Genomic DNA, 140,045 nt, shown 5'->3' on the forward strand with positions numbered 1-140,045 from the left:
ACCAATTATAGAACCCATTTAATTTTCGTGATCTCATGAAACTTGTTTAACTAATTCATCGTAAAATGAAGTGACACATTTGTTTAACTGAATCAATCACCATCAATCTTTCCATTTTCAAATCCCTACTTTTCAGAACTTTCTTATCCCCAAAATCCTCAAAATGTGCAACCTCTTGTAGTAACTCTATCGAAAAAGCAACCCAATCCACTCGTGAAAATGCGATCCCATCCAGAGATAATCAATCCACTCGTGAAAATGCGACCCCATCTAGTGGCCCATCCCCATTAGCTCATTACTAGGAAGTACCCCCGGTGGTTCTCTTTAGAACGCTGATAATTCAGGAAAAAAGAATAACCCATGAAAACAAATAACTTGGTGAGCAAATGGCATCACCTTCACTTGAAAGATCTCACTAACGACTTGTCTGATTTTTGCACGACTTTGACTTTAACACTTGGAGCCCAGCGTTTCAGCACATACCTGGATCATATACCTTAAAATTCCGAAAGTAACGATCTTCGTTACCTTCGAAATTAGCTGCACTTGGGGCTAGTTACTATCGGGGGCTCGTTATTCTCAAGGGGTCGTTTCTTTCGCGGGGAAAAAAGCATTTTACATATATTTTGCTGGTGCGACGAAGCCTCTTTTTCGTGAAATAATTGATGGAAAATAGAAAAGTAGTTCTTAAATTATGCTCTTCATGTCTATACCGTGTTGTCAGTGGTCGGCAGCAAAGCAAGTCAGATACCATAAACTGTTACTACATCATATGACACACTGCTATGTCATTCTGCTGTATATCAAACCCCGGCAGGTGGCCGTTTAATTAATGGGCGTTGGTCGGTTGATAGGGTTAGTGTACTTTGAATATATTTTACCACTGGGTTTTAAAATTCTTAATGAACTTGGAATTACGTCAAGACAATCAGGATAAACGCGTATTTTTTATCAGTAGTCAATTTCTAATTCGGACGTTTGTCGTCATCGGCTTTTCGAAAACAAAACTAAACTACCTGTATTTTAAAATTTTGGGTGGCTGTTTAATGGGGGTAAAGACAATAGGAAAACGTTCGTCGGGATGACCAAAAGGTGGCCGCGGTCGCTTTATAGAGGCGGCTGGTTAATAGGGGTTTTACTTGCAGTATATTACTGACAATAATATCGGGACTTTGATAACTGGCCGCTTAGTAGGGGGTGGCCGCTTAATAGTTGGCAACGTAATAGAGGTTCGACTCCGGAGGTAAGACTGTATGCAAGCAAGAGATAACGAAACTACAACTAGAATAAACGTTAGAAAGGTAGGCTGGGTAAAAAATGAAAACAGTTAAGGCTCCGTGATTTGAGTCACCCAGCTTGACAACTTTGGTAATACTCATTACTGCCTGAGTGGAGGTGCGTTGGCCTAATGGGTAGTGCGCTAGACTCTGGATCGAGTGGCGAGGGTTTGAGCTCAGGCCGGGGTAACATGGCTGTGTTCTTGGGCAAGATAGTTTACTGTCATAGTGCTCTCTCTACTCAGGTGTTTGGATTGGTACCGACGAGTTAATGCGTTAGTCGAGTTTTCAGCCTCACTGTGCACGGTCACGTAACGCCACGACCTCGGGAGTGCTTACCATTGCCTGGCAAGGAGAGAGCCGAAAAACAACATGTACCGATTTTCAATGCATAAATAAAGTGTAACTTGTCCCTGTGTCATCTTTACTCTACGACATTTCTCGTTTCAGGGCACTATCACTAATATTCTGGAAGAGAACGTTCTTCAACCACTGCTTGTGTCAACCAGTGCCATTCAGTTGGCCTCCGAGACTGTCCGTAGTATTCTGAAGATCGATGACATCGTAAGTACAAGCACACCCTCGCCCGCACTCCCCCACCCCCTCCCCGTCCCCTCCACCCCTAGAAACAGACCCTCGCTTTTCGACTTGGTCGGCGAGTGCCCTAACCCAATAGCAGTGGCAAATTCGTTTTAAGTACTATACAGTCAATAAATAATGCCTCATTCGTTGATTCGTTGATTGTGAATTATGGGCAAACTCCTTACTGTTTTATTCTTAAGTTGTTAAAGTTTCTCAAGCTAGAACAAATCTTTTTTTTTTGTACTAGAACAACTTGGTTATGTGATTTTCTTTTACAGGTAAATACAAGATGAATCTTGGAGGAAAGCTGACTTTGGTCAGAAGGCCTTCCTGTCGCCCGTCACCACAGACTGTTGTCACAGAGTGTATGTTTTAGCACGCGAACCGTACCACTTAGCAGTCGAAGAGCGAGCTTTATTTCAGAACTTACGAGCTGTTCTGGGAGATATCAACATTTTACTGTTATAGTTGCTTCGCGATAATCGAAAGGAGAAATGTGGACACTGTTCAATTTCACGAGAAATGTGTATCTTAAAGACTATTAAAACAAACGTTAATCACTACACAAGAATGCAATTTATTGGTGAAAGCGTATCAATGCTGCCCCTGAACAGGGCTCGGCTGTAAAGAAGTCCAAAGGAACGTAGAGTTCCCTACGCGTGAGAGAGACGTGTCACAGCAACACCCAACAGCGACCAAATCATTTGCTGTTCACACGAGAGGGGAGGGGTCGGAGGGGGGAGACTCCCATATAAAAAGGACGGGGGGGGGGGCTAGTCAGAAATTTTGGAAAAAATCCCTGAGAGGTAACAAGATCCTGTTTTGTGGGCGTGGTTTGAAATTTTTTTCACCCCTAAGAGATACCAATTCTAAAACAAAACATTATCGCCTGTCAAATTTTCTTCGGCTCAGTACCCGAACAGGTACCGCGAAAGCTCCCCCCGGTGGACCTTTTGAGGCTGAACACGCTAAGAGATACCAAATCCGCTTTTTTAACTCCTACAACGAGCTCCCTCGTCCTTTTAACATGGGAGCCGCCCGGGGGAGTGGGGGACATCGCATCCGTGCAAAATTTTGTCCACAATATTTCCTACGAGGTTCGACGAGTTACACACTGTGCTACAAGCAGTACAAGTAGCGAGGACAACCTTCGCAAAACCTCGACACACATACACGGACCGGACGCGTCGCAAGAGTATGTATCTTGGGCGTTACCCCGCGGCTTTTCCTTATGTGTGTATGTGCTTCGATTTTGTCGCTGCTACATGTCCCGCCACGCGCCTCGGTGAAATGTCCCCTTTTGTGAACTTTTCATGATATTGTCGCTGCATTGTCCCTTCGTGTGTAAGCACCTTACGAGCTATGGACGGGCCTAGAAAAAAAACATAAAGACTGTACTAAGCAGCGGAGATGAGCCCGCAAAACGTTTCACTTCCCCATGTGGGGCCTCTAAATTGGTTAGTTATGGACGCAGAAATGGCCTTGTTCTTGGCAAGTGATCCAAATAACATGCTTACCAGAAGCTGCCTTTGCAGATTCTGAATGTAATGGCGGGTGGACTGAATGTAAAACCAGCTAGCCCTAGCAGTGAGATAGGGGGAGCCTTTTAGGTGACGGAAACTCGGAGTCCAAACCCATGTCGATAGTAGCCTCTTACTGGCGTTCAGTTCGTTTGGGCACAGCGCTAAACGGTGCGCGAAAAAATAGAAGACGCCCGGCGCTTTTTTTATTTTTATTTTTTTGCGCGCGACGTTTCTCGCGCTGCGCGCCAACTAGCTGAACGCCTGGAAGAGGCTATGTCGATAGACGCGTTTTCCGTGTGAGCCAATCGTCTCAAGGAGAAGCTAAGAAAACGCTCATAGAAAACCTGCAAGTTCTTCACAATTTAGAGTCGTACCGACGGCCTAAAATTGTATTGATGTAAACGCACTAAGATCTTTAATAATTCTCGTATTTTTCAGTCATACGCTCAGATAGACTACGAGTATTGCCTCTTGCTTTCGTGGTCCGTAGAGCGAGACGTGAAAAAAAGGCGTGAGAAAGAAATGGTCGCGCAAAATACGGAGCGACAAGAGCTTTTCGTGCGCTCTTATGATCAAAGACGACAAATCTGCTAAGCAGCACCACATAGCCCCAGTAGCGTTAATGTTTCAGGCTTCCGTCAAAGTCAATTTTCTGTTTTAGAAGAAGAAACTTCAACTGATTCAATTGATTGACCAACATCAACTTTATTTCAATCTTCTTATGTCTACAAATGATTTTACGGCGATTTAAGTTATGATAAACAGTAAGTAAACAAACTAGCTCCAAGGTGGGACGGACGGCATCACCCCGCCCCGTAAAAGTAAACCCCGAACACTTTGAGAAACCCCTCGGCGCGTTAGTCACCAGCTGGCACAAAGTAATCAGTGATAAGATAAGATAATAATAAGAAATTTTTGTTTGATATAGATAAATATGTTCCTATAACAATTGAATCACAATGTAGTATTAATGAATTTATTTTGTTACCTTTTCACCCTTGCTTGGGGAGAATAGCAAAGACTATACTTGAAAAGAAATGCCCCTTTTTTAATAAAAATCAAGCGAGTAACCCACCTATTTGGCTCTACGATCTCATCCAAAATCTGATTTTTAACTCATCTTTTAAGATATATATTGAAATCAAAGAGCTTCTTCAAAGGCTAGTTTTCACTAGGGCATAAGCATAAGCAACATGAGCAGATGAAAGATGATTAATAAGCGCGCGCTACCTTATTGTCACGTGGAGGCGCGGTGGCCTCATGGCTAGTGCGCTCGTCTCCGGATAGAGCGGTCTGGGTTCGAGCCCTGGTCGGAGACATTGTGTTGTGTTCTTGGGCAAGACACTTTACTCTCACAGTGCCTCTCTCCACCCAGGTGTATAAATGCCAGCATCCCATCCAGGGGAGAGTAGAAATACTCCTAGTTGCTTCATGCTTCTAACCGGAGAAAAGCTCCGGCCTGATGAGTCACTTAGCTCCAATACAGGCTTTACCTTATTTTATAGGCACGTTTGTGCTCGTCTGCGTTTGTTGCTTTTTATGCTTATGCGCTCGTGAACACCAGCCTTAAATGCTACATTTAGGGATACGCTCGAGCTTGGATACCTGTCACCACTGGTTTAGGGGCATTACAAGTTATTTCAAAATACTTTTCCGTACATTCCTCGCATTCAACTCTGCAGCACCAAATAAATTTACACTTGCAATCAACTTGCTTGTAACGCTCCACCTTATCAACTCTCAAGTTACAACCATGTTTACAGAGAAGACTGAATATTTCACATTTGTCCTTGGCCACATCGCTTCTGCACGATTGTCCCAGCATTCCAGGGTAGCCCAGGGTGTCGTTTCGTTCGCAGGGGTGTGGGGAGGGGTGGAGATAAACTAGCCTGTCGCCCTTATATTTAGAGACTGGTTGGAACTGATCGCCCACTCGCTCTTGAAGCCTGCGGTTTACGAACCACACTTGCACAGCATCAAAGTATTTCTCCTTCAGCTTTGATGCGACGACATCAAAAGGCGCCAGTTCCTTCCAGCAATGTTTGAATTCGCATGTGCGATTAGCACCGTAGCAAATGCAGTCAATTTTGGCACTACTTCGAAGAACCTGTTATCCATAAAAGAAAATAACCTGCCATTAATTAACGTTGAAGTTTCGTCATGAATGGATCGTCATTGTGGCCACTTTTTTGCCTGAACAGTTTGCTCTTATGTTAGGGCGGTACGCGCAAAAACAACTGAAAGTTGCGCTGACACAGTGAATATAATCCAGCTACATTATAATGATTAAAAAAAAAAATCTGTGATACGTTACCTCTCTTCCTACTCTGTTGTTGTGTCGGTTCACTGCCACCAAAGCATCAGGTCCTGTTTCCAGTCTGTCTGTGAAGCGCACAGTCTCCCTCTCTCCAAATTCGATATTATCACTACACCCCCAAGTAACCACTTCATGTGCGTTATATATTGTTGGCTTCTTGGGACAGCTGTCACACCCGGGTGTCATGTTATGTCTGCACTGATGTGCGATTTCGTCGGTGATAGCGGCAGCGCTGATGGCGTGAATAACCGCTGTTTCTCGAGTGGCTGCAAGAAAATGGGGAATAATAGAACTACCGAGTCATATCAGCGAACATATTTTCCCTTAACAACAGGACAATAATTGAAGAACCATTTTCTCTGGAGGAGCAATCAGATCCACGAAGTTCTAGTAGAATACAACTTTACAAGATGTTCAAAGAATTTCGCTCGCTACGGTTCATTGTATTGTCTTAAACACCAAGCGCGAAAACCGTACTGGGAGAATATGGGCCTGAGCTCTCTACCACCGCTCGCTCGTATTTTTTTCGCCCTAGTAATCTTTTCCAGGAGTTCAGTTCAGTTGGAGCGCAAAGCAGAGAGCGGAAGGCGAGAGAACTCCTCCTCGCACAAAGGCCCCCGATCTCAATTTCCTGGCTCTCGTCGTTTTCTGCGCTGCAACCCAACTGACTGAACACTTGGACGAGGCAACCTATAACCTCATCTGGAGCCTGTTCACGGGCTAAGCACAGCGAGCCCGACTAATGAGGACTGATGGCCCCTCTGTTTTGTTGGCTAAAAGCCAAAGTAAAATGAGCCAAAGCTACTAATAGTAAGAGGAAGCTCGTTAAATAAATCGAAAATAAAGTGAACTGAAACATATATAAAAGTATTATTATACATGACAGTTTTACTAGTAAAAAATGCTGCAAAAAGACAATACATCAGACTTACCGTAAGGAAATGTCTTGTTATTAAAGATAGGCAACTTCTTGTACATCTCCACTGGGCAGCTCCAGCGATTGCTGTTAAACACTTTTTGGCACTCGGCGAGTCCTCGACGGGCTCCATCTTCAACGATACTCCACAACACAGAATCAACCTGGATAAAACATAAGTTAAAGATAAATTATCTGCATAAAATACGCTTGCGTCGGTTACCTTTAAGCACACATGCCTGGACAACGACTCCTTCTCGGAATCAGGAACACGAAATGTTAACAGTATTGCATACCTCTTGTGGTAGAGTGATCTCTAAACCTGCACTACCGGTACTGTTAGTTCTGGGGAGAAAATGATAGTTAATTATTCTAATGAACAAAATTCTGAACTTTTCAGTGGTTTAGCTATGCTTTACATTCTTGCTCCGAGCTCTCGTCTGGAATAATTTTTAGGTCAATAAATATTGGCTATTGACCAAGCGTGAGGTAAGTAAGAATGGCTCGATGCAGGACAAGTTCCCCATGTGTGTCTTTGTGGACTGAGACGCGGCCGAGATCCATGAACACGCAAAAGGAACTTCTGAGTAAACGAACAGGAAAATTTGCACTTGGACCAAACAACAGGCATAATTCCGATGAAATTGTAAACCGTTTTACAGGGGGTACATCTTGGGTCATGAAATGCAAGACGAGCAAGGCTAAGTACGCGACTTGGTTATATAAATATCTCAAATCTGTGTCGTCAAAGACCATTTAAAACCAATGAAAGCCTAAGAATTGCGCAGCTCAATGACTAGGATGTGTTTTGAGTCTCCTAATTTACAAGGGACTAGAGTAGGACGCTGATCTCTCGATAACTGTTCACCTAAAATACTGAAAATAAATTGCTGTTCTTTTTTGTTGTTATTGTTTCGTCATCCTATTAGCTATTTTGCGCACTACACGTACCAGGGCAGCATTCAGTACCTATCAGGTAAATTAGTTATTAATCAAAGAGGGCGCCGAAACGGTAAATGTGTTATTGAAAAGTCAGTCAATTGCATATAAGCCTACTTTGTGTGGTTGCAGGTTGGTTGAGGCCTCCTCGGCTGTTCCATTGGCGTTAATGGACCGCATGAGTCTCCCAGCTGAACGTTCCACAAACCGACGAAAAGTACGAAAAACGCCGTGAATAACTTCATTTGTTGCTGTGTTAGTTTGTGACAAGACCTTCAACGAGAGAGTTCCGTGGTCTGGAGAGGTGCGACGTTAGCTGCAAATAATATACTGAGAAACTTGAAAGTTTGCCAACTGAAAAACAATCACAACTAAGAAACCAGACACAATGGAAGGCAAAGATCATGCTCGGTCAAACAAGGTGAACCTTAGTGATAATAGTATCTTTCACGAACTGAAAGATAAATATTACGTTCCCATCCGATCCTTTTTTTGTCAAAACTGTACGGCCGGAAATTCCTCAATGGTCTTTAATGGATTGAAGAGCCATTGTGCTCGGGCAAAGAAGGTGAACCTTTTTGATGATAGTATCTTTCACGAACTGAAAAAGAAAAACATTACGTTCCCATCCGATAAATTTTTGTCAAAACTGTGTGTCCGGAAGTTCGTCAATGGATTGAAGAGCGATAAGTCTGCTAAAGTGTAATCCTTATTTAAAAGTAGAAAGGAATGGAGGGTCACTTAATTAAAGTTTAAATCGTTAATTAGGGAGGCGAGACTTAAGCTAATCTTTCGTCACTGAGAAAGAACAAAAGTTCAGAATAACAACAAGACGCTTTAATGAGAAACATAACTGGGTTGTCAACGGGGGGCCGAGGGGGATTACTTGGGTATGTACGTGCTCGGCTGGCCTCTGAGAACAATTACCCCCGTTATAGTCTATTCTGTGACTAATTAAGAACCCATCTAATAGGGTGGCTGTTTAATGGGGGTAAATCTAATTTTCGTGATCCCAACTTGTTGAACTAATTCATCGTAAAATGAAGTGACACAATTGTTTAACTGAATGTGGAACGGTAACGACTTTTCACCATTAATCTTTCCATCTTCAAATCCCTAGTTGTCAGAATTTTCTTATCCCAAAATCCTCAAAATGTGCAACCTCCTGTAGTAACTCTATCGAAAATGCAACTGCATTACAGTCAATCCACTCGTGAAAATGCAACCCCATTCAGACAATCAATCCGCTCATGAAAATGCGACCCCATCTAGTGGCCCATCCCCATTAGCCGTAATAAACCTATTACTAGTAAGTAGGCCCCGGTGGTTCTCTTTGAAACGCTAATAATTCAGGGAAATACGGCGAATAACAATTAACTTGGTGAGCAAATCGCATCACCTTCACTTGAAAGAGCTCACTAACGACTTGTCTGATTTTAGCACGACTTTGACTTTAACACTTGGAGCCCAGCATTTCAACACATACCTGGATCACATACCGTAAAATATACCGAAAGTGACGATCTTCGTTACTTTCGAAATTAGCTGCATTTGGGGCTAGTTACTTTCGGGAGCTCGTTATTCTCGAGGGGTCGTTTCTTTCGCGGAGCAAAAAGCGTTTTTTATATATAGTTGGTGCGACTGAGCTATTTTTTTATGAAATAACTGATGGATATTAGAAGAGCATTTCTTAAATCCTGAATTGAAATTCTCCGTTCCAGTTTCAATTTATGTTGCTGCCACATGAGCGAGCTCCTCATGTCTATACCGTGTTGTCAGTGGTCGGCAGGAAAACAAGTCAGATGCCATCAACTGTTTCTACATCGTATGACACTGCTATGTCATTCTGCTGTATATCAAACCCCTATTTAGGCAGGTGACCGTTTAATTAATAGGGGTTGGTCGGTTAATGGGGTTAGTGTACTTTGAATATTTTTTACCATCGGGTTGGGTTAGACCTGGGTTAAATTCTTAATGAACTTGGAATCACGTCAAGACAAACAGGATAAACGTGACGGTTTTATCAGTAGTCAATCTATTTTGGACTTTTATCGTCATCGCCTTTTGGACAACAAAGCTAAACTACGTGTATTTTAAAATTTTGGGTAGCTGTTTAATGGGGGTAAAGACAATGATAGGAAAACTCTCGTCGGGATGACAAAAGGTGGCCGCGGTCGGTTTATAGAGACGGCTGGTTTCTAGCGGTTTTACTTGCAGTATGTTACTGACAATAATTTCGGGACTTTGATAACTGGCCGCTTAATAGGGTCGACTCCGGGGATTAGACTGTATGCAAGAAAGAGATGATAATCCGATACAAGAGGGGGTCAAGGTTAGTACCTTGATCTTTCTCTTGCTGTGTATCAATGTCTCAGTGCATTGGTGGACTTTTCAATTTTAGTTTGAAAAAAGAAACGTTGTTATGAGTACGTTGTTAGGGAGTTTACGAAACTACGACGGCAACGGCAATGGGAACGTCACGAAACAAAAGAATTAATGAGCAGAACAATGGCTGTACACGTGCGTTATAATTCTTGGTACATTTCTTTGCCGTCCTTTGCTAGACAACAACATGAAATGACCAAATTTTGCGTTGTCTGGAGAACGTGAAACAGGACGGCTGATATTTTAAATTTTTGTTTCAAATTTATCGCTGTGTTCCGGATTTAGTTTTGGGATAGTTTTGACAGTGATAAAAAAGTAAATGACTTTAAAGTATCGCGAGATTCGTAGGTAAAATAGAAATCCATGTTTTAATCGACGTTGTCCTCGGCGTCGCCGTCGTGGTTTCGTAAACTCCCTAGTGCTAAGCGAAAGAGGGACTACTTGCAAGTTTAAGGTCACTACCGCTTATGACACAGAGCAATTCGTGATTCATCAGTTGCGCAGGGAAAACAAAACCTGTAGAATTTTCATCAAGTAACAAGAACGTAGTCATAACAACGTTTCTTCAAACTAAAATTGAAAAGTCCACCAACGCACTGAGACATTGATACACAGCAAGAGAAAGATCAAGGTACTTACTTACCTTGATCCTCTCTTGCATCGGATTATTAGCTCTAGCTTACATACAGTCTAACCCCCGGAGTCGAACCTATTAAGCGGCCACCCCGTATTAAGCGGCCAGTTATCAAAGTCCCGAAATTATTGTCAGTAACATACTGCAAGTAAAACCGCTAGAAACCAGCCGCCTCTATAAAGCGACCGCGGCCACCTTTTGTCATCCCGACGAGGGTTTTCCTATCATTGTCTTTACCCCCATTAAACAGCTACCCAAAATTTTAAAATACACGTAGTTTAGCTTTGTTGTCCAAAAGGCGATGACGATAAAAGTCCAAAATAGATTGACTACTGATAAAACCGTCACGTTTATCCTGTTTGTCTTGACGTGATTCCAAGTTCATTAAGAATTTAACCCAGGTCTAACCCAACCCGACGGTAAAAAATATTCAAAGTACACTAACCCCATTAACCGACCAACCCCTATTAATTAAATGGCCACCTGCCTAAATAGGGGTTTGATATACAGCAGAATGACATAGCAGTGTCATACGATGTAGAAACAGTTGATGGCATCTGACTTGTTTTCCTGCCGACCACTGACAACACGGTATAGACATGAGGAGCTCGCTCATGTGGCAGCAACATAAATTGAAACTGGAACGGAGAATTTCAATTCAGGATTTAAGAAATGCTCTTCTAATTTCCATCAATTATTTCATAAAAAAGAGCTCAGTCGCACCAACTATATATGTAAAATGCTTTTTGCTCCGCGAAAGAAACGACCCCTCGAGAATAACGAGCTCCCGAAAGTAACTAGCCCCAAATGCTGCTAATTTCGAAGGTAACGAAGATCGTCACTTTCGATATATTTTACGGTATGTGATCCAGGTATGTGCTGAAAAGCTGGGCTCCAAGTGTTAAAGTCAAAGTCGTGCTAAAATCAGACAAGTCGTTAGTGAGCTCTTTCAAGTGAAGGTGATGCGATTTGCTCACCAAGTTAATTGTTATTCACCATATTTCCCTGAATTATCAGCTTTCCAAAGAGAACCACCGGGGCCTACTTACTAGTAATAGGTTTATTACGGCTAATGGGGATGTGCCACTAGATGGGGTCGCATTTTCATGAGCGGATTGATTGTCTGAATGGGGTTGCATTTTCACGAGTGGATTGACTGTAATGCAGTTGCATTTTCGATAGAGTTACTACAAGAGGTTGCATTTTTTGAGGATTTGGGGGATAAGAAAATTCTGACAAGTAGGGATTTGAAAATGGAAAGATTAATGGTGAAAAGTCGTTACCGTTCCACATTCAGTTAAACAATCGTGTCACTTCATTTTACGATGAATTAGTTCAACAAGTTAGGATCACGAAAATTAGATTAACCCCCATTAAACAGCCACCCTATTAGATGGGTTCTATAATTGGTCACAGAATAGACTATAACGGGGTAATTGTTCTCAGAGGCCAGCCGAGCACGTACATACCCAAGTAATCTCCCCGGCCCCCCGTTCACGACCCAGTTATGTTTCTCATTAAAGCGTCTTGTTGTTATTCTGAACTTCTATTTTTCTCAGTGACGAAAGATTAGCCTAAGTCTCGCCTCCCTCATTAACAGGGAAAGAGCCCACATGGTGCTCCCTCTAGTGGACTATACGGAAAAGGGGCCCTTTTTCAGGCTGGAGTTATATTAAAACTGGTAGGTTGTCACGAGCTCAAGTATAAGAAAGGGTAGGAAAAACTGTCATTTAAGTATTTAAAAGGCCTTTCAAAACATCTAGTACAGGCAGGGTTATAATAATGACGAGAAGGTGCGAAGACCTATTTGGACACGTTGGGTGGGGTTTGAAGGAATCACTGAGAAATTTCTGTAACCATCGCGCCGACTCGGTAGTCCAGTGTTCGATAGCTCCGTTGCTAATGATCACTTACTTTTCTTCTAAACATTTATACGGTGGTTCCATAAGATTTTATCATTTTCTTGCAGCCACTCGGGAGATAGCATTTATCTATTTGTCTGTACTGCCTCTGTATACGTGCGTGACTGCGAGAAGGTCGTAGAGCTAATGGAGCCGGTTTCAGAAAACAATTTGACTGAACACTTTCTTGGGCGATTATACCTAGAATGACACAAGTGACAAAGAAGTCTTTATGCGCCACTTCTTCTCTTGTCCTCCCCATCTCGATATTTCTGCGCCCTTTGTGCTTTTTCAGAGCTAATTTTTAATTCATCCACAATCGCGCCGGCGAATAGGGGTGAAGCAGGTAATTCGGACCTTCACCGTGGTTAACAGGTTATTTTCTTTATGGTCAATAGGTTGTTCGAACAAGCGCCGAAGTAGCTTGTAAGTGCGAAAGTCTCGCCTCCGCATGCGGTGTAAAATCTTGCTGGAAGAGACTGGCACCTCTTGAAGTTGTCGCATCGAAGCTGAAGGAAAAATACTACTTTCCTGTGCCAGTGCGGCTCGTGTACGAGCAACTTCAGGATCTATTCTTCAGAGCAGTCTCAGTGAGTGACCGAACGCTGGTTTATCTCGACAACTCCCCAGACTACTTCGAACAAAACGACACCGTGGGTTACCCTGGAAAGCTGGGACGGTCGTGCAGGAGCGCTATGTCCAAGGACAAATGCGAATATTTCAGGCGTTTCTGTAAACATGGTTGTAACCTGAGAGTTGAAAATGTGCAGCGCTATAAGTGGGTTAATTGTAGGTGTAAATTTATTTATTGCTGCAAAGTTGAATGCGAAGAATGTACGGAAAAGTCATATTTTGAAATAACTTGCAATGCCTTGAAAGCAGTGCAGACAGATGTCAAAGGGCGAGCCCATCCCTGAGTTAAGCTCTTGAAGATGAAATGCACTTTTTGTTTTGATCACGATATGTTGTATGATGATTTTCACGTGAAATGCACTTTTTGGTAAGATCATTGAACGAAATGTAATATTTCAGAAATAACGAAGCCTATCTTCTATAACTTGGAATTGAAATAAAATAAGCGAATGGTTTCAATTTCTTTCTCTTACTGGCAGTTTTGGCTTTCTAAAAGGAATAGAAAACATTATTTCAGTCGATCGGGTATTCTGGTTACAGAAACCATGGATGAAAGCTTTGAGAACTCAAGAAAACTGTGAATACTCACCTGCACTCTCCCTCTCGTGTTTCTACATGATAACTTTAGAGAAACATTGAAAATGCTTTCTAATTTTCTTAACACAATATTCTTACCTCTTATAATTTACGTTCTCATCGTTTCTCATAACTGTATCAGCAATTTCGTGTAGAAATTGAAATACTGAAATAAAGTTGTTGTTGTAGTTTAGATAAGTTAGTGCTTCTTTGATATTTATCTTTTTTATTTAGCTTTCAATTTGAAAAGTAAAATTGATCGTGATTGCCTTTTTACGCAGCGTTTTAGACTTGTGCAGTCACTTAAATTACACCTAATTGAATCTCAAGAAGTTGCTCTTTTTTAATCCTCCTACACGGCTACACGTCCCTCTCACACCCTCTTCACCTTGCTCGTTTTTGTTGATCCGAACTTCTGTACTTTCACAGTGCATGGTTTCCTGGTATAAACATGTGCGTTAATAAAAAGAAGGAAATAAATAGATAATAATGAATGAGAAAGAAAAAAGTGCTGTCCTCGCTTGATCTTTTAAACTCCTAAACATCTGCTTGCCTCCCTCGGTTAGAAAGTCTACCTCCGGTTGTTTTAGCAGACGTGCGACCCGAAACAATGACTCCATTGAAGACCATTGAAGAACTTCCGGCCATACAGTTCTGACAAAGGAGGATCGGATGGGAACGTAATATTTATCTTTTTCAGTTGGCATTCGTGAAAGATACTATCATCACAAAGGATCACCTTGTTTGACAGACTATAATCTTTTACTGCCATTGTGTCTCGTTTCTTAGTTCTGATTGTTTTCCAGTTGGCAAACTGTCAAGTTTCCAGAATATTATGTGGTGATAACGTCTTGTCTCTGGAGACCAACTTTCTCGTTGAAGGACCTTGTCACACACTAGCACAGAGACAAATGAAGTTATTCACGGCGTTTTTCGTGCTTTTCGTCGGTTTGTTGCACGTACAGCTGGTAGCCCTGGCCATGCCATTTTATTTGGCGTATTTTGTTTGCCTAGTGGCGAGGCATTGGTATGTTTGTAACAGAAAATAGAGGACTGTTGTCAATGCAGTCCAAAATTATTGTCAGTAAAATATTGTAAATAAAACACCTATTGACCGGTTACCTCCGCGGCCACCATTTGGTCGTTCCGATAAGGGTTTCATTATTGTCTTTACCCCTATTAAGCGGCCACCCAAAATTTAAAACTTTGTTTTGGAAATGGCGATGACAGATGAGAGTCTGAAATTGAAGGTGCATGACGACTGATAATTGAAATACACGTCTATCATGATTGTCTTGAATTGACTCCATGTTCACCAAGAAATTTATAACCCGGTAGTGAAAAATTAAATATTCAAGGTACAACAATCTCTATTTAAGCAGCTAGCCCCATTAAGCGGTCACCATCCATTTCCCCGGGGGTAGCCCACTGTATTACATGTAAACCAAAAATAATTGCACAGCGCGAAAAGACCTAGGTATGAGTTTAGCGTTACAGTATTACGCAGGGCATGTAGGTAGCGTTGATCGAGTTAAAGATAACAACAGGGGTGATGGTAAACTATTCATTCTTCTCATTTCTCAATTTAATCTCTTCCTACTCAACACGATTGTGTGCTCTCAGTGGTTCCCAGCCTTACGGAGCCTTACGTATTAGGATAGAAATTGTCCTATCCCTACCCCCTAAAATGAGATGGCAGCATTGCGTGACGAACAAGGAACCGCTGCAAGCAAGGATTCAAGCCATCAAACCATGATGATGAAACGTAACGTTTTGGTGTAGTACAAAGCAAGCAACTATCTACAGATGACTTAGCCGTTTTTGACTTAAATGCATTGGTGATCATATGCGTCGAAAGAGGGTCACGGATTCATGGTATTCGACCATGAAATAAGCTGACAGTTGGCGATGTACATCGGACGTTATGTAAACAAAAGCAAACTTCTACTTTATGTGCGACGAATGGTGAGAGAAACACGTCAAATCGGCCTTGGACCTGCCTTTTACAGCAAATGAGGTTAGAACATTTCGAAATTATCAGCTCTGTGTCTATTTCAACTTAACATTGGTCAAGTCATGTGGCGCATGCTAAAATATACGTCTAACCCGTAAATTGAAATTTGACGAGGGAATGGTCAAATATTTGCATTTTTAACGTACTTTGAAAAGCTCTCGCGTCGCTCACAATCATTTGCCCAAAGAAATTTTTACAGGAATCTGCAGATCATCCTTCTGCGATTCAACCACCAGAAGCTTAATCCATTTGAAAGTTTCGCACATGGTGAAAATTAATTATATACACGAAGTACTTTTAAGTGGAGGAAATACATGTCTCCGAAATTTAATTATTTTGCACCCAAAAAGACAACGCAACATTACCTAAAACGAACCCAGTACACATTTACACATTGCACAAAAATGTTTGAGTGTTTTAAAGACGGAAGAATAGTGTGGTTTTGCATGCGAGGCTCTCAAACTTGTTTAATAAAATAGTGCGTCAAATGACGATTTTAACGGAATTTGGTAATTTGCATATTTCTTTGAAATAAAAGGATATTTTGCCAAAAAAAACTATCCAGTAGTTTTTGTCATGCCCTAGCCTGTCTACCATGAAAATATGAGCGAAATCGAATTTTCGACCCTTGCCAAGTTATTTTCCATTTTTATGGACAGGGACTCTTAAAAGATCAAGCGAGGACAACACTTTTTCCTTTGTCATTCATTATTATCTATTTATTTCCTTCTTTTTATTAACGCACATGTTTATGCCAAGAAACCATGCACTGTGAGAGTACAGAAGTTCGGATCAACAAAAACAAGCAAGGTGAAGAGGGTGTGAGAGGGACGTGTAGCCGTGTAGGAGGATTAAAAAAGAGCAACTTCTTGAGATTCAATTAAGTGTTATTTAAGTGACTGTACAAGTCTAAAACGCTGCCTAAAAAGGCAATCATGGTCAATTTTACTTTTCAAATTGACAACTAAATAAACAATAAATATCAAAGAAACCCTAACTTATCTAAACTACAACAACAGCTTTATTTCAGTATTTCAATTTCTACAGGAAGTTACTGGTATAGTTTTGAGAAACTATGAGTACATAAATTATAAGAGGTAAGAGTATTGTGTTAAAAAAAATTAGAAAGCATTTTCAATGTTTCTCTAAAGTTATCATGTAGAAACACGAGAAGGAGAGTGAGGGTGAGTATTCACAGTTTTCTTGAGTTCTGAAAGCTTTCATCCGTGGTTTCTGTAACTAGAAAACCCGATAGACTGAAATAATGTTTCCTATTCCTTTAAGAAAACCAACACTGCGAACAAGGGAAAGAAATTAAAATCATTCGTTTATTTCGATTTCGAGTTGTCTAAAAAAGGCTTCGTTATTTCTAAATATTACATTTCGTTCAATGATCTTGCCAAAAAGTGCATTTGACGTGAAAATTATCATATAACATTGTGATAGAAAAAAAAAGTGCATTTTATCTTCAAGAGCTAAACTCAAGGATGGGAGCGCCCTACGATATCTGTTTCCACTGCTTTCCAGGCATTACAAGTTATTTCAGAATACTTTTCCGTACATTCGTCGCATTCAACTTTGCAGCAGTAAATAAATTTACAGCCGCAATGAACACGCTTGTAACGCTCTACTTTTTCAACTCGCAGGTCACAGCCATTACATAACTCAATGAAGAATTTACATTTGTCCTCGGCTACATCGCTTCTGTAAGTCCGTCCCAGCATTCCAGGGTAGCCCAGGGTGTCGTTTTGTTTGCATAGAGATGGAGAGTGGTCCAGATAAACCAGAGTTTGGTCACTCACTGAGACCACTCTATCGATTGAGTCCCAGAGGTTCTTGCGCATTAATCGCACTCGCAAAGCACCACGGTATTTCTCTTTCAGCTTCGACGCGACAACTTCAAAAGGCGCCAGTCTCTTCCAGCAAGTTTTGAAAGAGCATGGGCTGTTAAAACCGTGGCACTTGCAAGATACTACGGCGCTTGTTCGAACAACCTGTTGGCCATAAAGGAATAAACTGTTTACTGCGATCAAGGTCCGGGCTACCCGCTTGGCCCCTATTCGCCCGCCCGATCGGAGATGAATCAAGGCGGGGCTCTACCTGAAATATGCCCTTTTTTTGCACAGTTGTCACAACCCTGATTTTCATCTAAACCCAAACTAACTATGTATCACTGAAAAGCCAATTGCTTGCAAATTGCAAAAATGTATATTTCAATGCTATGTCAATCATTGCATGACCCCAATGCACTTGAGAAAAGATTTTCATGCATATTTAAAGAAAACATGCCTTTTTATTTGTATTCTAAAGTAAACAAATGACCAGCTGAAACGAATGAGGGACTTTGCAAAATTTGAAAATGCGGAGCTCTGACAACCATCTTAAGTTGCGCAATCTAATTGTGAAACATTTATCTTGATAACTTCTATCCTCGCTAAGAATTCTACGGCAAATTTCTTCATTCATATCAATTAACCCAGTGAGATATAGCAATCCTGAATATTTGAGACCAAAAGCTTAAATCCAGCTTGAGATATCTCTTCTCAAAGGCAAAAAATAACTCGTTTTGAGAAAACGAGCTTTGAACTTACAAGGAAAAATGCTTCTCATTATAAAACTTCAATACCTTAAGATTCAAATTCCGGTAAGAACAAAAATTCCAAACTTTTACAAAATCTTAGTTGAATTCCACCCCGCCTAAAACTTAGCCCTTAAAAAAGGACACAGCACGCGGGGAAAGATGGGAAGGACAGGAGGTGACGACTTCTTTGTCACTTGTGTCATTATGATCGCCCAAGAGAATGTCCAGGCGAGGTATCTGAAACTATCCTTAAGTTCGACAACCTTCTAACAGTCACGTACACATAAATAAGAGGCAGTACACACAAAAACACCCCCAAATAGTAATGAGGCCGCAGACTCTGTAAATAAGATGTGTTACCTCTCTCCCCACTGCATTGTTATGCAGGCTCACAACTGTCTGAGCGTCATGTCGCTTTTTCAGCCTGTCTGTGAACGGCCTGCTCATCTTCTCTCCAAACGAGATATAATCGCCACACATGCCAAAATTTGCGCGCCATGGGGAACAGCCACATTCGGGTATATTGTTCTGAGTGCAATGATGCACGATTTCGTAGGTGATAGCGGCTGCAAGAAAGTGACAAAATCTTATGGGAGCACCATATAAAACTACCGTATTCTTCGTATTCAGCCGTGGCATGGCTCTGGGTTCATTCGGCTTTGAACCTTCGCCACTCTTGCTTCAGTTCAATTTGAAAGGCCTTCCGATCGCCTTAACTCGATCGGTTTCAGCCGCCCTAGCTTCTGGTTCCTGTTTGTGAACTGTTTTAAACGACCGGCGCGACGGTTATGAAATAACTAGGCAACTTCTCAGTGATTCCCTTCAAACCCCAAATAAGCCTTCGAAACTCCTGATTATCGCTAATATAAGTTTATCTGTACGAATTATTATTCCTACCCTTACCTATACTCCACCTCGTATAAATTTAGCCTTTAATAAACCTTCAGGTGGAGTCTTCCCGTATAGTTCAGTACTTCCCCTGGATGGGAGACTGACCCAGCGCAGGTCATTACCCTCAGTAGTTTGCCAGGTCGCTTATAAGTCTCGCGCGGTACCATTTTAACATCGTTTACTGAGACATGTATACTCTTGAGCTATGAACAGCCTGGTCGAAGGTTAAATAAACAAAGCTGGTGGTAGCAACTCTTGAATTGTTCACATGTCTAATATAGGATAATTATACATATCTGATTAATACTGCAGAGGGTCAATACAGCAGACTTACTGGTAGCGAATGTCGAGTTATTGAAGAGAGGTAACTTCTTATACATCTGCAGTGGACAGTCCCAAGGCTCGCCCCGATACAACCTTTGCAGTTGGCATGCGTGGAGTCCTCGAAGGGCCCCATCTTTCACGACACCCAGGATCACCCTGCAAAATAAGTACATTCCAGAACAGTGTTTATTTAAAACCTGGCACTTTCTACATATGCATAAAGGATAGCTGAATTGATGGGCTCCCGAGAACTATGTATTCAAGTGATGGCTGTAGCGCGAGTGATTAGACCTGATAGCTGCTGGGCGAGAAATGGCTGTAGTGCGAGTGTTAGTGATATTACACTTGAACTAAAACTGATCTCATTCTCAAATCGTTTAGGGTTGGGTGGTCTTGAAAGGGAACAACAAAAAAAGGAATACGCGACAAAAACAGCATGGTATATACCTTCGTGGTAAAATGATCTCTAAATCTTCACTATTGCTATTGTTGGTTCTGTGGAGAAAATAGGAGTACATGTCCTTTAGTTCTTGGTTCTTGAGAGAAAAAAAAATCGCCAGTTTTTTTTTATGGGACCAAATCGATTCTATTTAGTACAATATCCATGAATGAATTTGTAAAGATATGAACGATCATCGTAGTTATGTAAACAACGTAAGCGACTTTGAAAATAAAGCCTGAAAATAAAAAAAAAATTCAGGCTTCATTTCGCCAAGATTCATCAACAGCACTTTTTGAATGATTGTCAAACTGCCATCTCCAAGAAACTACTTAAATATAATGCATTCCATAGAAAAAGAAGTATTTCAGACTTCTACGGACTGCTCCGCGTGAGCACTTGCGCACCTGATGAATATTGCGAAAAAGCCACACTAATCAGGAGTCACGTACTCTTTTTTGCTCGAGATGGACGCCTGTTAGCGAAACTATTCGACCCACGAGGTTGTCCTTGGTGAACCTTGTCAGAAAGGGGAACTAAAATTGAAAAGATTGTAAACGTTCAAGAAATGACTTCGATCTTACACTATAAACTATTTTAATTGCAAAGAAATCAAGATCATGGAAAAAATTAAAGATTCTCTGCATACGCTCATACCCTGCATTACTGAAGACCTGATCTTAATTCTTTGCAACATCTCGGAGCAGAATTTCAATTTTTTCTTTAAATCGCCATGTATCATGGTCAACCGAAGGCAACTTTAATTTTTCATTGCAAAGTGAAGATTTAAGAGAAAAGGACCATTCATTTCCATGTGGCGCTAATTTTGTTGGAAATCTCAGTCAGGAATGTTGTACGTTGAAACTGCTCAGCAGTTATGCGCAACAAGGAGACGAATGGAATTTAAAGGGGCTAGTTCACGCTATTTTAGGTAATTTTGCTTAATTTTGTTAATTATGAGCTCTAAACGTCAAATTGGAAGAGCAAGAGTCTTTCATTTGCAAAACCACGGCCACATAACAACTGAGAATGATTTCCAGCTGTGTAAATGACATTTTGATATAAACTGATATAAATTTGAAAAACATTTTCAAATTTCCCCAAATGCAATCCATTTTTTAATCCTCTCCAGTTTTGTCCATCCTTGTCCCTTCTTGGCTTTCCTGTGTTTTGCTTGAGTTCTTCTATAGTTTTGAGCGGTTTTTGTGATATTTTAGTTAATTCTATGACCACTTGATCAGTGCTGAAATTGCCTAAAATTGCGTGACCTAGCCCCTTCAATGAATGGGTAAGCAGCTTAAATTAAAAAGGCAAAATTTTCGCCCTGGCCTGTATTTTATAAACGGATACCTCCACCCTCTCTTTCCTCCCCCAGAGGCAAAGCAGACAATAAAGAAGGTTCCGTGAGTGTCCGCTAAACACAGGTCTGATTGTTGTTGAAACTGTTGTACAAGCACTTGTCTAGTGATAGAGATTCATTGATCCACTCGGAGCATCTAGTTGTACTCATCAGCTCCATCTATCACATCCGACACTATGCATTCAATGTGATGTGTTTTAAAAACTCCTTATAACTTGAACGCAAACCCGCTCTAGTTTAGTGAATCCAACATGGCAGCGATGCCGTCATTATACTTACTTTATTGGCTTGCGGAATCGTGATACACGTAGTCCTTCCAATTATAATGGCGGGATTGCACCACCACATGACTCTCCCAGCTGTACTAGCGATAACCCAACAAGAAGCACGACGAAAACCACCGTAAATAACTTCATTTTTTCTGAGCTAAACGACAACACGATCAAGCGAGAAAGATCGTCTGGACGGCTGCGACATGAGCACCAACTAATGTTAAAAGAAACTTGAAAGTGTGCCAGACTAAAACAATCACGATCGAGAAATATGAGACACTTTGAGAGCAAAATTCTGCTGAGTCAAACAAGGTGAGGTTTTGTAAATACTGCTATCTTCCTTCTCCTAAGACAACTATTATAATTGCTTTTCCATTCGATCCTATTTTGTCAAACCTATGACCGGAACTGATTCTTTAACGGTGCTCAGTAAAGGGGCGCAGTTACGGCATTTTCAGCTACAATGAATTACGTACAAAATTACCGTTCAAATGAAGGAAGCCTGAAAATAATAGTTTATAAAAAAAGAAAAACACCAAAGCCATGACAATAAACCATAAAAGAACAAGGATGGTCATGGAGAAGGTTGACCGGATTAAAAACGACGAACTTGAAACACAAGGGATTTCTGCACAAGACGTAGGTCTTTGAAAAAACGGGTGGAGGTACCCGGCGACAGAGGTCCCATCGATCTTCCTAGAAAAGTCGGGAAGAGGAAGAGACTCTTCCTCTTCCCGACTTTTCTAGGACGATCGAAGGGACCTCTGCTCGCAGGGTAGGGTGGAGGTAGTGATGTACGTGTGACGAGTCCGCCCCCCGTGGTAGGGAGAGACTCCCATTTGAAAAGGTCGGGGATGCTCGTCGGAAAATTTGAATCAACCCCTAAAGGCGACCAATGTAGGCGTGGCTCGAGCTCTACTTAACCCCTGGAAGAAACCATTCAAAACGGAATTGGCTCGAATACCAACCGCTGTTCAGGAAAGGAGCCACCGCTAGCAGACCAGACTCAGGAGACAGGTCTAAGCCTACAAAGGGAAATAAGAGCGTTTCTTTTATTATTTCTTCGAGTGCACCGTAAAAGATACTTTGACAGCTAAAAATTGTGGCGTTCCGTCATGAACACCGTAAGTAAGGCCAGAGTCCTTGGTTTATACCCCTCGGAGAGACGACGAAAATCCCCGACCTTTTCATGTGGGAGTTCCTCGGGCGACCCCGCTGTCTGGAGGATGCCCTTGATTCGGACCTACAAGGTGTGTGACGACACAGAACAAAGATGGGTAATATGCGACCGACCCCGAAGAAAAACCACTTCCGCAAAGGATACCGGCGAAAGGACTTTATTTGCAAGGGAACCCCTGTCCGAAAAACCAGCATACTCCAACACTTGTGACTGTATGCTTAGCATCGAACGAGGTTTTCCTCCATGCTCGCTATGGAATTCTGGATAAAAATCGACAAAGAACACAGTACACAGAATTTCACTTTACTTGTTTTGTTTTATTTGTTGTTTTGGACTTTGCCTTTTTGATGGTTTGATTTTAGGCTGACATTTAGGTATATATACCAGAGGGACTTTTTTTGACAGCATTTTTAATTAGTCAGGATTGAGTTTGTTTTAAATCAGAGTAACAAATAGTTCATATACGTAATTTTGACATCTGGAAATAAATATAACACTGAAAAGGAAATGCTAAAAATGAACGTTTTGAAATTATTGCAACCTAAGTCAGAACATTTAATTTCATCAGTTCCGATCCAACATGGCTAGTTCAGAAGATCTCATTGAATTAAAACAGAGGGAAGATATTGTTCAAACCTGAGCCCTCGGTATAGCGAAACCAGGCCCGATGGTGGCCAAGATTGTAGGTTACAACACAATCCACGGTCAACGCTACAAGTTGGCAGGCCATTTTATTTTGCCGAGACCACTTTAACTTAAGAAATACTAAAAGTATAAGTTGGTGAAAAATTTAAACTACTGATCATTGATGACTTAGAGAAGATGGCCCTCAACAGATCGGGCTGTCCTTCTTAGAATACTTTATAATATACATATTTACATATTTACAACTATTTCACTGTAGGTATATACATCCATCGTTTCATTCTGTCTACTCTTTAACGGACGAATAATAAATAACTTTGAATAACTGAATAAATAAACTTAATACTAAATCTGATCATCACGTGAAGAAACACTTGTTGGATAGACTGATAAACTACTTGGTAGCCAAAAGGTACTGTGGAGGTCCTTCTGGGTTCTTGTCAATGTTAGTCACCATGATCACAAATTCTGAGGAAGAAGAGATTAAAAGATTCAGGAAAAAAATCTACATAGAAAAGGCTTCTGACGGAGGTGGTAGGTGGTAGGTGGGGAGGGGGAGGGGTCCTTGAAGATGCTAACGGAGGCCGGCTGTATCAGTATCCACCACTTAAAAGGAGCTCAGTCACATCCTTTTGAGCTATTTTGGCCACGTACAAAATTACATTTACATTGAAGCAAACCTGAAAATAATGCGGTTTACCAAGACAGAAAGACACCAAAGAAATAATAATAAACCATGATAGAACAAGCTTGGTTAAGGATGGAGAAGATTAACACGGATTACAAACTACGAACTTGGAAACATTTAGGTTAAACTTTTCACGATGCGCAAACAGTGACGTGGCTCCTTTAACGCTCACATAATTACCTTCAAAGTTGATAAATCCATCTCCATTGAGGTCCGCTTCTCTCATCATTTCACTGACTTCTTCCTCAGTTAGCTTCTCTCCCAAACTTGTCATGACCATACGAAGCTCTGAGTGACTGCCGCCAAACGTTTACAAAACATAAATAACAACATAGCAAGTCAGGGGACATTATAGCTGCCTTTAGTTTTTAGATTGAAAGTGAGCTGACATTTTGAGAGCTAGCCTATTTAAGCCCTCGTCCGGGAGATTGTATGTTAAGCGAGTGTTTGCATGAGGAACTGAACTATGTGGGAATGTTTGTTTTATCCTTTATTTTGTGGGGTTTTCTATCTTGCTCTGACGCAGTTCTCGCCAAGAAAGATCACCAACAGCCTGTGATTGATAGAATACCGGGAAGATTACGCTGTTCATTAGCTGCTATAAGCCAAGATTTGACATGGTAAATGTATGTTTTACAAGTGTCCTAAAATATTACGTGACTACTAAAACTCTGAAATAAAGTGGAAATGAAACAAGGGTTACGGCAAGCTGAGAAGAAAGGCAAGAACAAAGGAACTAAAGTGGCACGCAAAGCAGAAAATAGCGGCGAAAAAAAACAACTGTAATACCCTACTTGATTGAAAGATTATTGTCATTAGTTAAACTACAATGAGAGCCGATGATTTTTATTAAATATCGAGGCCACTACGCAGGAGAAATTTGAAAACGTAGCTTTATTTCCACGCTACCATCCACACTAATCCCCCACGAAAAAGGAGCTTTAAAACGCTCTTCAAATCGGTGTAATTTGAAAACGCCGGCTTTGCGTTTTAGTGTGGACGGAAAACATTTTGAAAACGGAGCTTTTCGAAAACGATGGCGTCACGATTATCATGTGATTTCACTGTCAGAGTTTTCCTCAAACACAAATCCAAAATGACCGGTCATTGCTGCATTTTCATACTTCTCCTGGCTAGCGTGGACGAAAAACATTTGATGCGTTTTCAGAGTGAAAACACCGTTTTCAAATTTCTCCGGCGTAGAGTTCATCCCTGATGCAGATATCTTCTCACCTTATCTGTCCGTCTCCATTTTTATCAAAGACTCTGAATGCCTCACGCATTTCACTCTCAGTGTCACGAGCCTGCATCTGTTTCTTCATCATCAACAGAAACTCATCGAAATCCACTTCACCGTTTCCTAAAGATGGCAGAGGACATTTTGTGTCATTAAATATATCTTATTAGCCAAATGCGAGGGGCGTACTGGAACAATAGGGAGCTAGGCAATGACGACGGCGACCCGGAGCACACCGAGGTTCATACAAAAAAGACATTCTCCCTGTAGGGTCCCGAGCAAGATTTGGTTAATACGAGATTAATTACACGACCGAAAATGTGTAGGAAAATAGCGGACTGGAAAATAGCGTGCAATTCTGATGGGGGAGCCGACAAAAGGCGTATCGCTCACGTCTGACGTTAAATAAAACAGAAGAAGAAAAAGAAGAGGAATCTCTTATTTTTGGAGCAAGTTTTTTCAGAAACATACGTAAGCCACGAAACTGTACAGAAAATCTTCAAGAGTGATCGTGTGTGATCAGTCGCAACAGTGTCCGGTCCAATACTGAGAGAATATTGGACTGGCAATGAAGCAGTCTGATTGGTTGATTTTAATTATTGGCCCTCTGATCTACCTTAGTAGTGTAATAACTCGGAATATAGGATCTCATCAGTCCTTATTCTTTTTGAAAGGTTCTGTAGGCAAGAACACGTTCGCCTTGTACTTAATAACACTCGATCTGCGTCAAGTGATCACCAAGTTAAGGATTATGAAATCAAAACCGGCTTTCAAAGTGTTTCAAAGAATTCCTGCCGTCGTCCCGAATTTTCTCAAGCAGTCAAGGTTTTTTCAAACCGACTACTCTGCCCTCTAAGTGCCCCCCAAATATGGAAAGCTAAAAGTAAATAAAAACAAAAACGCCCTCAAAATATTTTGCAGATTTTGAAAGTCAATCTCTCCTTGAATATTACACCCAAAGAACTAACAATTTTACCAATTTACTAAGTTTTACCAGCTCTTTAAATGTTTGGCGCCAATTTGTGTCTAGCGTGATGCCTTCTCTGCGCAAAGTCGTATGTTAATGAGGCATAATGTAAACAATGACGTCAGCAAAGTTCACTCTGCTCTTTTGAACAGAGCTATAGAAAATTGGATTTTACCGAGGCGTTAATTAATATTATTTAAACGCAAAATGAATATCGAAAAGCCTCTGGTAAAAAAAACTGTAGCACCAACCTGTTAACTATGGGGTTAATTCCTTCAAAACATGGCTAATTAAAATAGTTCATTCAATAGCAAATCATTTGCAGTGAACTATACTTAGGTGTTAATTACTTGCCGAGTTTAAATGAACCTTAATTCAGACACCTCTGGGTATTTGTCTTTTGTATTTTTCTTTGTATCTTGAGACGACTTGCGGTCTCGCTGGCTAACCCAGCTTTTGTCTTGCTTATCGATATTTTATTTTTCCCATGAATATCGACAAAGTATCTTTAAACCATTCAACCAATGGAGCTGATAATGGCGCTGACTACAACTAGATAAAACAACAGGACTGAATCCGATGTTTACAACGTTAAACGTGCTAAAATGTCTACAAATTTGATGTTGTGAAGAGGAAAACTTGCAGTCGTAACACATGGAACGAAATAAAAAAGGATTTTTGTAGCCTCATTCATTGTTAGCCATCGTTGAAGTGACAAGGTAACCCACTCTAAAATCTTGCGCTACTTCTTTGAGTATTTCTTTGTTCAACCATGCCTAATTACTGATGGCGCGAAAAAATCGTAATCTGGTGAATTCAAGGATGAATTGCAGGTTATTCTTAGCGAAAAAATGTATTTATGAGCATGTGCTAAAGAAAAGGAAAAACTACAGCTGTGACACATATCAAGACCTATCAATCGTGGTTTGTCTGGTGACGCATGAGTATTTGCCACAGACATGACAACCCGTAGTAGAAGGCAAAAATACTGCGGACCAGTTTTGGAATGGTTTAACTACGGATATTTGATTTGTTCAGGCAAATTATTGACAGTGATTCGAAAAGCACACGCCTTAAAATGAGCAGGTTTCTATGTTTGAATCCAATACAAAAATTTTCTCACTGTAGCCCGGTCCTCACTAGCGACGAAAGCATAAGCATAAGCATACGAAGGTGGTTATGCTTATATGTCGCGGCCGTCCCCCATGACTGACACATAAGCTTCTTATTCTTATGCTTATGCTTATGCTTTTGCTTACGTCGCTAGTGAGAACAGGGGTTTTGGCCGAAGTTTGTATTCAGCCATGTTCCTGTTTTGCTGTACAGACACTGCAAAGTGCCAGCTGCCTTCTACTGATTTCAAGATGTAATTTCATTCTCAGGCGCTCTTTTAAGACTTGAAAGGCTTTGAGGAGGTCTACTGAAGCTATACATGAGACAAATACAAATCAATATAATTTTTCGAGGACGTATTGTTAATCCAAAACTAAGCCGACCAGCTGCAGACTTACTATGACATCTAAATGACGTACTCAGTTTTGATTGGAAAGGCTCCAGTTTTCCTCAGTTGAGTAATTTATTTTCGTCACTTGTGCACTCTTTGCAGATTAAATTGTTTTGTAAGTTTTCTGTAAAAAGTGCAACTAAGTCTTCATTTTTAACTAAGAAGTGAGCATGTACTAAACACGTTCATTACATTCGACGCGGCACACGCCAGTACTGATTACATCAAGTGCAAATTCAAAACGTGATGCTGGATCGGGTCAAGTGAGAAAGCTTTGTTGTGATATATTGCACGGTTTTGTCACTTCCTAATCACAGATCTCGTTTTCCTACGTTTTATTTCAATCAAGAGAAAACTATGATCTCCTCTAAATGTCGTGAGGTAACGAAGTCTCAACAGCGATATAAAAACAGATAACACTTAATTTTACTTACTAGTTAACTTCCCTTCCAATTTCATTTTTTTTAAAAACAATAAGCTATTTTTTAGTTGAAATGTTTTGTACCATTTTGGGGCAAAGTTTGACTGTTTTCGCTTTTATTTCACGCTCTTAGCTTGTTTTTCTTGTTTCATCACGAAACCAAAAGAAATTGATGTCTCGCAAGCGTCTTATAGACACTTAGCATAGAACAAACAAGTCCAAAACATATTTAGCCTTGACCCCTTTATTGTTGAGAATGATTTTTAAAAAGATGCGGTTTTCAGAGCCAATTAGCATGGCAAAGATAGATGTACTAGAGTTTAGTCTTTGATCGATTGAGAAATACAGCCCCCAAAAATTATAAGATTATCACTTTTATCTTGGTCACACGTTTGGTGGGATTTTATTCCGTTTAAAACTATCTCATTAGTGTCTATTTATGTTTATTTATCGTATACGATCTGGAATTTCCAAAAGCCTAAGAAAAACGTGCGTTGCGTATGCAAATATATCTTTTTTATTTGATCTGCCGATGAAATGAATATATGCGAAGGATAAAAGGCATTCAATTTGCCTGATATTACAGAGCAAACACACTGGCAATTTCTTCCGATTGAAATTATGTAATATTTCCATGTTAAAATTGTGTTATTTACCTGCGGCTTTTCACTGTAAGCCTAGTTTTATTTAGCAAAATATTATGTTAAGAAAATTTGGAGGTATCCCTTGAATCGAAAACAAGCTATTTTCAATTTTTGAGTGAATTATTTAGTTTTACGACAAAAAGAAAAGTATTTCTAGTTTGAAAGGTAGTCTTAAATAATTCTGAAAATAGCCAATGACATTATTCTAGCAGTTTAGGGGGCGCTAACGAGAAGAAAGGAAAAAGTTTGCAAGAGGATTAATTAATTTTGAGAATCCTCCTGCATTTAAAATTAAAAATAGCAGGAATACGTGTTTTTCTTCGGCTCATTGGAAAGCAAAATCAATTTCCTTAAAAGGGATTTGGAAGTTGAAAGTAGAAAGTTTTCATCCTAAGGATAAGCTTTCATTATGTTAATCGGAAAATTATTGAGAGTAGACAGAAAAAATTGCAGTGACAGAACTCATCTCTCCATTAAGTATGAAAGATATCTAAGTGCGAAGTAGAAACATGATCAAATTCTCAAATAATAGCGCTCGGTAAAACGCGGGGCTCGAAATTAGACTGTAACAACTAAATATCTGATTGCCCGGGCTGCAATATTTGTTTTATTAGTGCGCTGGTTGGTGGGTTATTAACTTCAGAATTTATATTCGGTTTTTTTTTTTTACTGTAGGGGCAGAACCGTATCCTACAGTGTTAAAAAGTGTACGAAAACAAAACATTTCACACTGCATGTAATCCTTCAGATAGTTTTGGTTATCACGTTTTGTGCCAATGTTTTGCAATTTGCCCAAAACATATATATCAACCCGTGCCTAAAACTAGTTAAACTTTTTATAATCCAATTTTTAACCAGATTAAAAATTACTTGGATCTTTAGATCAGAATTTCGACGAGAGCATTTGCAGCAGCTTTCAAACATGTCAAGATTTCTGTCGGCTGACAATTAAGTTTAAGGAGTGATACCTTCAAGTAAGTTAGCATTTAAAACGAAACCAATTTACCGTCTACATCAACTTCGCGTATCATTTCCTGAAGTTCGTCTTCAGTGGGGTTTTGTCCAAGGGACTTCATGACGACTTCGAGCTCTTCATTGGAAATAGTGCCGCTACCATCTTTGTCGAAGAGCGAAAACGCTTCGCGTAATTCTGAACAGGAGAAGAGTTCAGTACAAATTCATTATTACCGATTCGTTCTGGTCTGAGCAGCTTTCAGAACTTGTAATGTTACAATCAAAATATAAATGACATCTCCAGAGATGTTTCAATGTCTTACCGTTAATTTGTTCCTCTGTAAGTTGGCGCTCGACCTGACAAAAGAGGAACACAGAATACACAGGATCAGGGTGAGTTTAAGTGTTTAGTACGAAAAAGAGAAATCGAAATACGCAGTCTCCAAAACTCCAGACCTAGCTGGCTTGCACTTCGCGTAGGCTTTCGATGACACTCCGTTGTGAGAAAACATTTGAAAGCGGCGCTTGTTAGACCAGCAATCAAAGCAGTAGCAAAATTGTATTCGCAAAATGACGCTATCGTTTGCTTACCATGTTTTTTACTCGTAGAAGTGAAGGAACCTTTCGCCGTACGGTTCATACACCTTGGTTTGTGGTGGACAAACGCGCTCGATAATAAACAGCTCGCAGCTCGTAGCAATCAACACATACAGTCAAATTCGCATAAATTTTCAATGTTTTGCTGCTTCTGACGTCATCGCGTTTTGGAAGCCTCCCGAACACTCCGAACTAATTTCCATTTTCAATGTAATGACGCGACTGAACACCTGTATACAAATATAATACTTGTGTTTGATTGGATGCAGAGCAAAGAATAGGTTTGTATTCTCATTACAAAAACACCAGTAGCCACATAGACGACGTTTCCTCTTATTATTTTGTCTGTGAACGTTGAATTTCCCCGTCATCCACATTAATCTTTTAAACCATTACAGAAAGGTCCCACTCTTTTGCAATTGAAAAACTTGCAAAAATACTCGCTGAGCACTTGACTTGCTGTTAAATCCTTTGAGAACAAGAATGAAAAACAAAGCTTTGGTCGAAATGACTTGATTTGAAAAATAATGACCTCCTTTTCATTTGCGAGGTGTCAGCGACCGAAAATAGCCGAGCCCCGATCAGCCAGTCCCTCAAGGCAAAGGAAAGCGACTAACATTTAGTTTTCCGGAAAGCGATCGATAAGTTATTGAATAACGTCTCATGCACTGCGTTTAGATGAAGCATTACGATAGCTTTGAGGCTGGACAATTGTGACTTGTCAAGTAAATCATAGAATTGTATTATATTTTGTCGCGGACGTTAAATATTTGTGAAGAATAACAAGGAAATTTCTCTCCATTAGCAACTAAGGGAGACATGTTGAATAATCAAACCTCGAGGGCAATTTAATAGGTGTAGGAAAAGTGGAAGTTTTATAATAGTGAGATAAAACGAAAAAAAGGTAGCAGTATACGAAAACAACAGTAAACATTTAAATACGTAGTATATGTGAGAACTAGCTGTAGATTCTAACTTTTTCCTGAAAATTTTAGCCCATTTTCTCAGTCTGAACAGCCAAATACAGTCCTTCAGTTTTTCTTTTCCTGGCGCTGTTCGAGAGAAAATCGTATCTTTCTTCTTTCATTTCCTTCCCTTATTTTTCAAAATAATCTTTCAATCTTTTTCGCGTAGTTCCCATGCAAATGAGATTATCACATATTACTGCAGAGTGAAGAAGTTTCAGGTTTTCTTTTGGGTATTCACACGTTCCTAATGAGTTTTTTTACCATAAAGGAAAACTGCAAGACTTAGACATTTTTTCTGACTTCTCCACATGGATTACTTAGACTTTTTCCAATGATTCAAATTGCGTGTTCATATGAAAATTCCCTGAAGGCAGAAATTAAGAGAAATATTCCTCTTTGAAGACATTACGTCGGTTCTTTCTTTCATCTGTCAAAATATTTGCATTAGCTGTATCAACAGTTATTGTTCACTAGCGTTCAGTGACTAAAGCCGCCTAAGTCTGGTTAGATGTTTGTCTTGCTTATTAAGCCGTGAGCAGAACTGCGTGCAGTGACAGATCGAAACTTTTGAAAGTTGACTATAGATAAATATTCAGCAATAATTATCACTTAAGAGGAACTACGAAAGAAACCGGATGCGATGTCTCCTCAAAACAAATTTTAGAGTGGAAGAAGGTAAAACCTCACAGAGGGTTACTTGGGTTATCGTATACCCGTGTGCAAATCACGGAGATGCTTTCCTTTAAGGAGATACCATAAAGATCCGAAAGTAACGACCCTCGTTACTTGTACTTTGACTATTTTCAGAATTACCAGCCTTAGGAGCTCGCTACTTCCGGGGGTAGCTACGGTCGCGTCGGGGAGCAAACAACATTATGTAATGTGTACAAAAGACGGAATCCTTGAAACATGACATGAAATTCTTTCTTTCAGTTTGAATTTACCATGTCTGTCTATGTCTAGACCGTGTTGTCAGTGGTCAGCAGAAGAGCTAGCCAGACATCGTAAACTGTTTCTACATCATGCCGCGAACTACATGCTACGTGACTCTGCTGTATCAAGATTTCACTGCGCTGGTCGAGTTGTCAATTTTAATTTGAAGAAAACTTCCTCTTAGTACATTACTGTTATTTGATGGACATTTCGGGGGTTTTAGGTTTACACGGCGCAACATGAACTGATGAAGCACAAATAGGCCACTTTCGATATATCAAAATTCAGCTTGATAGTAAGGCCTAGAGGACACAAACAAAAGAAATGAATAAACACGGTTATTCAATTTCTTTTGTTTGTGCTTGTCTTGCTCATTTCTGGTTGGGAGGGGTGGAGGGGGGGGGGGGCAGCGTGGAGGCGGACTCGCCTCTTTCGGGGGGGTCGTTAGTTTTGGGATAATACGGTACATCTTTTGAATAGAGATCCATTTATAGACTTCATTATGTATCGCTGATAGTGTGACTAGAAGGGCAATTAACAACGAGACACACGAAAGTGTTAAATATCAAGGGTTAAATTTATTCCAATCATGAGCGTAAACAGCACATAAATCACTGGGTTACATTCTAATGCCAAAGAAGTTAGTTTTAATTGAAACATCTTTGTTATGAGACTACAATGCAGTTCATAATAAGTTAGTTCTTATAACGTATACTTTCCACATCCATCTCAAATTGGTCTCACCCATTTTCGTTTCCTTTCTTGAAGCTGATTGGCAAGAGGACAGTGTAATGAGACAGAATTAAACACTGTATAATTATCAAATCAATAAACCATAAAACTATATATGAATGTTAATGCTATTTCTTGGGCGAAAGACCGTCTTTTTTGTTCAGTTTAAATATATGATATGCAAGTCGATTTAAAGCAACGACACGAAGTTGGCGAAGTTAAAATCCAGCGATTCTGTTAAGAATCGCTTTACATTTCTCACTAACTTGAATAACTTAATTGTCTATGAATAATACCAAAATGAATCTTGCAATACGCGCGTGATTGTCTATTCAAAAGCTTACCAATTAAGAATAAGTAACTAACATTAACAATTAACTAAATATGACTATGCCGTAATCATAGGAAGGCGAAAAAAATATACTTTGAAACAACTCACTTTTCTGTCGAATAGTTGTTGTAAGCTAAAAAAGGCATATACAGACAAGACGTAGTATAAAAATTACGCCCTTGAAGAAAGTTTAGTCACCACACCTTTCACCACTGGGCTAGGATCTTCTCAGGCATGCAACTCTAAGATCCTTTCCGTTCGGATTAGCTGGCGCCATCTTAGATTTGAACAGAGGAGACCCTGGGGTGAAGTTTGCTCCACGAACAAATTTGCGCATACGTGTTTCATTACAAATGATTCATTTCTGTAAATAGCGACTTCCAGTTTAAAACAATTAATTTCTCTGTGCTAAAAAAAACATGAATTAAGCTACTGCGCGTAATGGTTTTATTTTCTCCTTCGTAATCCATCTAAATCTTTCTTAGTCGAAGTCATCCTTGTCTAGGTTGTCAAGTTTTTCATTACTCTACCATAGGAAACTATTATTTTGAGATTCAATTTCAAAATAATCAGAAAAATGACTTGAAATATTGTGACATTGGTCATTTATTACAAAATCATTAAGCACTATTTACCAGGTGTGGTATTCTTAATTTCCTTGCTGCTATCTATTTTTTTTTATCATAATCAACTCTGAATAACTATGAGGAGTTAACTCGAAAACCATGTGGTTACTTTAGCTTTCTCTAGACTCCAATTACTTTCCTTAGAATTTTGTTTAATCAACTTGTAATCTGATGTGTATAATTCTTGTCCTGAAATTTATGTTAGTGTGAGTCCATAAAGATTATTGTTGTTGTTGTTGTTGTTAAGATGTAACTTCTAAATCTGCTTTATATGAATGCCAGCGGTTAATATAAATATAAGACTAATGAATAATCAAATGAAGTTTAACTGAACTGTAAATGTCAGCATTACTGAATTTACTCAAGAGAGATAGATACTAACATCACATTGAAAAATGGATGAACGAAATAAGCGCCCCGAACTTGCTCCCTTTCAAAATAAAAATTAACTAAAATATAACATTAAAACGTTTCAGTTTAATGTACTATCAAAATATCAATTTAGAAGTTAAAAAGAAAAGACTTATCCTTATGTTCAATTATTTCATTTAAACGTATGTTAGAGGTAAAGCTGAGACCACTATTGTGCAAGTCAAGCCTAACCGTGCATAAACACAACAATGTATACTTCATTTCGAAGTTAAAACAAATCTTGATATTTCAAACTACATTCGCTAATGTAACGCGTTAACCAGGCAACATTTGAACAGCAACTGATAATAAGTGTAATGTCTTCTTGTTACAAGACAGTGTCAAACCAGCGTCTTTTTACAACATACTCCTTCTCCCCCTTAACAAACACTCGTCAAAATTTTGCTAGGATCTTTTATCTTCTTGTCAAGTGGCGGTGCATTCTGAGGGACAAGTGCAATAATTGCCACCAAGCGTTGAAAAGGTTTCACCTTCAAGCAAGGTTATGTTAAATCTCAGAAGTTGCTTTACTTGGTCATTAGAAATCGGAATTCTGTGGCAAAAGTAGAACAAAGAAAAACAGTTAGAATTTAGTCTACTAGCAGGCAAACGGAAGCACTTTGCCTCACTCATATTTTTTGTATTTGTTGTTTGTAGTCATCATAGCACCCTTAATGCCTAAGCACGCCTTCATCAGATAGCATGAAAATGCGTTGACAAGATATTTTGGGAAAAATAACTAATAACATCAATAGAAAAAAGATCCCCCTTCCCCCCTGCTGACAACGTTGTAAACGATAGATGACGACTTCATCAGGATAAACAACATTGAATTGGGGGGGAGGGGACGAACTGATAAATTCCCCTGACAGATATTGCAAAAGTGGGCAAGTGTGCCAGGACTTTTGTCGGGGATTGTAGGAAGAGAATTCAAACATAGTCATTGCCTCAGTCATAATTTTTATCTGACTACGGCTCTGTTTACAGTTGCTAAAGTTTATCATCTGACACTCAGTTAAATTCAAGCTGCATCATTGATGACGTTTTTCTCCGGTTCGAATTCAGTTTTTGTTTCATTTTCAAAAAAACTTTCACAGTGCAAATGTCACAATACAAAGTTCTGGTGATCTGCCAGCGTAAATAGAGCGGATGCACATCACGTCATGGCAGCCATATTGGTGTTCCAAAACAATGAAACGGCAGTCATGTTGGTGTACAAAACCAATCCTGTAGGAGTTGAACACTTTTCTTATGTAGTCTCACGTCGGGAGTTAAACTCTATCAAGTACTGACCATACTGTGAGGGTCATTCAGGTGAGTCGAGGGAAAAGGCAAGTCTTTTAAGTGGCGTTATAAAACAATTTATGCTTTCTTGAATATTTTGACATCTTGACTAGTCCGTCGTGGAAATACAGTAGGAAGTGCAGTCATCTCTCGTTATAGCGGACACGCTTGGGGACGTCGTTTGGCGTCCGTAATAGCGAGAGTCCGTAGAAACTAAGAATTTTAGTTCTCGCTATCAGTTTTTCGTTCGACGGTGGAGCCGCCACACATCTTGAAAATTACCATTTGCATGTGCTACATCGTTTGTGCTAATTATTAAAATGACAGTAATAAATTCAAATTTGGCCTTCAAACAAAGTTTTCTGATTTATTTTACCTTCATAATCAATCTGTCCATCTCCATTAAGGTCAGCCTCTCTCATCATTTCATCCAACTCTTCATCTGTGAGTTTCTCGCCAAGATTCATCATAATTTGTCTTAACTCGTGCGCACTTATCAGCCCGTTTCCATCCTTGTCAAAAATTCTGAACGCATCCCTTATTTCCTCCTCTGTATCGTTTGTAGTTATTTTCTTAGACATCATTTGGAGAAACTCTTCAAAATCTATCTCACCATTTCCTAAAAAACGAACAAATACTATGAGAAGTGAACAGAGAAGAATTGCAGTGATCATTTTAATGACGTTTATGTTCGTCACAATTACCCTAGAATTTCCGAATAAAAGTAAAGTCTGCATACGAGCCTAGTGGCCCATCAGGCCGGAGCTTATCCCGGTTTCTGTAGCATGAAACGACTAGGAGTATTTATACTCTCCCCTGGATAGGATGCTAGTCCATCGCCAGGTTACCCCCAGCATTAAATTCGCCGGTACCCATTTGTACACCTAGGTGGAGAGAGGTACTGTAAGAGCAAAGTGTCTTGCCCAAGAACACAACACAATGTCCCCGACCAAGGCTCGAACCCGGACCGCTCGATCCAGAGTCGAACGCGCTAACCATGAGGCCACCGCGCCTCCTAGGAATTTCCGAAAAATGTTGTCAAATCAGAAATAGCATGAACATTCTAATAATGACGTCATATTACTCAAGAACATCTTTTCGAAAAGACCCGACGATTCAGCTGGATTCCGACAATACTAGACGTCTCTCGTTGGCATCACTCGATGAACGTCCGATCATTGTAAGCCAGTCATAAGCAGCTGCCTTCGTCGGTCGGAAACATCCGAGAAATTTTCGATTCTAGACGGACAATAAAAATTAACAGCCCTCGTCGGTCAGATCAAATCCGTTGCCGTGAACTGACAGTTCACAGTTTATGCCAGGTAAGGGATTTTTCTGACTGCTATACAAGAATTTGAGATTTTCGGGCGATTTTTAAAATCCAGAATTCTTTAAATCAACTGAGGAATAAGATATATTGAGTTCTAGATCAAACACACCGTCTTCATCTACATCAGCTATCATTTCCTTCAGTTCGTCTTCAGTTGGATTTTGTCCCAAAGATCTCATCACAGCAGCAAGCTCCGATGACGAGATCGATCCACCGCCATCTTTGTCGAACAAGGAGAACGCCTCTCGGAACTCTAAACAGAATGCAAAGGAATATAAATGATTTTCCCATACGCGTTTCTTATTCTGCTCGTTTATTTTGTGCCAAATGCAAACTAAACAATCTGATGTTTCTGAGCAAGACAAGATTCGACTTCCGTTGCTTCGTGGTAGAGGTTAATAAAAAGAAATGGCGAGATAAAATCATTGAAAAAATAGCGGGAAAGAACTTTTTTAAAAAGTGTCTAGTCACGAAAAAGGGAACAACGTCCATATATGGCAGCAAAAATACCGCACCCAGATCCCACAATTAAAGGCAGAACTCATTGCAGCAGTGATAGGAGTGGCTCAAACGATCAGTAGTTAAGCAGAGCACTTTTTCCTTGTTTACATAGCCTCATCTAAATAAGAAGGGGGTTCGGAGAATTCGAAACAGTTATGCAAACCCGAGTCTTGGTTTGCATATTAACTTTCGAGAATTCTCTCAACCCCTCAGATGTTTAGACGAGGCTATGTAAGCAGGGAAAGAGTACTCTGTTGCTTTTATAAAATAATTCACAAAAATACGCTTGAATCTAAAACGTCACAACCGTGTTTACACACTCTCATCTAAACACACATATCGACCAATGAGAGCGCGCGTAGTATCTCAGTTATTTATCAAAATACCAGCGCTCCTCCTCTGATAGTCTTGATAAGCAATGCATGACTTTTGATTGATTAAATATTTTGAACTAAGAAACTTTTTCCATTTTTTTTTAAAGTTTGTGGCGGCAATTCCAATTATAGACCGCAACTTGAGCGTGGTTAGTCGAGAAACTCGATGCTCCTTTAATCGTAGTGTAAAAATTGGCGTCCGCTGTATCGAAGTGGTTTTGGTTCCTTATTGCTTGATATGGCTTAACTTCATCACTTGTATCTGCAAACACAATATCTCGGTAGTTCCTTTAGTATAATATAACATTGTACATTAGTTACAGTTTGCAGATAAGTCAAAGTTCGAAGACTAAAGATCTGCTGACCAGCGTAACACAATTCGATAAATCTCTTGAACTCAATTTTTGTTTTACACGCCGTAAAAGAATTGCTTGAATGATTTCTTTAATCAAAATCTGAATATAAATTCTTGATAGTGGCTACCAAGTAAACCTTACCAGCAATTTGACGTGGATATGTTCCTTCGAGATTCACAGTACTTTGAGTTTTACTGGCAGTTTCGCTCATTGTCGCGTTTTAGGACACTAAACGAATCATCAGTAAGTTTCTGGGTGATTTTACGTTGTCGCCTTTCATGAAAAACCTAAAATCGATGTTATTAATAAACAGGATTCCAAGCCATCAAATATTTACCAATCTCATAAGAAATTCAATAACCACTTGAGTTGTGATATTAGACCCCCCGGGGGGGGAGTGCTCCAAGCAAAGTTGGGTGGGGGTGTGTGGCTCTCTTCCCAAAACCCTTACCTTATTAATGACCAAAATCTGCGTGCCTACCCTATTTGCGACCTGACCAAAAGTTCGATACCTTATTTATGACCGGACCTTTAAATCAATACCCTTTTTCAGACCTGTCTTATAATGAGTTCCTTAGTTCAGACTGATGTTTATGGCATTATGAAGGGCTTTTGTTGATGGTCTTATCAATAATGATGAAAAAGTGGCTTCGTCTAGAAGCATACCTATTTCAAGACAAAAGTGCAAAACCGATACCCTATTTGAGATCAAAATGGCCAAAATCGATACCCTATTTCTGACCAAAACGGCTAAAAAGCCATACCCTTTAGGGCCGACATACCCATATAGCCCATATAAGGGAGTAACCCCTCCCCCCCGTACTAGACCTTACTCGATCAATTACTTTTGGTTATTTTCAATTCCGTTATCTGCGCAGTAGCAGCTTCGCACAATGTGTGGTAGAGATTAATTATTTCAGTGAAAAGTTGTCAAGTTAACAAAGCTTGTTCATGATATGTCTAGAAATATCTCAAGTAAAAAAATAATCAGTCGTTCTATGATGCTATGGAGGAAAACAAAAACATTTTTTGATTAAAAAGTGTTGGAAATAATTAAAGATAATAAACTCAGCCGGAGGATGCTTAGTGGCGTGTTGTTTAACACAATGGTGCATAAATTCCTTCATATTTTACTTTCAAAATTCTGATGGCCATATTACTTTCGCGGGCTGGGTCGTTATAGTGAAATTTACCATCCAGAAAGCATCCTCGGATACCCAGGGGCTGCTAGTCGGGACGATGCCATATTTTCGGGCGAAAGTTTACTTCAAGAGCAGACAAGCCCCCTGGGCACTTATTCTTACTGAACCAGTTCCAGAAGTGTTCGAATTCCGTCCCGCTGATGGGCCAGAAAAATATTTTATCAACTTTAAAAACTAGTTCTTTTGTACTTTTAGTTTCAAAACAGTACGCCGTCACTAAACGTCACGCGTGACTGTGTTGTGATAGCATTTTAACTTCCTTAGAAATTAAGTCTAAGGAAGTTGTTGACGAATGACCGATTTCAACAAAGTAGTCATTGGCTTAAGGCACCCTCCACACTACACCGGGAAAATCTGAAAACGTAGCTTTATTTCTACGGTCATGCCTACCGTCTACACTAATCCGTCACGAAAACGGAGCTTTACGAAAACGCACTCCGGAGGAATTTGAAAACGTCGGCTGTGCGTTTTAGTTTGAACGAAAAACATTTTGAAAATGGAGCTTTTCGAAAACGATGACATCGCGATAATCATGTGATTTTCCTGCGATAATCATGTGATTTTCACGTGATTTTCCGCAAAACCAAAATGACCGATGATTGTTGAGTTTTCAGATTCCTCCGGCGTAGCGTGGACGGAAAATTGATGTGTTTTCAGAGCGCAGACACCATTTAAAATTTCTCTGGCCTAGTGTGGACGGGGCCTAACATTAGACATCGGTATTCAGTGCTAACGTGAAACCTGGGCGGGTGTAGATGTGGAGGGTTCACAAAAACGAAATTAAATTGTTTCATTTTCTTTGCCCAAATAGACGCAATCTACCCATCAAAGCCTTACAGTGAGAGCGCTGAATATAAATTGACTTTGTTGGACAGTCTTCCGTGCAGCATAAGACTTCAAAGGAAAATGATCGTTGTGATCATGAAACTCCCACTAAAAATATATAACACGTTCAGGGCCGTCAGGTTTTTAGAGAAAGTTTCGAACCTTTGTGTGAAGTCAGACAACTGTTTACCAATATAAAAACTTGTTTTGATATAAAAATGACCAATATTCGCTTTGCATGAGGAAAGAATCTAGTGCAGAAACATCATTATACAGGACATAATTTGCTTAGTCATGAAGCCATCAAACACAAGTCAGACCACTGTTAATGGATTTGTTTATATCAATCATTGCACTACCAACTTCTTACTACGTTGAACTTCAGTGGATTTCCAGTCTAAAGTTTAAGACATAAATATTGTTGCCTTTGCTTAACTTTAAAATATGGCTTAGATGGTTCGGTTGTCCGCGAATCGGTGTTTTTCCACCACTCGTTTGTGAAGCTGCTTCACTGAATAATTAAACATGTGTAGATGTTCTATTCGTACACTCAACACTAAAGCTGCCGGCGGCAGGTGCGGTGTCTTGTCATTGTTTCCTTAAACATCACTCCCAATCTAAGATGTTTTGCATACAATTCAGTCTCCATGTACTAAACAGTTTGAACATTTCCCAGTCAAATACCTTGTTCATATTTGAAGGCATGCTAAATTAAAGAAAGCCGCCAAGTTTAATTCAACTCGCAGTCATCATTGCTGTACATATCGATCGGAAAGGAGTGGATACTTTTGAGTTTTCGCTTTCGAATCATATGCAAGCTTCTGCCTCGTGTTTTTGAAGACAAAAGAAAACGTTTGTTCCTTAAGGCAATGCGTTCGTCCCAGATTAAGCTGCCTCTCAAAGTTCACAACACACTCGGATATTCTCATTACCGCAAACTTCTTATACAATTGGCTTTTACTTTCGATACTGCTCGGTTTCTTACCACGTAGATGAGAGAACCGCAGAATTGGTCACGACAACATTGCCGAATTAATATGCTAAGCATGGTTTTTGCTGGTGACCAAATACACCGAATCAACAAAACGCAACTAAGTGGAAAACTTACCAGCGACTTGCTCTTCGGATAGCCTTTTGTCCTGTTTCTATGGACAGACAGTTTAACAAAAGAAAGCTTAAACACAAGCAGGAACTCCAAAACACAGATAAATTATTATAACCATCCTAGCTATCAACTCATTCTGTGGTTTGTACGCGTTGTAAAACAAACGGGTGCTTCACAAAAATTGTAGGCGAATAAATGAGCAGTGTAAAAGATTGTACCTCTGTCGTTTTATTCGGCATTCCGTTCATCGGGGATAAGGAATTTAAATCTTCGAACAAACCATCCTGAGGGAATATTGTTTACTTCTGTTTTTTTTTTTCTCGCCAGCGCACGTTCTCTCGGGGGTCTAGAACTGACTGCTGTCTCAACAGATAAATTATTTATAGTTGCCATTTGCCCCATCAGCATAGTGTGATATCGAGTGAAGCTCTCACGTCACCAATTCAACTCCATGTGGGTATTAAGTCAGACAGGCGAAAAGAGGAAATCATGAAGAAAAAGCACGCAAGATTATTAATATTGATTTTGGTAGGTTTGATGGCCGCGGTAATATTTCGACGTAAACTTTACTTCGTGACTCAGCGCAGCAGAGCGATATTAGAAGGTAAAAGAAGCTTGCATGAACTCAGTGTTGTTTTAACCCATTCAATATAATTTGAAAGAAAGATCTTAATTACTCAAGGCGACATGAAACTCCGTGACAAATAATGGGTTAACAAAATTAATCCCCACGGTGGTTTTAATTCAAAATGAAATCATTTTAGTTTCAACCTGAGTTTCAACCGTTTAAAACTAAGTTAACTCCGTGACTAATCTAAAATGTATGTCTTGTTGGTTTTACTATCAGTAATAAATTTTGCTTAATATGCGCGACCATTAACATTTGATATAAGATACTAATTGTTTCTAGGTAAGGTACCATTGTAGTTCAAGTCCATTCGGTGACGTATGGTTTTGGCGGGGAGAACCTGGAGCCGAAGGGCAGGCGATAATGTAATACCGAGTACAGCGGATAACTTCAAAATTCAACATGGCGGCTTGTCCCGCAATTTTCATTATTCTTGTCTATCTGTTTTCCACTTGTTTTTCCCTCAATATTTCTCTTGGAGGAAGTCCAAACATTATCATCTTTATGACTGACAATCTCTCTATTGGAGATCTAGGCATTTACAACAATAATTCGCCGCAAACATTAACTCCAAACATCGATCGTCTAGCGGAAGAAGGAGTCGTATTTTCTCGCTGGTATTCTCAGTCATCAAGGATTTCATCCATCGCATCCTTACTAACGGGATTATTACCACCTCGTACTGGAATTATCAAAAGTAAGTTTCTTTCTTTCAAGGAAATCCCGTCGATTGCATCTTCTGGAGGCTTACAGCACAACGAAATAACCTTGGCAGAAGTTTTAAAGGCGAAAGGTTACGCCACAAATTTTGTGGGCTTGTGGGGTTTAGGGGTGGGAAAAAATGGAGAATACTTGCCTCTTGGTCACGGGTTTGACTCGTGGTATGGGGTTCCATCGGCACACAAAGACCAGTGCATGGAAAGCTACAAGACAACGTCAGATTCGCAATACACTTGGCAAGCAGTGTGTTCGTTCTTCAGTCCGTTGCTTTATATTCTTCCATGTGTTGCCTTCATTGGTTGGTATAATGGACTTGGCAAGATAATCACTGTTTTCACGGTTATAATAGCTTTCATCTTGTACAGCAGTATACTGCATGATGTGATTCACTTTATGATGGATTTCATCCAAGTAAGAAGTTGTGTTCTGTACAGAAACAGAAGTATTATAGAACAGCCCTATACTATAGAAAACATGACCCTGCGGTTTACAAGAAATGCTGTACAATTTTTGGAGACATCGTCAATTTCAAGTAAACCCTTTTTTCTTTTTGTCAGTTACATGAACCTCAATCACCCAGTATTTACATCACGGTTCTTTTTAAATTCAACGACAAGTTCATACTCTGATGCTCTGAAAGAGGTAGACTGGAGTGTTGGAAGGATACTAAGAACATTGAAGGAACGTGACATTGATAACAGTACATTAGTTCTGTTTACGTCAGCGACTGGACATTACTTTGATGAATCATGTGACACTTGTAAAGAGGAAGAGACTGAGGATACTGATGAAACCATATTTTTAAGAGGTAAGACAGACCTCTTTTTTTATTGATCATTTATAATAATGATAATAATTTTATTATTATAAATTGATACTGATTATTAGTTTTAAGCAATAGGAAGGGTTAGTTTAGACTTCCAGTTGTTTTAGTGAAGCACAAAGATGATGATGATGATGATGATGATGATGATGAAAATGATGATGATGAGGACGGTGATGGTGATTGACGAGCTTCTGGATAGTGATTTATGAAAGATGGTGCCAGGCAGGATATAAGCTTCAAGAAGAGGATGTAGGTATCCATGGCAACCCAGAGAGTGGTAACCACCTGGCACTGTCTCATTAAAAAATCAGTTGAGATACTTATCAACCCAAACAATGAGTGGCCAATAGCAGTGAGGAAGATGGAGTGAAAGGCATGCAAAAAGCTTAAAGTAACTGAGCATCCTCACACAGCTGAAAATTATGCAAAACATGTAACTATAGCCTTGAAAAACCCACAGCACACAACTACTCCAAAATGCTGCTGACCAGCATTGGTTTAAGTCAAACTTGGCCTCAACATTCATAATTTCCTTCATAATTTGATAAGTAAATAAGATCCAGAACAGGATGAGAAACATTTTTCGACTCAAAAGTTGTTTTTAATACCCTCTCGTGAAGTGACAGTAAATTTTGTAGGTTAACTATCATTATACTCCGAACAAGAGTACACATGATTAATGTTGTTTCCCCAGGGGGACTTCCATTTAAAAGGACAGGGGTGCTCATTGGAAATTTTGAAAAGAACCACTAAGAGGTACCATGGGTACGTGGGTGTGGCTTGAAATTTTTTTCTCCTAAGAGGTGCCAAGTCTAAAACATGTTATCTCCTGTCATATTTTTCCAGCTCAATACCCTATATGGTACTGCAAAAGCTCCCGCTATGGACTTTTTGAGACTGACCACCCTAGGAGGTACCCACACCAATTTTTCAACCCCTAAAAGGTACAACGAGCACTCCTGACCATTTTCTATGGGAGCCTTCCCTGGGGCTGTATCTTTATCTGTGACAACAAGCTATGGGAATGTTATTCTCTTGTAGGTAGCAGCAAGAATGATATTTGTGAGAGCATCATTCGTGTGCCAGCATTGATGAGATGGAAAGAAGAACTTGCAGAAAGACAGATAATCAGAACGCCTGTGACAGTGATGGATGTCATGCCAACCGTATTAGAATTATTAAATCACAGCACTGGTGCATTCTACTCGGACGGCAAAAGTTTATTGCCTGTCTTGTTTAACTCGTCACAGGAATCTCAACACAAATATATTTTCCATTATATAGAAGTTACCAAGCCTGCAGCCATAACTTCTGGCCCTTACAAAGTTGTATATACAGAGATTAAAGGTAAGTATCAAGTCTATGAGATGCAACTAAGTTTTTGCTACTTGGGTCATTAGGTCTACATCTTACAAATGTCATGCATTTAGCTTGTATGTTTTCTTTTATCAAACAAATCCTCTAAATGGTCTCAAATCAGTATGCTGGACACATGTACAACAATATATTTAATACAATGCTGGCATAAAGTTTTGAGTCACCTGTTGTTGCTGTCCACACCTGAAGCAAACTTGTTACTTTGTGGTTGAATTCTATCAACAACAGGCAATATCAATGGAAAATCAAGCATACTCAGCTGTAACAGGTGTTACTGGTTACAGTCCTTAATAACAGCCCAGTTTAAAGAGGGTGACACCGAAAAAGTTAACCCTAACCATGCTCTAAGTATATATATTATACATTAAACAGGATTTAGGAAGTCTTAAATTACATTGCCATTCTTATGGTATTTTAATTCCTCTGGTACCCACTGGGGTTGCAAAGAACCTTCTGCATTTAAGAGTTGGCTAGGTTGCACAATCTAACCTTGAATTAGTAAGCATACACACAATGAAGCTACAGGCTACCTCAAACCCTCTGCACATGTTTAGGGCCTGTTACATCATTACATATTTGTCAGATTTTTATGATTTTAATTATTTCTCTGTTCTCTTGTTAGTTTTACGTTTGATTGATGAGATGTATCAAACATGGGAGACAGTGTTTTATCATATTTTCAAACAAGTTCAAACTTCTCAAAAGTATGCTGCTGCACATCATATTTTCAACTCTCTTCTCAGTGTTTGGAAATGTGGTAAGACACAGTTACTTGTGTTTGATACTTAAGTATTACATCAAGCACATGTAAACCATTCTAGTTCCTTTATTTTTCTCTTGATCAGATAACAGAGGACAACAGTCCTTTGAAACTCCACTGCTGTTTAATGTCGAGACAGACCCAGAGGAGACATCACCTCTGCCAAATGCAGAACACAGTGAGCTTTTGGCAAACTTTTCAGAAGCCCTGGTTGATCACATGAAAACAAGAAGAAATAAATGGCACTCACAGCTGGATAGTAGAATAATTCCTTTCTGGTTTCCTTGTGCAAATTTTCCACATTGTTTCCAAGTTTGTAACGAGAACAGTGACTTTTCAGATTTGTTCAACTGAGAGACTTCATGTGTAAGCAGTTAAGGTGTGGTGAATCAAAACTAGGTTGCCCACAGTTTGCTGAACAAACAGGCCTTGTTATAAGCAAAGTAGTAGTGAACACCTACTTGCTGTTTTTAAAAAAGACATTTGTTAATTAAATTTCATCTGTAATCCCAGTTAATGTTAGAGAAAAAATTGCAAGGAAAAAATGGATAACTATAGGAAAAGCTGGCCTGCTTACAGGCTATGGTTTCAGTCAGTCATTTACAGTTGATTCATCACCCCTGGCCTTCAACCTACATTCAACAGTATCTCCACTTGGCCAAACTCAAATACCACACCTATTTCACACCTGATACATTACTTGCAAAAAATTTTGGACCATTGTAATTTCAGACAAAACGTCTCCAAAAATAAAAGTCTGAAATTTTTGAGTGTCCAAAATTTTAAGTGTCCAAACTATTTGCAATACAGTAATAATACTTTGAAGAAGCTCCAGAGCTCTTAGTCTCCTTTATGCTGGGCTTTATGGAGCAAACTCTAGTTGAGACACTACTTGACATAGGTGTATGTAACACCTTGATAGAATTTGCCTAATTTTCTCATTGGTGTATTTGTAAAACCTTGTAAAGCGCAGAAAAACTATCATCTTTTGATGTTGTTCCAGTCTAATTTGCTGTTTTTTGCCGTAAATTACTTAAGCTATGTTTCAGCAAAGTGTCCGAAATGAGATAAAAGTGTCTGAAAATTAATTGTCTGAAATAAAACGTCTGAAATTTTATGTAATAATGTATGTTTCTCTGTTTCATGTGAAAATCAAATGAATATCTTTTTGTCATCCAAGTGTCTGAGTTTACTACAACAATCAAATGAAAACTGAATATTTGCAAAGCAAGCAGAAATATATTGACATTCAAAAAGATTATGTCAAGGCATTGCATTCATGTCATTGGCCGAGGTTAAAATTCCCAGCAAGATGCTCCTGGCTCTTTGCAAGTTTTCCGTTTTGACCTGTCACACCATCTTTTGGGGAAAAATTATTCCATGAGATGGCAAAAGAATACATGCAATGAAAACCAAAAAAAATTGTAATTTTATCATTGTAATTTATAAAGTCTCCTTTGCAGCCATTACTAGGGTCATCATGTAACACTTCTTCCCTCTAATGGCTGCTTAAATATTATGTGCACCCTAAACCAAGGGAAAGGAATCTGGTTCAGGTTTAAGCAGTTGCTAGTGGGGAGAAACGTTGCGCGACGACCCTAATAACGGCTGCAAGGGAGACTGTAACAATATACAGTCTGTACATAAAGTGTGTTTCTGCACAACCTTGACTTTTAGAGCTATAAACTCACTTTATTATACTTTTGAACATATTCATATTGTCTACAAATCTATCTTCCTTTGTCCAGTTGCCTACTGAAACTGGTTAGTTAGTTACAATGCTGTATCACACTGTTAGTGACTGTGTCTGGCTGTAACATATTGGGCATATTTGTATTCATTTAGTCAACTCTGAACATTTATTTGCACAGATGGTACGCTAAGCATTGCCTGACACAATGAAATCCTAGCATTTAAACACACTTCAAAATCCTGTGACATTTTTTGTGTTGTAAGAAAAGCTGCACAGGTTTCATTTATGCAAAACATTATTCATATTATACACTGTAAACTTGTAAACCATTGCAAGCAAAAATGACACACAGTTGTCGTCATCATCATGATCAATGTCATTGCCAATTTCTTTGTCATTAGTAAAGAGCTCATCTATATTTTAATAATTTATACAATTGTCTCTAAATTGCAATCACATTTGTACCACAACCATTGCCATTTCTGTAACAGTACCAAGCTGTTGAGGCTTAGTTTCCATTTTGTGATCCCAAGAAGGAACTGGCAACTCCCTCATCAGTGTTTAAAGAATTCTCCTGATCTGGGGAATGAACAACTGTGTTCATAGCTTCATAGGGATTGGAGCGTCTTTCCAAAACATGAAGCCATCTATACATGAATAAAACGACATCAAGGTTACTCCCATAGTCAGTTATGAGCATGTTTGAGGTAACATTCATGTAGTGACAGTCATTTGATATCAAATGATACTGTCTAGTTGAAAAGGTTCAATTATATAATATGCCAAATTATTTTTGCACTTTGATTGGTTCTCACCTATGATCTATAGAAGGACGGACATACAGATGACATCATTAACAGTTTTTGTTTCTTTAATATAGAGCAGATACTAGATTCCATGTTGCTGTACACTGTATGTCTGTTCAGTAACAGATCATAGAAGACGTCAAAATGTGGAAAGAACATCAGTGACACACTTGTCAAACGGCTTGTGTACCATTTTTTTTGTTCTTATCACATTTTGAAGTCATCTGTGATCTACAGGTATTACTGAAAAAATGCAAAGCAACATGGGATCTATTTGACTGTTAAACTGATACAGTATGTGACTAACTGGGGTATTACGTATGTATGTACGTATTATGTGGACTTTGTGAATAAAGTAGTTCTGAGCACTACATGTAAACAACTGGGAACAAAAAGCTTATTACTAGGTCTCGCTTTTTTACACACATGAACAGGATGCGGATTCCACTCTTTGATCCAAATAATTGCTAACGTTTTCACTGTTGCAGAATGCATGCTTTGCTCTAACAAAAATATATTCATCAGAAATCCACAGAAAAGAAAGCATGATCATGCTGATATTAATCAATACATTTTTTGTCAAAGAAAAAAAGGTACAGTTCTGTTACAATCTGTGATGTTCGTTCTTTTTGCCATGGATAAAATAGGTTCCAAATTGTAACTAGCAGCAAACTGCATTAAAATTACAAAAACATTCTAGGAAGTGCTCTGCCCCTTTTATGCCCTGAATGCAGATGACCATGGGTTGGAAGCTAGCTCCATATTCCTTAACTGCCTGCTTGGAAACTACTTGTTAGCTACAAGCCGTTATTACTCACAAAAGCAAGCAGATGGGAATAACAACCAGTCCTGACATCAAGAAGTATGAAAATCCTGGCAGCCATTCCACTGTGGCACTGTAAATATTATTAAAGATGATGGAAGCTAGAAGTGTCTCCAACACTTCCAGGGATGCAACAAGAGCAAATGTTGTACCTACAAAAAGAAAGTAGCAACAGGGGTAAGTTAGAAAATTTTGCGGCCAACTGATGATAGTTTGCTCCAGGAGAGATTGACACCTTATTTGTTAAGGGGTGTACTGTGATGAAAAGTTCCAATTTTTGGCATTGCATCTGTGGATGTTTAGTTTGATATAGTGAACTCCACAATAGTCATGGTTGATGTTCTTAAAAGACTGATACAGTCACAGCACTACCTCAAAATCCCCATATTCCATTCATAAACATTTGACAAAATCTGATGACATTTAATAATTATGCAATCTTTGTACAAGGAAATTTCACATACACCATTCCGGTCAATATTTTGACATAATATGACATGGTAATCTGTATGCAAAATAGAATCAGAAAAAGACATTATTACAATTTGGCTCAATATTTTGTCAATATGACAATCTCACTGTAAATTATCTGCATACAATATTGTATCAGACAGGAAGATTATACATAAAAACCATTTGGTCAATATTTTCTCAATAATTTTCTACAGGAAAGAAAAAAAAATCTTTTTTCAGAAGAAATTATAGAGGCTATTACCTAGTTCAGAAGATTCCACTTGCTTTGAAATAATCGATCTTAGGCAAGGTGGAGGGATTCCAGTACCAACTGCGATTAATCCTCCTGAAAAGAAAACAGCAGTGAAGATGTTCTCTCATTTCAAGAAATCAAAAAACCCTTTGTGTTATTCTCATGTAATGAACACTCATCCTTTCTGCCATGGTCCCCTGACTCTTGGGAGAGTTCATGGTTCAGTGCATGTCTGTATTATTTATTTGGCTGTGCATGCTTTTTGGCACAGGCCCAGTTTTTCATTGTTTAGGAACCAATCGTAAGCAAGTTACCTACTTCCCATCCAAATACTGGTGGCTGTAAAATCATCAACTGTAGAATAAACTGTATGGGTCAACTCTAAATTCAGCGGTCGAAAGCGTTGATAAAATCCACTAAATTCTTCTGAGAATTTTGGTCATCAGTCATGCCACGACTTAACTATAGCATTTGATTACTTTAAAGCGATAACACTGATAAGAAGTCAACAAAAGTATTTTGATTTTGAGACATGCGCCGAACCGTGAAACCCTCCCTTTAAGAGCTAGAAGCAAGGTTTATTAAATTCTTCCAAGATGAGCCTCTAATCATAGGCGGACTAACCTTACCAGAAAAAAATTTAGTGTTGTATTATGTTTTGTTGTTTTTTGGCTGATCTTGAGAAATTATGGTCATTTTGGGTCCAATAAGAGTTCTCACAGTTCTCTGCATCCTAGTTGTTTTTAAAAATGTCTGTCTTATCTGGAATAATTAATTTAACTCTCTTGAACTCTCTTGTCAACAGCAGTTCTGAAGATCAACACTCAACCATATTTACTGCAGTGAATGCATGGTTGCATTTGTTATGTCTTGGTGAAAGGCAAAGTATTGCTATCTTTCCTGGTTAGCTGGGTGTTTACCATATCAAGGGTTTCAACCTGAAAAGTATTTTCATTTTTGCAATGTACTGAGAAGGAGAAAAAAAAAAGAATAAGATGAAAATACAGTCCAACAGCTTTTAACTAAACATGGCAGGATTTTCAATACCATATGAAAGTATTTACTTGGGTTTCTACTACATAAAAATCTTAAACGCTACTGATACTTACCTACAAACATCATCCATTTGTTTGATGCAAGTCCAAGAAAAATATACAAGCAAATGGATGTGAAAGCGCCTGTAATAGCGATGGTGAGATCTGACCAATTGAGAATCTTATTCATTAGTGGTATCCCCAAAACGACCCCAATACCTTTAAGAAACAGAACCTCCGCAAAGAAGTAACCAATCTGTGAAGGACTGAAGTTGCGTGGACTGTGCTTGCTGTAGATAGCTGTAATATCATTGAAACCACCAAAAACTGAAAGCAAAGTGATAGTAAAAAGACATAATTAACAGTAAAAATAAAATGGTAATCATTTTCGGGAAATATGATCCATATCCACCTCCAAAGAAGAATTAAACATGATTATTTGCCTTTATTTGCTATTATGTTTTTTTTCCCCAGACACCCGTCCCTAAATGCTTTGGTAAGGTAACAGGTAAAGTCTACATAGAGCCATGTGGCCCATCAAGCAGGCGCAAATATCTCCGGTTTCTGTAGCATGAAGTGACTAGGAGTATTTCTACTTCCCCCTGGATGGGATGCTAGTCCATCACAGGGTTACCCCCAGCATTAAATTCTCTAGTACTCACTTATACACCTGGGTGGAGAGAGGCACTGTAAAATTAAAGCGTCTTGCCCAAGAACACAACACAATGACCCCGACCAGGACTCAAACCTGGACTGCTAAATCCGGAGTCGAGCACATTAACCATGAGGCCACCACGCCTTCCAACGCCTTGATACATTATCTTTACCATAAAAAAGGTACTCACTTATTAGAATAAAAGGTAGCGCACCAAATGTGATCACCAATAAATTCAGTCTCTGATGTCGGGGTCGTTGCTTGGATAAAACTCGGAAGCAAGCCTTGAGGTGATTGTGCACAGCAACTAACGCCCAGTTTCCTTCCTGATCTCCTTCCGGGAAGTAAGACTCTGGAAGAATTAAACTAACGTAGAGTATAACGATAACATTCAAGCCTAAACACAAACCGAATGCCGCCATAAAGCCCTGATGTTCCACTAGCACGCCACCGATTAGGTTACCAACAGTGCCTCCTAAAAATATCATGGACTCCAGAATGGCTACTCTCAGAGTTCGCTGAGATTTATCAGTGATATCAGAAATGTAAGAAAAAACACCAAGAAGTGTTGTGGCAAATCCACCAAAGAAACCCGAGATGCAGACTCCGATAAGGATGAAATTCACGTCAAGTGAAAAATACCCCACATTCAGCATGTAATTGATGTAAAGTAGAACGCTTCCAATGGAAGGCAGAATTAGCACTGTTTTGCGGCCGACTTTATCTGACCAGGAACCCAAGATCAAGGAGGCAGCAATAGAAGGTACCATCAGAGAAACAGATTGATACAAAATCCATTTCGACGTTTTTTCGTGTACAAAATCTTCTTGTGACTTGGTCAGGTTTTTGCATGTTTCGGCGCCATACTTATCGTAACAGATCTTTTTAAATGCTAGCTGCTGTATCAGTGGAAATGACATGAAAGTGCATAGCATGTAAAAGAAAAGAACGGGCTCCACAGTGATTTTTCGAAAGTCGATGATCGCCATGTTTGTTCCTTGACCTGGGTATAAAACGAATCCCTTACATGAATGGCAGATTGGTGTTGTCCGCTACCGCTGGAGGAAGCCGGGGGGGGGATAGGGGGTAGGGATAGGGGGTAGGGGAGTAAATGGGGAAAATGGAGGAATGGCGAAATGGCGAAATGGGGAAATGGCGAAATGGGGAAATGGGAGAATGGGAGAATGGGAGAATGGGAGAATGGGAGACTGGGAAACGAGGAATGGGAATGAGGAATGGGGAATGGGAAATGGGAAATAGGGAATGGGATATGGGATATGGAAAATGAGAAATGGAGAATGGGGAATGGGAAATGGGGAATGGGGAATGGGGAATGGGAAATGGGAAATGGGGAATGGGATATGGGATATGGGATATGGGGAATGGGGAATGGAAAATGAGAGACGGGAAACAGGAAACGGGAAACGGGGTTTGCGGAGTGGGGAACGGGGAATGGGGAATGGTGAATGGGGAATTGAAAATGGAAAATGAAAATAAGGAATGAGGAATGGGGAATGGAGAATGGGGAATGGGAAATGGAGAATGGGGAATAAGGAATGAGGAATGAAAAATGGAAAATAAGGAGTGGGAAATGAGAATAGGGAATGGGGGAATTGGAAATGGAGAATATGGAATAAGGAATGGAAAATATGGAATAAGGAATGGAAAACGAAAAATAAGGCCTGGGGAATGGGTAATGAGGAATGGGGAATGGGGAAATAGGGAAATGGGAAAATGGGGAAATGGAAAATGAGGGAATGTGAAATGAGGAAAGGGGAATGGGGAATTAGAAATAGAAAATGAGGAATGAGGAATGAGGAATGAGGAATGAGGAATGAGGAATGAGGAATGAGGAATGAGGAATGGGGAATAAGGGATGAGGAATCGAAAATAGAACATAAGGAATGGGGAATAGGAAATGAGAAATGTGGAATGGGAAAATGGGGAATGGAAGTTATCCGAAGGTGTGCATATAAAGTTTTTTAACTGCAAAGCTGTGAACGAAGATCCTGTTTGATTGAACATTGGATCTTACAGGAGATCTAATCAGCCAAACTTGAAAAGTAAAATGATGAGAAGTCAAGGACTACTGCAAGGCCGACACATCATGGTATATTTAAAACAATATTTCAGCTGGCCAGACCAGGCTTCTTAGGGTTTAGGTGTTACTAAATTATAAAAATGAAATTACAATATTATCTAGTGGTGGATGTCATAGCACATAAAAAGGATTGGCGGAAATAAGGAACACTGACAAACTAAATAAAGTAAGGATAACACGAGTCTATGTAGGTTACAAGTTTTACTATTCATCATATCTATTCATACTGTGGGGTTCTAATGTCCCCGCTAAATCTATAAAAAGGACCCTCTGGCTTTTCTGATTGAACTACGTGAGGAGTGGATAAGTTCAAGTGGGATAAGTTGCTTGTCAGTGTAGCAATAATCAGGATGAGAAAGAAAATGTTCGGCAACAGTGGTGGATCTGGATTTAATGTTAGTTTTATCAACAGGGCATCTATGTTCGTTGAATCTGTCTTTGAGAGGTCGCTTGGTTTCTCCAATGTATTGTAAATGGCAGTGGTTACACTGTATCATGTACATTAAATTTTTGGTGTTACAGGTTATGTGTGAAGTGATGTGATGGGTAGCAGCTGTGGAGAAGAAAGTATAGTGTGTATGGCCATTAGTAATGTAAGGACAAGTAGCGCAATCTTGTTCAGTCATAGACACGCACTTTATTAAGACACGGTAAAAACATCAGTTACAAGATTGAGATTTAAAAAAAGGATTTACATGTTTGCTGTGTGGGAGTGTGGGGAGGACAGTTGGTGATTAATCTCATTTCTTAAGTTAATAAAAGATCTAATGGCTCTGATGGAATGAGCCCAGTGGTAAACTAGTTTTGTTAGGAGTCGTGATAGTGCATAGGTACAAACCTTTGCTTTTTTATATAAATATTTTAAGAACTATTATTTACCACTAATTTTTTTATAAGTCAACCAGCTAGCCAATAAATACATGGCCCAGAGATATGTTATTGAACTAGAAATATTGTTCAAGTTTCTATTTGTGCAGCAACACTTGTCAACAGCGCATAGAAACAAGACAACGAATACACTTTGTTTGAGTTCTTGGATTTCAAATTACTTACATGTACATCAGTAAGACTTGAATCAGGCAAAGGCCTTTGCATTCAGACGTAAGCTCGAAGAGCTCTTTGATTTTTGCAGTTTTATGGACCGAGTTGCAGTTGAGGTCCATAAACAAAACATTCATGTCCTTATATATCCCTACAGCTTGAAAAAAGGTACTGTTTTTTGGGTGGCATCTTCGGTCATCCTCCGGGGTGTGTGGTGAAATTGTGAAATGATGAAATGGCACTATATATGGGTAAGAGTTAACTTGGGATATGGGTATCTGTAAGGGTTAACCCCCCTGAGGGTGGCCACTGCAGGAAGGTTTCAATAAAAGAAAAAAAAAATCATAAAAAATAATCATAATTTATTCCACTTTATTGCAGGCCGTATACAGAATTAACTAATGCCTGAGGTAGTTACAATAAAAATAGTGCAAGCCCAATATGGATTGGTGCACAGTTTGGGCAAAACCTCCCACCCCTCCTGCATATCATGTGTTCATACATTTCTGGGTGCACAACAATTGAGGCAAGAGCAAAATTATAACTTGCCCCAACTTTTGTGTGACCAAAAATGGGAAAAAACCCCCTAGCTTATCTTTATTTATCATCTGACACACCGTCTGTGGTCTGTGCAGTACTCCATTGAACCTTGCAAATCACACTAACAATGTTTGCCATAAAAATTATCTAAATATTTACATAGAATAATCTTATAACATTTCAGGTCATATAAAAATTGTTATACAATTTTAGGTCATTTGCACAAAATTATTGAAATATAATTAAATAATCATATAATTGGAAATGTATTTTACATGCCATTTTCTCTTCAAATTCTTCACTTTCCGTTTTATTAAGTCTGTTTTGACTCATTGTTAAGTATGTCTCCAGAAATGAGTTTTTTGTAATTTAATTTTCACATTTTTAACGTAGTTTTGTAAACATTATTAGGTTATTTTTTTAATTTATAATTTTATTATGAAGTTCTGAGAGAAACAAGGTATGTTGGGTAAAAAAATAATAGTAAAAATTCAGATTATAAAGCCTCTTTACTATAAGCCCATAAGCTTACATATATATATTTTTCATATTGTGTGGTTCCAGAAAATATCCATACTCCCCCCACAGAAGGAATTGGAATTTCCTGGGGGGGGGGGGGGGGCTCTATGAGACCAAAAAATTTAAAGAAATGTATGAAGCTTAACTGGAATTTCCAGTAGGGGTGGGGAGGTGTTAGAAAAAATCCCTTCTGTAGCAGATGTATGGATATTTTCTGGAACTACACATATAACCCCCCTACACATTTTAGAGTACAGTACTACACATTCAACTTCTTGTAATATATTTTTTAATAACTCCCCCACTCCCCTACTGCAGAACTTGCTTTGTATTATTTTCTTGTTTTTAGAGTACAGTACAGCCTTGTCTAATTTCAGTCAGTTTTATCCAACTTTCTCCAGTCTCAATTTTCTGATTTTTTTCAATGGGTTAAATAGGTATTGTGTTGATCCAGTCTTCAGCTGCACAGGCAGCACAAAAAATTGACGAAATTTATCATTTGTTACCTTGTCTATAACTTAGCATAATTAATGAGAAGAATGTGACTCACAGAACACTGCTTACTTCAGAGAGCCACATTCCACTCCATAAATCATAATTACCCTCATTTCTTATATTTTTTATGAGTCTGGACTGCTAGAGGAGTCAGTAAAGAACATCATAACATGGCTAGTCAATCTGTACATAGTACTTTTACTAACAGGTCATAAATATTCTGATCAGTGCCGTAGCAGTATGAGGTGAACTGAGGCTCTTGCATCAGGCCTTTTTTTTGTTTTTGTTGTTGATTTTGTTTGTTTTTTGAAGAGGGACAGTAACATACTGCTAGCAAATAAAAAAGAGAATTTAACTGTGGTAATGGCCTCAGTCATAATATTTTTTCTGAATACAGCCCTGTTGATTATTGAATTAATGTTGCGTCAGTGAAACAATCTAATGCTGTTGTGGCTTAGTTTCTGCATCAGGACCCTGATGCTGCCTTGGCAAGTTCCTTGTTGCTATTTGCAGAACTTTCCAGATCTGGTTATTGAACACTTGTGTCCATTGTCACGTAAGGATTGCTGCGTTGCTCTAACATATACAACCATCTACATGAAAAAAAAAAAAAAACCAACAACAACAACAACAACAACAACAACAACAACAAATCAAACAAACATTGGGGGGAAAGGTCACTAAGGTCATAATACCTATAAGACCTGTAAGATATGCACTTTAGTGATTGTAACAAGAGTGTCTGTCTCTAGCTGTCCTGGGTAAACAAATGTGTCTCTTCATGGTCTCAATATTTCCACATACCTAGCGCTGTCTGTGTTAATACATAGGGATGTCTGAGTTAATACCTAGGGATGTCTATGATAATACCTAGGGATGTCTGTGATAATACCTAGGGATGTCTGTGATAATACCTAGGGATGTCTGTGATAATATCTAGGGATGTCCGTGCTAATACCTAGGGATGTCTGTGATAATACCTAGGGATGTCTGTGATAATACCTAGGGATGTCTGTGATAATATCTAGGGATGTCTGTGCTAATACCTAGGGATGTCTGTGATAATATCTAGGGATGTCTGTGATAATACCTAGGGATGTCTATGATAATACCTAGAGATGTCTATGATAATACCTAGGGATGTCTGTGTTAATACGCAGGAATGTCTGTGTCAATACCTAGGGATGTCTGTGATAATACCTAGGAATGACTGTGATTGATTGATCTTTATTTGCCCCATAAATTCATCAATTTACAGCGATGTAATTACAAATCATATATATTTCATAGAGTACGAGTTCCCAACAAACCCTGTTGGGCTTACAAGGAGAGTCCCTATTAATACCTAGGGATGTCTGTGAAGACATCTGTGGAGCTTCAAAAAGCATTTGTTTACTCATACTCATGCTAGCTTGTGATTGGGTTGGGGCAATCTGGGTACACCACACAACAATACACATGTTGAATATTAGACATATTTACTCACGTAAGCAAGAAGATAGCAATAACATTTAGCCCTGACATTAAAAAGTAACAAAATCCTGGAAGCCATTCCACCGTGGCACTGTAGATATTGTTAAAGATGATGGAAGCTAAAAGTGTGTCCAGCACTTCCAAGGATGCAACAAGAGCAAATGTCGTACCTGCAGAAACAAAACTAATTTTAAAAACTGAAGACTAAACCCATCTGAGTTGCTTCATCTAAGGAAGGCTGTCAGTAACAAACCAACTCATTGGAAATCAGTTCGCATACCATAAGCTGAACTGGGAGGGAAGAGAGTGTAGAGAAATCATCTCCATTTTCCAAACTGCCAATGAACATTTATTACAAAAGCTCGATGTGCAAACTTCTGCTTTCCAGTTCACAAAGGAAGAAGTGCTCGTCCTCATAGCTCAGTCTGGCTGACAGGGCACGATTCCATCACAATCTTACAAAAACATACAGTGTAGAATAACTGTCCTACAAAAAGTCAACAAAACTTTACATGCCTCCTTTGTAAAAGAGTCATTGATCAAGGATTTGAGTTAGCCTGAGTGGGGCATCAGTTTTTCTGCTCCAGCTCATTATGTGGTTCCCACTTGCCACTAGCTTGCACATGGAAGGTTAAGGAACAATATTATTTATGATAGAGGATTCTGACAAGATAGTTGGTAAAGAAGTGGCTCTTATCAATCAGGGGACAGGGTTCTGTAAGTCGACTATGAAAAAACTAGCAACCAAAAGTATGGTTGGTAATAAACTCTGCCCCACAAGAAGCTGTCCCTCTGAAGTACTGTCAGGGAAACTGAACCCTCAGAGCAGTTTTCAATTGAGTACCATAACAACAAAGCCAAACCAATTATTTACCAATTGGACTTCTCAGCCAATCTCAAACTAAAACCAAAGTAATTGCCTAATCACTTGTGACACTCGATTGCCAAAAACTGCTTTATAACAGATGTGCAAAGTTAAGTTTCTAATTGTCAGAGCAAAGTCACTTTGCTCCGACAAAGTCCCAGGGTGTAATAACGACTGATGATGATAACAGTGGCTCCTTTAAAGGAAGAGGGGAATGAATGTGATTTGGTATTCTCTGAGTTACAATGTAGAGGTTAAAAGTAAAGTCTGTGTTGGGCCAAGTGGTTCATACTGCCCAAACTTACACTGGTTCCCATAGCATTGAGTAATTAGGTGTATTTCTACTTCCCCTGGATGGAATGCTAGTCCCATAATAATTTTATTACTTTTAAGTAAAATTTTATAGCATAACACAAATCATAAATATCAAGTGGCTGACTTACCTAGCTCAGAGGATTCCACTTGTTTTGAAATGATTGATCTCAGGCAAGGTGGCGGGATTCCAGCACCTACAGCAATCAGTCCACCTACAAAGAGCAAACAGCATTACAGTAAAGGCATTTTCAATCATTGTTGTGGTGTCTGAGAACAATTTCTAACTTTTTATCTTTTCACCATCATCTAACTGTACACAACCTGATAAAAACCTCCATTTTAACTTTAACTTGATAATGAGCTTGGAGAACACTGTTTTTTATATTTGTCGAAATGTTATCAGCATAATAAGGTATTTAAGACCTTTAAATTTCTTTTTTTTCAGGGCCAGCTTATTGTTTTGCAAATTTGAAATTGCTCTGAACCTCCACTAGAGATGTTTTTTAAACTTGTTTCTCAATAGTTATGCTTAGCTACAACTTGGCTACAACTTGGCTATCACTGCTGACCTCTGTTTGAGAGGCAAAACATGCTGTAAGCCATAAATGGGAAAAATTTGGCTTTGTGAAACAAAGCTGCTTTAATTTCAAGTTAATGAAGATAAACTTACAAAGACAAATCTGCCTTGCAAAGGCGAGGGCAGAAAAATCGCCCAAAAGAAAAGTTGCTTAAATTAGGATAATGATAAAGTCAGATTTAACATGAAAAATATGGCAAACAAGCTGTTGCCCAATTTATGAAAACAATACTGAAACCTGAGGCAATAAGACATTTAACTATGGAGGTGAATTGGGGTGGAGGATGGAAAAATTTGTAACCAGCAAAGGTGCAACTTAAAAGCAAACTGTTTCCAAAACCATTGGTTTTACAACATCACATACGCCATGTATGTGACATCAAATGAAACCTTAGATGGGGGCAGCTTGATTCAACATAGGCTGCCCCAATCATTCAACCCTAAACCATCTTGGTGAAAAAAAGATTAAAATGAAAGCAAGCAAGAGCAAAGATGTTTGCTTTGCTCCAAATAAAAGAAAAAGATAGGCAAAGGCATAAAACTCTTTATTCATGAAACAAATAAATCACACAAATACTTACCAACAAACATCATCCATCTGTTTGATGAAAATCCAATAAAAAGATAAAAGCCAGTAGCTATGAAAGCACCAAAAATAGCGATGGAAAAATCAGACCACTTGAGAACTTTTGTTAATAGTGGTATTCCTAAAACCACTCCAACACCTTTGAGAAATAGAAACTCAGCAAAAAAGTAACCAATAAGTGATGGACTGAAGTTCAGTGGGCTGTGCTTGCTGTCGAGGACAGTAATATCACCAATAGCACCAAACACTGAAAATATTAAAGCACAGAACATTTGGTGGGATTCATTAAGAACATTGTGAATAAAGAGCTGACAAAAAAGCCAAAATTTATGAAGATAAGTAACGAAAAGAATAAATTTCAACTTAACTTTAGGTGGGTATGTGGGGTTAATGACCTTTGAAAGGTATAGGTACTGTTAGTTGTTTATCAGACGACGATCGAATAGTATCCCATGATGCAATTTTCTACCTACACGACGCAACATCGAAGTTATCATGGATTTCAGTGTGAAATAATGTGGTTTTCTCTGCGGTCTGTTTCTTATTTTTATTGCAGTAAAAGGTTAGAAAAGTGCATTATTTAGATCTTTGACACGATTATGATGATTTGTAAGTGTTTAAGAGCGCAGCCTTATAATAGTATTCTTGTCTTTGATTGTGCTATGTGACTATTCGCATCACAAAGTGTTTATTGACCCGTAACAAGGTCATGAATATTCGCTTTTCTTTGCACAGTATTATAACATCAGACAAGAAAGCTTAAATTCACTGAAAGCCACTCAATCAATCAGTCAATTGGTCGGTCGGTCTGCCAATTGGTCGGTCAGTTGGTCGGTTAGTCGGTTGGTTGGTCAGTCCATCAATCAGTCGATCCCTGCTATTTTGCTTGCAGTCTAGAAGATATGTGTTCTCTAGCCTCTTTATTGACTGACAATACTTCACACAGTCAATTCAGTTGCTAGTGTTCTAAGGTCCCCTAATGGTTAACACACTGGACTCTGGATTAAGCAGTCTGGCTTTGAGCATTGGCCAGGGTCATTGCATTGATTTATTGGGCAAGGTAGTTTATTCACAGTACCTCTCTCCTCCCAGGTGTATAATGGGTACTGGTAAATTTAATGCTGGGGATAACCTTGTGATGGACTAGCATCCCATCCAGGGGGAAGTAAAGATATCCCTAGTCACTTCGCTGTCAAGGACTGAATCTCTAAGAGTGTGTATAACACAGCGGAGTCGTGTAATCAGGTCAAACAGACCCTTATCATATAAAGTCCATTGTTTTGTGTTTATGATTTGATTGACTGGTTTTCTTCTCAGTTTGACAAGTCGCACTGTAATGATTGATAACAAAAGCTACTCACATAGTACAATCAAGAAAAATATGCCAAACATGATCACCAGTAAATTCAGTCTCTGATGTTGGGGTCGTTGCTTGGATAAAACTCGAAAGCAAGCCTTGAGGTGATTGTGGACAGCAACTAACGCCCAGTTTCCTTCCTGATCTTCTTCGGGGAAGTAAGACTCTGGAAGAATTAAACTAACGTAGAATATAACGACAACGCTCAAGCCTAAACACAAACCGAATGCCGCCATAAAGCCCTGATGTTCTACTAACACGCCACCGATTAAGTTACCAACAGTGCCTCCTAAAAATATCATGGACTCCAGAATGGCTACTCTCAGAGTTCGCTGAGATTTATCAGTGATATCAGAAATGTAAGAGAAAACACCAAGAAGTGTTGTAGCAAATCCACCAAAGAAACCCGAAATGCAGACTCCGATCAGGATGAAATTCACGTCAAGTGAAAAATACCCCACATTCAGCATGTAATTGATGTACAGTAGAACGCTTCCAACGGAAGGTAGAATTAGCACTGTTTTACGGCCAACTTTATCTGACCAGGAACCCAAGATCAAGGAGGCAGCAATAGAAGGTACCATCAGAGAAACAGATTGATACAAAATCCATTTCGACGTTTTTTCGTGCACAAAATCTTCTTGAGACTTGGTCAGGTTTTTGCATGTTTCGGCGTCATACTTATCTTGACAGATCTTGTTGAATGCTAGTTGCTGCGCAAGTTGAACGGACATGATGGTGCATAGCATGTAAAAGAAAAGAACAGGCTCTACTGTAATTTTCCGAAAGTCTATGATCGCCATCTTGTTTCTTGTTTGAACTGGGTATAAACGAGATTGCTCACATCAAGTAGAAGTGTTGCGTTGTTAACTGCTGTTGGTAACTTCGCGGGCTCTACTCCGTTCTTTTCAACATGGCGGATAGCTACAAGCAAGTAAAGGCTGGACGTCTAAAACTGAAGGGATTAGGCGATAGCTCTCAGAAAAAGAAGCATAAGAAGAAGAAACGTGAGAGGGAACTAGAAGAGCCAACAGACGTCGATGCACTTCGCCATGGAGGATGGAGAAAAGTCGAGAACTTCCAAGAAGTTACCGGTAACATCGCTTTACAAACTTGTAAGAAATCTTATGTGGAGGCATTAAACACTGGTCTGTTTACTGTTGGTGAACTTAGAGATGATGGCGAGAACTCGCCGGCTCCTGTTGAAGTTTTTACAGCTGTTCCATTGTCCGACAAGAAGATTGCATTAAAGTCAGGCTATGGTAGGTAACAATACATGTCATATCATCACTTATCGCCCAACCTCGGTCTGCCATAACCATCACAAGCGCCTTCCTCTCGAGCTTTGGTTCTCGAGCTTTTGCTGTTTCCGCTCCTGAACTCTGGAACAGTCTACCTGTTTCTATCCGCTCATGTGACAATCTAAGTTCTTTTAAATCTAAACTCAAAACTCATCTTTTTAAGAAAACTTATTATTCTTAGCGATTTTTACTTTCTATTACTTTCTTAAATGCACATTTTTAATTATTAGGATTAGTACAGATCATTTTGGCGAATTGTACAGCGCCTAGAGCAGGCATGGATAGGCGCTATATAAATATTTATTTATTATTATTATTATTATTATTCCTCTGGAAATAAGATGCTGATCACTGTCATGGAATGCACCTGAACTAGAAGCCAGGGGTTTCAACAAAACAATGGCCCCCTGTCAGCTGAACCCCTTCTAACCCCATAAAAAAATCAACAGGAAAAAAATTTAAAAGCCCAGGGCTCTGAATGGGACCAATTCATTAATTCATGTTAAACTCATCAACAAACAATGAGCTTAGGGAATGGTGCCTAAAAGGCTGATGGAGCCCAAGAGCAAACTAAACTGAGCATGTGAGGTATCCATGACAACCCTGTGAGCTGCAACCACCAGGCACTGTCACACTGAAAAAATAGTGGAAACACAGGAAACTTACCACATACCTACCCTCAAGCCAAAGGGGGATGGGTGGGCTGCGAGAAAAGCTTAATGAGCATTGTCCAGCAGCGAAAAACACAGAGAATGATTTGACATCCGAAGCTGAGCTGTAAAATCCAGGCGCCCCTGCAAAAATCCCCTGGCCACCCTGAACTCACTCTGAGGGAGACTGCTGGCCAGCAATCTTGTTACGCGTTTAACTTAGCCTAAATTACATTTAGCCACATTGAAAGTTCCAAGAGAAAGGTCAAAAACCTGCCTTGTGTCCTCCATCTTGGAAATTTCAGATAAGCTTAATTTTCCTTGAACATTCTGTTGACTTTCTAGCAGGGTCAGTTGTGGGGACCAGTAGGGGGTCAGCTGACTGGAGGTTTCAGTGTTTTATTGAAACCCACAGGCAAAATTTACAGGGGGTAGGTTTGTGGTTGAAAAGATCATCCATGTCCAAGATACAGAAATGGGTAACTCGTCAATGTAGGCTTGTGATTTACAGTATCTGTGGAAACTGTAAAAGTAGCAGTCAATCTGGTAACGATCTGTAAAATTTTTCTAATTATCCAATCATAATAGGAACTTAGCTTGTTAACATAATTTGTGGATTGCCAGGCACAAACATTTTGTCAATTCGTACAACTTGTGTAAATAGTGAAAGCGTTTGAAGAGCCACTCACAATCTGTTAGTTGCAACCCAAGTAAATGTGTAAGCCAAAGAAGATACAAAGTCCTGTAAATGTTACCTGAAGAACTTGAACATGACTCAGTCGTATATCTCTTTCTATAAGTGTGAGCTGCGAACTATCATACCTCGTAACACACCAAATTTTGTCTTGCAGAATGGATAAATAAACGTAGTGAGCAAAAATAAATCATGCCTGTTTGGGTGCATTGGACAACCCAATTTTGGTCATTTGGAGCATTATCTGTTATCTAGATGTACTACATGTACCAAAAACAAAATTCTCACAACCAAAGTTAAAAGAAATGTATGGAAATCAGTCAAGAGAGTCTGAAACTACACAGAGCACTTGCTGACAAACTTACTCTAGTGAGTCCATGGCTGATAAATTTTTGTTCTATAGGAAAATACATGTCTGTGAATATGATGGGAAATGTCACTGGTCGATCTGAAGCTATTGGCCCTCAGGAGCAATTTGAGTGTGTATTTGAAGAGGATAAAGTTGCTCTTGAAACATATAATGGCTGTTTTTTGTCTGTAAATGAAGATGGACATCTCTCTGCAACCAAAAAAATTGTGAGCGAAAAGGAGACATTCCACATACGGACCACTGTTCCAAAAGTGTAAGTGGAACCATTTTTTATATTGGTAACTGTGAAGTAACTGTTGTGGTTTGATTGTATTTGTTTGAAGTTTTTCAAGGAAGTTTGTTTTTTTCACTTCCTCTTGTCTTATGATTCATAATTAAAATCAGGAAGAAAGGAAAATTACAATTCAAATGAAAAGTATATAAACCACAACATGACAGAATGTAGCAGTGTTGAAACAAGGTATTTATTTTTACTCTCTCTGCAAGACTATGGTTATTATTTACTTCTCAAAATGAGAATATAATTATTATGAGTGTAAGTTTTCTATTAGCTGCACCTACAATTGGGAATAATTTCCCCCTCTGAATGGTAAGAATGTGGTTTGTCAGGAAACAGTCGTTAATTATTAAAAGAATCAAAGAACCTGTTGGTGGTATCTGATTAGTTGGCAAGCAATGACATGGATGGCCATTCTTCATACTGCTCCCCAACTAACCAAATGCCTGGAACAGGCTACAAACCTATGAAATTAATGATTTGCATTTCAGTGCAGTAAGTATAATTTTTTAATCAAACAGTTGCTTGTTTGTGATTCAGTGGGTTGCCACCTTATGAGTGATACAGCTATTTGGTAATTCAGAGTTTTGGCTGGCATGAAGCAGTTTTAATTTTTTTTTTTTGCTAGCTAGTTGAAAGTTGCATTCACTGGTTCAAAGCATTTAGTAATTATTACCAGTCCACTGAAAAAAAAAGTCAGGTTGACCTTTTCTATGGGTAAATCAGCTCCTGGTTGGCTTGATAGCACAGTTGGTAGAACACTGCTTCAGTATCAATATCATACCTGAAATTTTTCAGGCTTCTGTTTTAAAGTTGCAGACTTAATATGCATCAGTGTTTGTCTTTAAGTGGTTGTTCTTCTTACAGTTCAAAATACAGTATGGGATAGTAATGATAATTTCAGTTTTACTAAGATATTAACTTCATGGTTTATTGCAGCAAGGTATCTACCAGCAGTCTACCAGAGGATGAAAAGGATCTACGAAATCATGAAATCAGTTTTGTCAAGAAATTCCAAAGTTTTCAAGACAGAAACCTGCGTTTAAGTGAGCAAGAGACAAGCAAACTGAAGAAAGCGAGAATGGATGGAAAGCTTCATGAAGAAATGTTGGACAGGAGAGAAAAGATGAAAGCGGATAGGTATTGCAAATAAAATAGATGAAGGCATTCACATACACATTGTAATAACTAAATAAAGAGATTCATTTTGTTATAGTAAAAGTGATGAATGATGTGACTTTTCACGTTTGCTGTACCTTTATGTTATTCTGTAGCATAACAAGTGGTCCTTTTCCTGGCAAATTTAACCTAGTATTCTTTATCTTTATCTGAAGCATTGGTTCATAGTTAAAGAAATTAATTTTTCAGCCTAATCTAGGGTTTTATAGTGAGTCTTTTCTCTGTAGTAGCATATTCTGATTGTGTCTCTTGTAGTCTCTGTTCCTAATACTGTTTTCTCCTTTTAGTGTTGTAAAGTACTTTAAATTTTTAGAGCCTTGTACATAGTTACATACTATTACTCTGTATGTTAGAACACAGACAGCCCAAGGATGATCATCAGCAGAAAAAAGTAACAGACAACAAGCAATACGCTGTGGAACTAAGATAGGGCATTTTTATCAAGAGCTTTCTAGTAGTTGTACCTCCTAAAACTGATCATAAATGTTCCTTTACAAAGTCCTATAATAAATTTTGCCCTGACTGCCCTTGCACTAGGAGTCTGTCACTCACACTTGGGCTGCCTGTGGTTAAAATCATCCAAAAGTTTTCTTTTTTTAGTCAATGACTAGTTATTTTCCAGCAAACTGTTTTGTTTACAAATGAGAAACATGCATAAGATTTGAATAAGCATTCATAGGGAACATTAAAATTTCATTCTTTGATTAGCCTGTGGAAATTCTCAGAATTTGAATTTTGTTGGTCAGTTGTGTGCTAGAGGACATGACAAGGCTGTTACTGGATGTCAGCAATAATATTTTTTTTACTGCGCATATTATTTCTTGTGAAATTAGATACATTGTACCTGCAGATGTTTGTAGGCATGGAATACAGTACACTTTCCTGAGTCTGCTGCCCCTTAAAATCCAGAAGTCACAATTCACAAATTGGTAAACAGCGGCAATGACTCCTAAAAAGAAAATAACCTCCCAACTAAGTCTGCATACGAACCAAGTGGCCCATCAGGTCAGAGCTTATCCTGGTTTCTGTGACATGAAGTGACTAGGGGCTGCTCCCCCCTGGATGGAATGCTAGACCATCACAGGGTTACCCCCAGCATTAAATTTACTGGTACCCATTTGTACACCTGGGTAGAGAGAGGCACTGTGAGAGTGCTAGGGCTCAAACCCTGGCCGCTCGATCTGGAGTTGAGCGTACTAACCCTTAGGCCATCATGCCTGCACAATCGTCCAACTAAACACTGTAAGAAATGTGTGGAGACCTGTAGGGGGAATTTGTATGTCAATCACTCTTGAGAATTTAAGGGTTAACTGGCTTGTTCTTGACCACACTCCTTGTTATAAACATACTAGCGTTCTGTCATGGATGCCATTCTCTGATTGGCTATGCTACTCACCATCTATTACGTTGTAGATAGTGAGTAGCCTAGCAGAGTGTTGTTGTTAACTAACTGGCTGCTACTTCTTTGCATCTTTGAAGTGTCTGTGAAGAGGATTTAGATAAAATTTTTGAACGACTAGTAGATTTATACTAAAACAATTAGATTATTTGCTCTCGATTTCTTTTGTGATAGTTGACTTTGGCTCTGCCCTCGTTAACTATCATGCGATAGAAATCTCGAGCTCATAATCTAATTATTAAATACATACACCGGAAAAAAGTAGTATCATTTAAATAATTATTTTATTCAATTTCCTACCAAAAATATTTATGTCCTAAGATATTTTACCAGCATTGCACACACTCTGATGATTAATTTGTTACTCAAGTTAAATCAAGATAAGAATATTGATAAAAAAGTTTTTCAGCATTTGATTTCTCCCATGCTATCCGTTGCTTTGTAATGAGGGCATGCTTCTCTCACTATCGACTCCATCCCAGTCAGACTATTTTATTTCTCTTCGCAGCTAATAAAATATAATGCCTTTTTGAGTTATAAATAATGTAGGTATATCAGCACGTTTTTTATGCTGTTTTTTTTCAGAAACAACGTTTACTTTTTTTAGTAAAAGTGAAAATACGGCGAGGTTTCTCGAAGGCAACCAGAAGGAAAATAGTACCTTGTCTGCCAGTTAGATGCTGCAATCAGAAATAAGGCTGATTTGGCTTCGGAACTTTTCTCTTCCTACGCAAGTGTTTCTTCTGTTATTTGCAGCCTCAGTCATTGCAGTTAATGTGTTTGAGTTCCAGTCCTTCCTTAGGATCAAAAGCCCCAAGTAGTTCATCACTTGTGATCACTTATGGCTCCTTTGGATTTTTTAAAACTGCTAGGTACTGAAGACAAGTCTTGTCAAGACTTATAAATGATTTTTCTTTTGGTTGCTTTAACTTCCTAAACAAACATGTTATTATGTAGTTTGTTTTTCCATTGGTACCAGCTTCACAATGATGGCTAAAAAGCTTTAAATTATTGCGCGGGTAATTTCTACTCCTATACATATTAAAAATACTACTGACTTTCTTTGTCTGCATAATGGCAGCATTTAGCTGCGTTTGTAACATTTTCCAAATATTTTATCGCGTGCTTATAATTAACGTGTAAATAAACTTAATGCTAACATGAAATAAATGAGCGAGTGTTCTTTAGACATAAAAAATCATGTGGTTATAACAATTCTAACATATTTCTTTGTTGTTCTGTAAAAAACAAACAAACAAAGAAAATTCGGAAGACCAGGGCTTGGATATTAAAACTTCTTTAAATTAGGACGATTTTCGACTCTCGATCTATGAACTGATAGTTTCCTGATCTCTTGACGTGTACTTCAAAGCCATATTAAACCTATTTTTCACATGCTTGACATACTATATTTTATTCTTATCACCTTAGAAAAAAATGCTTATGTCTTGGTTACCACATTACACTCGAGCAAAATTATCGTTAACGAATTGTGTTATTTTTTCCACGAGTGACTCTGAAATGTCCAGTGCTTCTTGTGCTTGGTCGGTGGTGAAAGCATCGGAAGGGATCACATCATTGCGATGGAAGTGAGGGTACCTGGTCTGCTCATAGTAATTCTTGAGTTTAGCGGCCAGGAGAGGAACGTCCTCAGGAGACCCATTCAACTCTGTTATCTCATAGGCAAGGTTCAACACATCATGTGTTTCTAGTTGGCTCTCGGCAATGCCACAGGCTGCGTACAGGGCACTCTTGAACACTTTTTCGGTTGCTTGTTGGCATAAGAAGCAAACTAAAGCAGGAAATTTGGGTACTTGAGCGTGTAAATGCTTAGCCGCATTTAGATCTTCTCTGGCTTGTTTCATCCATCGCTTTGCTTCGTTTCTCTGAGGGTTGGTCGACCGCTTTGAATACGGGGATCCCTGGTGTGTTTGCTGCTTAAACGTGTCGTACGTTTGCCTCTCTTGTCGAGCACGCTGGTTCCACTGGCTGAAGAAATCATGGAAGCCCCTGGCTCCGTCTTGTTTTCCTTTTTCCTTGGCATCTCGTAGATTATCTCTCCAGGAGTTAGGAAACAGCTTTTCCATTCTCTCTATTTCGTTTAGCAGGAATTGCATGACATCATGGCTAATATCACAACCGATATTCTTATCTGGATGCCATCGAAGAAACAAACGTTTTATGACCTTTCTTCTTTCATTTTCCGGTAACTTCCAAGCTTCCCATAGGGTCTCTTTGATTTCTTTCTTTGCACTCTCAAGGCGTTCATTTCTGCTCGCCGCTCGACGCTCTGATTCCTTGGGGTCTCCAGTGAATAATGTCACTTCACGCGAGTCCGAGAGTTCAGGTACCGCATTGGGCACTTCAGAACTTGATCTATCGAACTTGTACAGGTCAAGTACACTGACTTCAACAAGGCGAGGCTCTCCAATATCAATGCGATATTTAGCCTTGAAGTTAAATCTGCTTGTCTCCATGGACCGTTTACGATTTGGTACTTTCCTAACTACTTTTGCGTAGACGTAGAGAGGTTCACTGTCATCAATTCTGCCATCTTCACTTCTTCGCTCTTTCTCGTAGCCAACGATTTCACCTTGTCGAAAGAAGTACTGGATATCTTGCCTGAGAAGATAATGATACATAACAGGAATCTCGGATCCAAGAACAGGCTCCGTCGTCCGCGCCTCGCTTCCCATGAGATCTTGAGCTACGCCACATCTGTCAAGTGATGGAAGTATCTCGTCTGGGACCCTGCATGCAAGCATTGCCTGAAGATAGATCTCCTTCTCGATTTGGTTATGAATTAAACGATTCACCTGAAAGCATAGTTGGATGTGGAGGGGATTTTCGTCAGTGCCATGCCTAATAAACAACTCCCATTCCCCATTCTGCTCTTCTAAGAAACAGTCTTGCATTTCGTTACTGTGCTGAAGCGGGCGGCCAGATTCCAGGTGTATCAAGTGAGTGTCAAGTGATGCCATGCACGTCACACTCAGGGAGCTACAAAGGACCTGTACTTGTTCTTTGACTTCCTGCGGTAGATTGGGAGTTTGTCTCTGATGACGGATAACACGAAGAATCCCATTCACTAGCTTAGGAGAAAGCAAGATGTTTCGATATCTGTTAACGAATGGGCAGGGATCTGCGCCAAGAGAGTTGTCTACTATGCACCGCTTATCTCTACAGCTCGGATGTATCTCCTCCCGCAGCAAATTCTGGATGGTCTTGGCCCTGAGACGCAATGGTAGAAGACCGAGAAGGTACGATAGCCGATCTGCAGTTAACTCTCCTTCCCGACTTATATCGACAAAATCGCCGGCAAAGTCTCTTGCACGCCGTTCAAAGCTTGGACAGTCGTGAAAAATTAGTTCGTTTGATGGTTTAAGAAAACCGTCCTTGCTGGGTAAGTACAGTTCATTTAGTAATAGCAGATATCTCGTTGCCGCTTCTTCGCTTTTTTCTTTCACTAGCTGTGACAGAGTGGTAAAAAATCCATGCGTTGCCTCCCTGGCCACTCTTTTCTCGTTAGGTTCCATGTGCTTGTCTTCGCAAAGCTCCTTCAACCTTCCCAAGATATCGGCAAACTGTAATGGCGTTGGTTTTTCATTTGCTCCCAGTCTCTTGAGTAAGTGCTCAAAATGACCATACTCCCGAGGTACCTTGTAGAAGAAAGGTGGCAGTTCCGTTGTGGTCTCAAACGCTAGCTGATTCCCCTCCACAAACACGCGGCCCTCTTCCACAGGAATGCATGCCGTTTTCATGAGAATATTGCCAACAGCAAGACAAGACTTGTTGCATCTTTCAGACAGTGAGGTTCCTGGGCAATTGCATTCACTTTTCAAGAAACTGAATGCCTCGTATATGACGTCATGAAGAAGCTCCCTTTGGTCCTTTGGGGTGTCTTTATGAACATTTCCACTGTGTGATTTTGTCAGAACAGCAACGTGATTGATAACTTTATCCAGCGGAGGCAGAAGGGAAACTCCGAGGTCTTCCAATACTTGTTTTTCGGCAGTATTTGGAGTAGCCCAAGTTGGAAGAAGGGGAACGCAAGTCCACGCAAGTTTCTGCTGTTCACAGGGTAAGGCGCCATGGAACTCGGTGAAAGGTGGAACGTCTTCCTTTTTAAGGCAAGCAAGTTGTGGTTGTAGGGCTTTCAGTGCGTCTGAGGCAATCTCAGCTGCCACAAATTTGATGCTGGAAACAACATGTAGAAAGCTGGCATCATGCAAATCATCTTGTTGAAACAGACATGTCACGAGTGTTTTTGACTTCTCCCTTATTTGGGGATCCCTGTATCTGGCTTTTGCTTCAGAGGCCAACGATTCGGCAAACTGAAGGAATTCCTGTTGTGTAACATTGTGCTTCAATCCAATCTGCCGAAGCAACGGAAGCCAGTTTGACAGTCGGTACTCTCCTGGTGGGAAATTACTCAGAGGGACCATTTCTTTGAATACAGGATTCTCAGGATCGTAAAATTGGCTCGCAGGAACAAGTCGGTTACTGCCATCGTGAAAAATACAGGCTTCTCGAAGAGCATCGAGTAACGTGGTCCTCTCACTTGAACTCTTCAAGGTGACAAGGAGTGTGTCCCTGATGTACATCAACACTTCTTGAACACCTGACGCTGAGATTGCGTCAAGATTTGGCAGGATATACTTCACAAAGACATCTACTTGCGTAAGGTGGCTGATGTCCAATGCCTTGTACAGAGGTTCAATTTCTTGAATAGCTTCCAAGAGCACACAGCTTTCTTTCTCTACACGTCCTTCAATCTCTTCCAGTGAGACGCACTGTGGCAAGTCAACAACATATGAAAAGGCATACGAATCAAGACTGACAAGTCTACCATTCAACGTGTTGTACAGCGGAAGCTTTTTCAAAAGGGATTGGTTGCTATACACGGTGGTTACGTCCTCTTGCAGGAATCTTAGGAGAGTCACGATTTCTGCTTGTGCAAGTTCGCATTTAAATACATCACCTTTGGACAAGTAATGTAAAATACTGACCACATCTTGTCTTGAGTATGGCTTTGCGAGGTGGGGTGATACAATCAGTGATGCATCATCTTTGTTTATTCGTGAAAGAACTGTAAAATCCAGTTGAGCACTTCCAAGCTTGCACAGAATTCTTACCATCCTGTCTTCATCGTAAATGCGGGTACTCAAATCCAACACGGTTTTACCGAGGGACACTGGCGCAAGGGTGCCATTAGAGGTAGGGATAATGGGCCAGTCCTCGAGTGGACGAAGAGTTTCGGTTGCGTCTTCTCGGTCTTCAAAGCTTGACTGTCGCTCTTGGTATGTTGTGATAATCATTTCCCACAACGTTGTCAACCACTCAACAGATGGTACACTATTTTCGCTTGGTTCCCATGGAACTTGCCTGTCGGCCGCAAACCACCTTGATGGAAGGATTTGGATCAGATATGGCGCAATCGATTTCGTGTCAAAACGTTTGAAGACTGTGGATTTCCAAATGTCATTTCTTGGAAACTTGGAAAACAGTGGAGTGAATTCTCTATGGACAAAGAGGTCTTTCTGTGAAGACACTAGACTTGAATGTGGTGTGAGGAAAACTGGATTATTGGAATCAAATTTTCTTAGTACTTCGTCGTCGGTAAGAAGGAGAGGCAACCCATTTAAACGTTGTAGGAAGTATTCATCCTTCATGCAGTATTCCATCAGTAGTTTGAGACAACTGGCATGTTTAAAGGTGGTATTATCAATTGAACAGGGAAGCACATCAATGTAACGCGTAGCTTTTGCAAGGAACGCCAAAACGATGTCGGGACTCACGGTTTTTACAGTTGCGGTTGCTTCTTTAAAATTTGAGTAGATTTTCGGCGAAGCCTTAACGATTGGAACGCCAACCTTCAATAGCAGTTTTTCCAGGTCTGGGTTGGAAAGGAGGCTGAAAAATGCTTGTTGTTCGTCTTTGTCGCTACAGGGTGGAACCCACAAGCATGGACAGAGTGGTTTTGTGCCATACTTACTAAAGCTACGATTGGGAGACGCAACATCAATGAGCGGTGGTTCCTCTCTGATAATGGGAAGTACAGGTTGGTTAGAGCTCGCTAGCAGTCTGTACACGGTTGTGGCAATACCCTTCCATTCAGTGTGAATGCTGTCTGGTTCAGGAAAGATGCTTTGGTACCAGTTCAAGCCACTCGTGGAATCAGTGATATGATTGAAGTACCATGGATCTCCCTGTGAAATTCCAGGTATGTAGGCCCTTGCACTGACAATCAACTCCACATAGGCTGGTGCTAAAACGTGGTTCTTGATGAAGTTGTTCCACTGAGTTCTCTGACCCTGACCGCCTTCATCTTTCCAAAGATTCCGTCTAGAATTATCAAGTATAAATTGCCCATTAACTTGAACAGGGAGACCTGTTTCAACCGGTAACGGGAGGAAGCAAAACGCGCGATGAGTCTTGCTGGCTTGGTTGGTTTTGTGCTCACTTAAGGAACGTCTTCGTCGTGATGGCATATCATTTGTGGCCACACGGGCTGCCACCGCTGCTCGGGGAAGCAGACCGTACTTGTTTCCTTCTGGAATTACTGGTTTTTCGCCATGCAAACGAGAACCAAGGCACTGATGAATAAGCCATTCCTCTCTTCTTCCAAGGGTATCTTGAATGGTATTGGTGTACGTAATTCCAAACCATGGAATGCTATTGGTTTTCAGATTCCTGCATCGCATGACTTCTGCGTCAAGGGCATGGATCTTCGGTACATCTGTGGTTGAAATTTTTGCGGCTGCTTCGTATCGTCTTACTAATCTGCCATTTTCTATTCTGGAGATGCTTATTTTAGTGACACTTCTGAGGAAGAGGAGGATATCGCGGATCTCACCTTCAAAAATAGTGAGCAGTTGATCAATGCTCGAAGAAGTGAAAGCCTTGGAGGAGATTTGGGACTCTTTAGCAGTCAAATCCGTTCTTATAGGAAGACGGAACATGGTAGAGTTTTGCAGTTCAAAAAACTCTTCTAGGTAGCAGGGTCGAACATCAGCAAAATTGTTCCAGAACTCTTCATCAAGCGGATCAAATCGACGTCCTGGGAACTCCATTGTTGCGTCAGGTGCGTATCGGGCGTGAGGATCGAGAACACACAGTGTTTCGCCGTTTGTAACAAAGCTTGGGCAATCAGTAATATGGTACACCGCGTTAAACCCGATTCCATATTTTCCGGTCTTTTCAGGGCTGTCAGTCTTGCTTCCGATGCCAAGCCTCTGTATGCCCTCAATGTCCTGTTCAGTGAACGCACAATCATTGTAAATACACAGTGCAGGCCCTTGGAGTTCTTTCCATCGTTCCGACAGCACACGGGTGGTACCATGTTGGCGCGGGTCATGTACAAAATGTACCTCTGTGGTCCCAGCGTCATCTGCGTTTTGGATAATCTCTTTAAGAATTCCCACGTCACATGGATATGACTCCAGTACCTTTTTCAGTCGATCCGTAAGGCGTTCACTCTGACCAAATGGTCTTCCGATGCAGTGGGAATATCTATCCAACTTTTGTTCTCGAATAGTATGGGCTCCTAATCTGTGGGCTAATATCCCGGAGATGTCTCTGTGAACACATCTTTTTTGGTCTTGCTGGGGCATCCAAGGAGCGTCGTTGATGGCAAGCTCCCCCACAGGTGTTAGGACTAAATCTGCATTTGGCAAGGGAAGTTGACCCGAATAGGAACTCAGGGCACCAGTATTCATCATTGCGATCTCCTCCAGGAAGGCTTTCACAGTCTTAAACTCTTGTGATGTAAGGGGCTGACCTTGTTTTCTCTCCTCGAGGACGAAAAGAGCATCGACCATATCCTCTCCAGAAAAGGATTCCTGGACCCCAAGTGCTTTAAAGAGATCCTTGAATTTCAAAGTGAAATCTTCTGGAAGGCAGTAAAGAAAAGGAGCTCCATTGTTATTCCATGAAAAGGCTACTTGATTTGGTGTCACGAACTTGCTCTCGACAAATATCCATGGCTTTCCGCTTAAAAGGTCTTGAATCACTTGTTTGTCTGCTGTGTTGATTCGCTCTTGGAGAAATTGATAAACGGCCAGGCAAATCTTTCTTATACATTCTCTGTTGGCGGGGTCATGCGTAACCAGGCCTTGTACAGCATAATACAGTTGCAAAAGGACGTCGTTCACGGTTGCGCGATGACTTGTGAACCCTAATAGCTTAGCAACATCTTTGCCCACACGGTCACAGCCTGTCTCTGGGGACTCGTCCAAGACTGGGTGTACTGATCCTAACAAAAAGATAGAGTCGTCGCGGACTAACTCTGCTGCAGATAGTAGTTTCTGTACACCTTCCTCTGAACCCTTCCATGGCAGGCAGTACTCAGTAGGTCTAGCCATAACAGGAAGAAAATAAATCTCTGAAAGTTGTTTGCGTTGTGTTGGGCTTGGTGGAGATAACTTACACATGTTGTCGTTCAAATATTTAAGTAGGTTCCTTGATATCTGCAGGGCTTTGTCTTTGTCATGGGTGGCCAACGCGGCAATGAACACAGCTCTTTCACAAATCCATTTCCATGTCAACAAACTGTCTACCATTCCCAGCTTTTTCAATGCGACGAGTCGTTCTGGTCTGAGGAAACTGGCTCCAGTTGGAAAGATATTCTCTTCCTCAAGAAATAGGCTGCTGGCAGCTCCAGTAGGATCAATTAGGTCTCCAGGCCGAGAAAGTTGATAACCCTCTGATGAAGTCGGAATACATTGCGATTCTCGCAAAGGCTTCGCGTACTTGTGAGAACCCCGCAAATATTCATCCAGTACGTGGCATGTGATTGGATCTCTCAGGTTGTTTGGCAGTTTGGCAATATTTGGAAAAAAGACGTCACAAACAAACTTGTCAAGAGTAACTGTCTGGTCAACAACCGCTTGTTGGAGACCTTGGTGAAATGCGTTGGAAATAAATCTTGGAAGCTGAACCACGTTGTAGCCACACTTACACATTATAGGGTAGCTTTCAGGAAGCCTGGTCACATTGTCGTCCAAAAAGACGCCATCCTCCACAGATACCCACTGGGACTGACTCTTTAAAATTGGGGCTGGACTACTGGCTATGCTCTGATAAACACTGTCAGCAAACTTTGACCAAGTCTTGGATGGCGCTTTTTGTGTATCTGGCCAAAGAGTGTCAAATGGAAATTCCACCACATTTCCTTGTCGATGGAGACTAACAATTCCTTCTAGAAGTTGAACGTAAGCCTTGGAAGCAGCGTCTTCTAAGAGGTATTGGTTCCAAAGAACTTCAATCGGCTTTTGTAAAGAATGACCACCACTGGTATCTTCCCAGAGATTGCGGCGATTGGTTGTCACAGCGAAGCATCCGTTCACATGAACTGGAAAACCTGTTTCCACGCCCAGGGGTAGGCCAAGAAATGCTTCACCCACTATTGTCTCTGGTCTCCACCGCTTATTGTTGTCGTTGCCTAACAGAGCAGCAACCTCAGCTTTCGGTAGTAAACCGTTGAGCTTCCCATCTTCACTCTTTGCCATTTCCAGTGATTTCCTATTGCCATAACATGAACTTATGAACCAAACCTCTTTCGCTAGTTGATTTCGTGAAGCCACCCACGAACCGCTAGGGTAGACTTGAGACTTAATTGACACTATTCTTGATGAACTGGTACGGTATTCATGCGATTGCTGTTCAAAGACCCAGCTTCCATTAAGATCAGCTTCAAGTGAAACATGGTTATTGTTTTCCTCCGATGGTATACTGTTGTCTGGATTGCTAGTCGACGAGAACGTCTCCAATGTTTCCTTTTCCACCTCAAACACTGCATTCGGAAGTGAAGGATCTTGATCGGAAGATATCTGGAAGAAACTTATCTTACAGACATTCTGTAGGAAGAGCAACATCTTGGACGCATTTTCCTGAAGGCCCGAGATCAATTTAGTAAACTGCTGCTCGTTGTAGTACTTGTTACAAATTTCGCTTTCACTGGCCTGTCTCATCGTCCTTAATGGCAGCCTGAAAAGTGTTCCGTCATAGAAGAATGGTTCTCCCTTCTTCTCAAATGTGCATCCGAATACTCCTTGGTAAGGTTTAAACTGATCTGGAAAAGCGCCGAGTGCCACTGCGTTGCTTTTGAGATTCAGACGGATACCGGGACGAAACTTGTCCTTGATAAGGTCTCCTAAATGACTTGTGTGTGGATCAAAAAAGGCAATGAATTCACGACTGATAAAGCTTGGAAGGTCAGTGATATTGTAGACTGTACAAAATCCTATTCCAAAGCGGCCTAGCTTGTCTTGATTTCCTATTTTGGTTGCCCCAGCAAGCTTGTTGATGTTCTCAAAGTCTCTGTCTGTAAAAAGAGCGTCGTTGTATACCCACAGCGCTGGTCCTTGTGTCTCGGATAATCCAGGAGACAAGAGCTTCTCGGCCTTGTTTTTCCTCCAATCAAGTAGAAACTTAACTTCCGTTGCTCCCGCATCGTCTGCATTCTGGATTAGTTCTTTGAAGGTCGCCATGTCATCAGTGTGGTCTTTAATAATATTTTTCAGTCTAGTGGTTACTGGCTCGAATGGTCCAGTCTGCTGAAAGCCGAGGGTCTCAGTAACTGCTAACTTCCTGCTTAAAGGAGGTGTCCCTAAAAGCTGTGCAGTACCAGTGGAAATGGTTTTGTGTACAAGAAAAGCAACGTCACTTATATTGGGATCGCTGTTGCCTTGTCTCAGCCACTCGGCATCGCAAAAGCTGACATCAGTACATGGTTGAAGAATAAGCCTGTCGTCCTCCGTTTGGATGGGAATTAAAACTCTTTTACGAATGTCCGAGGGAAGAGGTGTACCATCTTGTGTCAGGAAGTCCAGAACATCGCGAGTCAGTCGAAGATCGCGCTTTACCTCCTCAATACTTCGTCTCTCTTCCGAGTGCCAGTCTCGAATCATGTACAAGACGTCTAAGGCTGATGACTCATTGAACGTCTCTTGAACACCGCAGCGCTCAAAGAAGGCGGAGTAGCTCTGGAAATCGTCAGATAGTACGAAGATGTAGGGTCGTAGATCCAGAAGACACTCGCTTTTTAACGCAATGCAGCCGGGCTTGGCGAAACCAGAACCATGCCATACCCAAGGCAAAAACGAATGTTCCTTTAGAACTAATACGGCTTCAGCTATGACAATTTCGCTGGAGAGGTGGCTGTAGACATCCTTGAGCATCGCTTGGAACTTGAGCAATTCAATTTCAGAAGATTTGTGCACTTGCTGTTGCCAAGTAGTAATAGCACCTTTCAGCTGCGCTAGGACGTAGGAAATTGGTGGCGGAAATGACCATCCGAAGGCTTTCTTGAGTTTCTCATCGAGACTTCCTCTAAGCACCGGCATAGCTGAGCCAACAATGTTCACCATGTCCGCATCTCTCATATCCTTTGGAGAGTACAGCCTTCTTGCCACACCAAACCAAGGCATAGATGTCGGATACTTGCTAAGTGGCTCTTTGGACGCAGGAAGCCAGGGTAAGCTTGATAATATGCTTCCAAGGGAAACTTTCTTCGCTGATCCGGAGCTTTCTTCTAACAGTACCTCGTATTCAACAAGGCATGAGTTGTCATTTAAGAACTGTAACAATGCCTCGGCCCTTCTTAGAGCTGACTGTTCGGGAGCTTGTGTGATCTGCTTTGCTATTAGAAAGATGTCTTTGGCTTCTAAGGAACGACTTCGCCTAAGACCCAAGAAGACTCGAAGCAAGCTTAGTGCGTGAGCTTTGGCAAACTCTTGAGCGGGAAACACGTCGGGTTCACCTTCAAAAAGCTTCTGGATGACTTCATCTTCGGGATCGTACAATTCGCACGGCGGTTTTAAACTCCCGTTTGCAACTGGAACAAACCGAACGTTCTTCAAATGTTCCGGGAAGGCTTTGTTGTCGCTTGATAGGGCAGGAAGTCTTTGGATTACCCAGAACATCAAGTCTGAAACTTGTTCTCGAGTGTAAAATCCTCCGTCTTCGATGTAAGGAAATATTTTGTCGATCAAGAGGTCTGAAGTGTTCAGGATTCGCAGTGGAAGTCGCCGCAACAGCTGGTATGAGTCATCGTCACTAGCGGAGAGTATCTGGTGCGAGCACTGGATCTTCGTACTCGATGGCAAATGCAATCGTGGAGGGGCAACGTCGAGTTTCGTACCCGACAGGGGTCCACCTGGCTGCACTGATGTAAAAGTTGTGCCGTCCAAAGCTTGAAAGATTGGCAACGTCATCAACGCCACTACTTCGTCATCAGAAGGATTTCTTAAGCTCGACAAGAATGCTCTAATGGCTACCTTCTCTTCTGCGGAACAGTTATTGAGATTGTCATTCCCTGGCTCATTCATGACCGTTGCTAGTACTTTTATAACTCCAGAAGGGGTTGGTGGTTCGATGTAATTCTTTAACGCTGCATGATCACAGAATGGAGGCAAGTGGGGAAGAACAATACAGCCTGCCTTTTGAAGTGCAGTTGCCACGATCCTTGGTAAAGACCCAAAATACGACGAGCTTTGAATCACACAGTGATCTTTCTTAAGCTTTATAAGGTAACGCTTCTCCATCCTTCCCTCTGCAAGTGGAAGAAGAGGGATGGTTTCAAATGCAGTGAGATCTTTTGGAAATTCTGTTTTAAGCCATGACCATAATCCCCGCAGCCACACATCACCAGGCAAAGATTCATCTTTAGGATTCCAAGGTACCACAACAGAACTGCTTTTCCAAATTTCAGGCATACTTTCGTGAACTAACTTTGGGACAAGAGACGGTGTTAGTTTCACAAGCTGGGTGGGTCCTGAAAGTCTTCTTTCAATTTCCCCTGCGACAGAACGCAAGGTTTCTAGCACGCTTCCTTCTGTTCTCTCATCTAAGAATCTATGATCACTTCCTGGAATAAGACTTCTTGGATGACTGCGAGATGCAATCAATATACTGCTCTTTGGGTCGTATCCATGCACGTCACTTCGAAACTCTTGGAAGGTTTCATCAGCAAGAGGGAGAAGAGGAAGGCCAGCAAGTTCCGTGAAGTTACGATCCATGAGAATGAATTCTAAGAGGCACAGTTTCTCCTTCCTACTCAGACGTTCAAAGTTTACCCTGCCTTGATTACTTGGCACCCGATCGTCTCTGTCCATACCTTTGAGCTCGTAAATGTCCAGTTTTGTACTAGGGTGCAGGTCTCCAGGTGAACTTCTAGGTGTCGTTACGTTCCCACTAAACCCGTTACTATTTGGCGAGCTCAATTCAGTAGGCCGATCCCCTTTTAAAACAGCGCGCACATAAGATGGCGTGATTTCTTGAGGTCTCCTTACTCGATGTTCCACGTATTCGTCAACAGCTTTCAGAGCTTGTGAAGGAAGTGATATCACTGGTTCGTCAGCTTGGAGGAGTGTCTCAATAACTACTTCACGAACTTCGTCGCGTACTTTGTTTGGGGAACATTCCAGACGGTCCAAAACGCCCTCTTCTAGGGTAATCCATCGTCCGCCAAGAGATTGGGTCCAAAACGCCGCTTTATCAACCAGGGCTGTGAAGAAAGGCCTTAAGACAACTTTCCAATGACCTTGGACGCGATCCAGGTCTGGCCAAATGCTGTGAACTATGGGACGCAATTCCTCACTTGGGCACTGTGATTGGGTGAGCGCCACAATAAGGCTTGCATAGGCTTTGCTGACTACATCCCGTGTGAGAAAAACATTCCATTCCGCTGCGTCGTCGCTTTGGCTTTCTGGACCGGGCCACTTGAGGTTTCTTCGATTATCCGTAAGTCCAAAGGCTCCATGAATATGCACTGGCAGACCTGTTTTGCACTCTGAATCGACAGGGAGAGGAAGGTAGCAGAACACCCGTCCAGTTCCTATCCTGGTATTCTCACCAGTTGGGTGCAGTGATACTGCAACTCCTGCCCATGGAATCAGCCCAAGAGATGAAGAAAGCTCTCCCAATCTCATACTTTCATGCCCAACCCGATTCAAGACCATGAATTTGAATTGTCGCTCGTACTTGTCTGGTCTGTTGATTTCCACCGTCGTCTCATAACTCATTTCAATAGGCTTGGCAAGGAAACCTGTAGCAGCTTCAATAAACTTTCTTTTCACTTCCCTTACCGTCTCTCTTAGCTCGTCTTTGATTTGCACGGTGAAGATCTTCCTTTCCTTCTCAGTCCAGCTGGTCTCGTAGATACTTATGGTCTCCACACTCTTCAGAAAAAGTAAAATTACCGGCGCTTCCTCCATGAAGGACTCAAAGAGGCCATTGACCTTGGCCGCTGTGTACGGCTTAATCGATATTTTAGATGGCCATTTTCGTAAAGGAAGACGAAACAACGTCCCGTTAAAATATCCAGAAGAGATGTCGCAACCAAGGACATTTTCGTAAGGTGAAAACTGATCCCTGTATTGATGCATCAGAGGTTCGCGAATATCGTACCGTCTACCAGTTTCTCCTGTTCCAAAATAGGTCTCTTGCGGGTCAAGGAAGGCGATATGGTGGTCACTGATGACGCTAGGCAGATCTAAGGGTGAAAACATTATGTGAAGAAATAAAAAGTTGTATTAGAAAAAAGGTAGGGAATGCGACAGACTTATGTAAAACAGACAACAATTGCATTAGTCAAGATAAACATAGCTTGGTGTTTCTCAAATCATAGCTAATGAAAAATAAGTTCAAGTTTTCCCAAGGGAAACAGTGAGTTTTGTTTCCCCGAGACCCACAATGTTAAACCTTTTGTTAGGTTGTTAGGTGACGTTCTCGTTGCCATCGTCGTCGTGGTTTGCTTAAGTTCCCTAATATCAGTGATGGGTTTCGTATGATTTAAGTCATTATAAATCGTACCTGTCACGTGATAAACCGAGTTGAATCCAACCCCAAAGCGCCCTGCCGCCACTGGGTCCTTTTTCTTGGATCCCTGCATGATGCTCTCAATTCCAACCCAGTCCTGCGCTTTAAAGAGACCATTGTTATAAACATACAGGGCTGGTCCTTGGAACTTGGACAAACCAACGTTGACAAGAGAAGAGGTGCCGAAGGCATTGTCACGTGAATCGAACAAGAATTTCACTTCCGTTGCACCAGCATCGTCAGCATTTTGAATCAATTCCTGCGAGGCAATGCAAGCCATTAAAACAGTGTTTGGGATAATGAAAAGCAGCAAAATATTACTGGTATTATATAAAGTGTACAGGAGGTTAACGACTGGATCATATTGAAATGGAGTTTATGCAACAACAAGAACAAGAACAAGAACAAGAACAAGAACAACAAAAACAACAACAACAACCTTTATTTGTACTCATTGTAAAAAAACTCCGCACATTTTATAGAGAATGAAATAGAGAGCTGACTGCCTGGAATAAACCATAGGGGCTAGTGGGGCCAGGAAGCCAATTCAGATTTTACAGAGCGGTTTCTGTCAATATTGAAAACCGCTCCATAGATATCGATAGAGAAACAGAAATAAAGGTCGGTTGACTTAATTTAAAGGCAATGTAGCATTGTGCTAACAACACAAAACACCTACACCAAACACACATAGCGCTCACATAGCCAGTATCATAATTGAATATACTTACTCAAAACTGAAGATGTATGTAAAATAAATAAGATTAATCATTAATTTAAAAGGAAAACCTTAAGACAATAAAAGCATGTTTAATGTGGAAGGAAACTAAAGCTAGCAAAAGAAGGAAAATATTATAAACACGTAACTATGCAGAACTGGCATTTATTTATAAAGTTTTTACAAAAGTTGAGACAATGAGCAGTTTTGCAATTTCATCGACCTTGAGGTTAGCCCATCTTGAACATGTTAGCCTAAAATTTTTAAGTTTGTTATTTGTAATCGAATCGAATCTTCTTCGTCCTGGTTGCTTTTTGGTTTATTTATAATCACTTCTGGAGTTTTCTAAATTTAAATGGCATAGCTGTCGTTGTTATGATTATTATATAGCTGTCACGTACAAAGAAATCAATGCTAGATAACTTTACTTTGTGCAAAACATGATCTGTACTGTTGAAAAAATCCTCTTGTTTGTTCTGAAACTGAAATTTTTATTTTGAACGGATATTTGATTGTTTGCATCTCTGCTCACCTGGCTTTGGCTCTTATGATAAGTTGCAAATAATTACCATAAAAATTATTTCATGACTTATGGCCGACGAAACTTTCAAGATAGTATTGCTCTTCTTTCGAGTACGCTTAAAATGTCTTACCTTAAGTATCTGTCCGCCGTCGGGATATCCCTCAAGAATCCTTTTGAGAACGACTGCAAGCGACGGTCTTCTCTGGCCATAAGACTGCCCTGGAATATTGAGCAAACATTTCACACATGTTGCATTTTCATAACATGGCGGGCTATTCGTTAGAGTTACTCGTTATTATAACGGGTATTAATCTTAGCAGATCGATATCGTAAGACCGGTTTAGATTTCCAGAATGTACTGAGGAAGCGATGTCTGAAAGAATAGATTGTAACTGGATCGATCTTAAATTTGGTTCCATTTATCAGCGCAGCGGAAATTGTTGAAGCAAAAAATATAAACCACATTTAAAAAATGCTAATCACTTTTTAAAACACAGCTAGCTATATAGGAAAGCTGGCAGATTATTTCTTATTAAAACGTTCAGGGGAGAAGCAAGAAATTCGGATTAAATCACTCAGTTTCATCATTGATTTAAAATCTTTACAGAAATTAGGTTTAATCACAATGGAACCTAAGAACGCTCGGAACGATTACAATGTTTTGTGTGCGTAAACATATCTTGACTTACTTCGGCTTCTCCGTGTTTGCGACATTGCTTGAAAAATATTCGTTCATTCTTCGCTCCTCTGCTTTCCACAGCAAGCTATTCCCAACATCAGTCGGTCCGATAGCCGAATCGTTTCCGTTTTACCAATCAAGTTATACTTTGGATAAATATTTGTTGCCCTTTGGGCTTGGTTTTAAACGACAAGCTTTCGCGAATCCTAGCTGTTGATTGGTTGTTTACAATGGTATACATTATTTATTATAAATCCTGTTTGCACCAAATTCAAACATCTCAGGTAGATCTTGGTGCCCGTCAGTTAGCGATTAGAACAATTATTTCGCTGATGTTCACTCCGTGTAAGAAGCAACATTACTAAGCAACAGTGATCAAGTTGAAGTTTCATCTAACAGCATCAATACCTTATTTAAGGAGATAGGTTATGAGAATATGGACACTGCGATCTTGTCTTAGTTAACGTTACCTCTCAATCTGTTAATGGCTTGTTTACTCGGAAAGAGAAAAAGATATAAAGTTTACAGTGAAGGAAAATTAAAAACCACTTAGTCCCAAGGAAATCTGAACTGAAGTCTTTATGGATGGTTTGCTCCGGCCAACGAAATCAAATCATTCTTCATAAATATGTCGATATACTGTTATTACTTGTAGCCAAACCCGAGATTAAATATGGCGGAAAGTTTGAACGAGTTCGTGACAGTAACAGCGAGGCTTTTCTGTAGGAGAGTGAAAATGTAGAAAACAAATCGTTCAATGTACTGACAATTATATCAGCGTGAAAATGTTAGTGTACTTCGGAGAAAGTTTGCCTTCAGTATTTTATAGTTAAGTCGGCATTGTCAAAATAATCTTAGCTGGTCTAGGTGCTTTAACACTGACACCGAGAGTTTTCATTTGTACAATTTACGTTCCATGAACTGATTCGTTACTAGAGTGATCACATCGATTTTCAAAGAAACTGAAGGATTAACTGAGCTACTCCAGCCCGCTAAGAAATGAACACTGAACAGGAAATAAATATTGCATGAGAACTATGTTGTCCAGATAGTCGTTACACTAAGGCCTCGTCCGGCACACTACACCGGAGGAACAATATGAAAACGGTGTTTTTACCCTGAAAACACATCAAATATTTTCCGTCCTCACTACGCCAGAACCCGCCATATTGGATTTGTGTTTGAGGGGGACGTGGGCAGGGAAATCACAGGATTATCGTAACTCCGTCGTTTTCTAAGAGCTTCGCACAAAATGTATTCCGTCCGCACTAAAAAGCAAAAGACGACGTTTTTAATTCCTCCAGTTTGAAGGGCGTTTTCGAAAGGCTCCGTTTTCGTGACGGATTAGTGTGGACAGTATATGTAGCCTAACCGTAGAAATAAAGCTGCGTTTTCAAATTTCTGTGTAGTGTGGACAGGGCCGAAAAAGACCATGGGTTTCTTATGTCAGAAACATTCCCGGTGCCGTGAACCATGCTTACCTTGAATATTTGCGTCCGTGTCCATAACCAGTGCAACAAAATGTCCTCAGACACTGACGTTCCGCTCAAATGAGCACATTGCCAATTCTGTTTATCAACGAAAAGAACAAAGTACAATGATTAATGAATATAAGCCTTACTACGGTAGTTTTACATAGCGAGTTAACTCAAAGATAAGTAAAGTGATACATCTAAAATTAATTTTCTCAGAACTTAGGAAATTTGCGTAAGTGCTTAATGGGTTGATTACACTGTTTCAGCCTTCTAGAGCACTAGAATCATTTTATAGACTGACTTGTTTGTGAAACAATCAACTGTGCAAATATCGATTAAGAAGTAATCGATTACTATCTTTGTACAAATTCATGATCATAGTTAACGGAAGGAACAGTATTGGAACGTAAATTTGAATTCTTTTCCGGATTCAACCCTTTTAACTGACTTCATCAGTTATATAAACTCACTTTCTAATTCGTGCCAAGCGAATTAGAAATATACGTTATGGTTGGCGGTACATGACAAATTTCAAACAAAGTTCAACGTCTCTGTTTTCTCACCTCTCTTACTGAAACATCTGCCTAAAATTCTGTAGCACCAGCAAGTTACTGAATGCTCAAACTGAATAGTTAACATCCAGGCTAACTTTAAGTTCACTTTGCCAAGTTCATTGATCGACTTTGAAACAATCTTTAGAGCGAATAAATTGTTTATTACTTTTTGGATTGACCAATGAACAAGTTAGAATGCTCGGGGACAATAGTGGGTCCCTCCGTGAGCCCACCCTGTTTATAACAAAGCAGTAAAACAAAGCAGTTGATGGTGGCCCATTACTTTGCTCATGCCATACATATTTTCTTGTTTCTGTAATGCGCGCGAAATCGATTGTGAGTTAACAAATTTGGTGTACATCGGTTGAAAGATGTGCCTCAGAAAAATTACAAACTGGCTTTTCAGGATCATTACACAAATAATTGCTCATTTAGTGCGAAAGTGACGAAACGTAATGGGAAGTTAACGGAGTGCTTTGTCGCCGACGAAGCACGTTATTCAGTCGAGTTTTTGTTTGCACATTTTATCCCAGAAAAATTGTGTCACCTTTAGGGATGTTAAGCTTTTTCACTCCTTTCAGTTTATCTGAAAAGAAGCAATGAATTCTTTTCACATTTTCCCCAAGAGTTAATCGGATTAAACATGAAGCGCCTTGTAGGAGTCGGCTAAAAGTTTCGTTTCATCAAACATGTCTCATGAAAATTATTCACGCATAGCTCCAGAATTGAGTGAAATTCGTACATACAATTTCTCACGGTACTTTTTCGCATTTATTGTACAAGCTGTCTTTTTTTATTTGACTATGTGTGACAATCAAATAATGTGAAGTTATCCAATACCAGATTCACATGAATATTTCCTGATCTTAATGTAACTGAGTTCTTTTTCTTGCAGCGCGAAATCAAAAAGCTTCGCCCATTTAGCACGCCATACTGTTACAATCTTACTGCACCCGCACCATGAAGTTTTCGTTAGAGTAAACAACACTCTGTAACGAACAACAAGTGCGAAACAACGACTGAACTACTTGTGACCTCTTGCACCTTGAAATTTCAAATCAGATCACATACTGTTTGCTCCGTTACGAGGAAATAAAAGCTTGCGAAGTTTGAAAAAACTGCCGAAGAGTAACCTCACTTGATAGTATTCTCTAAAAATGCACTTGTCTTTAGCCAAAAGCTGCTAGATTACGTTTGTTAATTTACCAATCTAAAAGTTCTTACCTGTGTCACAAGACAGAGCCAACTCCGGTTTGGCTATTTGAAAATCCGCTCACAAACTTCAATTCTCTTCAATCGTGACTTAATTAGAGTTATAAAGAGATTACTGAAGCTGGAGCAGGCATAAGGCGATGAGCTGATCATTCAAACACTTGGGGTATTTCATTACATTCTCGCCGGTTCGAAAAAGTTTATTCAAATTCCGTTATTGTGAACGGTTATTGTACGAAGGCTTTTGTATTTACTGGCCTCATAAGCATAAATAGTCCCCTGATAATACAAACAACGCTTGTCTGTCAAGTACATTGAATTTGAAAAGCCAGGAAGGTCAGTAAAATGTTAATTAAACTGGTCTAAAACTGAGTGTGTGATTACTGACTCTGACGCTCCATACACGCTAGCCTGAAGCATGTTTGATCTAAAACGATAGTTAAGTTACAGTTTTAAAATGCATAGTTCTCATGTATATTTTTATGGTTTTACAACATTTCATAACTTAACGATTGTTTTTGATTTAACAAATAGATTCCATGTTGCCGTGCGTCTGTTTAGTAATAGAACACAGATGACGTCAAAATGTGGTGAGAAAAAGAAAGTGGCGCATGAGGCGATATATAGCCGAGTGGGTCACTGTTGTTCTTACCACATTTTGACGTCTTCAGTAATCTATTAAACAGACGCACGGCAACATGGAATCTGACTTGTTTTATGTAATAAAGGAGCAAAATTATGTTAATGACGTCACGTATTTGTCTGACCTCCAATAGATCATAAGAAAGAACCAATCAGAATGCGAGAAGAATTCGACACATCCTATAATTGTATAGAGGGCCGTTTTGAAATCCACCGATGTGATAAACTCAAGGGCCTAATAGAAACCTTGGTAGTTGATCTATAAGCTGAGCAAATCAAACTATAAACACCTAGAAATGCAGGGTGTTTGCGCGTTAGGCGCACGTGCAGAGCAGGGATAAAAACTGATGAATCTATCTATTTGCAAGTAGTTTAATACTTCAAAGTTATCATGATCATTCCTAGATAAAAGGTTATCTATCAGTAGTTTGCTTTGTTTAGTGCGCTTTTCGCATTGTAAATTACTATCCAGTGCTATTAAAAGTATATTTTTTAAACTTTACGATGGCAAGCATCGTTTCTTGGCTGTCATTTATGCACGCCAGTTTCAACGTAGAAAATTTTTCGAAACCATCCAGCAAAAGAAAATTTTGCGCGCAGCAAATGTTGAAATTGAAGTGTGCATCTGTTGAGGCGGCTGTCATAAGTCAGGAGCCCATGAACCATGGACTCCTGTATAAGTTCGTTCTCTGGCTCGAGGGTTAAATTTAAATATGTAATATACTTTTATTGAAAAACAAAAGGTTTTCTAATCGTTTCATATTTGAAGCCCGGGATGGAAGACCCAGTGTTTTGAACAACAGACTACTCATGTTACTTTTCTCACGTCCGCCCGAAAAACAAAACCTTTGTGTTTTGTTTTAAGAATTTGTTTTAAAGTTAACCTGAGGACATTTGCAGTTTTCAAGCTCACGTATGAGCATAATAAACAATTAATAATTATAGCAATTCTTTTCGCTTGGCTTCTCCGCCCCAGCAATTAACATGTTCATTCAACCCAAACAACTCATTTCCGTTTTTTCCCTTTCAAAACCCACCAAAATTAATCAAGGCGCCAGCATAGGAAAAATGGTTGTATAAGACCTCTAACTGGTCGTAGAGGATATCTATGAATGGAGGAAACTGGAAGAATCTCTCTCCACCAAAGTTTAGGTCCCGTCCAAACTACGTGTTAGAAATTTGAAAACGAAGCTTTATTTCTACGGTTAAGCATAACGTCCACACTAATTCGTCACGAAACCGGAGCTTTTCGAAAACGCTCTTAAAACCAGAGAAATTTAAAATTTTAGTGTGGATAAAATAGTTCGAAAACGGAGCTTTTCGAAAACGGCAAGATAATCATGTGACTTCCCTTCCCGGTTTTTCCTCAAACTTATCCAAAATGCTGCGTTTTTAAATTTTTCCGACGTAGTGTGGACGGAAACATTTGATGCGTTTCACAATGGCAACACCGTTTTCAAGTTTCTCCGGCGTAGTGTCGACAGGGCCTTGAATTGTTTTTCGCATGAGTGAAAGCATAAGGCTTCCCGCATTAACTGTCCCCTCAAATGAATGGTGTTAAATTAACCGCGAAAGTCAACCTCGTGATTTGGCAGCGCTGATCTTTCTGATCTTATCACGGATCTCGACCATGTTTCGCAATACATCCCAGGAGGTGAACTAGGTCAGCTGAAACGCGCACGCAACTTTGAAACTTTCTAATGAGTTTCTATTCTTGCTTCGCCCAAATTATTGACTGTTTCTGTTCATGCTTTCAAAACACAAGCAGCGAGTTGATATTATCTTTCTCCAATTTGCGTAAACACTAATTTTGATATTCCTCGTGCACGTAGTTGATGCTTTAAATAACTTTCAGGGGGCGAAATAGCGAAGCGAGGGAGTATCACGAACGTTGCTTGGTAACACAAACGTCAACAGCGCCCCCTGCACGTGGTCGCAATTTTCGCTTGGTTTGCTTGTTTTGTTAAGGAAGTTAATTATTCCAGCTATTTCTTTCCTTTTCATAAACAGAGAAACTGTTTTTGTCCAGTTAATATTGTTTTTGTTTTTTTTTAGGTTTAGAAGCCTACCTTAGACATGTAACACAGTCTAATAGAATAACAGGTGGAAACTGCAGCCGATAATTTTCATGAAAGTTTAATGATTTGAATTTCAGTTTCATGAAATCCATTGATCGTCCATCTGATTACCCCATGGCGTGTGGCCGTGATTAGAATTAAACATTTAATCATGCCAATTATAAAGGAATTCATTCATTTTATCTATTGTCTTTATCGTGGCTTGTGCTTGATTTAAATGGTTTCCTGTTAGGAGGAAAGCAGTCTAGCAAGTTTCAAAGCCACATATCAGGTTCCAGAATTTTCTGACATTGATTAAAAGATGCATACGATGTTCTGACAACGTTGGCGCAGAGATTTGTAAGGAAATATCCAGAAATGTCAAACCGGCTTATTTTTCGCCCCAAGTAGTAGTGTAACTCATTTTATTCGGGAAAAAGCCCTAAATGAAAAAGTTCTCGTCCAGTAGTAAACAATGCATGAGCAAACAGGTCTTCCTGTTTTTCGGCTATGTTGTACGTAAAGTGACGTCCCGACCGCAGCGATTTGCATATTTATTCCTTGTAAGGACATTGTCGACTTAGTAGACTGTACGGCAGGTGTCGTAAATGGTCGGAAAATACGTGCGTTTTCGTTCTCTTAAGAATTCAATTATAATAATCCCTCCTGTTTTACACTCAAAAGGAGAATTATTTCATTGTTGGTTTCATGTGAAGAAGTCCAGTAATCAGCAGAAACTATTTACACTCGATCTTCATGCTCAAGTTCTCTTTAATCAATTCTGTGTTCTTTCGCGCTTGAGTTCACCTTGGAACTGGAAATTGAAATTAAAATTCGTCGCTTGCTATTGGTCGATAACTGGTTATGCAATGTGAGGTCATGGCCCCTCTGTGCATGGTATGACACATATCGCTTTTCAGCAATACTAAAATACATAAACAATAGAGACAGCGCCTTTTGCGGCTGACCATTCTCACGTATCCACGAAAGAGCGGATGTGCTTTTCGATATATATATACAACAAAACAACAGCAAATCAGTAAAACATGGAATCGCCATCGAAAGATATTTTCAATGTTTTGGATGAATTCATCGCTGCCATCGAAGAAACCAAGCAAGTGCTTCAAAACCCTTGTGTTCCCGGGAGAACTGACTCGTGCTGTCTTTGCGACTGCGAGCGACCTCGAAGAAAAAAACCTATCGCTCGCGAATCTTGCGACTGTGAATTGCTTCAGTCACATTTAATGGGATCCGAAGACGAACTACACAGATACGGAGACAATAAATATGACCAAACTGTGTTTATTACTCAGCACACGTCTCGCGAGAAAGAGGCCGAGGGATTGGTGACTGAAATGAATTACCTTCTCAACCAGATTTCTACCGCTGCGAACTCGTTGAAAAAGATATACAATCGAAGATCTTCCCCGGTGATTGACGACATTTGAAGGGTTTCCTGCTTCCAAATGGTTTTCCTTCCTCTGATCGGAGTTTGATCTGAAAATGCAGTTTGTGGATGATGGATTATTTGAAAGCTGCGCACGAAGGAAACATCGTGTGGACAGTGGACATCTCAGGCATCACCGGAATCTGTTTTGATGGAAAATGGTCTGTTGCTAATTCCTACTCTTAAAATTGCACAGATACGAAAATCTTCATTTTGTTGAGTCTAACGAAGTCTTGGAAGTCAAGCAAACCTTACTTTCTACGCGCCCTTATGGACCAATTATAAATTAATACGATCGAGTTTGGACAGCAACTATACAAACATGACGCGGTTTACACGCGCGATCGGATTGACACTTTCGGATATCACTCTCTTTACTAGAAAAATATAATAGCGAGGTATGAGGACATTTCGGCAGCTTTACACCACCTGTAACAAACATGGAGTGAATCATCGAAAGTAGAGTAGCGAAGCTGAAGAAAATTCACGATACTGCTCATAAATTTTGCAGCAGCTGGTAAAACCGAAAATTCATCAATTTGCGTGTGAGATAATAAGGAATATTTAAAGTGACGAAAATAGTTGTTTAGCCCAAATAAAACAACAGCATGTTTTAGTCAGGTGGGAAAAGTTAAAAGGCGATAGCGGGTTATATAGAAGCGAAACAAATTTCGTGGGTGTTTTTCGAAATTTTGATGTTGACGGGGCAAAGTGTCTAGTTCATGGTGATTACACAGCAGGAAATGGGAGGAAGTGTTTGAAGTGGTATATTTATTGAAAACAATTTAGAAATTATTTAGTAATTTGAATATAAAATGTGTCGAGATTTATTGAAAAGTAACATGAAATGTAAAAAATAGAGTGACTGCAAGGGAGCTGACAAATTTGGTTTTGCTTGTTATGTAAGCGAATTTGTTCACGAATAATTTATAATCGGCAGAGGGCTTATGTAAATATGTATAGGACTTGAAAGTGAGCTTAAATGTTGCCCTCATATACTGCAGATTGTATTTTAACAACATTTTTGTATGAAATGGAGAACTGTGAATAAAGTGATAAAATAATAACTGTGATGGAGTGTGCCAATGGTTCGTTACATAACATTGTCTACAGCTCTGCGGTTTCCATTACAAAAGAAATATCGTACCTGGCACACTTGAGAATGTCAATTTTAATGGTTAGTTTGATTGGGTTATGCCAGTCCAATGTAGAAATCTGAATCAAGAAGACAGGACTTGCAAGTGCGCTGTGAAATGGAGAAGGAATAAATTGTTAAAAAATAGTGTGCATGAGACGGAGTGTGAAATACTGTTCATTTCTCAGACAGTTATGTAACATTGTTTGCAGCGCTACAGATTTCCATCACAAAGAAAAAGTCTTGCCCCGGGAGTTGCCAGGCACGCAAGTGAAATGTTTTGACATGATTTGCGGCAATCCAAACTGAAAACACTGATATCCGAAGGAAAAAAAATATATAATGATAGAGTAGGAATAAAATGTGAATGTTTCGTAATTTTTCTACAGCTCTCAGTGCAAGTTCTCGAACTGTAAACGTGTCGGGAAAGCACAGCAAATTGGAAAAATTTGTTGTTTGCCTTAAATTTGGCGACAGTCCAAAGTTCTAAATGAGATATCTATGTACTTTGAACTCCACAACGCACTAATGCACGGGAATGAAAAAAGCTAAACCTGATAATGAGCTAACAGGATCAAAGGTTTTTTCACGCGCTCTTGGATTTTGCCCGCACTTGGTGCGCGACTACCAAGTTTGGCAAGGTGAGCTCCCGTGGGGGAGGCGGCAAGGTATTCCCGAATCTGCGGACTATACAGGTGTGCGCCGTCCCAACGAGTATGGTTCTTCGCTCGCAAACCCCACCCCCCACCCACGCGTGCTTCGCGCTCGCTTCGCTCGCTTTTTCTTGCTCGTGGGTAAACTGAGAGAGGCTGTAAACAGTCTAGGTTCTTTAGTTGTTTTGGTCAGAAGTGGGGTATCGATTTTGGCCATTTTGGTCTCAAATCCGGGGTAAGGTTTTAGCATTCTAGTCTGGAATTGGGTATGTTTTTTATCATTATTGACAAGACTGTCAATAAAAGCCCTTCACAGTGCCTTTAACATCGGTCTGAACTAGGGAACCAATTGTAGGGCAGGTCCGAAATAGCTGTCAGGTCATAAATAGGGAAAATTGCAGATTTTGGTCTTAAACAGGGTTAGGGTTTTGGGAAACGGGCCGCGCGCGTCAACCCCACACAACTTTTGTGGGAGTACCCCAGGGGTGAGCTAAATTCTGCTGCCGACCGTGTTTTATATATCCTGGTATAGGAGAGTTGAGGAAGACGAATATACAAGCTCTCTTTGCTTACTGCTGTTGGTGAGTAAGCACGATTCTGTCGCGACGGGAGAGAAGCTTTCTCTTTCATCTGAGTATTACGCTCTTTCTTTTTAGTTTCTAATATCACCTTGATGAATACTGTTTAAACATGTGTAACAATGGTAGTGGTGCAGCTCTACCTTAGTTAGGACAGGTTAGTTAGGAGAGATTGACGTAAAATACCCTATTCCTTTCCAGGGGCACGTCCCTGTATGAAATTATACGAAAAAAAAAATTGTTAAAAGTGTGTGACCGAGTGTGTATGCGGTTCATTTCTCAGACAGTTACGTCTTCAGCGCGCGTTACGAATTTCCATCACAAAGAAAAAGTCTTGCTCCGGGAGACTTGCCTGGCACGCAAGTAAAATGTTGAATGATGTGAGGCCATCCAAACTGCAAAGACAGAAATCCGAAGAAAGAAAATAAAGTGATAGAGCAGGTAATAAAGTAAAAATGTTAGGGTAAATGATTCACTCTTTTTCTACAGCTCTGCTTGCAGGTCCTTGAACTGTGTACGTGCCAGGAAAGCACAGCAAATTATAAAATTTATTGTTTGCTTTTAATTTGGCGACAGTCCAAACGTCCAAGTGAAATATCTACGTACTTTCAACTCCATAACGTACTAATGCATGACAATGAAAAAGCTAAATCTCATAATGGGCTCTAACAGGATCAAAGGTTTTTTCCACGCTCTCGTTGTTGCCCGCGCGTGACGCGACAACCAGTTTTGGCGAGGGGTGGGGTGGGGTGGAGGTTACTGATTAATATGGGCTATATAGGTGTGTGCGGCCCCAAAGGAAATGGTTTTTTAGCCATTTTGGTCGTAATTAGGGTATCGATTTTGGCCATTTTGATCTCAAATAGGGTATCGGTTTTGCACTTTTGTCTTGAAACAGGTATGCTTCTAGAAGAAGCCACTTTTTCATCATTATTGATAAGACCATCAACAAAAGCCCTTCATAATGCCATAAACATCAGTCTGAAATGGGAAACTAACGGAAAGAAGGTCCAAGAGGCTGCTGGAAGGTCCGAAACAGGGTATTGATTTAATGACCTAAATTAGAGTATCGAATTTTTCGTCAACCATAATTAGGAAAGGGATTTGGGGAGCAGGCTGCCCTCTTTGTCTGCTTTGTTTACTTACACAGCTATAAGTACGATGCAGTCGCGACGGGAGAGAAGCTCGCGCTGTCTTTCTCTGCAGCTGTAGGCCTCTAGTAAGCAGACGTGTCGCGCGCTGAACATTACTTTAAAACGCCTCTCGCTCGCTTTACGCGCGCTTTCCATTTGGGAGGGCGCTTGTGTACTTTTGGTAGCTCACCTGAGGACGCTTATTAAGGACAGGGCGCTTATTTCTGTTTGAACATGTATTATCACAAATAGGGAGTTTGAGAAACCACGACGGCGACGCTGAGTACAACGTCAGTTAAAAAATGAACTTATATTTTAGCTACGAATCTCATGATACCCTAAAGTTACGTAGTTTGTTTCTCACTGTAAAAACTATCTCGAAACTAAATATGGAACACACAGAGTGTTAAATTCGGAATATAAATTTAAAAAAATAGCCGTCGTGGTTCACGTTCTCCAGACAACACAGAATAGTCCAATTTCGATATATCAAAATTCAGCCCAAAACAATAGACCTTAGTACGAGGCTCTGGGGAATAACTACAGAGTTTGTGGGTTTATTCCCCAGAGCCTCGTGCTGAGGTCTATTGTGTTAGACTGGATTTTAATATATCGAAATTGGTCTATTTGGTCATTTCACCTTGTTGTTTTGTAGAGAACGGCAAAGAAATGTACCAAGATTTATCGGCGCACGTGCACAGCCATTGTTCTGCTCATTAAACCTTTTGTTTAGCGACGTTCCTATCGTGGTTTTCTTAAACTCCCTGATGTTGCGTTCAGCTGAGAAGGCAAACTGGCATAATAATTAAGTTTAACCAGTCTTTTCTGTTTCATTGTCTTTTGATAAAATGTCCCTTATTGGAACGGAGGGGCGTTTCATACTGAAAATAGCCGTCACCATAATCTCTTGACGCCACTCAATAAATAAGAGCGTTTGTTAGAAGAGGGAAGCGAAAGAATTTGGTTGTGATGAAGTTCATCGGTTGCATTATAGTCCAGTGAATGCAAATATTGGAAACGACAAGGCCAGTCACTAGATCGCTATGAAATGCTCTGTTTTCGAGTTGAACTTCCTTGTGTCTTATTGTAAGACTTGTAACACTGTGGGATAAATAACCTATATTCACTCAAATCTCGTTTAAACACCGCAAGATGACAAGGAAAAAGCAGAAATTTAAAAAAAACAAACAAAAAAAAAACGTCAAAATAATTATTCATTAGAGTGGAGGCTTGGTATCCCTGTGGCGCAACCTTCATACAGGCTAACCAAGATATCATTCGAAAGTGATTGGGACTGTGTGCACGTGGTTGTGTATTTTTTTGTAGTGTGTTGTGTGACGTTGCTACTCCTCAATGCCTCCAAGAAACTTCTCGTGGTTTGTTAAAGACAGTTTAGCTGCCCTTGGCCTTCCTTCGACTCGCTCAGATATCGAGTTCCTTTGCAACATAGGAGTGAAGCGACTGATTTCTTTGACAGAAAGTCGGCCATCTTTGCATGGCTTTCCATTGACTCATGTTCATATTCCCATTGTAGACTTTACTCCACCTTCAATTGAACAAGTTAATGAGTTTCTTAGCACTGTAGAGAAGGCTAATTCCGAGGAGGAGGTAAGTGTTTGGCTGTTCAATCGTTCATAGTCTTCATAACAGGTGTGTGTACTACACGCCGGTCGGCAAACGGGTTAAATATTCAAAGTATTCAAACTGTTCGGACTAAGAGAAGTCCAGTTTGTGTTTGCACTAGAGGAGACGCTTCTGTTTTCGTTTGCTCTGGTTACCACAAAATTGGACTAAGGTCGTAAGGAATCATAACTGTCAAAATCTTGCTGTCATTTTCTAGAATCTGGAAACTTTTGACTACATTTCCGCAAAAGTATCACGCTCTGCATGTTATGATGTATAAATTGCCTTTTTTTTTAGATTGGTTGGGTTGGTTAGGCGCTACTTGTTTACAAATTTGTCACAAATCTGCAAACGTATCCTCATATATGTGTTGTCGTATGTGGTCATGAAACTACTGGAGCATTGGAAGGATTGGGTCAGGGCTTGGGGGCCGGGGGGGGGGGGGAATGCACTTGTACCATTTTGGGTATAGGCAGCTGACGGGCTCAAACCCTGACCCTTTTGAGATAAAATAGCTATTCCTTGTGCAGGGCAAAGGATTGGGTAGAACAGAAGACACTGACAACCCTACAAGTGCCCTCTTACCTTGAAAATTTTCTCGATGGTGACAGATGACTTTCCAACAACTGCAAAAAACTCTCAGTGACAGTGCATCAAAATGCCGTGTGTGACACATCGTGACAGACTAGATTCTAGGCCCTCCTGGTTCACTGTCGCTGTGGTTAGTTCTCAGTCCTCCAGCCGCAAGCATGTAGAATGGGCAGGTTTTACATCTAGATTGGTGTAGTTTAGGAGCTTTAATGATGCTAAAATCTCCAAAAAAAGTGAACAATTTATTCCCGCAAAAGTCGTTGGTTCACAAATCACGTGTAAGTAAATGCATAATTCACGGATCAGTGTAAGCCTCTCATTTTCATATTATATTGAAAGGCTACAAACAATTTATGTTTTCAACAGAAATAAGTCTTGGCTTTCTTTGGATCCACTTTACTCTCACAGTGCCTCTCTTCACCCAGGTGTATAAATGGGTACCGGCAAACTTAAGGTTGGGGGTAACCCTGCGATGGACTAGCATCCCATCCAGGGGGGAGTAGAAATACTCCTAGTCGCTTCATGCTACAGAAACCGGGATAAGCTCCGGCCTGATGGGCCACTTGGCTCGCATGCAGACTTTACCTTTACCTTTCTTTGGATCAATTTTTTTTTATTTCAGTGCTACAGCTGATTTCCCCTACGGGTTTTTTTTTTCAGAAAAGAGCTGTTATAGGGACACACTTGTATGCATCTGTTTTATGATGTTTTGGCATATTTTGGTGACCTGTGACCTGTGACCTGTGACCTGTGAAAGAAACCTGCCGTTCACAGGCAGCCAAACGTTTTTAAACTGAACTTCTTTATAAGAAAAACTTTCCTCTAGATGGTCAAACCAGGCGGGCAAAATCATCCTCACAGCCAGTCAATATGCACTGTGCCCAGCCCTTAATCTAACCCCTGGTATGGAATTGTGTGCATGTTTGGGAAACTCTTGAGAGTGAAGTTAGTGTGGTTCAGTTTCTGTCTATCCTTTGTTGGTCTTATTTTGAACACATTGTAACAACCAGAAGGAAAAATAATGCCAAGTAGGCCCAAACCTACACTGCACAACAAAAGTGTTGAGACACTTGGTAGTAAAATTTGATTTTTGAGCGTCTTGAAAACATTTCACCCCCTTCCCCCCCAGACAATGTTGATTTTTCTATTTGTTAGACTGCACGGACCACAGCCCCTACACAACATTGAATTGGGTGGCTGGGAGTATCAGAGAATTAATGCTAGATGCAAATAAAATAGAATAAGTGCTTAAATATCGAAAAGCCTCATTTTCTAAAAGTGTCTCAACTACTTGTGTTGCCAATTGTAGCCTCATAAGATGACATCTGTGCATTGTTCTGAAGTCATTTTGTCATTTTAAACATGTACCCATTATTTGTTATTAACAACATGTTTCACTTTTGCAGGCAGTTGCAGTGCATTGCACGCTTGGTATGGGTAGAAGTGGAACAATGTTGGCGTGCTACTTGGTAAAAACAACCCACTGTGATGCCCAGGAGGCTATCAGTGCTGTTAGAGAAAAGAGGCCTGGCTCAATTGAGACGGAACAACAAGAACAACTTGTGCAGGAGTTCAGTGAATCATTAAGATCCAGGGCCGATCAAGCAATGTAATCGCTTGGACCAAGCAACTTAGTTTTTACAAATTTGTAAATCTTTCACATTCGCACAATGTTTCTATTTACATTTGATGTTTGAAAATATTCCAACCAACACAGGGTTTGGAATCATCAGAATTTTACATATTTTATGGCTGAAATTTGTAAATTATTATTGCAAGTGCTTATGACTGAAAGGAATGATTTCTTTTAATGTCAGGAAAAAAGAACAGATAGTTAACTGAATGTTACCTAACTGTTGCATTTTTATCAACTTCAAAATACTTGTCAAAACAATCAGGCAGGCTTGATTGGATTTTGATTACAGAATTATCTGTTTTTGTGTTTTGTGTAGCTGATATCTCAAACAATGTTATTTGCACTCGGCAGTTACTCCAGAGAATTTTTTGATCTCCAAAGGGAGAAGTAAACTTTAAAGCACTTAATACCAAACCTGATGTAAAGCTTAAGCAAAGGGCAACACCTGGGGGGGGGGGGGGGTGGAACTCCCATATGAAAAGGCCTTAGATGCTCTTCGTCTCGCTTAGGGGTTTAAATCAAGGTTTTCTGGTCTCACTGAGGATGTTCAGGATGAAACACACTATGTTCAGTTGCAAAAGTATCTTTTAGGATGCGCTCATGTGCGCGCTTTTAGGGTCCATATTTAGGCTCAAATTCTGAAACTCTCAAGTCCATTCTACCAGCTCGGGCTCCTTTTCCAAACAGCAGTTGATAATTGAGCCTATTCCGTTTTAAGTAAGCCTAGATTCCTTGTTCTAAGTGGTATCTTATGTGTGTGAAATAACCCTCAAGCCATGCCTTGATTGGTCTCATTTAGGGGTTTAATTCAAATTTTCCAAATTATGAGCATCCCAGACCTTTTAAAATGGAACTCCCTCCTGGTGGGTAACCTTAAAAGAAAAATACCCCAAAATTGAAAGCCTCTGCATGTGATTTACATATTTTGTTCTTGTTTTCCCTCTAAAAACAATTTAATATGCACAACACTCTGTTTAATTGTGGCATTTAAATATTCCAAAAAAGAGGGGGGTAGTTCTATTACTGATAAACACATGGAACAGATTTATTCAATTCCAGGACCTTTTAATTCATGTTCTTATCAATATTCTCATTGCAGTTGCTAAAGCCTTTAATTTTCGGCATTCTTGGTGCGTACAGCTGATCATTTGCCAGGGAACCATCACACATGTCACATGATATTTTTTGTTTTGGTTGCAGGGTATGTAGAAAAAACTTTTATTTAAAAATTGAATATACTTTTGCTTTATCCACTCCCAGAAACGGGACTACCTTATAATAGGAAATTAACGCTCGTGTTAATTAAGGTATTTGAAATTAACGTGACTTAAATTAACGCAAATTTAAAGTAAATTTGCTTCCCAATAAAGGAAATTAACGCGAGACAGGGGGCAAAATTTCAAAATGAGGGAAATCAACGCGTCTGCTACACCAAAAAAGAAAGAAAAAACAGAATTTGTTGAGAACAGAAACCAATTTATTTTAACACTGTAAAGCTGACAGCGAACACGAACAAAATTCAGTTGAAGTACAGTAAACGATTTACTAATGTGAAAGATTGATGTGAAATGTAAAGTGCGCGAATAAAATTTATTGTTTGGCTGTGTCAAGAATGTCTGGAGTGTGTCACAGTTTTGGGCGAAAATAATGGTAATCAACGTCGCGGAAATTGACGCGCAACTTAATTAACACCGCGGAAATTAACATTAACATAAATTAACGCGAATTTCAAAAATTCGCGTTAATTTTCTATAATAAGGTATGTCGTACTTGCCAGACCGAAGTTTTGTGAAAAAGATGTCAAAAATTAACCAAATATAAAATTCATAAAAAATTTTGCGCACGCGCAATGTTGCGTGACGAGCCATTTTCCCGGAATTCCACTTCCCGATATAAAATCGCTAATTGCAAATGAATATATTCGTGGTGTTGTCTCTTGAGTTGAACTTCCACGCGAATTGACATCTTTCATTACTAGTCAGGTTTGTTTTTGACTCCATGTATCTGTGTACTTTGATGAGCGCATTTTGAATTTCCTCTGGAATGTTGTGGATTTCCATCGCCTGTAATCGAACGCTTTCTGATCCGTTTCGCGAACTTGGCTGCTGGTTTGTTGGGTTGTGAGTTGTTGGAGTCGGTGAAGTCTCGATGTTCTTTTTAACACTCCTCGAGGCAGCGATAATTATGCCGATGATCAGAAGCCCATTAACAAGCAACAATGCAAAACATGTCCGTGGTTTCCTCAATTTGAAACGGGAAGGAGTCTTCTGCTCGTCGATAGAGCCCATATATATATCCGATAATTCCCTCTGTCAACACGCCTTACAGCAGTAAAACCTTGTTATCTGTAATAACTGGTCATAGTCGAATCATAGTATGATTCATTCAGGGCCCACAATGTTCAATATGAACCACACTCGTCAAGCTGATCGAAACATTTTCCCTTTTGTAGCAAAATTGCGTGACTGTTATCCGATATCCATTTTACAGCGGTTATCAATCACACGCGACCTTCAGCGCAAAAACAGTCTAGACACAACCTAAGTTTTGGTGGACGTCAGTCATCTCCGCCTCCCTGCCGACTGTATGAAAAATTTACCTGAAAGTGAAACCCTGCAGCGGTCCACTCGTAAAAATTATCATTTACTTTCGGTATGTACGGCTAGCTCACTAACTACATCCGGGTTTTTCAACGGCCATTCGCATGCATGAATGACCTCGAGAGCAAGCAAATTACACGCAAGCAAATTATTTCTGCACGTATTTTTCTTGGGGCTGCGGACTGAACAATACTCAATTCTATAAAACTTATAACTTATTACCTTACAAAATTATAAGGTTTATAAGACATTCATGCATGCGAATGGCCGTTGAGAAACCCCACCTGCCCGTCTTCAGTTATAAATTTCAAGGAATATTTACTGCCAATGTATTTAGTGAGCTAGCCGTACATACCGAAAGTAAAATGATAATTTTTTCGAGCGGACCGCCGTAAGGTTTTACTCGCCGTTTTTACATTCGCTTCAGACCTTCCGTTCGAATATTGACCGCCGCCAGCATTCGCAAAAAATACGACTGTTTTGCAGTCTACACTTTTTCAGGTAAATTTTGCATACAGTCGGCAAGGAGGCGGAGATGACTGACGTGTACCAAAACTTGGGTTTTGTCTAGTCTCTTTTTGGGCTGGAGGTCGCGTGTGATTGTAACCGCTGTAAAGAAAGTCCACCTCGTTCCCGAGGAGGGGCCTGGGTCCTAAGCGGGGAGAGGTAATACTTGGAAGAGTTCTCAGTTTCCCGCGTTCTACTCTAAACTCAGGAGAAGAAGAGGAGAAATAACTTAAGAAGCCTGATGGTGTAGCTGTACACAGATCCGTAGCGTCATTTCTTATGGTTCCATTCTTTTGAGCAAGTAGCAACTAAGAATCTTCACCGACCGAGCTACACATGGATTTTCAAAGGCAGAATCAGGCGGGAAATGAATACGTGTAGAACCAGAAACCCCGGTTGGGGGCACCCATATAAAAAGGACGGGGGAGCTCGTCGTACCTTTAAGGGGTAAAAAAAAGCGGGTTTGGTATCTGTGAGGGTGCTCAACCTCAAAAGGTGCACAGCGTACAGCGAGAGCCTTTGCGGCTCCTTTTAGGGTGTTGTGCCAAAAAAATATGACAGGAGATTAATTGCTGTTTTAGAATTGGCACCTCGACCCAAGGGGCGAAAACATTTTCAAGCCACGTCCACAAACAGGATCTTGGTACCACTTGCGGGTTCTTTTCAAAATTTCTGACGAGCACCCCCGTCCTTTTTATACTGGAGTTCGCCCCCCCCCCCCCCCCCTCGGGCCAGAAACCTCTGAAAGAACTAGACTACGGGCAATGGGTTATTGTTCTGGAAATCTTGTCGTACGCTAAGAAAAGAAGGAGATTGCTCACAGTCTGGACAGAACCCTTGCAGAGAGACTTGTGCCGGGCACTTGTGTTTATTCAGGCTCAATAGTTCGTATCTGCCTTCTTACCGAGAGATGCAGGCTAGCCAAATGGAAAGACCAAATCGATTAGTGCAGAATTGGTGACAATTTTCACTGTATGTTGCCACAATTCAGCTGACATAACATTGTTTGTAGGCGCGTTGAGACTGACAAATACGCTTTGGTGAAAATATAATCTGATAGTAGCCACCTGTTAAGCGGCCAGTTAAAAAGTGTCAAAATTGTTGTCAATAAAATACTGTAAATATAATCCTTATTAACCGACCACTCCTATTAAGCGGCCGCGGCCTCCCGAGGGTTTTCTATTGCCCTTAAACTAATAAAAACATTCAAACACCCGTGTAATGATGTCCTTACGTGGTTCCAAATCGCTCTTCAGCATGTTTGCATTTGAATAAATAAACTTCTCTAGTAAGCCTCGAGCTAATTATATAATTCTCAACGAACCCCTATTAAGCGGCCAACCCCTGTTAAGAGGCCACCTCCCATTTCCCCAAGGGTGGTCGCTTAAAAGGGGTTCGACTGTATATGTAGACCTCATGACAAGACACCAAGAAAGTTGTAATCACCCTGTCTTCATTTTATTTATTCCCATAAAATACATTGTTTACAGAATGAGCAATTCAGTAAATTTTAAGGACGAGTTGCACGGACAAGCTCGTCCCTTAATTCGCATTCGTACTTAACACTTTCAATTGCATACAGTTCCAAAATCTAAAACTAATAACGGTATAACGTCATTGAAAGAATTAAATACTTTGACTCAGGAAGAATATAAAAATATTCGCTTCGAAATTATTAACAGCTATTTAAAAATTTACATCAGTTGACTGCTTTGGGATAAATCTTTGCTGAGGAATATTTCTGAGATTTCTAAATTGCCTGCGCACAATTCTCTGAAGTTCATTTGTTCTACTCTACACGGCCATTCTATAAGGTGAAGTCGGTAATCCGGCGCACAAAACGTATGTCTTTTTAAAAGATAGACTTCCCTTACATTGTAACTGCAGTCGTTTACAAAACTTACAAGACACAAATATACTATGTATTTACGAAACCTAATTCTATGAATGACAAAGACGTAAACGAGTACAAAAGGTATTAAATATTTAAAAACAAAAGCAACAAAAGGAAAAGCGGTAAATAGAAAAAAAAGCAATCTTCCGTATATTTTCCGAAATTCCCTTTTAGCGTAAGTTTAGAGTCCACGATTTCTCAGCAATTGGCAAAAAGTGCGTGCAACGTGTTTTCACCAATCAGAAATCTTTTCAGGCAATCGGCGACAAAACAGAATTGGGATGCCGCGCTTACCACTTGTCAAGTGCCCTTGTTTCTCGAGTTCTGATTGGTTTGTTGCTCTATTCCCGGCATTCCCAGGAGCACCGAATGGGTTTGTCTAACGATGAAAATCACTGAAAACCCGCCATATTGCGAGTGGACGTAAACTACAAAGGGGCTTCATATAAGCCAAGTATCAAACATACAAGCATGAAATTATACGTCGGTAGCAATATATATATTTTCATCCAATTGATTATCAACAGATATAACTGTTGATAAATGATAACGTTCTTGTCAAATACAAAAGTCACTGCACACAGAAAACGAATACTACAATTATCAGTCGAGCAAGACTGAAAGGAAATTTGGTAACCAGGTTTCAACGTTTAAATCGTGTTGTTGTCGCGGGCAAGTGGCTCCGTTTCCAGTGGCAACTCTTTGGTCTCTGACGTCGTCATTAGCAGCAAAGCGCGCGAAATTGTAGGCGACGATATTGTTACCATTGGAAACGAAGAAAGTTGTCCGTGGCAACACCGTAATTTTATGTCCAAAACTTCGCCACCAAAACTCCATCGCGCCTTCTCAACGGATAATTGTAGTACCTTTAGCAGAAACGAGATAATCCATACATTGAAACCTCGTATAAACAAAGCAGAGGGTTTCTTCAATACTCGCGAACAAAAGCAGTCCATGGCGAGATTTTTTTTCAATAAAACAGCCGTTTTGTTGCACAGGGTTCGTTAAGCGGGGAAGCTCGTTGCATCCTTAAGTTCTTTGATTCAACGAGCTACGTCACATATCAGGGGAAGTTGTGACATCAAACCTGCCTCAAGGCATTCGACAACGACTAGAAGTTACTTCAAACTCTATTGGCCAAACAAAAAAAAAGATCTTATTGTACATTCTATGTAAGCTATGTTGTCCTATACTTAACCTAGAAATAAAAACTTAGTTATAACCAAAACTTCCTACAAAAGTTGTTTCGCCCGAGAGTTGTTTTCTATATTGCTTTTTGGTTAGCCCGGGTGAGCGCCATTTGAAAACAAAAATAATACAAGGATACTATGAGTTAACTACTAATTTCATACAATCCATATTTAAACAAAAATGTTCATTCCATTTGGAAGAAACATTGCTTGTTTGTACAGAACTCACTTGCAAGCAAAAACTGGAGTATAAAAAGTTATGATAAATGAACAGTTTTAATGACTAAAGATTATGTCACTGAAAACGTTTTATCACATGCCAAACTGGCTCATTACGAAAAGGAGTCATCTGATTGGTCCCGGACCGGTCCGATATGTCGTAATACTGACCGCCAAGCGGGAAAACTAATGGATTAATTTTTGCCGATTTGCCTTGGTAACATATTGCAGTGTAAACGTAGGAGGACAGTGGCTAAGAAAAATAATCTCGTGCGCTTAATAACTATTTCGCCCATGTTTGCCGGGAATAGTCGGCAAAAGGTGACTTGTAAATTAGAAAGAACAGTTACAAAGTTTACAAAACTGGTCTTTTTAGCCTGCATTAGGAAAATATTGGCCTTCTTCTCGTACGAAAGTTACGGGTTCCTGGGCCTCGCTTGATAACAAAAACAGAATTCAACCAATATTTTGCCAATACGGACCTCACTCTAGTTCGATATAAGATCTATAAAGGGATCAAACTGCTTGTTCAAAATAGAACCCTTACTCAGCCCTAATACTGTTCATATTCGGTTACATTTTCTCTTAATAAACAGCCTGTACAACTAAAAAATTATTTTGTAGATAACTGATATTCATAAATGAATGGTTTAATTTTAGCCCATTCCAAGTCCTCAGCTCTCTTACCTCGAACCTTCCTTCTTGAAAAAATACCTTCTGCTGATTTTCTGTGTGAATTAAAAAAAAAAACTCGCTTCTTTCTGCAGTCCTATATTATAGGCCCTCTTCCAGAATAGAGAGATAATAATCCTATTGGTGATGTCCAGGTCTCGACTTTCTCTACAAGGCCCCACGGCCTTCATTTACCCAGAAGGCTGGTACCCACTGAGCCTCGGTATCAAGTTTATCGATGGCTGATCTCAACTCGTCAAAAGTTCTTTCCAAATCTGTATTCACAATTGTTTTATCGAAGTAATGTCCGAAATTTTCTTCCATTTCTCTCGCTTTGTCCACCATTTCGCGTAACTCTGCGTCCTGAAAGTCAAGAAAGCGCCGCCGTTCAGCTCTGCAATGTACTTGTTTAAGCTTGGAGCAGTACTCTAAAGTTGATAAGTTTGCAGCTGTTGACCAAAACTCCCACCGAGGGATGTTATGGAATGTGAAAGTACGTATCTCGAAACTACAGTTGGTGAACCCGTGACCTAAGGGGTCCGGTAGCAGCTCTATAAGTTCTCACATGAATGGCTGGAAACCCTTTGAGAGGACAATAGAACAAACTACAGAAACAATGCACCCTAGCCCTAGAACAATAACAGTTGCTAACAAACAAAAGAATTACAAGCTTATGAGAGCTGATACACTGCACTTAAGCTACTTTCGGGACAGCGCACAAGTGAAAAAGTAGCGTTTTTATTGTGATTTAGCGCTAGTCACATGGCGGGTTAAGAATACTTACAGACATTTGTGCATTAGGTTGCGGATTAAATGGATCCACTTTTCCTCTTCTAAGGGTTAAAATTCTATCGTAAGATGGAGGCGAAATAAAAACCACGTAAGGTTTCACATCAGAAGCTTTGAGAATCTTCAGCGCCTGAAAAATAACAAACGCAAAAAAGCTCATAAAACTGTTCACATTTTCAGCGTACATATGCACCATTCGCAAGCTCAAAGTATCAATATGGTTTCTTTTGATATTATTTCTTGATAAAGTATTAACCATTATAAAGAGAAATGTAGCTATCGATCTCGGACGGCCACTGTTTCAGCTCGCTTCATGTATTGTTAGTTTCAATAGTACTTATCAGTCGATTCTTTTTGTTCCCAGAAAAGCTCTTCTAGGGAAGGAATTTAGTGTGCTGGACGCTAACAGTTACCCTGCGAGCAGGCTCTCCTGTCTGGGCCGCGAGCGACGAAACCGCGAGAGACACACGCGAGACGAGCCGGCGCGCGAAGCGTCATTCTTAAACTCGCTCGCGCGCCATAAACCAGAGCTTCATTGCGAAACCCAGGCACTAGAGCTCGCTCGCAGGCTAGCTAACAGTTGGAAATGAATATTTTCTTCATCACCAGTTGAACTCGAGATACAAATTAAGTAGGAACGCGAGCAAGAAAAAAATAGTATCACGTGAGGCGAGATGAAGAGATTGATACACCAGATTTTGATCACTGCTGCTGACTGCAAGCAAATAGAATCATAACACTCAATACAATCCACAACATCAATCGCATTTCTTGCCGTTAGACGAATGCCCAACAGCGAAAACGTTTTCCGGCCATAGCTAGTGAAAATGATCAGTTCCTTAACCAATCGACTTTCAAGCGCGCCTCTCACAATTCCTGCCAGTGACAAACTCGAGAAACGAATGCTTTGAATTCTTTTTTTCAATTAAGACCATTACTTACTACTTATCATACCTCGCAATGAAGATTTAAAATACAGTATTTGCCAGAGTTGATCACTTTTCTTATGGAGTCCAGTGCTGTACCGTAAAAGTGACCCTCTAATTCCCCGTGTTCCACGAACTTATGGCCCACAATGTCTGCTTGAAACGTGGGTAGCGACACAAAAGTATAGTCTCTTTCATTTACCTCGTCTGGTCTCATCGGCCGGCTGGTGTCTGAAAGAAGCAGTGTGGAAGAATGTTTCAGTTAGTCTTATAATCTGCAGGTCACGGGTTCAAGCCGTTTGGAGGCAGCGCGGCCGAGTGGTCAGTGCGTCGGACTCGTAATCCAGCGGTCCCGGATTCGAGTCCCGCTCTGACCACTACTAAGGTGGAGTTGTTTCACGGTAGCCCCGAGTTCAAATCCTCGGCCGCACTTTTAAATAGCCAAATGGTTTGCCTCAGACCAGTTGACTTCTAGCTTTCAAAAGGTGATTCAGACGCTCACATCTAGAGGTCAAGAAAAATTCGACAATTCATTTTAGTTCAGAATTCTTGGTATAGTTTGATGGTCAGCTCTAAAAGCTTTAATTTGATATGGGATTTTGGTATCTATAGTTTAAACCGGACGCGCTAAATCGCTCGGATGCGAGACACCTCTTAAGGTATACGCTAGCTTTACATTCATTTGTAGCGCCAGTATTGTACCTCACTGGCAGACGGAACGAGGAACACAGAGATGAATAAATATACAAATGAATCACCTCAGTCCCGAACAAGCGACCGGCCAGTCACAATAACATGACTACAAGTTAATAAATCATTGAAAAACTTCTGGTGTAACATAATATCAGCTTGAAAGGCATTACTTACGAGGTATCACTCCAGCGAAACGTTCTTGTGAAAAGAGAATCAGTTTCTGCCTCAACTCTTTCCGACCAACTCTGTCAGGTCCTGATGTACAAGAAAAATACAAAGTAGGTCGCCGGAGAAATATGAAAACGATGTTTAAACTCTGAAAATGCATCAAATGCTTTCCATGCACACTACGCAACAATCACCGGTCACTTTGGATTTGTGTTTGAGGAAACCTCGGTCAGAGAAATCACATGATTACCGTGACGTCATCGTTTTCGAAAAGCTCCGTTCCGCCCACACTCAACGCAAAGCCGGCGTTTTCAAATTCTACCGTTTTGAAGAGCGTTTTCGTGACGGATTAGTGTGAACGGTAGGCCTAATCGTAGAAATAAAGCTGCGCTTTCAAATTTCTCTGGCGTAGTGCTGGGTGACTTTACTTTTTTATTATCTATGATACAAAATGCAACAGTAATTTTATCATCGATGGTTTCTTCATACCTATAAGTACCACAGGCCGTTTTCTTTGTGGGTCTGGCCGTAAGAGCGCCACTTCTTCATATGTTAACACTTCATCGGCAACATACTCTGAGAAAACAACGAACCATGTTAAGATACTCAAAGGAACAAGCTTAAACCGCGGAATCCAAAGTGCAAATGGCTAGTGCTGTCATAAATTAAAGAATAAATTCTGCTTTTATAACTGAATTTAAATTTCCAGCGACCCAAACTTCCCTTAGATTTCCTGACGTTGCTGGAAGCCACCGTTATAGTTTAATTACCAACCTTGGTTATGTTTTGCGTTATAAAGAACCTTTTTCCTTCGCTTTCGCTTGAAACAAAGGCATCCTCTCTCTGAAAGAAAAAAAAAAAACAAACAAAACCACGACTGATTACTAAAGGCAAAAAGCTTCAATCAGTTTGGGATGTTCAAAGCCCTATCAAGCTAACCCAGGATCAAGGAGAATTTTGATTTCAGTTTTGTAACTTTTCGGTGAGGTTTGTTATTTGTATTGTTTGTCCTTCAGTTTTGAATTTGAACAATCTCAAACTACACAAAACCTTAACAGTGGGAATAACATTTTTATACAAGAAAAATAAATACTTTGGTTACATTTTAATCCTGGGTCAAGTTTAACCGGCTTTCCAACAACCCGGCTCAGTCCCCTGTAGGACGACCTAACGGATGAGACAGTGACAATCGGATCTCCGACTATTGCGGCGTATGTCAACAGACAGAAATCCGATGCAGCCGATGGAAAAAATTGAACCAGACAAAACTTTCAGTCATGAGACCACACCATGTCAGAAGACAGATTTTGACAAAACACAAAAAACAACAACAACAAAAAAAACTACGGAATCCTTACTTTCTTTGTGGGTCGGTTCGGTTTCTCCAGTAGTTTTCTTCATGGATTCTTTCCTGTAAAAATAAAAAATCCACCGAGAACCTCTAAGAATATACCGTAAAACAGTGTAGCCTCCTACAATATTTGAATACTAAAAATTCATTTGAATATTAAGATATTTCGAACTTACTGTTGTTGGAAGTGTTTCGATGGAACAAGTCCAGCTAACGTTCTTCCTTCCTCGCCTGCTCTCCACGCCTGAACATAAATTAAAAAACGTGGCGGTCAGCTTCACCCTGTCTACAACACCGTGGGAAGAGTGAAATAACAACTAAGATCAACCAAGAAAGGGAGTTTTACTACATCTAGCTAAATACCTTCCTCCCAGCCAAGAAAAGATAAACTACGAACAGCAGCTTATTTTCTTACTCTCCCAAACGTGACGCTAAACAAAGCGCCGAAGAAAAATTGCCACACGCGAGGGCGGGAAAGCACGCGCGACCTCTCGCGGCTGCTCATGGTCCTCCTGGACCAAGCCAAAAAGAAAAAGATCACTTGTATGTAATCGAATTTACTGTAATCGGCAAAATCTGTAATATTTACAGTGTGTAACTCTATTCTTCAAGTTCGGTGTTCGTGATCTTCCTCGGTATTGACGATGATTTATCTACCTTGGCAACGTATTTTCTGGTTAAAAACGTGTCTTAAAGAATGACTGAATGAAAAATCCTGGCGAGACCTGAAGCCAAACAACACTAACCTGCCACCAGTTAGGATCCTCTTGTTTGACAACATGAAGAATATCGCCTCGTCTGAATGCTAGTCCCAGTTCTCTGCACGGTATCAAGTCATCCTCGTAAGGATGGTAGTCGAAGTGCGCGCGCACGTGTACTTCTCTGTCGGACGGGACGCGAGATCGATTGGCGGGATTGAGTACAAATGTTAGCGTCCCGTTCATGTCCGCCAGCAGCTCACAAACTTCCGCTACAGTTTTTCCTCGCATGTTTACTCCATTAATTTCAAGGACTTCGTCGCCTTCTTGAAGAAGACCTGAGAGATCACAAAAGGAAGTTACAGGGAGGAAGACGAAATCTCTCACCAACATTTACTTTCAGTTAATCGCTAGGGGAGCTGCATTATGAAGTAAGGTCAATACAGCACAGGGCCCGAGTTATCGTTAAACCCCTCCTTCCTCCTTGAAAGTTATCTCCTCCCCAAATCCGAGTCGCAATAACTTCTTCCGACAAAAAATCCGGCCTTTTTAGAACTTGTTTTGCATTTCATGTCTTTAGAGAAATCCTTTTGAGTAAATATGAACCAACAGCCATAGCGTAGGTGCGAAAAAGTCACTGAACAGTCACAAGTCACGCCTTGTGACCTGCAACCTTTCCGTCACGCTAGGAAAATTCTTAGTAGCTTCTGTCGTGTTACTAAGATGTCATTTCTTCTCTGAGAAGCTTTTTCCACTCACTTAAGTCACGTTCAGAAGTATGTTACTGAGTTTGAGCACGCATTGTAGTTACAGTAACGCAACGTCCACACTACGCCGAACAAAATTGGAAAACGGCGTTTTCACTCTGTAAACGCACCAAATGTTTTCCGTCCACACTACTCCGGAGAAATTCGAAAGCGCAACAATTACCCGTCATTTTGGATTTGTGTTTGAGGAAAACTCGGGCGGCGAAATCACATGATTATCGTGACGTCATCGTTTCCGAAAAGCTCCGTTTTCGACATGTTTTTCGTTCACACTAAAACACAAAGCCGGCGTTTTCAAATTCCTTCGGTTTGAAGAGCGTTTTCGAAAAGCTCCGTTTTTGTGACTGATCAGTGTGAACGGTAGACCTAACAGTAGAAATAAAGTTGCGATTTCAAATTCCTCCGGCGTAGTGAGGACGGAGCCTTGGGCAGGGAATGTTTTTCTCACCACACTTATCTGCGGCCCCGCCCTTGACGATTCGTCCAATCAGCACAGTGCCATTGTCATTTTTGACAGTAGCTCCCAGTGGCTCAGTTGCTTTGTCTATTCTCACAATTTTCACATTGTCGTCTTCCACGAGCGAATACTCGTCCGTGACTTGTTGCGGTTCCTGTGGCCCATGAGTTTCTTCGGCTTCAGCCTCTTGCTCGTCCTCATCACTGGGTAACGCCTCCCTAAATGCCAGTCTGTCGTGTGCCAGCAAAAGACCCTGAAATCACAAACAAACATGTAAACTGCTCGACAAACCCACATACAAAAGAAATGCACAAACCCTTCAGTGAAATAAAACGTGAACTTTATAAGTAATCTATGTTTTTGTTGGCAAAAATTATGAATATACCTGAAAGTTTGGCGACTGTAATATTTGTATCAATTCTTCTGCGTCCCTTGAGTCTCTGGCCACTTCAAGGGAATGTCTCAACTGAAATGATATAAAGATGACGTAACTTTAGAGAAATATCACCTTTCAAGTTGTTCTTGATGCCTGAAATGTCCCTAGTAAGATCTAAGAATTAAGTGGGCTTCACGGTGTTTCAAAATCAACCAAAGAGTTTCTGCAGGAGCCCTTTTCACATTTCTGGTCATAATTGAGACGATCAATAAACATATATTTAGCTCTGGTCGGTCCAAAGAGAGGTCAGTCATCTTTGGAACCTGGTAGTTGGAGCAGACAAGTTCAATAAAATAAGGTCTGCATAGCTAGAGATTAACATATCGCCATGCATTTGCATTTCCAAGAATGACAAACATGAACTTTCTCCTTACAAAATCAAACGTTGCTACCAAGCTGACAGGTGATAAAAAAAAAATAATCACGAATTGATGAGCCATAAAATGTGACCGTGAACGGGAAAGCGTACCTTAACGCTTATCCGTTAGACAGGCAAAAGCGTTAAGCATCCGTTGGTCATCCGTTAGAAAGTTTTCTTAAAAACGTTAGGGGCGTTAGCCCAACCGTTAGACGTTAGCATCGGGCCGTTAGAACGGAGAGTGCAACCGTTAGCAAGAGACATGTATCCGTTAGCCGTTAGCATCAGACCGTCAGACGGGACAGCATAACCGTTAGCAAAAACTCTGTATCCGTTAGCACGGCTAGAGAAGCCGTTAGGATCCGTTAGAATAAACTAGCATACGTACGTTAAACGGGTAACGATTCCGTTAGAATGGCATGGCACGCGTTGAAGTAGCATGTGGTACGTAGCCTAACACAGTGTGAAACGAGAGCAGCTCTTGGCTTCCATTTAGTTCAAAACAATCATGAGAGATAGCTATCTTTCGACGAGAAGTTTGGCGATTATTATTTTTTGATGCCCTGATGATTGATAAATACAACTCAAATGAAGTTCAATAAAGCCTTCATACTATAATTATTATACACGATCCAAAACAAAACACGTTTGCCGCTTTCGAAAACAGAAACGACATGTAAAATCATAACAACGATCGTCATTATATGAACTGTTTTATTTATTCGGCAAAGTCCGGTTGTTTCGAGAGCTTGTAATTTGTTACTGGAAGTCGTGAACAAACGAAAGTTAAAAATACCTTACAAATGCCATAAATGAACGAACCAAACACGGAGAAAACTCAACCAAAATGGCCATGCGATGAATAAAGATGTTCTGCGAAGTAAACACTGATCACGGGTCAAGAACTTGTGCTCGTTTGTCAATGTCACAAAGTGCGGGTTCAAAAAATTGCATAAAGTTGTTTAAATCTTCCAAGATGTAAGAAACGGCCATATTCCGGCGGAAAGTTTAATAAATATTTTGATAGACGGTTGTCTGACTCTGAATCAGAAGAAACTAATTTAACTACATGTATGTGACAAGGGTTTTTTAAAACATTTGACAATAAAAATAAACGGTCAAAGTTTGCGACGTTTCGACCGCTCTTCGGTCATTATCAAGCAAGATGTAAGAAGTAAAATTTGCATAGATATATATAGCTACAAAGAGGTAAGAATGTGTGAAAATTATTAATGAAGTAAAAATATGTAAAAAGTATGTAAAAGAATTAACAAAGTAGTGCTTAAAACAATAAAAAACATATAAGATTATTTAAAAACTTTCGCACGAATAGAGTCAGATTGTACACTGGCGGCTTGACTTCACGTGCGAAAGTTTTTAAATAATCTTATATGTTTTTTATTGTTTTAAGCACTACTTTGTTAATTCTTTTACATACTTTTTACATATTTTTACTTCATTAATAATTTCACACATTCTTACCTCTTTGTAGCTATATATATCTATGCAAATTTTACTTTTTACATCTTGCTTGATAATGACCGAAGAGCGGTCGAAACGTCGCAAACTTTTACCGTTTATTTTTATTGTCGTATGTGACAAAAACAACTTTATCTGATGAAACCAGCGCCAACAAAACGCCCGTCGTTTCGAGACTACCAGCTTCGTGGCTTCAGAAGGTACCGCTTTTCGCATGCTCTGTCAACAATGCGTAATCTTTCGCGAATGCACAGCTGGAGAAAACAGTTACTTTTAAAAAACTCTAGACAAAGTCATTGTGTAAAAATAAGTACAAGCGACAAATCCATTTGAGTAAAACAATAAAAAATGTTCACCCTGCTCGACTGGCGAGTTAAATTGTTTACACGCAGGTTTAGCGACGTTTCGCGTTCCACACGATAATAAAGGACTCGAATTCTGAGTTTGTCTGTCTCAATGAGGAAGTGATCGTTTATATCACTGAGTTTTGCTTTCAATGCTCACCGTGGAAATAATTTTTTAAATGTTTGTCCCATCGACGACTGATGAAATAGGCACGTTGTGATTCGTTTTTTTTAGAAATCGTGAGCGTAAGACATAATGGATTGGCACGGTTATGTAAGTGTTTATAACATTGGACTGAAAGCTATGCTGTTCGTTCGTTAAAAGTCCTTAGATGTAAACCCGTTAGACAACCGTTAAACGGCTTCAGTCATCCGTTAGAACAAACTGTGCAACCGTTAGAACGTGTTCTTCATCCGTTAGGCATACTTAGTTAGCCGTTAGAACGTTAGGAGAGAGCGTTAGAACGCTTTGATCATCCGTTAGGCACAATTAGATAACCGTTAGAACGTTAGGACAAAACGTTAGAATGTTGTGAAGGCCGTTAACTATCCGTTAGCTATCCGTCCGTTAGCAGCCGTTTAACGGATAAGCGTTGAGGTACGTTTTCCCGGTCACAAATTCTCATTAACTTACTTACAGCATGCATGTCAGTCAGCAGGAAGAAAAAATATTTTGATGAAACTTATCACCTGAGAGGAAAGATGTTGTGAATTTGTTGCAACAGGTCTGACAGCACTCGGTCCTCTTCCTGATCTCTCCAGTTCAATCATTTTTGTGTAAACCTAAAAACAACCATAAAATGTACAAAAATCAGCATCATCCATGTCATTATTGCACATTTCAATGATATGTACGCTCTGAGGGTAAAGGCTCAAACAAAGTTTTGTTCTATGCTGAAGTTTGCATGTAAATGAAATTCACAGTTCCAAAAGTTCACATCTATGGCTTGTGATTGGTGGATCTTGATTCATCTCGTCCCAGGATTCAGAATTACAATTGACAACACGATAAAATGTAACTATTAGATCCATTGTGAACACTGGAGTTGAGATGTAATTTAAAGACACAATAATGGTGTGTTTATAAACATCTCATTATTTGACTTACTACATGGACTCAGGGTGTTTCAGTCAAATACACCACAAGTGGTACATAACAATGCATGTAAAATGAATGGGTAAAACTAAGATTTTGCTCAGACTTTCTAAACACACAACTGTTTTACACAGTAGTTTGTTTGGGATAATGTTCAGTGAAAAAGTTACACACTTACTTTAGTGGCATCTTGAAAATCTTTCTGCTCAAATAGATTCTCGACAAATGAGAGATCTTCCCTTTCAGAACCACTTTGAAGCTTTGACTTTACTTCACTCATGTAGGGAAACAGCAATTCTTTCTCAGCTTCTCCTGAAAACACTTTAACAACAACATATTATTAGCAAAAATATTTCTAAAAGATTGTGACAGGACCTGAAATTTAGAAGTAGACCCGCAAATAAGGCAAGAAAAAAAATAAACCCAAAATGGGCAGAAACAAAAATTTCTTGCTTTTGTCATCCATACTCTTGTATCACATTTTGTCATGGGTCTTCAGCTATCTTCTCAGTGACAATATGCTTTTACATGCAAACCAGAACTAAAAATAAATGAAATAATTCACCCTGAAAAACACAATTAATGTGTGTTTTATGACAAAACAACCAGCTGTATATTGCCTTTCACCTTGTCTCCAATTCCCTCCCCTTCTCCCCAACTCCGGGGAGACAAGAGACGAGGGAGACCCTGGGAATGACATTATGCTTTGACATCAAAATAATCAAGGATACACCTACCAGGTTGTTCTTCATCATTGTCAGTATCGTAAGCTTCATTTTGAAGAGCATAAGTATCATCGTCATCGTCATCATCATCATCATCATCATCGACATCCACATCAGCTTCAATAGTATCCAACTTTGTCAAGTCAAACAGTGGAGTAGACAATGACTTGTGCTTTTGCAAGTTTGATTGTGCTAAATTCTTCCCAGATATTCCAAAGTTTTTATTTCCAATGTCTTTATTCCATCCAGGGCTGGTGGTAGAAACAACACCAATGTCGCCGTTTCCGTAAAACTCGTGACTGTTGTGTGATCCTTCAGATTCCGCATCTGAATTGTAATATTGGAACTGAGGATCATTCTCATGTTCATTCATGATTTTTTGCAGTTTATTTCTTGTGTTAGTGTCCACCTGTCCAGCATAGTCACCATTGAGTCCATTATGGTTGCCTGTTCCATTGTTAAGCCCTGCAAGACAAATAAGAAGTGACCACCTGCCATCACGCCTTAAGTGGACCCCTCCCAGTCTCTCTAGGGGCTCTAACACAACTGTTGGAGCACACGGCAGGAATAATTGGAAAGTAAGGGGCTAATGAATGTATTCACTTCAATTCTTACACAACATAATCCTGCATAGGAAAAAACAGATGACAGCTGTACATTTTACTACAATACCTCGCAGACCTGACACAGCCCTATTTTTGCAACATTTGTCCCTGTGCTAATGACATGGTCTATGTTTGGTATTAGAAGATGTTAGAACTTTTCTGTACATTTTAATGAGCATTGTTAAAGGTTTCATGTGCTAAGAATAATGTGTAAATGTACCAGTCACCATTTTTTTTGTATCAAGTTCAGAGTAAAAAAAAAGGCAAACACAGGTAAGCACTGCAGCTTAACTAATGAGGTAAATTTCAAGACTATCAGGTCTCAAAAGTAATTTAATGAGCAAGAGTGAATTAACCCTTCTTTTACAGCATTAAAAGTCAATTTTACTGACCTTGCAAAAATTTTCTTCCTCTTCTCACTTTAAGAGCAATAACTCTGTTTCGTAAACACTGAAAGAGATAAACATTCCATTTTTCTTTTCTTACAATGACTTACAACAGTAAAAAGCTAACAACAATGGAAATCATTTGCATGAAAACAAGATGAAAACTAAAAAGAATTATAAAAAAACTGCAATTGAACTTGAACAGTTTGTGCATTTTACATTGCTGAAATACTTTTCATCAAGTTACATGTATTAAGCATCTTCTGTGTGCAAAGTAACTATTAATAACTCTTTTACTGCATTGTTGCACAAAAATGACTTACTTTGTGAATACTCAAAATGACTTCAGTGTGGGAAAGGTTAGTGACACGTTCACCATTCACTTCCAGTATTTCATCATTGACCAGAAGGCCAGTCTTGGCAGCAGGAGAGTCTACGACACATCACAAATTTTGTTGTTAGGACTCTATTTAAGCATCAAGATAGAATACAGTACATGGGCAGATACAGAAATTCATTTCCCTTCAAGTCCTCAACTTGATATCTCACAAACGTTTCCAAACTTTTCCAAAAATTTCCAAAGAATTTTGTAGATAACCAAAGATTGCTGAATCCTTCCCATGAAAATTCGAAGATGTTTCCATCATACACCAACAAATCTAAGCACAGTTAAAGGGTAAAACATGATATCAAACATAACATCACTGATATCATCACAGTGAAATTATTGCAATTTTACACAATGTTAAATTGCTCATGAATGTATGTTTGTTTCTCTTTTTAATCAGGGTTACACTGACCGAGGTAAATCTACCATAACATGGCACAACCTACGTAGGTAGCACAACTAAACAAAATGGACATATCATTAAAATTCACCTTTAGAAATTTCATCAATTCGTGGGGGAAATCCTTCATCCACTCCCCCCATGACAGAAAAACCAAATCGTTTTTCATCTCCAAGTATCCTGACATTAACGGAAAACTCAACTGCTTCATCTCCCTGTGAGACAAAAATAAAGATGGTTAATTAAAAGATCTGTTACAATCCAAGGGATCCCAACACGACAGCTGGCTGCCCCATACTGATGGTCATATCTCCAGTTTTATTGGCATGAACTGTGTATGAGTTCTTATTCCTCTAAATGGTATGTTTCTCCATCACAGTTTCTACTGCAGTCTTGGTTCAGGTCCCCTGTGGCTAACAGTTCCAGGGGCCTCCATTTTCTCACCTTCTTGGTTGAGAAAGGCACTGTTAGAATAGCGTCTGCGCTTAAACCCAGGCTACCCTTCTCTTTGAAGTCCAGCACTGTACAGTTGGGTGCTTTCTATCTGATTATAAACCCTCAGGTTTAAATTTGTGGAAATTTTCAGTGTAAATAGAACTTTCTGAAATTTCTGTAAAAGAGATCAACCACACAAGTACACCCAAATTCTTGAAAATTTCTTATGGTGAATTTCTGTTGCACTTGATTTTCCAGCCAATATTGCAGGAATTTTTCGTTGAATGGTTCCCAGTTCAAAATTTAACAATTTATAGATCTTCCAGAAACTTTTCAAGGAAATTTCTGTACCGTTTTCCCTAAATTTCCAAAAATTTTGTTTTAATGGAAAATGCCCTTGTCTCTTGACACAGAATCATGCAAAAAGTTTATAAATTTAAATGCTCCTCATTGTTCATGATATGTCCTGTATAGCAGTATACTGGATGTGATCAGATCTTTTATTAAATGTCTGAACAGACAAAGCTTTCCTCATTCCAAACTGAATCCATCTTATGAAAGTGAAACATTTTTGGCTGCTATGCACAACCAGAGAACACAGCTGACACTTACTGCACGCCCATTCCATGTCTTTGAAGATGGATGTGACAAGAGATGCAGGCTGTTTTCTTTTACCAGGCCAAGCTACAGTACCACTCAGAAATAAACAAACATTGCACACTATACCTTTTTTAACAAACCCTGATTGCGAAGGAAATGGCCCGCGCATTTTCTCCAAGGTGTTAGGTACAGCGTTTGTACACGCATTTTCTTTAACATGTTTGCCTTTGTCATTCATAACCAATATTTCTCTTGTAGTGCATTGTTATGGCAAACAAAACACAAGTCCAGCTCAAACAAATGCACAATTAGTAAGAGAAATTCAAATCAAAACACAGTGAATTAACAAGCGCAGCTGAAAAATATTTACATGCATTACAGAAATTTATTATATAGTTATGGCAGGACATACATTGGTCAGCATGTTGTCAGCATAGCCATTTGTAAGATGCATTGGTGTTGAGTCCTCTTGCGGTACTCCCCCATTTATGTGAGGGCCACCATCCATTCTTCTGTAAGAAAAATCATTGCCAGGGGGTCTTGCAGTTGGCTGAAAAAAAAAATGGATCTGTTAGTATAACATGTCAACTGAAGACAGTCCAGTATTAGGGACTAGTCAGCAAAAATTTATGGTTTTCCCTTTCTGCAGGCACTTGGGAACCCTTTGCATTTACCTATGATTTCACTAACAAATAACCCAAAAGGTGTTTGAAGAATGCTTCAGTAGGTGACTTTTGGACCTTTTCCCAAATATTCTTACGTCAATATTTTTCTGTGAAGCAAAATACTACATTTAAGGATAATTAAATAGTGGTTTAAATTAAATGTAGTTGCAAATGTAGTTGCAAATGAGAAACATTAAAGGGGTGCTTCAATTTTCCCTTTAGAGATTTAAAACAGACTGACAATAATAATTGTTGTAGATATCAAATTATTTGATATCTAAGTTCATCTTGTGTGAGTAACCTGTCTGGAGTGACCGTCTGAGTGATGGAGTTCTGAAAAGAACCATTACAGATGACTGTTTAAAAAACCTGAGAGGAAGTCATCAGCACCTAATGAACTTCCATGTGAAGGAAAAGTCACAATAAAACACAACACTGTATATATATATATGTAACAGGAATACAATACAAATTCATACCTAAACAATTTAGAAACATGATTGTTCTGACTATGTCATTATGCTTTAGAATTGTTTACTATTGTTCCACATGATCAGTTATAAGTACAATGGTGAAGACAGAAAGCTATTTACAACTGCTGATAGTACTGGAGTGGAACATTTCATGGATGAGGTATAAGATCTGTTGTATTCAACATCGAAAAGATAACAAATATTGGAACATGTTCACCACAAGATGTATTCACACTCACAACAACCATGTTCTTTATTGCCTCAGAACTTGCTCCTTTTGTGTTGTTAAGAAATCATTTCTAATCAATCAACGAAAGCATGGCCAAAACATAATGGAAAAGAATGATAGAAGGTGCCTGCTAAATTGATGGTACAATATAGCAGATTAACTTTACACAGGAAGGAATGTATGGCAAACAAAAGGTTCCACTTGCAGCTAACATCACAAAACTATTGCAAAACATCAGCAATGGCACTTTGTGATTTGCATGTTGTATGTACTCAGAACAAAAATGCTGCAAATGTTGGTTTAACACCACTGACCTTTATGATACATAACAAAAGCAAACATTAGTGAAACATTCCAAAAAATCCCAGATAAATGTGTCATCAATTTGTACAGGAAAATGAAAAACAATCAGATATTGAAATGACCAAAAGTCATCTGTATTATTTTGATAGTGAAACTGCAAGTAGTGAATAACGTCAGGGAAACACTACCAAGTCATAACACAATACAGTACTTAATATTTCGTAAGAAAAGCAATATCTCCAGAAATACTGTTTTCACTCTTTTGATTACAGACAGCTGAAATTGTGTTTTCAAAACATTAACTTAACTTAGAATTAGGGTTAGGTTAGCTGACTTTCACAGTCAAACAAAGTTACAGGAAGGTTTAAAAATAGCTGATATTTATGCAACATGGCAAATTCATATAATTTCGTGCAGAGTTTAAAATTGACAGCCATATGACATGCACAATGTTATACATAGAACATGTGCAATGTGAAGGTGCTGCTTGGCATACATTTACATAATTAATGTGCTTTCATTTTCTCCCATTGTTTTAGAAAAAAGCAGACTAAAAATTTGGAACTTCCTTGAAGTGTACAATGAACAGTTTCGTATGAAAGTACACTGCATGCAGTGTTTTTACAGACCAGCACACACTCTACCAGAAGTCACATAAATAATTGGTGTAAGTTATAACTTGAACTAACCCTGACTAACAAAATAGAGAACACAGCATGACAATGCACTACAGTTGGAGGCACAATTATGTATATTTTCAGGTTTGAGTGGTTGACAAATTTTACATTGGTTGTGTTTTTTTCTCTGAGTTTGCGTTGATACATGCATTTTGAAAATATATAACTTAGCTAGATGCTGAATGTGCTATATCCAGTCTGATGTTATGCATGAGTTACCCACTGTTTGGCCAATCAAACACCTAAATAGTCTTTGAGGCAGTAAAGTCAAAATTATCAACACTGTTAAATCAAACAAGGGATAACATTGGCTTTGTCGCACAACACTGTGTTACCAAGCTATTCTGACTCTTTAAGAAAGCTGGAGTTGCTAAAAAATAATCTTGAAGTACATATTAATTACATGTTGTTCCATCAGTTGATGTTTTGTCTGGTTAGAGTCACACACCTTCACAGTTATTGTGCCATCACTCTCCCTTTGAAAGTTACTGATGTCTAGCTTTGGCCCTCTATAGTAAGACATGCCTTGAATGGTGCAGCCCAGCCAGTATAAAGTGCTTACAACCTATAAATAAATATTTATTCAACGTCACAATCTAGTGCTAAAGTAAAGTACAAATTACAACACAGGAATATAAATAATGTCAAGAAAAGCTTGCATAGGTTTAACATATGACTCAAAAGGATGATTTTGGGTAAGAAATCACCTTTACATTGCAAGGCTGTGGTTCAGAACAAAAAAAGACTAAGGGAGATTGTGCGTTTATCGTTGCAGCCCCAGTCTTGTGGAACAGCCTTCCTCTGTCAGTAAGGCAAGCTGGGAACAGTGACATTTTTATGCATTCAGTCAAGGCGTATTTATTAACCGCGCGGCCATGGGCCGAGCGCGGTTCTAGGTTTACCCGTGGTTTATTATTATTATTTTTTTTTGTCGGTGACCAGACGCAGACCTCCGCTCGGCCAAACTTTGAGTCACGCAACGTGTGATGTTTTTCCGCCAGAAGCTGTTAAAACATAAATACACGGACAATTTTATGGATATTGTTTTCTTTTTTGTGGGTAAAACATATTTTCTTTTCGCTTTATCAAAGCGTTGGATTTAAAGGGAATAATAAATACGCTGAAAAAAGGTATTACGTCAGCCATGGAATGCGCTGACGTTGCAGCTTTCACTTTCACTACATGACAAATAAGATCGTGTTTACTTTGCAAGTTTATTTCGGCAGAAGCGACGGTCATTAATTTATTTGTAATTTTGCGAGTATTTCTTGCGGTTTTAGGCAAATGAAGTAAATCCTTTGACTGTTTCATCGCAGCGAGTTCATAGATCGGAAAGAAAATTAAGTATTTGCAAGCCAAGCAAAGAACTTGTCAGAACGTGCAAAGATTACGTCATTGATAGGGAAATAACCACCGTACTAAAGATAGCCGTAGATAACGCAATTCTTGAATTATGTGACTCGTGTGACTTCTTTGCTAACCCTTAACTCAAGGGAAAAAAACAATTAAATTTAATCGTGACTTTAAAGAAAGAAAGCGGTTTGTAATAGTGTTCGTATCTTCATGCCCATACATATCCCGAAGAAAGTTCCAGATTAAGACTATTACGTCATTGGAGATGTCACAACGGCTACGACTGACGGTGCAATAATAGAGTTTGTGTTGATCAAGTGCTGTGATGTCTACAGTAATCAATGAATCATCAAAGATTGCTTTGGAATATGCACTGCATTGTGACTGTAGTACTAAGAAAACAGTTAAATTTTAAAAGCGCGGTTATAAGATCTAACAGATCTTCTTGTTCTATAAGGCCTTTCAGCTTAAGGTTACTTCAAACCTTTGCGGGTGTCTTCCAGAAAAAAATTCATACGCGCGCTGTTTTCAAGGAAACCTCCACAAACTATATATCAACAGAAAGGTTATAAAATTTAAAATTCGGTAAAATTATGTTTTGTTTTGGATTTTGTTTTCCAAAGTTGGCAGAGGCCGTCAACTCCAAAATGACCGACTGACGTTCCAGTGAATTAATCGGGTATTAAATGCGATCGTTCCTGCAAAATAACTGTGCAGTGTTAATCACAAAGCCTCAATCTCCAAAAATGTGTCAGCATTTTCTTTTATTTCTATTGGTTATCTTTTTATAGATCTGTCAAGTTCGACTATCGAAAAATTTGCGTAACCTGTTGCGTTAAAGGCCGCCATGAGGAAAGTATTTAAAATAAAGGAATTCGCCGACACACTTTTGTTCCATATCTATCAGTGAATGTTCTGACCAAATTTCATGGAAAACCGTCAAATCTGCATACCCTTTTAATTCATTTAAAGAGAAGGGATTCTCTCAAAAAACGAGTGTGAGCTTTCGCCTTCTAAAGATTCATAAACATATCACGCCTTCACAGAGGAATGTTTTAACTTAAAAGCCATGAGCCAATGAAATAACAGAACCCCTAGCGTTCACAGTATGCAAACTTGAGCTTCGCGGATTTTAATTTTCTTGACCAAAAAAAAAAAAAAGCAATGTAGCCCCATGAAGGTTTGAAGTAACCTTAATTGTTAAATTTAAGATACGATTTTAGATCTTAATTATAACGATTAGTTGGTAGTTTTACTCTCAACTTGTCACTTACGAGTATGAATTTATAATGCTAACTGTAATGCGTTTTTGATTAGTTTCATAGAAAAAGTGCAATATATTTTAAGTAATACATATTATTGTACATTTAATACAATTCTGAATATACACATTAAACAGCCTGCTCACCTTTTGCACAACTTCATCATCTGATTTATAGTTGCTAAATACAAAAAAGAAATCAAACCTTAACAAATGAGAGCAAAAACAAAATGGTTGTTTTCATTCCCACAAAACACAAGTCAGAGCTTATTAATGCTGAACAGTGGAAAATTGTAAATACATGTATTCATGACTACCTTTGAACCAAAAAATTGTCCTCAAATTAAAGGGATTGCTTCAAAATGAGAAAATGTCTAAGTGTGTTTTCTTTGGGCCAAAAAAGGTGGCTGTAAATAGCAGTGCGATTGTCAGGAGAGGTACCACTATAGACAATTACAATCCAGATTGTACGAAAAATTAAGAGGATAGCACCACAAATAAAGTGCTAGCCTAAAGTGGTTCGATGTAACTCCCTCACTCCAAATATAAACACTGTATACAGCCTACAATCTCCCACTGTACACTGATGGAAGGCTAATGCTCATAACGCCAGATTTAAACCAATATCATTATGCCACATAATTTTATGTACAAAAACCTATCTACTAGATATATAATTTTCAAACTTCACTCAGTTAATATTAATAAATCAATAGTACTCACATCACATTATCTCCTGCTTCTAAATCTTGTGGATCAAAAAGCTGCCAGGCGCTGAGACCAAGATCAGCACAAACACTCAAAAACTTTTTCAAGTTTATCTAGAAACAAAACAAAACACGATGACTAAATTCATAGGCAAACTAATCAGACAGAATTCATTTTCTATCATGTTCCACTCTTAAACAGGAACTCTGCCCATTTATAATATCATTAATAAAAATTAATGTTGCCCCAATTTTGCAAAAAAAAAAATAACGTAATGCACTTTAACTGAACAGGATTTCAATGTAAAGTTTACAGTGTAAAGATGTATCAAAATTCTCCTTTCTGTGTTTCATTTTAGACATTTTCCTTGACATGATGTGTGGTCATAATTTTGTATTCAGGTGAAACATTTTCCATAGGTAACCGGATCCCTCAATCTTATCACTCACTGGAGATTTAATTAGCAGAGGAAAGTTAGAATGATATCAATCAGTTCTGGGAATTAATGACTTTAAGTCCAACACAATGACAAGTCAGAGTTAACAGAATAAAAAAAGGACAGTTTTACAGTTTTTAACAGAAGCATATCACCTAGTCAAGGTGATATGCTTCTGTTTTTAAACCTCATCATCTTTCATCAGTACATGGTCAAATGAAATGTGATTTCACAATAGTTCACATTCTCATCTGATCCGTCCTTTTCATAAAATTCAAAGTTTAAGTTAATAAACTTAAGCTAAGGCACTGAAGCTCTATACCTCAAATTACTGTATGTACATGTAACTCGCCATCACTTTGAAGTTATTGTAAGTCACTAGGCTGCAGTGAGCATGTGTCAAAGGTGGGTTTTAAATAATAGACAAGTACAATGATGACAATATAAACTAACTTCCTGTATAAAGATAATCTGTTTATCTTAATTCAATTAGTTCTTCTTAATTATGAACTTTCTTGGATTAGAGAAAGCTTTTCAATCTGGGTAAACTGAGGCTCAAAGATCTCCTGTAATCTCTTAGGACAGACCTCACATGGTTTTGGAGTGTGTAACTGATATAATTACTGTGTATTGTCAACATATTTGCATTATCATAACGTCTGAACTGGCCAAACCACTGCAGATACCACTTAAAGGATAAATATCGGCATCTGGGAACTCAAGCTTGATTACCAGTTATCCAATACGAATAACAATTCAAGTATGATATGGTATCAAGCTTGTAAATAACCTGGCACCATTAAAGCAATCAAGAGGTAATGTCCATAAACTAATGGAAGTTAATTGTTGAATGAAAACTGACTTTTGCAAAAAAAGTCAGAAAACATTTTGCCAACCAGTATTTAATTAGTATATAATATTCAACATGAGCATTTAAAGCTGCATTTCCTTGTTAAAAAAACAGATTATTGGAGATAATGATGATGATTTCTATGTATTCATGTTTACACTGTCTAAATTAAACACCTACACATATCTTAAGAATCACAAAACATTTTCCAAGTTTCTATCACGTTTTAGTATACATCCACTAGTGTTCTATCACGAATGCTATTCTCTGATTGGCTATGCTACTCACTATTTATTTTGTTTTAAAGAGGGAGTAGCGTGGCAGCATTGTGCGCTTGTTAACAAACAGGTGGCCACTTCTTTGCATGTTTGAAGTATCTGTGAAGACGATTTAGATAAAAGTGTGAACAAATAGTAGATTTGTACCAATTAAAAACAGCTGGATTATGAGCTCAAGATTTCTAGATGCATAATAGTTGACTTGGCCTGCACCAGCCCTCGTCAACTATCACATGATCGAAATCTCATAATCTGATAGTTGAATCACATACTATTTATCTGTTGCTTCATTATTAATAGTGTAAACTGTTTCATATTCTATTTCTGTTCATATTCTATTTCTATGATGTGAAAATAAACCTTAGAAAATAATTAAAAACAAATCTCCTCACAAAGACATAAATTACATTATAGCATGCAGCAATAATAAATATTATCGCACTTCTATTTCCATCTCTTACAGCCTAATTTCTTTAATGGGAAAAATGGTAAATGATAATAATGATTTCTACCTTACATAATATCTTTAATGGATAGAACAGTAATCATTAAAGAAACTCAAGTTCTGCCAGACAACAATACATAACAATAGAAATATTATAAAACATTATTTAATTCTTCAGTAACAGTTTAATTGTACTAGTGTTGTTAGGTCATGTCTATCAAGCTAGATGCCCACAAGGTAACAAAGACCAACATTTCTGGAAGAGTTTCTCTCTTAAAAATGATTACTGTCTAATAAAAAATGATTAGCACAATTTTGGGGGAGGGGGTATTTTAAAATTATTTATATACATGTCAGTTTATTGTAGCCTTTATCTTGATAAATATTCATTACTAGAAGAAGGAATGAAGGGCAGCACTGAAAATATGAGCTTTTAAAAAGTTCAGTAACACTTTTCAAAATGTAATGGTTTCTGATTAGACTCCACAAGCTTGGTTGAAAAAAGATCAGGAGCTAGCACAAACTTAACAAAGCTTTATCACTAGAGTAACTATTGAAGGTTTTAGGAACATTGATTATATCGCCAAGAGATATCTATGCCATACTCTCCTTTAATATCAAAAGCCTTCATGTTACACTGTACTTTGCAAACATACATATAGTATAGATAGACTGAATTGCCTGATTGAATAACAGAGAATTTCAAAATCACTATTATAAATTTTTAAAAATGTGTCAAATACAGTATATTGTTGTGTATTAGTCCTCCAAAAAATAGCACACCACCTCAAGGTTTTGGAATAAAAAAGATTTAACGTAAGGCCAAAAACAAAACAGTTGTCTCAAGTGATAAATAACACAAGTTTATTTGGTTAACACTTTTTAATTCAAAATAGCACCTTATGGTACATGTTTCTTTTTTTCGTACTTAACACTTAACCTTTTGAAGAATTTGGCACAATTTTCTCTGGAAAATTTTAATTATTTATAAAAGTTTTCTTATCATTTTTTTTTCCTCTAGCCAATATTCAAGCAGAACCACAGGCAATAAAAAAAAAGAAAAACTAATAAAATATTGTAAAGATTCACAGTTCAACAAAATTAGCTTATTATAGTAACGTGGAGTGAGAGTATTAGGCCATAAACAAAGTTTTAACAGATATGATACGTTGTTTTGCTGAGAGAAATGGATAAAATAATCGAAGTATAAAATTATTATCTGATTGAATGATAAAGCATCTCAACATTGATGTCTGAAATATGCACTCAGCTGACCAAAAACTGGCGACAACCACATATTTTCGGATTTAAAGCGATTAAAGTAGCAGCCGGTCACGAAAATTTTTCTCATTACACTCCATGCATACAAAGCGGCCATGGTACGCCATCAACAGAAACCAAGAAACATGTCAATTTCTGAGGAATAATCGATCGTGGCAATAATAAAGGTTTCGTAAGCTACCGTATTGTGCCTTTGAGCCCCTGTAGCTTTGAAACTTAACTAAAACATAGGTTAATTAAGCTTAAATAAAATCATCGTTTCGAGGCATTGGATTTCTGTCAACAAATGCAAATTAAGCGTATATGCCCAAGAGTTGAATTGTGTGATTCTTCACGAATACGAAACCTTACACATTGCAAAAATATATTCCACGTATATTTAGGATCTAGCAAATGAAATCTTAAGAATCAACATAAACGAACAAGTGGCTGACCTTTTAGATTCACCTTGGAACTAAGCATAACTTCGAAACGATTGCGTTTCTTACTGGCATTTTTCGTATGATGACAAAACGTAAAATGGCGCTTCAGGATGATATCAACTAGTTTCCGGTCGCAACGACCGAATTTCACACCATTAAGCGTGGCAAATGACCTTGTCTACAACTTGAAATGTCGAAAAATTTCGCAGTAGACAAATATGCGATCTTAATTACAACAAGGAATTAAATTTTGTTGACTAAAATGAACGCTAACTGTGCGTAAACTCGTTCCTATCTTAATGACGTGTATTCGACCGTAGGGCTGGTCACGTATGTACACAACTTGAGGCATGGCTCGAAGAAACAACTGTGAACCTCGAATTCTATTTCAACCGCATATCTTTCCACTGCAGACATTGATTACACATCAACCGCTCCACCACAACGGCGAGGCACTACAAAATGCTAACAACCACATTTGTAACCACCTTCAACGATATGAAAAGAACGATAAGGGTTCGAAATGCATCTTCGTTGGGAAACAAAGCTTAGCTAACAAAAATAGCGGTGTTTTTCAATACCTGAGATTCCTGAGGGCTTGGATTTTCGATGACATCTTGAATTATCTCTGAATCTGGTTGTATTCGCTTCACAAGACTGCAGATCGAGAACAAATATAAGCTTGTGAGGCGAGTGGTATGTACAGCGATGACTAATCCGTAAACCAAGGCGTTCTTTTACCCTACTTACTAGCACAACAGAACGCCGTCTTGCAGAGATTCTATGAATCGTGATGAACTAAACGACTGTCCGGTAGCCTCCTGGATAAAATTAAAGATATCAAAGTGAATTAATGCCTGCCGTTTAGGCGACTGTCCACGACTATGCCACAAACAGAAACGACACAGTTCACAGGGTTGTTGAAAACTGACACTTAATGTCTGATGATCATACCTCAATCCATTGTTGAATGATCTGCTGGGCCGTATCTGATTTCAACGAAGAATCGAAACCCTCTTCGTCGACTCCACCATCAGTTCCATAAGCTTTATTTTTGTGAACCATGTCGCCGATTTCCGACACGGGTCACATATTCTCATATGAGACGACCCTTTTCTCTACGAAAAAAGCGAGAGCTCTGAGCCCTATGGCAATTCAAAACATTGTCGACTCTTTGACATTTCCTTACAACATTCGTAATCTCTTGTGCTGTCGATGGAACTCTGACATAGATCAAATACTTCGCATTCACTCCGTATCAGCAGCCGACTATGGCAGCCATTGAGGAATTTACAAGACGAAAGCTGATTGGTCGAGCGACAAGGAGGAAAGTACAAACTGTTTACATGCATAACTTTGGCGCAGAAAAACTTGTCCAAATAAAACGCTGTTTGCGTTGCTATTAATTCAAAATCTCTATCTTTGTGTGAGGTCAAATTCATTCAACAACCTCAGTTATATTTTTGGCATAGATTGTGTACGTTTTTACTAGGGTTTCAAGTTTACTTTCATACACTGATTACTGTCTTTACGAATTTTAATTTTGTGGGCACTATTATGGTTTCAATTAATCTTAGTTTGCACAGTTAGCCCATGATGGCGTTGAAAACCTCATTTGCGTCGCCATATCACCAAGAACACACCACAGAAATTGTAACTGGGGTTGAAAAACATTTTGTGTGAGCTTTTATGAAATGTGGTATTAAACCAGGCTATCAAAATGCCATAGTTCATGCTGAAAACGTGACCTTTCTCCCCTAAATTTTTAAAAAGGTTTTATTCATGGTAAGCCGGAAGAAAGGGAGACAAGAGACTGTTCTATGTCATTTCTAAAAATGTATTTCATTTCAGTCTGAAGGCTAATATCAAGTTGTTTGATATCAGTTCAACCACAAATTGAATTTCAGAATCTTACATCCTTTCCCCGTATACTCTCATTTATGCAGAGGGAATTATTTTTAGCACTGGCTAGTATAGCGCGTGCGAACTGACTGTCGTGGAATTATTTATCACTCCAGATGACCCAAATGAAAATTGTATACTTTATAAACGATTTATTTTGTCGTTACAAAAACACAGGGCCGTGTGATCGAGGACACTCTTTTGAAAAAGGTGAATAATTAGTACAGTTTTATTAAGTGGTATGGAGAATCAAAGTTTTGCTAAGCTTTTATACAAGGTTGTTTCGGGCAGTCCTGTACTCGTTTTGTTTTCTGTTTTTTTAAACTTATTTTTGCACACTTTATTTTAGGTATGAGTGCAAATAAGGTTATGTTGTTGTTGACGAAAAGCAAGGTTTGAAAATAAACATGCCACAAAAATGGCTATGGGACAAAATTTGCAAATGCCACCACCTAGGTGTCAAATCAGCAGAATCAACTTGAATACGTTTCAATCCCCACACGCACGACCCTCAGTTTCGCTTTTCCCGTGTGTACTGAACTGCTTTGATTTGTGATGAAATCAAGAGAAATAAGCCGGACTTGGTCTAAAAGCTATCCCTGTAATATAGGAATGTCTCACATGACTCCTGCTAAGAAACTATGACTCAGTCAGTTCCAATCTCGTTCCCAGGGTTTTTTCCGCCCCTCCCAATTTGTATAGGTAATCATACGGTTTCGAGTTCAATTTGGAATTAATTTGCACGAGTAAGTTTTTCAAAAAGCTGAAATTGCACGAGCCGCTTCGTGAAAAAATTCGCGTGGAGGAAGTGCCGGAAGATCTTTCTTGAAGACATTTTTTCTCATTCGAGAAAACTTTTTTCAAAGTTACCGCACAAAATTTTCGACATCATTTTACGTGATATTATTGGCTTGGAAAATTTCTTACTGTCTTCCAGCCAATCATAATCCAGAATTACGATGTGTAATTTACACTGGTGTTACACTTGAACTGCACTGCTCTCAGCCCATCAGAATCGAGTAATTTTTTTCATGTATGTTATAACTGAAGTAAAAGCAGCTGGGAGCAAGTCTCAAAAAAGATTGCATTGTTTCAGGGTTAAAATAAGGCGACTCACATCCGGATTGTGCGATATTGTTCTCAGTTTTTTATTTCCTGTTAAATATAAAGCCCTTCAGAATTCAGGCATTTTTCTCTATTCTCAATTTTCTCTATTCTCTCTTTCGACGAAAGATGTCACCATAGAACGACTAATATACTGTAGTTGTTTCGTTAAACGGAATAATACCACTATTTGATTCGCAATCAGTCTTTCATTAGACAATCGACACACAGCTGTTTTTTTGCACGCGGAAACTTGACAAGGTTTCGATATAGTTAGCTTGTGTATAAACAGGTACACTTAGATGGGCGTCATCTGGCTATACATAGAAAGCAACTACTTTAAAAAAATTCGATATTGCAACGACTGTTTTAGAAAACGGCAAACTTGGAAACTGAGCCTCTTGTAGAAATACTGAGGTACTTTCATCAACTTCTCTTTGTCCAGTGCCTATTTATACATATCCTTGAATTCGCATCCTAGCTAATGTTACTGTCGAGTGGTTGTCACCGCCCAGAATGGCTATTCTTCGTTCAGCTTTTGAAAATCAAACCAAAATTTGTAATTCTTAATTCAAAGTTATATAGGCACGCATTTGAGTTCTTGAAATTATGGTTATCATGTGAAGCGTAAATTAGAGTGCCTCTTCGACTTTTTACAAAGAAATGCGAAAATGTTGCAATGTATTCCCAATTTTCCGCTTTCTTCAATGTTCTCACTGTTTACCAACTCACGAACTTCTCTACCCCTTGCTTCACCCTCCTTGATCAAGAAAACAGCATGGCTTTTAGTCCACCTTGCTGTCCACCTTCTAAATCAGATTTTCCTGACTGGGCTTTTTCGGTTTAGCGGGGGTAACCTCTGCCATCATGTCTCTACTGACAGATGTCGTTGCACAGCGGAACCCATACCGGGGGTATGGTAACTCTGTTATGATCGACCACTCGTCTTCTCTCCAGTCATAACACTCCACTGACGTCACAGCCACGTGACCATACGAACCACCGAATACGTAGATTTTCCCGCCAAATGCTGCGGCTCCTGCGCGGTCACGTTTGGTCTTCATCTCTGCGGAAATGAAAAATAGTCAAAGGTAGCTTTATGTTCCCACTTACTGGTGGAAGTATTAAGCCCGCAATTTCAATAAACTTTCAGTACGTAGCGGACTACCTTTGTATATAAGTAAAGTTAAAAATATCCTTGGCAAAGCTCGCGTGTTTGTGCAAACGTGTGCGTGATAGCAAGCGTTATGTTTTAACGACAAATAACTCAAAAGATGAACTGGGTTTCATCTCCGCCTGACGTTTCGTCAGAACAAAACTTATTTGAGAATTAAATTCTTCATTAAGTTGCCTTGACTTAGAAACAACTACAATGTTTCAGATGGAGCTGATCAGATCAGAAGTTAATCCATATTCATTTTTTTGAGAAAGCGTTGATCTACAAATGGGAATACAACAGTCGCTTGCAGACTAAATTTACTCACAATTTGCAGGTAGCCATTTTACACGACAACATAAAATGTCATCAATGTTGTAACCTTGGGATTTTCGGAGTATTTTATAACATTTACCTTTCCCACAAGACCATTTATCTGCACCTGGGTCATAAATCTCACATGAACTCAGAATTTTCCGAACGTCTGATCCTCCTCCCATCACAAAAATTTTCCCCATCAGCACCACAGCGCATGCTCCACTACGCGGTGTGTTAAGGCTGGAGACGTTGTTCCATTTATCCTGTCGAGGGTCATATCTTTCCACCGTTCTCAAAAATGTGTTGTTTTTCGAAATCCCTGTAAAAATACAATTAGAACAGTTAGTTGTTAATTAGCCAGCTACTGTTTGAAGTGACTGAAATTAGTTAGTTCGATCACAATACTTTCGGAGATCATTACCTCCAATAACATAAATGTATTCGTCAAGTGAAACAGCACAGTGATTATAGCGCCTCTGGCGTGGAGGGGAGAGGGAAGACCAGGATTCCGTCACGTGATCATAGCACTCCATCGTTTGTTCTTGATTTTTGCTTCCCAGGACTCCTCCAACCACATAGATTTTCCCGTGGAGCTCTACGGCCTCATGGTTTAAACAACCTGGAGCATAAGATACAACCTGGGGCATAAGATGCTATTTGTAATTTTTCAACAACTATACCCGCTTATAATCCAGCAAACATTATCGCTCACACGTGATTGGTCTAAACGCGTCATGTGCCTGAATACGCTCCAGCTAAAACTGGTGGAATATCCGAGTGATATTCCCCAGTTTCAAAACTGCACGTGTTGCGAAAAATGTTTGAAGGATAATAAACACAATAGCCTTCACCAGCGCGAAAATATGCTTGAATATTTGTCCAAGGGCATTATCTGTTCCTCAAAGCTCGCAGTTTTGTTCGCTACTCGGAACAGATAATGTCCGAGGAAAAACACCGAGCATATTTTCGCGCCAAATGGAGGCTATTGTATATATATTGAGAGGCGGAATCAGCCCTTATTTTTTGGCCTCCTAGACTCTACATGTACAGCAAAAGCGAAAGACGCGACCAAGGGGGACTTGTCTGGTAGAATGCCAATGTCAAGAAGCTAAAAAAAGTTTTCAGCCGATAGAAAGGAAGAAAAAATTTACTTCACTCAAAGATAGCGTTAACCGATCTGTGGATTTTGAAGATTTCTCGGCAACGAGAAATTCAGTATTATGACTGTTTATTCCGTTCACTCGAGTGGCCTATCATTAAGTTCATCGCATCAGATTTAGACATTTGTATCGTTTGACTTCGACATATGGCCAACTTGTCATAGCTTAAACGCAGGTCTGACGAGTTTCTTTGAGTGTAAGTCACACTTGTGGATTTTTTTAAACGAGCAAATCACTCCCCCTCTCCCCTACCCCACTCACAGACACACTTTACCTGCACTAAGTGGAGTCGTTTTCTCCCAGGTGTTAAACTTAGGGTCCAGTCTCTCGACCGTCGAGAGAACAGTCATGTTCTCCCCAGGTGTGGAACCACCCACAGCAAACAACCAGCCGTGTAGCCTGGCCAGGCTAAAGTTCAACCGACTGTCAATCACTGGAGACAAGCAGTACCACTTACTGGTCAGCGGATTAAAACAGTGGCAGCATGGTAGAGCGTCATTTTCGATGACTCCGCCCACCAAGATGATGACATCTGTCAAGTGAGATTTCCACCTATCGTACTCATAAAGGGAAAAGATTCAAGATAAGTCCAGATTGCATTCTGGATCTACTTCCGGCTTGTAGGTCATCCGTTGAGGTCTGGGGCTTATTAGCTAATTCAAGAATTACATTTTGTGCTAGACCTTTTAGATCGCAACAAAAGAAGACTTTACAATGTTAAAGACTGAACTGAGTTTTCAAGCATAAAAGGAACAAGGATAGTTACAGTTAGTAAAGATTGTTGTAAATTACAAAATGACATTCAATATCGTATAAACTCTTGTTCTTAGACCATCGTGGCTTCATTAAGAATATAACACAAACAGCGGTGATAAACATTGTATTCCAACGCATTTCAATACAGAACTTGACGTTTCGTATGCTAGTCGACGTACATTTTCAAAAGTGACGGTTACAAATTTTTGAAAAACTATTTATATCGTAATTATTAGAGGTGGTCTGGAAGCTAGACTGAAAAAAATGATCTGCAGCAGTATTTTAACCTGTCTATACGTCCTGAGAACTGAGAAGCAACAGCTAGTAAAGCAACAGCTTCTCAATACCGACGCCATGGGAAATGCACGGAAAGTAGTATATCAATTAAGAAAATTTCGATATCAAACTTTACTTCGTACGTGAATGGTCCAAAGTTCAATGCAGGGTTATTAAATACTTACCTTCGCTTGGTCCTTTCATTCTGAAGCAGTTTTTTCTCCTTGTGACTTGCCATTTTGAACGTCAGGGCCTCGGCTATCAGCTCTCTACTTGCCGACGATGACGTCACAAGTGGATCTTTATCGATTGTGCCAAGTAAAAACGTTCGTGATATGAACGGCAGTCGCACGTGACTTAACAACTGGGAAAATGAGTCACGCCTTGACATAACATCATAGTTTACCCACGCGCGAATTGAATTAAAAATTTGCTCTTCGTTTTTCACGTTTAAGTCATCATCTGCAATTATTTCGGCCAGTTCCTCTTCCGGCATCTTGAAGAATTCTTCAGAACTTTGAATTTCCAGGAAATTCTCTATCATAAACCGTTTGCCCTCGCGTAAAAGTTTTTCGCAAGAATAGATTCGAGCCATAGCTGTCATTTTGACGCAGTTTTCTACGCAGAGATAACGAATAAGAAATTGCTCGCACTCCAGTTTCAGAGATTCAAGGCCCAGTTGATGGGAAGAACACAAAATATCTTCAATGTTTTCTTCAGTGAGCAAGATTTTGGCAGTATAAATGTAGCCCAAAACATCTCGAAGGATAGAATCTGTGATCCCCCGTAAAATTGTTTCTCTTGTGTATCTGGAAAGGGAAGTGCCTGTGTAAAGCCCGTAGAAATACGAACTACTAGCCGCCAAAACACTTCTGTGTGCATAAAATTTTGTACTTCCCTCCTCGGTCAATAGCACGACGTCACACAGGACTTCAGAGTCGCGCATCTGATTCATTTTGTTGAAGAAGTTGATCAAGTACAGTCGATCGGTAATGGCTGCTGATGTTGAGGTATCCATGTTCTTGCATTGAGTGGTTTGTTTTGTTTGACGCTGGACAACTTCTATTCCGTTTTACCACCAGCTCAGTTAACAGGTGGCTTACATGTTTAATTAATTTTAATGATATTTATATGCTGATTTTAATTTATACCGTTTGTTACGCGCCAGGCATTAACTCCACTCGACTTGCGCACTAGGCAGTGAGATTATGGCCTCTTTGGTTAAATGTACAGTATCACCAAAAGCTGAGTTGTTAGGGACGGACCATCAATTTTTCTTTTTTTTTTTGGGGGGGGGGGGGGGGGAGGGCGAGAGGAATGGGTATCTTCCAAAAAACCTTAAAAATCTTGCACAGCGAAAACCGTTGAAAGAACTGAAACGTGCAAGGGGAGCCATAGGGAAAAAATCGAGCAAGTGCTTTCTACTATCATTATTTTGATATTTGATGTTAAAAAAGTGCAAGCTATTGCCCACCAAAAAAACCCACACGCACAACCTATCTGGGTGTGAAAAAAAATTTCATGCCCCAATAAATTGCTCAACCCCTCCCCCCGTCCCTTGCGCGCTATAAAATGGGTTTGGCTAGATGCTATCGTTCGTACGGCAAACTAATTTCCTCACTGTGTCAGTTGCAAACATGTTTTACACGGCTTTCTCTTGATAGCCAGACGATTTTTCACTTTAGTGTCGGTGAACAAATCTAGGCTACAGACAGTCATCGTGCTTCTAATCGCTGATCGCTTTATTAAGCCACAGCTGTGAAATTCATTATTAAAAATCAGTTTTTGGAACTTTCCTTGTATTTTTATACCAGATATATAACCTAAACGAAGCAATTCTATTGTGAAAAAATTTGACTCCTAAGTTATGAGCTTCGTCTTTTTCGTCGTCTTCCGGGTTTGTTCTGTTCCGTCCTAATTTTAATCTTCTTGTTCGTTTCCATAAACACGTCGCTATCGCCATCGGAACAAGAGACCATGATGATCTCTTGATCGGAATCAATCACATCAAATAAGCCTTCTATCAGTAAATGCGGTTGATAAATGAATGATCATCACAAATTCGAAAATTATCGATCGACACAAATGTGATTTCGAAATTGATGAACGAAGAAGTCGCGTAAGGAAACCAAAGTTGCGAAGTTGCGGCACAACAAGCGTTCATTGTGACTGAGGAAGTAGCTGGTAACCCCGCTAGGTTTATTTCTAAACTAGGTGAACTGGAATGCATTAGGAGGTCCTTTCCGAGATAAATCTTAGAAGAGAGACGTCTATAGTAAAACAAGTTTCCCTTTCACTGTTAAAGGTCGAGGTTTTCTTTACAGTGAGCGATGCATTGGTTTGTTCATCATCGGTCATTGGTTCTTCGTTCCGTTTCCTGTCTCTTTTTACTTTTTTGGCGATATGAATTGACACAAAATGGCTCAAAGCGAAAAACTCTTCAACAAATACCAGAATAGCTACGAGGAGACAAAACGACAGTACTTTGATTTCATTTCCATTACACGTTCAGCACTCTGAAAAAGAAAATCAAATTCATGTCTGTAAAGTACTGAAACGAATTTATTTTTAAAAGGTACCAAAATCTATCCACCGCAATGCGTCAGGTTGTCCTTTTCATGAGACTTTAATTCAGCGTATCATTACTATGCATGCATGTGTTATTTGACTTATTTGGGGAGCGACATCGTAGCATAAATTAAATTGCGTTTTAAGATTACAGAAGCACATATTAAATGGTTTGAACCCAGGAGTATCAGTAGTTCGTATAGTGTGATCGTCCGGGTGAGCGTAGTTCTGAAAAGAACTGTTGTTGGTGACTCTGACGTTTCGACAACCTGAGCGGAAGTCATTTTCAGAGTCAAGTGAGTAGTGTTTGTCAATCGATGGTCATGGTCTGGTCCGTTGAAAGTGATTGGTCAGTTTAACCATGATGGTACTGGTTGAAAGACTCGTGTAAAACTTGTCAACAGTCATTGGTCGATTCCAGTAAACCTAACCCTAACCCTAACCCTAACTAGTCTCGCAACAATTAAACAAAAAATATCAGTTTTCTTTCAAAGTAGCCTTCACTGAGAAGGGACGCGATCAAACAATTAGGAAATTTTTGTCCACAAAGGCGGTCAAGTTGGTTAAACGCGCTGCCAAGGTGTTGAAACCTTTCAATGGGCAAAAAAAAGCTGTTAATTCATCTGGCCTGATGTAGCCTTGAATGTGCGTATTAAGATAATGAAAACAGGGTTTTTCGTCTTGTGCTACTGAGGTTGATACATTATTGTCTCATAAGTGGTCATTATTGAAGAATTGCCACACTGGATGATTTCAATTCAAAATTGAATGCATTTTTCTCGGCGCTGATAATGTTAAAAAGTCTTCCATACGTTTCAGGGGTACAGTCTCTCCACCAGTGGACGTTAGACATGCCGTTGACAAACTAACATAGGGATTGTAAGTGAAAATCTTTTTAACGTTCTCAATGCTAGTCAGTTGCGTAATATATCAAGTTAGCAACGCGTGGCCCTACTACGTCTACTATTAGCATATTTAATCAAATTCGATATATATTTAAGTAAAGTTGAAGCTTGCGGCGAGTACAGCCGTATTAAGTTAAAATACATTGTCTAAAATTTTTCTTTCAGTTTGAGTAAATACTGTGGAATGACATCAAGATTGAAATACCAAGATAATAATCTCTCACTGGATGAGTTGATACCAAATCGAAGTTCATTGCTCAGGCGACTTGCAGTGTTCAGATTCAAAAATTTCAGATTTAGTTGTACATTTAAAAATAAATACATATTAAGTGTTGTTAAATCAAAACGTCAATCTACAACTTGTAATGATTTTTCCATTATTATGCTGACATCCGTTGGGCTACAAATCTCTCGAACATGAAGAAAATTTTGTGAAATAATGATATCAAGATCTATCAAGGGAATGACTGCCAGATTCAAAGTGATTGAAGCTACAGAGTGAAATCCAAGGTACAAATTACAACTTACGTTTACTTCGTGTATGTCAAATTCAGTCACATCAGGTCCCAACACTCTATGCCACACTCTTTACTAACAAGCCGGCTGAAACAATTTGTCTGAAAAAAACCCCAACCACGAGTCTGCTCGCTTATCGGTCAGCATCACGGCGAGCATCTAAAGATAACTCGGGAACATTATAAAATTGGAAGAAACGGAAGAATCATGTATTACTCTGGCCGCCGAGGTTGCATTCGTGTGAACATCATTACCTGATTTCTTTCTACCGCCTTCTGGGTAAATATTAAATTTGGCTCCAAATGGACGGAAATAGGGGCTAAAATGGAGAACAAATAAAGTAGTGGAAAACTATCCGACGACTTTATCTTGGAAACTCACTAAGCAGATGAAGTGTTTTCAACATGATCATTAATTTCTCTCCTGAGATTGTAATGAAAAGATCGACTTCAACAATAAAACATGTTCATGAAGTAATGTATCAAACACGAAAGACTGTGTTTGATCACGTTTCCCAACAAAAACAATTCAGACACAAAATATAAATAAGACAAAATATGAGACTTGGGAAAAAATATGAATAGGACAATGTGTTTATTAATAAAAAGAAACAGTGACCAACATTTCAGAGCACTAAAACCATTACAGACCCTATTACAGCCATTTACAGTTCTTTTTGCAAGTTATAAATTTCAGAGACCAGGTATTGCATCTTCGCAGCACGAAAATGTATCGTCATCATCTCCACAAACTGCCTCCAAACTATCGTCATCTGATTCACAGTTTTCCACCGTCACTGATGGGTTTAAGATCACCAAACCTATGGGGATCAAAAAATAAAATTGCTTAACTCGACTTCCAATAATAGCACTTATTCAAAATAGGCCTGTGCTACAGCCGGCTCTGAGTTTTCTTTCAGAGAGAGTGGCTGTAACACAGCCTAATTCGAAATTATGCCAAAATTTATCACCACTTGATGGAAGGGAGGCATTGTGGAGTGACGACAAAACCTTTTCAATGCTAAATATCTTGGGATCAAAATTAAAACCCAAGATTGCCCTCAGCTTCACAAAGTTTTGAGCAAATTTTCCACAAGATCCGAAGAGTTTGACAGACTGTCAATATTTCATCTTCTTCAGTTACAAGCTCTGTGGTAAGTTCATCGTCCCCATTTCCTTCTTCCTCTTCACATATTATA

The 140,045-nt window shown here is 39.5% G+C and overlaps 14 protein-coding genes across 19 annotated transcripts in view; 4 read left to right on the forward strand and 10 right to left on the reverse strand.

Annotated features, from left to right (window-relative positions):
* Window positions 1-4,020: 4,020 nt before the first annotated feature.
* LOC145485919 (protein Wnt-8c-like) lies at window positions 4,021-9,142 on the reverse strand. Its single transcript, XM_081464583.1, has 5 exons — window positions 7,672-9,142; window positions 6,912-6,960; window positions 6,632-6,779; window positions 5,697-5,965; window positions 4,021-5,489 (listed from the first exon to the last, which is right to left on the reverse strand). The coding sequence occupies exons 1-5, from the start codon at window positions 7,797-7,799 to the stop codon at window positions 4,962-4,964; spliced, it is 1,122 nt and encodes a 373-aa protein (XP_081320709.1). The 5' UTR covers window positions 7,800-9,142; the 3' UTR covers window positions 4,021-4,961.
* A 2,824-nt stretch (window positions 9,143-11,966) lies between these two features.
* LOC145484565 (protein Wnt-5b-like) lies at window positions 11,967-13,391 on the forward strand. Its single transcript, XM_081463148.1, has 3 exons — window positions 11,967-12,005; window positions 12,174-12,254; window positions 12,873-13,391. Exons 1-3 carry the CDS (start codon window positions 11,967-11,969, stop codon window positions 13,389-13,391), a joined length of 639 nt encoding a protein of 212 aa, XP_081319274.1.
* Window positions 13,392-17,178: 3,787 nt separating this feature from the next.
* On the reverse strand, window positions 17,179-18,758 carry LOC145484566 (protein Wnt-8b-like). The gene is made up of 2 exons (XM_081463150.1): window positions 18,639-18,758; window positions 17,179-17,691 (listed from the first exon to the last, which is right to left on the reverse strand). The coding sequence occupies exons 1-2, from the start codon at window positions 18,756-18,758 to the stop codon at window positions 17,179-17,181; spliced, it is 633 nt and encodes a 210-aa protein (XP_081319276.1).
* A 3,636-nt stretch (window positions 18,759-22,394) lies between these two features.
* On the reverse strand, window positions 22,395-30,903 carry LOC145485926 (calmodulin-alpha-like). The gene is made up of 6 exons (XM_081464589.1): window positions 30,396-30,903; window positions 30,128-30,161; window positions 29,857-30,000; window positions 25,311-25,437; window positions 24,258-24,373; window positions 22,395-23,857 (listed from the first exon to the last, which is right to left on the reverse strand). Exons 1-6 carry the CDS (start codon window positions 30,396-30,398, stop codon window positions 23,784-23,786), a joined length of 498 nt encoding a protein of 165 aa, XP_081320715.1. The 5' UTR covers window positions 30,399-30,903; the 3' UTR covers window positions 22,395-23,783.
* A 1,840-nt stretch (window positions 30,904-32,743) lies between these two features.
* On the reverse strand, window positions 32,744-41,686 carry LOC145485929 (calmodulin-like). Its single transcript, XM_081464594.1, has 5 exons — window positions 41,598-41,686; window positions 41,383-41,419; window positions 37,126-37,269; window positions 36,063-36,305; window positions 32,744-34,955 (listed from the first exon to the last, which is right to left on the reverse strand). The coding sequence occupies exons 1-5, from the start codon at window positions 41,625-41,627 to the stop codon at window positions 34,930-34,932; spliced, it is 480 nt and encodes a 159-aa protein (XP_081320720.1). The 5' UTR covers window positions 41,628-41,686; the 3' UTR covers window positions 32,744-34,929.
* Window positions 41,687-41,899: 213 nt separating this feature from the next.
* LOC145485927 (arylsulfatase L-like) lies at window positions 41,900-46,705 on the forward strand. 2 transcript variants are annotated; one of them, XM_081464592.1, is made up of 4 exons: window positions 41,900-41,983; window positions 42,290-43,535; window positions 44,595-44,900; window positions 45,776-46,705. In XM_081464592.1, exons 2-4 carry the CDS (start codon window positions 42,410-42,412, stop codon window positions 46,042-46,044), a joined length of 1,701 nt encoding a protein of 566 aa, XP_081320718.1. In that variant the 5' UTR covers window positions 41,900-41,983; window positions 42,290-42,409; the 3' UTR covers window positions 46,045-46,705. The 2 variants fall into 2 exon arrangements, with proteins under 2 accessions (XP_081320718.1, XP_081320717.1); XM_081464591.1 differs by lacking the exon at window positions 41,900-41,983 and having other exon boundaries at window positions 42,200-43,535.
* Window positions 46,706-46,763: 58 nt separating this feature from the next.
* Window positions 46,764-52,445, reverse strand: LOC145485928 (lysosomal proton-coupled steroid conjugate and bile acid symporter SLC46A3-like). Its single transcript, XM_081464593.1, has 5 exons — window positions 51,598-52,445; window positions 50,828-51,079; window positions 49,728-49,811; window positions 49,008-49,164; window positions 46,764-48,030 (listed from the first exon to the last, which is right to left on the reverse strand). Exons 1-5 carry the CDS (start codon window positions 52,394-52,396, stop codon window positions 47,892-47,894), a joined length of 1,431 nt encoding a protein of 476 aa, XP_081320719.1. The 5' UTR covers window positions 52,397-52,445; the 3' UTR covers window positions 46,764-47,891.
* A 3,898-nt stretch (window positions 52,446-56,343) lies between these two features.
* Window positions 56,344-62,123, reverse strand: LOC145485931 (lysosomal proton-coupled steroid conjugate and bile acid symporter SLC46A3-like). 4 transcript variants are annotated; one of them, XM_081464596.1, is made up of 5 exons: window positions 61,281-62,123; window positions 59,915-60,166; window positions 58,885-58,968; window positions 57,590-57,746; window positions 56,344-56,696 (listed from the first exon to the last, which is right to left on the reverse strand). In XM_081464596.1, exons 1-5 carry the CDS (start codon window positions 62,077-62,079, stop codon window positions 56,633-56,635), a joined length of 1,356 nt encoding a protein of 451 aa, XP_081320722.1. In that variant the 5' UTR covers window positions 62,080-62,123; the 3' UTR covers window positions 56,344-56,632. The 4 variants fall into 4 exon arrangements, 2 of the variants coding, with proteins under 2 accessions (XP_081320722.1, XP_081320723.1); XR_014049240.1 differs by lacking the exon at window positions 56,344-56,696 and adding an exon at window positions 57,857-58,031 and having other exon boundaries at window positions 57,658-57,746; XR_014049239.1 differs by lacking the exon at window positions 56,344-56,696 and adding an exon at window positions 57,857-58,063 and having other exon boundaries at window positions 57,658-57,746.
* Window positions 62,124-62,159: 36 nt separating this feature from the next.
* Window positions 62,160-66,454, forward strand: LOC145485933 (protein FRG1-like). The gene is made up of 3 exons (XM_081464598.1): window positions 62,160-62,538; window positions 64,325-64,544; window positions 65,508-66,454. Exons 1-3 carry the CDS (start codon window positions 62,190-62,192, stop codon window positions 65,719-65,721), a joined length of 783 nt encoding a protein of 260 aa, XP_081320724.1. The 5' UTR covers window positions 62,160-62,189; the 3' UTR covers window positions 65,722-66,454.
* Window positions 66,455-67,413: 959 nt separating this feature from the next.
* Window positions 67,414-84,057, reverse strand: LOC145485930 (sacsin-like). Its single transcript, XM_081464595.1, has 4 exons — window positions 83,897-84,057; window positions 83,338-83,426; window positions 81,961-82,225; window positions 67,414-81,640 (listed from the first exon to the last, which is right to left on the reverse strand). Exons 1-4 carry the CDS (start codon window positions 83,919-83,921, stop codon window positions 68,607-68,609), a joined length of 13,413 nt encoding a protein of 4,470 aa, XP_081320721.1. The 5' UTR covers window positions 83,922-84,057; the 3' UTR covers window positions 67,414-68,606.
* Window positions 84,058-95,332: 11,275 nt separating this feature from the next.
* Window positions 95,333-99,075, forward strand: LOC145485936 (dual specificity protein phosphatase 23-like). Its single transcript, XM_081464602.1, has 2 exons — window positions 95,333-96,380; window positions 98,393-99,075. The coding sequence occupies exons 1-2, from the start codon at window positions 96,126-96,128 to the stop codon at window positions 98,597-98,599; spliced, it is 462 nt and encodes a 153-aa protein (XP_081320728.1). The 5' UTR covers window positions 95,333-96,125; the 3' UTR covers window positions 98,600-99,075.
* A 4,086-nt stretch (window positions 99,076-103,161) lies between these two features.
* Window positions 103,162-129,407, reverse strand: LOC145485934 (protein PALS1-like). The gene is made up of 24 exons (XM_081464599.1): window positions 129,141-129,407; window positions 128,937-129,007; window positions 128,768-128,843; window positions 124,490-124,587; window positions 123,914-123,947; window positions 121,601-121,717; window positions 119,218-119,355; window positions 117,862-117,985; window positions 117,306-117,415; window positions 116,989-117,046; window positions 116,004-116,456; window positions 115,445-115,587; window positions 114,861-114,953; window positions 111,939-112,019; window positions 111,545-111,806; window positions 110,378-110,667; window positions 109,808-109,875; window positions 109,639-109,691; window positions 109,055-109,123; window positions 108,770-108,856; window positions 108,287-108,367; window positions 107,448-107,650; window positions 106,489-106,623; window positions 103,162-106,067 (listed from the first exon to the last, which is right to left on the reverse strand). The coding sequence occupies exons 1-24, from the start codon at window positions 129,249-129,251 to the stop codon at window positions 105,873-105,875; spliced, it is 3,150 nt and encodes a 1,049-aa protein (XP_081320725.1). The 5' UTR covers window positions 129,252-129,407; the 3' UTR covers window positions 103,162-105,872.
* A 240-nt stretch (window positions 129,408-129,647) lies between these two features.
* Window positions 129,648-136,126, reverse strand: LOC145485939 (kelch-like protein diablo). Its single transcript, XM_081464606.1, has 5 exons — window positions 135,044-136,126; window positions 134,101-134,378; window positions 133,088-133,285; window positions 132,764-132,985; window positions 129,648-132,258 (listed from the first exon to the last, which is right to left on the reverse strand). Exons 1-5 carry the CDS (start codon window positions 135,874-135,876, stop codon window positions 132,002-132,004), a joined length of 1,788 nt encoding a protein of 595 aa, XP_081320732.1. The 5' UTR covers window positions 135,877-136,126; the 3' UTR covers window positions 129,648-132,001.
* A 3,258-nt stretch (window positions 136,127-139,384) lies between these two features.
* LOC145485937 (uncharacterized) overlaps window positions 139,385-140,045 on the reverse strand; it is a 3,328-nt gene continuing 2,667 nt past the window's right edge. Inside the window, exon 5 of one of the 2 annotated variants that reach the window (XM_081464604.1) lies at window positions 139,385-139,667. In XM_081464604.1, coding sequence (XP_081320730.1) covers window positions 139,540-139,667 — 128 coding nt within the window. In that variant the 3' untranslated portion in view covers window positions 139,385-139,539. The other variant, XM_081464603.1, reaches the window with a different exon arrangement.

This window comes from Orbicella franksi, chromosome 4 (genome assembly GCF_964199315.1).
Source record: "Orbicella franksi chromosome 4, jaOrbFran1.1, whole genome shotgun sequence".
NCBI lineage: Eukaryota > Metazoa > Cnidaria > Anthozoa > Scleractinia > Merulinidae > Orbicella > Orbicella franksi.

Excerpts from the sequence above, each read along its gene's own strand:
- LOC145485919 (XM_081464583.1), bottom strand. The coding sequence starts at position 7,799 with ATGAAGTTATTCACGGCGTTTTTCGTACTTTTCGTCGGTTTGTGGAAC. Across the intron at positions 6,961-7,671 it reads CCAACCTGCAACCACACAAA|AACTAACAGTACCGGTAGTG; the intron begins GTAGGCTTATAT and ends TTTTCTCCCCAG. Across the intron at positions 5,490-5,696 it reads ACAACAGAGTAGGAAGAGAG|GTTCTTCGAAGTAGTGCCAA; the intron begins GTAACGTATCAC and ends TATGGATAACAG.
- LOC145484565 (XM_081463148.1), top strand. The coding sequence starts at position 11,967 with ATGGGTTCTATAATTGGTCACAGAATAGACTATAACGGG. Across the intron at positions 12,006-12,173 it reads ACAGAATAGACTATAACGGG|GGAAAGAGCCCACATGGTGC; the intron begins GTAATTGTTCTC and ends CCTCATTAACAG. Across the intron at positions 12,255-12,872 it reads CTGGAGTTATATTAAAACTG|GTTGTTCGAACAAGCGCCGA; the intron begins GTAGGTTGTCAC and ends TATGGTCAATAG.
- LOC145484566 (XM_081463150.1), bottom strand. The coding sequence starts at position 18,758 with ATGTGTGGCGATTATATCTCGTTTGGAGAGAAGATGAGCAGGCCGTTC. Across the intron at positions 17,692-18,638 it reads ACAATGCAGTGGGGAGAGAG|GTTGTTCGAACAAGCGCCGT; the intron begins GTAACACATCTT and ends TATGGCCAACAG.
- LOC145485926 (XM_081464589.1), bottom strand. Across the intron at positions 24,374-25,310 it reads AATGGAGACGGACAGATAAG|TCACTCAGAGCTTCGTATGG; the intron begins GTGAGAAGATAT and ends GTTTGGCGGCAG. Across the intron at positions 23,858-24,257 it reads TGGATTTATCAACTTTGAAG|AATTTGTGATCATGGTGACT; the intron begins GTAATTATGTGA and ends CTTCTTCCTCAG.
- LOC145485929 (XM_081464594.1), bottom strand. The coding sequence starts at position 41,627 with ATGAACGGAATGCCGAATAAAACGACAGAG. Across the intron at positions 41,420-41,597 it reads TGCCGAATAAAACGACAGAG|AAACAGGACAAAAGGCTATC; the intron begins GTACAATCTTTT and ends GTCTGTCCATAG. Across the intron at positions 36,306-37,125 it reads AGCTGATGTAGATGAAGACG|GAAATGGTGAGATAGATTTT; the intron begins GTGTGTTTGATC and ends TTCGTTTTTTAG.
- LOC145485927 (XM_081464592.1), top strand. The coding sequence starts at position 42,410 with ATGGCGGCTTGTCCCGCAATTTTCATTATTCTTGTCTATCTGTTTTCC. Across the intron at positions 43,536-44,594 it reads TGAAACCATATTTTTAAGAG|GTAGCAGCAAGAATGATATT; the intron begins GTAAGACAGACC and ends ATTCTCTTGTAG. Across the intron at positions 44,901-45,775 it reads TGTATATACAGAGATTAAAG|ATAACAGAGGACAACAGTCC; the intron begins GTAAGTATCAAG and ends TCTCTTGATCAG.
- LOC145485928 (XM_081464593.1), bottom strand. The coding sequence starts at position 52,396 with ATGGCGATCATCGACTTTCGAAAAATCACTGTGGAGCCCGTTCTTTTC. Across the intron at positions 49,165-49,727 it reads AGTGGAATCTTCTGAACTAG|GTACAACATTTGCTCTTGTT; the intron begins GTAATAGCCTCT and ends TTCTTTTTGTAG. Across the intron at positions 48,031-49,007 it reads ATTCCCATCTGCTTGCTTTT|ATGGCTTCATGTTTTGGAAA; the intron begins GTGAGTAATAAC and ends ATTCATGTATAG.
- LOC145485931 (XM_081464596.1), bottom strand. The coding sequence starts at position 62,079 with ATGGCGATCATAGACTTTCGGAAAATTACAGTAGAGCCTGTTCTTTTC. Across the intron at positions 57,747-58,884 it reads AGTGGAATCCTCTGAGCTAG|GTACGACATTTGCTCTTGTT; the intron begins GTAAGTCAGCCA and ends TTGTTTCTGCAG. Across the intron at positions 56,697-57,589 it reads ATTGCTATCTTCTTGCTTAC|ATGGTTGTATATGTTAGAGC; the intron begins GTGAGTAAATAT and ends TTTTTCATGTAG.
- LOC145485933 (XM_081464598.1), top strand. The coding sequence starts at position 62,190 with ATGGCGGATAGCTACAAGCAAGTAAAGGCTGGACGTCTAAAACTGAAG. Across the intron at positions 62,539-64,324 it reads TGCATTAAAGTCAGGCTATG|GAAAATACATGTCTGTGAAT; the intron begins GTAGGTAACAAT and ends TTTGTTCTATAG. Across the intron at positions 64,545-65,507 it reads CGGACCACTGTTCCAAAAGT|CAAGGTATCTACCAGCAGTC; the intron begins GTAAGTGGAACC and ends GGTTTATTGCAG.
- LOC145485930 (XM_081464595.1), bottom strand. The coding sequence starts at position 83,921 with ATGTCGCAAACACGGAGAAGCCGAA. Across the intron at positions 82,226-83,337 it reads ACGGCGGACAGATACTTAAG|GAATTGATTCAAAATGCTGA; the intron begins GTAAGACATTTT and ends ATTGCCTCGCAG. Across the intron at positions 81,641-81,960 it reads CTCGGTTTATCACGTGACAG|ATCTGCCTAGCGTCATCAGT; the intron begins GTACGATTTATA and ends TTTCACCCTTAG.
- LOC145485936 (XM_081464602.1), top strand. The coding sequence starts at position 96,126 with ATGCCTCCAAGAAACTTCTCGTGGTTTGTTAAAGACAGTTTAGCTGCC. Across the intron at positions 96,381-98,392 it reads AGGCTAATTCCGAGGAGGAG|GCAGTTGCAGTGCATTGCAC; the intron begins GTAAGTGTTTGG and ends TCACTTTTGCAG.
- LOC145485934 (XM_081464599.1), bottom strand. The coding sequence starts at position 129,251 with ATGGTTCACAAAAATAAAGCTTATGGAACTGATGGTGGAGTCGACGAA. Across the intron at positions 109,876-110,377 it reads AGGATCCTAACTGGTGGCAG|GCGTGGAGAGCAGGCGAGGA; the intron begins GTTAGTGTTGTT and ends ATTTATGTTCAG. Across the intron at positions 109,692-109,807 it reads TCGAAACACTTCCAACAACA|GAAAGAATCCATGAAGAAAA; the intron begins GTAAGTTCGAAA and ends TTATTTTTACAG.
- LOC145485939 (XM_081464606.1), bottom strand. The coding sequence starts at position 135,876 with ATGGATACCTCAACATCAGCAGCCATTACCGATCGACTGTACTTGATC. Across the intron at positions 134,379-135,043 it reads AATGAAAGGACCAAGCGAAG|GTGGAAATCTCACTTGACAG; the intron begins GTAAGTATTTAA and ends TGAGTACGATAG. Across the intron at positions 133,286-134,100 it reads AACGACTCCACTTAGTGCAG|GTTGTTTAAACCATGAGGCC; the intron begins GTAAAGTGTGTC and ends CTTATGCTCCAG.